The 144,179-nt window shown below is 42.9% G+C and overlaps 2 protein-coding genes across 5 annotated transcripts; one reads left to right on the top strand and one right to left on the bottom strand.

Annotated features, from left to right (window-relative positions):
- Positions 1–14,010: 14,010 nt before the first annotated feature.
- On the bottom strand, positions 14,011–94,663 carry LOC129816345 (polypeptide N-acetylgalactosaminyltransferase 13-like). Of its 3 annotated transcripts, none has more exons than XM_055870727.1 (13): positions 94,433–94,663; positions 85,284–85,542; positions 70,857–71,025; positions 66,952–67,118; positions 66,293–66,500; positions 63,186–63,356; positions 62,091–62,208; positions 61,761–61,941; positions 35,601–35,740; positions 34,497–34,595; positions 34,161–34,295; positions 30,541–30,755; positions 15,890–15,976 (listed from the first exon to the last, which is right to left on the bottom strand). In XM_055870727.1, exons 2-12 carry the CDS (start codon positions 85,423–85,425, stop codon positions 30,570–30,572), a joined length of 1,716 nt encoding a protein of 571 aa, XP_055726702.1. In that variant the 5' UTR covers positions 85,426–85,542; positions 94,433–94,663; the 3' UTR covers positions 15,890–15,976; positions 30,541–30,569. The 3 variants fall into 3 exon arrangements, with proteins under 3 accessions (XP_055726703.1, XP_055726702.1, XP_055726701.1); XM_055870726.1 differs by having other exon boundaries at positions 94,175–94,663; XM_055870728.1 differs by lacking the exon at positions 30,541–30,755 and having other exon boundaries at positions 14,011–15,976; positions 94,175–94,663.
- A 3,845-nt stretch (positions 94,664–98,508) lies between these two features.
- rprma (reprimo, TP53 dependent G2 arrest mediator candidate a) lies at positions 98,509–101,558 on the top strand. 2 transcript variants are annotated; one of them, XM_055870729.1, is made up of 2 exons: positions 98,509–99,170; positions 100,664–101,558. In XM_055870729.1, the coding sequence occupies exon 1, from the start codon at positions 98,750–98,752 to the stop codon at positions 99,059–99,061; it is 312 nt and encodes a 103-aa protein (XP_055726704.1). In that variant the 5' UTR covers positions 98,509–98,749; the 3' UTR covers positions 99,062–99,170; positions 100,664–101,558. The 2 variants fall into 2 exon arrangements, 1 of the variants encoding a protein (XP_055726704.1); XR_008753539.1 differs by having other exon boundaries at positions 98,941–99,031.
- The last annotated feature ends 42,621 nt before the right edge of the window (positions 101,559–144,179 follow it).

Consider the following 144,179-nt stretch of genomic DNA (forward strand, 5'->3'; position numbering starts at 1 on the left):
AAATATTTTTTTTGAATTTCGCGGCACTGGTTTTTCAGTGGGGGGGGGGGGGGGTGTGCCGCTAGCGCCACGCTGATCCTAGACAGGTTAACTCTGTGATGGTTCGGCAGTGTCAGTGTGTCTTACCCTCTTGCAATGTGTGATATGAATCCAGGTAGTTCTCTCAGCTATTCTCACGGCGAAAGCTGTCACCAGGAGTACTTGGTATGGTCCCTCCCACCGTGGCTGCTTCCAGTCCTTTTTCTTTAGTGATTGGACCCAGACCCCGTCTCCTGGCCCAATCCCGTGGGTAATCTCCTTCTGTAGTTCCCCTGTAGGACATAAAACCTTTGACATACGGGTTTGGTTAATAAATAGTCTTCTAATGTGTTCTACTAGAACCTCTGTCATTCTATTTGTTCTATCTGATTAGCTAGAATGTCATCCATTATTATCCTAGTAACCCAACTCTAGGAATAACATCTTGACCTAATATTTCAGTTACCATACTCGTGTCCGCCAAGTAAGTTGGGAACGCTATATACACTGCTCCAAAAAATAAAGGGAACACTTAAACAACACAATGTAACTCCAAGTCAATCACACTTCTGTGAAATCAAACTGTCCACTTAGGAAGCAACACTGATTGACAATAAATTTCACATGCTGTTGTGCAAATGGAATAGACAAAAGGTGGAAATTATAGGCAATTAGTAAGACACTCCCAAAAAAGGAATGGTTCTGCAGGTGGTGACCACAGACCACTTCTCAGTTCCTATGCTTCCTGGCTGATGTTTTGGTCACTTTTGAATGCTGGCGGTGCTTTCACTCTAGTGATAGCATGAGACGGAGTCTACAACCCACACCAGTGGCTCAAGTAGTGCAGTTCATCCAGGATGGCACATCAATGTGAGCTGTGGCAAAAAGGTTTGTTGTGTCTGTCAGTGTAGTGTCCAGAGCATGAAGGCGCTACCAGGAGACAGGCCAGTACATCAGGAGACGTGGAGGAGGCCGTAGGAGGGCAACAACCCAGCAGCAAGACCGCTACCTCCGCCTTTGTGCAAGGAGGTGCACTGCCAGAGCCCTGCAAAATGACCTCCAGCAGGCCACAAATGTGCACCTTTAGTTTATATGGGTAGTGTAGTGTCCACTGATAGTCTTGGTGTCACTGATACTTCGAGTCATTTACGGACCTTGTAATATATTCTCTAATATTCTTTAGTTTAGATTGGTACTACAGATACCTGGTGTCAGTCACGGACCCCCTTATACTGTTGCCTAGGCGGCTCTACACCCAATTCCTACCTTCCATTTGCATAGAATACTTTTTTGCCTTTAAAACTTTTCTCTACACAAAATTCTAAAGATAGGTCACCGGGTAAGAATGCCATACGGGAATTTAAAATCAACACCTCAACTTCGCCAAAAACAATCAAATATATTTCTGAATGTAGCCCAAGCGTCAAATCCCCAAATGCGTGAATATAGATTTACTGACCTTCGTCTCGTAGACTGGGTAAAGCAATGTTGGTTAGATTCCGTCACCGTCTCTGATGACCTTAGATACATATACCGGCCTGTTCTAGAGCCTCAATGTCAGGGGACAGGTCTTTATCTTACGGGTCAATGACCCGCCCGTGCACGGTTTTCGGTGTGGTACCTTCGGACGGCAGTGACAGATGTTGGAATCCGGCTCGAAGGACCAATTGATAAGAGAATTATGTTCTCCTGTTCATTAACCAATTCAATTTGTTTACTCAGTCTGCGCTATCAGGATTTGTAAGATACTGATAGAAATAAAACAGACCGAGGCCCAGTCTACAAAAGTTAAACGTTTATTCACGGAACGTTCTGACTTGCACAGTACAAAGACCTTCAATTTATAGTGACACACATACTTCCACACAAACCATCAAATCCGCCTGCTAATAGAGTTTAGGGGTGAGAATAGCGTCTTCCTGCCACCCCCCCCCCCCCCCCCCCCCCCCCCCCTAAGATAGGGAGAGACCTGGGACTGGGAAGTTCTGTGTCCCAGCCAAGGTCGCCCCAAATCTGGCTCAGACAGACAGTCTGTTATCAAAATACTAGACACATTGTCCCCAAAACATTGATTCTGACTAAGAACTATACTCCCGGATATATTATTATTCCCCTGACTAAAACCGTCACACAGTATTATAATAATCGAATGATTCTAACACTTACATAAATGCATTATAATAATCTAATGATTCAAATCAATTTCATGCAATCATATGGCTAGTCAATTTCATACAATCACATGGTTTCAGACTTATGGTTTCAGGAGTGTAACATTCTAATAATTTATTAAGACACATTTCCTATCAGTTCTATTGTTCATTTTCATTTTCTATGTGTTTGTCCTAGTATGGTTCTCAATCAGAGGCAGGTGTCAGTCGTTGTCTCTGATTGGGAGCCATATTTAGGTATCCTGTTTTTCATTGTGTTTTGTGGGTGATTATATTCTGTGTAGTGGATGTCACCTTACAGAACTGTTGCGTTTCGTTCTCCTTTGTTATTTTGTTTAGTGTTCTTTGTTTAATAAATATAATGATGAACACTTATCACGCTGCGCTTTGGTCCTCACCTCATTCCAGCGACGAGCGTTACATCAAGTGCTGTAGTAGCTAATACACTGCCCTTTCTTCGTACCCCTGCACATTGACTCGGTACTGGTACATACTTCCTGTACTGTATATACCCATGTTATTTTTAATCATTATTTTTATTCGTTATTCAATGTGTATTTATTCCTTGTGTCACTTTCTTTTTTCTTTATCTTTGCATTGTTGGAAAAGGACCCGTAAGTAAGCATTTCATAGTTCGTCTACACCTGTTGTTTATGAAGCATTTGACAAATAACGTTTGATTTGATTTTGATATGATTCAGGACAATGGATGTGAAATGTCTCTATAATCACAACCACGGAAGCTGGTGTATAACGGTCCATGAATCGTGTGAGTATTGAGGCTTTTCCAAAGCAGGCATGTCTGTTAAAGGAATTTTATTTCCTATGTTTATCAACCAATTCAATTAAAACACTCTGCCCATACATAAGAATTTGTAAGATAATTATCAGCAATAAATGGACAGAAACCAGTCTTAAAATCAATCAATCAATAGCGTTTATTCTCGAGAGTACTGATCATAATACATTTTACATCAGGTTATATAATAAAGATGATGTCATAGGTTTTAATGTCCATCCTCCTCTCGGATACAATGGCAGTACAGTTAAAGTTCTCATTACTGTCTGCCACCTGTTAAACTATCTGCAACCAACCTCAAGGTCTTTCCCCTCCCTGGGTAGAGACATCATTCTAGCCTGTCTGAAGATAAACCCATTCTTTCTAACAAGGAACACATAACATTCAACATTATGATTATAATAAGATTCATTCTTGCAGTAATATAGTAGTATTCTGTTTAGTTATAATTCAAGTCAAATGTATACATATTTTAGTCATTAAACACAAAAATCCCATAACAATGTCAGAATTGCAATCCTTTCTGTGTTACAGTGTGTCCCTGATGGCACAGGAGACAAACGAAAAAAAGCATTAAACCCATGGCTGTCTCCATGGTGAGGGGCACTGATCATGCAGTGGCTCCCGAGTGGCGCAGCGGTCTAAGGCACTGCATCTCAGTGCTAGAGGCATCACTACAGACCCTGGTTTGATCCTGGGCTGTATCATAACTGGCTGTGATCGGGAGTCCCATAGGGTGGTGCACAATTGGTCCGGGTTAGGGGAGGGTTTGGCCAGGGTAGGACGTTATTGTAAAATAAGAATTTGTTCTTAACGGACTTGCCTAGTTAAATAAAGGTTAAATGAAAAATGCTCTACCTCTTAGAGCCACAGCAAGCCCAGTCAGATAACGTCTCCATTAGGCCATTATTTTAAACCATCTCACCCTGTAATGCACTGGCAGCCCTGGTCCCTGTGTGGCTATCTTGTCCAGGCCCTGCAGCTGCCCAAAGGTGTGAGCCTGGCTGATTGCTGCTGGCTTAGTGTGCCTGCCTCGGAGTGCCTTGCTGCCTACCGCTGTGCAGAGGTGCTGAAGTGTTGCTCAGCCTAACTCAGATTGGGCCCCATGAGGAGTCGTTAATTACACTGGAGTGGTTGCCTTGGGGAGGTTAACAAATGTTCATTTAAAAAAAAAACTCCCCTTCTCTGACGTGGGCGGGGAAAATAGAAATATACAGTAAAGCAATTAAGTTGTGGCATCGAAATGTTACATACAAATTATGCAAATGGCCTTTGAGACAGTTATACAGCCATGTACGGCCTCTATAAACCAAATTAGTGTGAAATCGTTTGTTGTCAAGAGATTTGTTGTCCCGGCCCCAGTCTTATCTGGACTTCGTCCGTAGCCTAACCCCTAACCCCTAGCCCTGACCTAACACCTACAGTATAATGAGCCTATTATTGAGCCATGGTTAAAAGCGCTGCCAGCTTCCTAGTAGCAGATATTAGCGTTAAGTCCCAAATGGCACCCTATTCCCTATATAGTGCACTACTTTTGACCAGGACCTAGATTCCTATGGGCCCTGGTCAAATGTGGTGCACTATATAGGGAATAGGGTGCCATTTTGGATGCATTCCCAGTAGATTAGAGATAAGAAGGAAGACACACTGGGGCCTTAAAAGTTTCAACAGAAAGGTTTATTCAACAACAAATGTATTGTTGTTCACAGTTTTATTTGTACGTATCATCACCAGTAACAAAATGCGTGATTCCATCTAGCATTTTTTTAAACATTTTTTATTGCTTCTTTTTTTTTTTTTTACAAAAATGTACAAACAGGTAACATACATCACTTTAGACCAATAAATGTACAGTGTAACAGTTCAAAGTTGAAACACAATCTATAGTACATTCCTATTGTAGTACCATGCACATAAATATAACCTACAGTAGGTCAAAATATAAACAATAAATATATATGAAGTTCATTCAATTCGAGTCTGAATGCCAAACAAACAATAGGCATAGAAATGACAGTGTTCAAGCATTGATATAGTTTCAACATAAAAACAAATGAAACAGAGTAATATCTCTCTCATGTACAGTAATGTTCATTAGGTCATTTGTGGGTTTGTGTTGATGGTAGAGCTGATGAACCTCATAAACCCCAAGAAAGCAATAACAGTGTTTCATTGATATTTCTGAACAGCGCACAGCAATGTCTTAAAATACATAACCATGCCACGTTTTACATTTCAATGGGGCTTTGAAGTTTTACAGCATCTTAGAAAAATAATTGGTTCTGTATGTACAGTTACTATGATGATTGACAGCGTTAGTTATTTACACTACACATGTTAGCTGCTCCAGTTCGACAGTCCATTGAAGAACAAATAGTTGTTCCACTTTCTTAAAGGAGCTAGCATGTTGACCATATCAAGCCATTTTGTATACGTCCCAAATGGCACCCTATTACCTATTTAGTGCACTACTATGAGACCTGGCCAATAGTAGTGTGATATATAGGGAATAGGGTACGATTTAGGATACCTGTTTGACTGATGATCAAAATGGTACAGTAAAGTGGTTAAATAATATGAGAAGTTTATATACCATTATACTGTTGACATCGTTCATATTGATTTATTCACTAATGCTCGATGTTTCGGAGATCTTTAGACTAAATATGACTCATTTTCACAATAGCTTAATTCAATCAACTAGAAACTTGATATTCAGTCAACATTCTAAAAGAATTCACTACCTTTATATGTCTACGGATCATTTCTGCTTTATGTTTAGATCGGGCAAAAAATTGGTCATAAAGTATCGTGCTAATGATGAGTAAACTATGATAATACAAGTGATGAACATGATGTATACGTTTAAGGAAAGCTTAAAACAGACAAATGTATCCAAAATAAAACAGAACAAATAAACAATCCAACGTTTTGGGGAGCTAACAATGATAAAGTGCAGTAGAAATATTTAGGGAAAAAATTATTTCTATGTAAAAAATGGTCAAAAACAAATAACTGCATTCTGTGATAAATACTCTGCTTGACTTTCTGAGGCAAAGCACACTGATTTTCTTGGCAGCTACGTGCATCCATACATTGAGTTCTGTATCACCTCCAATGTTTTGAGTTTTTTCATCCTCTTAATGCACCCATCACCAACAAGGCATGTGCACAGATATGGGTCTACCTATGGCAGACCCCCTGGGACTTTGCCCTTCCACTCAATATTGGGTGGTCACTCATTCTTTTTTTTGTATAAAGTTCTTGTAGTTGTTGTTCTGAACCCAGTCGTCAAGTTTCGCCACCCCCCACCCATCCGTTGGTCTGCCCTGTACGGAGCTCATGTGCACCTGATTCTGCATTTTACCCAGTCAAACCTGTACGGATATTGCGCACACCCGGTATCCAAACATGCATGGCTTGTGATGCGGGTCACCAGTCGAGTGTGTGTAACAAGCTATCTAGTTTAAATGTCAACAATACTGACAAACCATAGCAGCATAACATTTGATTGACACTTGATATCACTTGATTTACATCATCATCAATATTCTGTCTGGTTGGCTGATATGCAGCAGCACTTCATCATTCATTTCCTTATAGCATCATAGCCACAGTAAGGGTGCTGGAGGTGCAGCAGGACACCTGATCAATTGAAATACATTTGCCAAAGTAATAGAATTACTGCTGTCTGTTCAGAAATAAATGAAATCATTCAGAATAGCCTACTGCACCAAGAGTAGGCCTATAATTTAGCCACAAAGGATCAATAGCTAATTTTTAAAAATTGCTTAGCTGTGGATTGTGTGGAGCCCAATCACAAGGCATAGTCTACAGTCAGGAACGCGGTCTGTGAACAGCATATACAATTGCGGGAAACACAGGCCGGAAAGCAAATGGCTCCTGCTGAAAAGAGAAGACTCGAATCTGTCTGCTGTAGGCTACCACGACATTTTATTAACTTGCAAATAGGCCATTTGAGCGAACATTATTTACAAGAGAGAGATCAGCTTTTGGCACGAGTGCATCAGCCATCGCCGGTGAGTGAGCGGCGCATCATTGGGCGAGTCAATGAAACTGGAAAGCTTTTTTAGGACTATAATGTCCTCCTCATATTGTAAATATGTGTGTCTCCACACACCTAGGCCCAGGCTATTGATGGATTCAAGACAAAGTTGTTTTTATTGAGCTCAGATTCTGTTTGTCAGTGTCAAAGTAGCCTGCCATTTTGGTCATTTGTGCGGTATTAAAAAAGATTCTGCCAAAGTCTCCAGTAATGTAAATTTACGTAGAGTTGCATGACATGCATTTATAAAAAGGCCCAATTGTTTTCGGACCCTACATTACTAAAAATGTTCCCCATGTGTGTAACTTCTGTAAGCACCTCTACTCTACTGCTCTATGCCACTAGGGAAATGTCCAGAGAGGACATATGAATTTAAAAAACTATTCCCTCGTTATGTCAACATCACAACTTATTTATCTCATGATCACTATATTACAAAAGTAGTTTTTTCGAGATCACAAGATCATTGTCTCATGATCACGTCATAACAAAAGTTGTTTTGTCGAGATCACGAGATAAACTTTATAAATAGGAGTGGACGTATTGATGATAGATTGACAGTATGGCTGAGGTGTCAGAGCCCACGGTGGACCAGCGCATATGTTTTTATTGATTGCTACACTAAGGGATGGTACATTTCATGTTAACATCATGCTTTCATTTGTGTTTGGAGCTCATTATCAGTTTATAAGTTGGAATGCTAGTAAGCTCAATGTCCCTTACCTTGAGCTAAGCCCTCGTGGGGCATTTAAGCCCTGAATGATGCCTGACAGGCAGCCCAGACCACTGCCAATCGCATGCAAGCAACAACGCTAATCTTGTGAGCGAGCGAGCTAGCTAGGTAGTGTTTTTAACTATGCTGGTTGTGAGTTGCATAATTGTAATGTGTATATTTGTAAGGGACACTTATGGATAATATAGAAATGTACAGAGTGGATGAGCTCCATTCCTGACATGCAATCAGATTCAATAGCAGCCTCAGAGGCCGATAAATCAGCATGCTGTCTTGTAGGCTGTTTCATCTGTAAAGCTCCTTGCAGGCAGATTAACAGTCAGTCCGTTATATATATGATCAAGAGCTTTGACAGCTAATCTGCCTGCACAGAGGCTTAACTATAAAACAGCCTACAAGGCAGCATCCTGATTTACCAGCCTCTGAAACTGGTGAATCTGGTCAGCAATGGAGCTCACCCACTGTCAATTGTAAAATGATCCACAAAACATGAAGTGACCCTTATAATTATATACATATCAGTTATGCAAGCTAACAACCAGCATAGATAACAAGCTAGCTTGCTAGCTTGTTATCGGGTAAGTAAGTCATACAATACTACGTTGTTAACTGGTAAGTAAGTCATACAATACTACTTATAGTAAAAAAAAAAATGTATTCAGTAAACTGTTAGTTTTTTGACAGTGTCGAATTAACTAGCTAGCTAGTTTACATTAGTTAGCTAGCTAGCTAAGTTAGCTAGTTAAATTAGGTATTGGGGGGCTTAGCTAGATAGTTTATACATTAAGTTACTCTGCAGCATAGAGAGAGAGTATTAACTCTATAGTTAGAGTTATCATAGCTTTCTAGAATGATTTTCAAACCACTTGATGAACTTAGGACTGCCAGAGCATCTAGCTAGCTGACGTTATGGGCTGGTATAGCGTTAGCTACAGTAACTAATCGTAGCTAGTAAGCTATGTAAATTTGCAAACAATGATAAAGTCCACAGATATCTCTTCTTTCTTTAAGAAGAAGAGTAGTACAGGGGAGACTCAGCCAACAGGGGAGCAGCAGCAGAGGGTTAACGTTAGTGAGGATGCAGTCGAAGATGATGATAACATCATTGAGCAAGCCAATGAACAGGCAGATGCAGCAAGAGAGCATGACAGAACAGAGGCAGAACATGACAGCGACGAACAGGCACAGGCAGCATCAGTGACAGAGCACAGTGAAGAACAACAGATAGCAGCATGGCACGAAAGTGCAGAACAGGCAGCAACAACAGTCACAGAGGTTGACAACCAAGCGAGGCAGGACTCATCTAGAGCTATTCAACCCATTTCTGGACCAACAGGTGAAGTTATGACGGTGTGACAGTGCCCCTGATTCTGAAATGGATGGCTAGAGAGTAACGTTATCTGTATAAATGTATGGTTATAGCGTTTCTAAATTGAGTTATGAGTCATGACATAATCACATAAAGCCTTCTGATTCATGTTTATTGGTAGTTGAGTTTGAATAACCTGAATAGAATTGTCTATTGGCCGATATTACAAATGTAATCGGTAATTACTATGGAGAGGGGTTAGCTACTCATGTTATTAGTGTTATTATTTTAAAATCAGAATAACTGATTTTGCCTCTTGTTTCATCCTAGATATATCCCAGTCAAGAGCAGAGGGGCCCAAACAGCCATATCTGAAGATTTCCCCTCGAACCCTTCAGGTTGATAGAAGATGGGGCTTCATGAAAGAGTGGTACAGAACGCATATAGTGCCTTGAGAAAGTATTTACCACCCTTGGCATTTGTCCTATTTTGTTGCCTTACAACCTGTAATTTAAATGGATTTTTGGGGGGTTTGTATCATTTGATCATTTACACAACATGCCTACCACTTTGAAGATACAAGATATTTTTGATTGTGAAACAAATAGGAAATAAGACAAAAAAACAGAAAACTTGAGTGTGCATAACTATTCACCCCCCCCCCCCCCCCCCAAAGTCAATACTTTGTAGAGACACCTTTTGCAGCAATTACAGCTGCAAGTCTCTTGGGGTATGTCTCTATAAGCTTGGCACATCTAGCCGCTGGGATTTTTGCCCATTCTTCAAGGCAAAACTGCTCCAGCTCCTTCAAGTAGGATGGGTTCTGCTTGTGTACAGCAATCTTTAAGTCATACCACAGATTCTCAATTGGATTGAGGTCTGGGCTTTAACGAGGACATTCCAAGACATTTAAATGTTTTCAAGTGTTGCTTTAGCAGTATGCTTAGGGTCATTGTCCTGCTAGAGGGTGAACCTCCATCCCAGTCTAAAATCTCTGGAAGACTGAAACAGATTTCCCTGTAGTTATCGCCATCCATCATTCCTTCAAATCTCACCAGTTTCCCAGTCCGTGCCGATGAAAAACATTCCCACAGCATAATGGTGTGGGATGGTGTTCTCGGGGTGATGAGAGGTGTTGGGTTTGCACCAGACATAGCGTTTCCCTTTACTCTCATCTGACCAGAGTACCTTCTTACATATGTTTGGGGAGTCTCCCACACGCCTTTTGGCAAACACCAAATGTGTTTGCTTATCGATTTCTTTAAGCAATGGCTTTTTTTCTGGCCACTCTTCTGTAAAGCCCACTTCTGTGGAGTGTACAGATTAAGTGGTCCTATGGACAGATACTCCAATCTCCGCTGTGGAGCTTTGCAGCTCCTTCAGGGTTATCTTTTGTCTCTTTGTTGCCTCTCTGATTAATGCCCTCCTTGCCTGGTCCATGAGTTTTGGTGGGCGGCACTCTCTTGGCAGGTTTGTTGTGGTGCCATATTCTTTCCATTTTTTAATAATGGATTTAATGGTGCTCCGTGGGATGTTCAAAGTTTCAGATATTTTTTTTCCTAACCCAACCCTGATCTGTACTTCTCCACACTTTGTCCCTGACCTGTTTGGAGAGCTCCTTGGTCTTCACGGTGCCCCTTGCGTATTGGTGTTACAGACTCTGGGGCCTTTCAGAACAGGTGCATATATACTGAGATCATGTGACACATCACGTGACACTTATATTGCACACAGATGGACTTTAACTAACTATGTGACTTCTGAAGGTAATTGGGTGCACCAGATCTTATTTAGGGGCTTCATAGCAAAGGGGGTGAATACATATGCATGCACTACTTTTCCGTTTTATATTTATACATTTTTTAGTTTTGTTATTTTTTCCTTTTCACTTCACCAATTTGGACTATTTTATGTATGTCCATTACATGAAATCCAAATAAAAATCAATTTAAATTACAGGTTGTAATGCAACAAAATAGTTAAGACGCCAAGGGGGATGAATTATTTTGCAAGGCACTGTAAATGGCTGAAATACTCTCAGAGTAAAGACTGTCTACTGCTATGCCTGCCGGCACTTCAGTCTCCCATCCTCAGGTGATTCAGTGTTTACATCTGAAGAGGGGTTAAGAAATTGTAAAAAAGCAACTTACAAAGATGAGGGATTTGTAGGCCATGCCAAATCAGAATCACATACTAATGCTATGTTAGCATGGGCAGAATATGAAAAGTCGACTGCAAGCAAATGCTCTCTCTCAGCCTCCTTAAATGCAGAATATAATAAATAATGAGGGAAAATAGAGAGTACATTAAAACTGTTGGAAAAACCCTTCTCCTCACAGCTATGCAAAACTTTACCCAGAGAGCACATAAAGAAACGGAAGATCAGAATAAAGGACATTCCCTCTCTATTATGGAACTGCTAGCCAAGCATGATCACACAGTCAAAAGAAAAATGAAAAGTCAAAGAAATGCAACATACTTTGGGCATAGTACACAAAACAAAATAATTGATTGCCTGGCTGAAATGGTCCGCACCTCGGTAATTAGTGAAGTTGCACAAAGTGAGGCTTTCAGCATTATGGTCGACGAGACCAAAGACATTAGCAAGAAGGAACAGATGTCCTTTGTAATTCGATACTATTACAATGGGTCAATATGTGAACGTTTCCTCACCTTCGAAGCAGCAGAGCGCCTGGATGCCGCAGCACTTTCACAGACAATTGTACAAATACTGCAGAATTATGGCCTTGACTACAGAAACCACCTATTAGGACAAGTATATGATGGTGCCTCTGTCATGAGCGGAGAGAACACAATTGTGCCAGGGGCCCCATTAAATCAGAGTCCCCTTTAGCTTTTTAAGCTCACTGCAATGCACATTGCTTAACTGTAGTATTCGTTGACAGTGTGAAATGCATCCCTGAAGCATATTGTTTATTTTCTCTTTTGCAGAAACTGTATGTCTTTGGGTCAGGGTCATATGTGCACCAAAGGTGGCAAGAGGTACAGAGGGAGATGTTTCAGGGGGCCCCGAGAGAGTTACAAAGGCTGATAGAGACACGGTGGGCATGTAGGTACAATGCTTGCAAGACAGTGAGGGACAGACTGCCAGCCATCATACGTCTACTGAAAGAAATATCTGAAGAGAGAAATGGTGACAGAGCTGTAGAGGCAAGAACAGACCCCAAGAGGTCTATTAGCCCAAATAGATCTAGTTTGTTGGCCTCCTTGTAACATTCACGAATGTTTTTGGTGAGATATTTTACAGTCCCCACAACTCAATTTGGGCACGGCTGTTACGCTTGTTGATTCTCTTGTTGACACATTGAACATTGATACAACATCGGGTGTTGCACCTCCAGGCCATACATTTACATTACATTTAAGTCATTTAGCAGACGCTCTTATCCAGAGCTACTTACAAGTACATACATTCATACTTTTTTTGTACTGGCCCCCCGTGGGAATCGAACCCACAATCCTGGCGTTGCAAGCGCCATGCTCTACCAACTGAGCTACACGGGACCCCAAGGCCATCCAGGGCGTCAGGTCACACTAAGCTCTAGGCTTGAAGGGTATTACATTTCCACTCCAATTGTTCAAAGACAGGTCAACACAGATAAGGAGTCATTTCGGGCAGGTTCATTCATTCCAATTGTTGATGTGCTTCTCTCTGAGGTGATGAGAAGATTTTCTAAAGACAATTGTGTCATAATGCAAGGGATACAAGCCTTGAAATCCCTGCAGTCCTACATTTTGTGAGAAAAATGTAGTTTCCATTTGCCTCACAATACAACTGCAGCACTGAGGATCTAGAATATGAGATCCCTCAGCTTAAGCGAATTCTTGATAGGAAGCAAACTAGTGGCATGGAAACACCAACCAGTTTAATAGAGCTCAGTCTTCCTTCAGCCATATAGGGAGGTGTTCCACGAGATGTTAAAACGTTGCAAAATTACACTTGCATTACCTGTGAGCACTGCAGCACGTGAGCACAGTTTTTCAAGACTGTCTTGAGAAATACAATGAGTGACGAGCGATTGAGCAATTTGGGGGTGTTAAGTGTGGAGTCAAGAAGGGCTAGGGCCATAAATCTTGAGGATTTTGTGGATGTGTTTGCCAAAAGACACAGCAACAGGCGAATAAATCTGTATTGAAAATGATGTGTCCTCATAAAGCAGGGATATAAATAGGTTGTGAGTAGGCTAGAGTAAAATGTACATTGTTGTCCATGATTATGCTGTTTTGTTTTTCATTTTTGGACATATATAATATATTTGTGTCTATAACAAGACATAGCAACAGCCAAATAGAACTGTATTGAAAATAATTGTAGGCGTCTGTATGGTGTTTTTAAACTTGAGTAGGCTTGTTCCCAGTAAATGTTTTGTTCCTTACAATCAATGTACTAATTCAAATTAAAGCAGTATATTTGTCTTTTTAAGGAAAAGGACAACTAGCCTATTTGAAGAACAATGAATCGCCTAACACATGTATATACAGACACATAACACATTAAAACAGGATTGTTGTGGAACTCAAAATGTTAACTGTACCGGTTTTAGTCTATGCACATCAGATAATTAGTAACATTAACTGTAAAATAAGAAACCAAAGTATATCAGTATGTGATTCCTTAACTCTCATATTGACATAGTTTTCAACTAGCCTATATACTACAACAGCATAATAGAATTCCTATAATTCAGTTATGGCTTTTGGTTTTGGTGTGCCACCCCAAGATTGTCAGTGGCCCCATCCGGCCACCCCTATGAACAATTTCTGGGGGCGCCACTGATTGTGCATCTGAACAAATGAATGAGTGATGCGTGGTACTTCTGATTATCTCGTGATCTCGACAAATCAACTTTTGTTATATAGTGATCGTGAGATAAATAAGTTGTGATCGCGACATAACGAGGGAAATCTTTATTGTTATTAATATGTCCTCTCTTGACTTCCGTAATGCAATGCTTTATTATAGAGGTGATTTTTTCTCATGAGTTCTGGTACATCAGAGCTCCACTTTTCACCCCTCTCTCTCGCACTCACTTTTTGCTCCGGCACCTCCAGATTTACAAATGAAGCACTGAACACAGGTAGTATAGAATCTGGCTAACCACCATACACTAAAATATCCACACAAACCACCAGCCAGCCAGCCATACACTGAGTGGAGAAAATATTAGGAACACCTGCTCTTTCCATGACATAGACTGACCAGGTGAATCCAGGTGAAAGCTATGATCCCTTATCGAAGTCACTTGTTAAATCCACCATCAGTGTAGATGAAGGGAAGGAGACAAGTTAAAGAAGGATTTTTAAGCCTGGAGACAATTGAGACATGGATTGTGTATGTGTGCCATTCAGAGGGTGAATGGGCAAGACAAAATATTTAAGTGCCTTTGAACGTGGTATGGTAGTAGGTGCCAGGCGCACCAGTTTGAGTGTGTCAAGAACTGCAACGCTGCTGTTTTTTTCCCGCTCAATAGTTTCCTGAGTGTATCAAGAATGGTCCACCACCCAAAGGACATCCAGCCAACTTGACACAACTGTGGGAAGCATTGGAGTCAAAACGGGCCAGCATCCGTGTGGAACGCTTTCGGCACCATGTGGAGTCCATGTCCTGATGAATTGAGGCAAAAGGGGTGCAACTCAATATTAGTAAGGTGTTCCTAATATGTTGTACACTCAGTGTATATCATGAGTTAGATTATAAATATTATATTATGAAGTTATTATTTAAGAGCATGGAAGATAAATCACAATCAGTAAAAAAAAATATTGAGGTAGCTAACTAGCAGATTAAAACAATCAACATCCCTCTTTTCCCGATGTCAATCATGTCTTTAGGAGGCACTGTAGCTAACTAGCTTGCTTACAATTTGTGATGAGTGAGTGTGTTGCTGAAATAAATAGGCCTATGCTCAAAAATATATGTTATGAATTTCGAGATCTGAATTAGGAAAGTCATATTTTTGGGGTGAGAGGGGGTCGGGGGGGGGGGGGGGCAGTGGGTGCCCTTTTTTCATTTTTAGCTCCCTGAAACGACTGTCCCCGGCCCTGACAACAACCCTTACCCTTAGACCCTTCATCCTCAGATTTACAGGTGGTTCCGACATAGATATGAATTGGGGGTGTACAATATCATAGAACAGAATAATCAACCTTGCAGGGTTGCACTTTAAACAAAACACTTATGTACAGAGCCAGAGTAGATCGTCTATGAGGCCCCACAGACGCATACTACAACGCTCTGTCTAGGAAATGCTATCCTGCTATTGGTGCTTCTGCTGTACTAAAGTCTGAACTCTGACCTCACACATGACGACCCTGAGAGCCATCAGACATATACAGTATCACTGATTCCAGCTTCCTCCATGTGTAAAAGTGTTAGTCACCGTCACTACAGACCCGCCCAGATGATTCAACCATACAGAGAGCTCTGGCTGAGAGTGTGCCGGTCAACCTCTAGGCAACCACTTTGTGTAATATTGACTGAATGGGAGGAGCAGCATCTCAGATAAAGACCTTGCAGAGCCTCCGAAGCCCCATAGTAAAATACTACAGGCTGCTGCCTGCCTGCTTCTTCCCCACCCGCGAGTGCTGAAGGAGGCAGGAACACGTGCATGACAAAAGACACCTGGTGGAGCGAGGTGAGGTAGTGGCCAGTTTAGGTGGGGGCGAGGCTGGCCGGTGTGGTGGTGAGTGAATGTGGAGGTCCTACTCCTGGGTCAGATCAGAGCGTCAGTGTCATGTTGCGGAGGAGCCACTGCTGGGAGCGGCTGCCTGTGCAGTCTCTCAGGGTGGGCACCATCTTGTCCTCCTCAGTAGGCATGTCCAGACATTGGTTACTGTTGACATGCAGCAAGGTCAGCCGCTGGGGAGAGAGGTGCAGGCAGACAGGCAGAAACAGGCACACACACGCAGAGACACGCACACACACACACACACGGGTGAATGAGCATTACGCATTAAACACATAGGCACTGCAAAATGTGAGCCGAGATTCTGGCCTCTGCTTCACCTGCAGCCAGAGAGATGCTTTCTGGGTAGATTAGATTTACAGATGAGCACCACTTCAACATATTTTAAAATGTATGTTTTCCACCAACTCATACAGATTTTGCAGTATCTTCCCCAGCAGCTTGTATGTGGATTACATTTAATTTACAGAAACGTCATCATTGGGTATTGAAATGATGCTGACTTATGTTCGGCTAAATAAGTGTCAAACCTTTCAAGATAAATGTTGTGATAAAAAACGAATGCTCCTGAATGTACCCGAGGACTTTCACCTCAGAAGGATTAGTTTGGTAGAAATCAATCTTTTGAGTGCCGTCACAACGATGGCTGTATTTCCCATGTCGATACCTAAGCCCCAAAACGAATGGCAAGGAGAGGAGACATAAAAGCTCTTAATTAACCACTTATGGCCACTCTCTCTCAGAGGTAATGTACTTAGCCAGTTTATACCTCCGTTGGCGGTCGTTACTCTTGTCATAATGACCATACAGAGTCTTACCGTTATGGCCGTGTTTCACTTCTTAAGGAAGGAAAATGCAATTCTCTTTCAAAGAGCCATGACATATATTGTAAAACAACATAAAAAAAGTATGTAGGTCTGTAGGGGGCAACAGCCCAACCAGTAGTGTAACCCGTCAGAACAGATTTCTCCATCATGAATCTCCAGCTCATTGTGTGTTTTGTTTTCTTCTTGTTATCACCATTTCAATTAAATTCAGGTCAATTTCTCTCATGAGATGACCTATTGGTAACAGAGAGGGATTCCCCCCATTTACACCTTGTGTCCTGGCCTGTAAGCCCGTGGCATATGAGGCTGATTCTCTTGTTCTTCTCACATACTCAATTTCACATGGACAGATTCTGTGAAAGGGGCTATTGATTAGAAAATCAATAGTTGGCTACTGAGAGGAGATGGGAGGAAATGGTTGGGAATCAGACCGACTTGACCGGTGTCAGGTGCTGCAGGTGTGTGTGTGTGTTAATGTGATACAGCTCTGTGTGCGTTGGGACACCAGTCATCATGCAGAGCCATTGTAGAAGTACAGTAGAATAGCTGCAAGCTGCAATCTGTCCCTCCTTGTGTACCGTACAGTAGAATAGCAATCAGATGAGCTCACAACTTTAAGGTAATAGAGTATTTGGCATGAATAGCTAAACTTTTAATATATATTATATAAATTGCAGAGGAAGACAGACTGTTATATGTTCTTTTGGCACATCCTTCACACATCCCAGAGGAGTTTTCCAAAACAAATGTGTGACTGGTCAGACCAATGAGGATTGACTTTGTATTATAGGTTGACAGAATGCTAGAATCGTTATTCACCATTCCTATTGCTTAAGGGTTTGATTAAATGCAATGAGTTTCCTTCTAGGCAGTTTTTCCTGGCCATTGTGCTCTCACCTCTGCTGTGCTCTTTGGGGTCTAGGCTGGGTTACTGTAAAGCACTGTGTGACAACTTCTGATGTAAAAAGGGTTTCATGAAATCTATTTAATTAATGAAGGAATACATTTTCCTGCAGTGTAACTGAGAGGCATAAGCATTGTTACCGTCAAGTTAAATGAAAAATCATTAGTAATATGAGGTTTTAGTAATAATCAATAAATGAATACAGCACATGACTAAGAACACACTGACTGTCAAACCCTGACCTTAGAGAGCCTTTTATTCTCTAATTTGGTTAGGTCGGGGTGTGACTAGGGTGGGTACTCTAGTTTTTTTATTTCTATGTTGGCCTGGTATGGTTCCCAATCAGAGGCAGCTGCCTATCGTTGTCTCTGATTGGGGATCATATTTAGGCAGCCTATTCCCACTGGGTTTTTGTGGGATCTTGTCTATGTCTAGTTGCCTGCGAGCACTACATTAGCTTCACGTTTCGTTTTGCGCTTTATTGTTTTCTGTGTGTTTCACTTCTAATAAAAGATGATGGAACCATACCACGCTGCACTTTGGTCCGACAATCATTCTAACGTTCGTGACACTGATTCAACAATAGAAAATGGTCCGTATGTAGACTTTGCAGCAATGATTGTCTTTGACTGAGGCAGTAGCGGTGCGTGGGTAAAATCACCAGGGAAGCCAATCCAGAAAAAAAGCCATATTAAAACCTGTGTGTTGTGATAACTGCGTTGTGTGCTCTATAATCTGTTAGTTCCTATAACTTAACACCGTGATATATAGGCCTAATGCCGAGACAATAAGAAGACGCAGTGGCAGAATAAATTCTAATAATACACATTTGTTTCATTACAAAACCAGAGAGCAACATTTATCCTGTGAAGTCCACAAAACATATTGCATGTAACAAACAGTTACATGACCTACAGCATGGTCAAGCAAGTTAATGTTTCCAACATTTTCGGACTACTAAACAGCTATTGAGTTAGAGTTACGGCAAGTTGCAAAGAAAACAGGAGCTGCCTCCACTACTCCAGCACCATTTCAACTTCAACATTTCAACATCATCAAATCACCTCTGCTTAGTCTAATACAGTGACGACTTAAAGATACCAAAAACTATTCAGTCCAATCAACGTAAGCTAAATATGATATGGCTGTCCATGGTACTGATTTTTGTGTGTGTGTTGTGTGTGTGCGCGTGCGTGCGTGCATGCAAGTAGAAAAAACATGTTGACTCACCCTACTTACAGAGAAACACAATGCCATCCTCCTCTTTCATGTTGCCTAAACGGTCTATGACTCTGTCATACAGTACACACGTATAGTTTTTGTTGTCCTAAGCTACCAGGCTAAAATACTTGCTCACTAGCCTAACTTCCTTTCATGGTCAATGATACGCCAGGCCAACTAGTTAACATTAGCCTACTACATCTAGCTACATGTTGAACTTCCATCTTCTCAGGCCAGGGGCACAATGTATGAATTAATGGTTGGATCAGAATCACCATTATAATCATAGGCAGTACGAAGAATTAAGTAAAACCACAAGTCTCTATCTCCAACGGTGGAGGAAAGGGATGATTTTAGTTAGCTAGCTAGCCACCAGAGGACAACAACACAACAAGATGCAACAATTCCATGTTTTTCTGTCAATAATGACGTTTGGCTTGTGATGTGATTGGTCTTAAACCAAATCCAAACTGGCTTCCCTTGACACTTTTTTTTGGTGCGCCAGGACCACACACAGCTGAGCTCACGTAGTTTAGCTCAATGCTGATTGGCTATTATTTTATATATTTTTATCAAGTGAGGCCAAATGCTCGCTGGCTTCCCTTGCATTCAATGCTATGGGCGGCAACAATGTCATACACTTTCTGACCAGACAGCATCAGATAGACACGCTACACATACTGAGACAGAGGGGCGCTGTTTCGTTCGATCTAATGCTTTCTCCAGTGAGATACATACAGCCTCTTGTGAATAGATTTTTTTTAATGAAAGCCCAATTTAAAAAAAAAAATGTAATACTTTTTTTGGGGGGGGGGGGCCTGGCTTCCCTTGGCATCCATGGATTGTGGATATTTGAGCTTATGCTTCTTTCAATGCAACAATACACAGAAGAGTCTCGCATTTACTCTACCTACAGTGCTTTTGGAAAGTATTCACACCCCTTGACTTTTCCAACATTTTGTTGTGTTACAGACTGAATTTAAAATGGATTAAATGTCACTGGCTTACACATAATACCCCATCATGTCAAAGTGGAATTATGTTTTTAGAAATGTTTACTAAAAAGCTGAAATGTCTTGAGTCAATAAGTATTCAACCCCTTTTTTATGGCAAGCCTAAATCAGCTCAAGTGTAAAATGTGTTTAACAAGTCACATAATAAGTTGCATGGACTCACTCCGTGTGCAACAATAGCTTAACATGAGTTTTGAATGACTACCTAATTTCTGAACCTCACACATACATTTATCTGTAAGGTCCCTCAGTCGAGCAGTGAATTTCAAACACAGATTCAACCACAAAGACCAGGGAGTTTTTCCAATGCCTAGCAAAGTAGGGCACCTATTAGTAGGGTACAAAAAAGAAAAGGCAGACATTATATATCCCTTTGAGCATGGTGAAGTTATTAATTACACTTTGGAAGATGTATCAATATACCCAGTCACTACAAAGATACAGGCGTCCTTCCATACTCAGTTGCCAGAGAGGAAGGAAAACGCTCAGAGATTTAACCATGAGGCCAATGGTGACTTTAAAACAGTTACACAGTTTAATGGCTGTGATAAGAGAAAACTGAGGATATATCAACGACATTGTAGTTACTCCACAATACTAACCTAAATGACAGAGTGAAAAGAAGGACGCGTGTACAGAATAAAATATTCCAAAACATGCATCCTGTTCGCAATAAGGCACTAAAGTAAAACTGCAAAAAATGTGGCATAGAAATTAACTTTATGAACTAAAACCGCACTAAACGAGCTGTATACGGCCATTAGCAAACAAGAAAATGCTCATCCAGAAGCAGTGCTCCTAGTGACCGGGTACTTCAATGCAAGTGTCATGACTCTCCTGGTCGAGGATCCAAGGCCTCAGATCAGCTTGGCAAATGGCTGAAAGATAGCCATACTGGGCCGGTTTTATGACACCTCACGCCAATCGTAAATCTTATGCAGCAGAGAATCCTCGCCTGCTCTTCAGTATCAACCAAAGGAATGCCTTTGTCTAGAGAGACTGTTACCCGCTCAAAAAGTGAATATTGGAACAAATTTTTCTAAGATAGGAATGTTAGGAATGGTCAGTGGGTATCTAAAGAATAATCATGTCATATTGTTTTTCATTTTGTGATGCCATTAAAAAACTGTATAATGAAAATACTGTAACTTGAAGAGCTTTCACACTGTGTATGTCAGGTTTACATCCTTTCCGTTGTGTATGAAAAATAAAGAACAATTAAACTGTTTTTGTTAAGATAGGAATGTGATTTTAGTTTTCTAATGAGATCATAGTTTTCATGTGTCTTGCACATTAACCAAGTCTGTCGCATGGCAATACGGCCTTTAGCTCCCTCCAAAGATTTTCTATTGGGTTCGGGTCTGGAGACTGGCTAGGCCACTCCAGGACCTTGAGATGCTGCTTAGTTGCCCTGACTGTGTGTTTCAGGTCGTTGTCATGCTGGAAGACCCAGCCACGACCCATCTTCAATGCTCTTACTGAGGAAAGGAGGTCGTTGGCCAAGATCTCGCGATACATGGCCCCATCCATCCTCCCGTCAATACGGTGCAGTCGTCATGTCCCCTTTGCAAAAAAACATCCCCAAAGAATGATGTTTCCACCTCCATGCTTCACGGTTGGGATGGTGTTCTTGGGGTTGTACTCATCCTTCTTCTTCCTCCAAACACGGCGAGTGGAGTTTAGACCAAAAAGCTTTATTTTTGTCTCATCAGACCACAAGACCTTCTCCCATTCCTCCTCTGGTTCATCCAGATGGTCATTGGCAAACTTCAGACGGGCCTGGACATGCGCTGGCTTGAGCAGGGGGACTTTGCGTGTGCTGCAGGATTTTTATCCATGACAGCGTAGTGTGTTATTAATGGTTTTCTTTGAGACTGTGGTCCCAGCTCTCTTCAGGTCATTGACCAGGTCCTGCCGTGTAGTTCTGTGCTGATCCCTCACCTTCCTCATGATCATTGATGCCCCACGAGGTGAGATCTTGCATGGAGCCGACCGTCATCTTGAACTTCTTCCATTTTCTAATAATTGCGCCAACAGTTGTTGCATACTCACCAGGCTGCTTTCCTATTGTCCTGTAGCCCATCCCAGCCTTGTGCAGGTCTACAATTTATCCCTGATGTCCTTACACAGCTCTCTGGTCTTGGCCATTGTGGAGAGGTTGGAGTCTGTTTGATTGAGTGTGTGGACAGTTGTCTTTTATACAGGTAACGAGTTCAAACAGGTGCAGTTAATACAGGTAATGAGTGGAGAACAGGAGGGCTTCTTAAAGAAAAACTAACAGGTCTGTGAGAGCCGGAATTCTTACTGGTTGGTAGGTGATCAAATACTTGTCATGCAATAAAATGCAAATGGATTTTTGTTTTAGATTCCGTCTCTCACAGTTGAAGTGTACCTATGATAAAAATTACAGACCTCTACATGCTTTGTAAGTAGGAAAACCTGCAAAATCGGCAGTGTATCAAATACTTGGCAGTGTATCAAATACCCTACTCTACATGTCTAAACAAAATACTCCACTATGCAAGTAACCAATTCACTGTACTGTTTACACCTTCTCTTTCCTGTGCATGTGACAAATAAACATAGATTTTATTTTATATAGTGTGTGTTTACCAGAGACGATAATGTGTAGAGATAATGTGTCACACTCCAAACGTAAGATATTTTCTGTAATTAGCTCGCCATTAAATTGTAAATAATGATCTTGTTGTGAGTTTATTTTCCTGTAATAACGAATACAAAATTAACTAAAGTAAAAAGACGTTGTCAGCTATATGATATGGTCATTATTTGAACTTAACTAACTGAACGTTAGCTAGCTAGCTAACAAGCTAGAAACAATCCAAAACATTGTTTAGAAAGGTTTGCTAGATTGACATACAGTATACTAAATTCATTTTTAAACAGATGGGTTTATTGGTGTTAAAATACACCAGTTATGCTATTTTGGACCACCCAGGCTGCTGATGCCATGCAGCTTGTCGTTTTTGTGTTTATACTTTTTCAAAATAACAGCAACAAGTTCAATGTCGGACGACAATAAAAAATGATCATGATGTCACTGCGACAACTATATACAGAAATGTTGATAGATGTACTATAAACCAGCCTTTAGTCTTGAAATCTTTGGTTGTTTATTACACTACCGTACTCACTCTATTTAGCACACAGCCTCGCATGTGAATCCTTAAAGAGATGGGTGGGGCTAAAACTTAAGAGGGTGTGAACGATGCTGAATGGGTGTAGACGGGGCGGCAGGTAGCCTAGTTGTTAGAGCGTTGGGCCAGTAACCGAAGGTTGCTAGATCAAATCCCCAAGCTGACAAGGTAAAAATCTGTCGTTCTGCCCCTGAACAAGGCAGTTAACCCACTGTTCCTAGGCTGTCATTGTAAATAAGAATTTGATCTTAACTGACTTGCCTAGTTAAATAAAGGTTAAATAAAAAAAGTAGACAAAGGAGAGGTGTACCAAAACATTCAAGGGCCATTTTCTCAAAAGTGGGGTTACAAGTTTAGCAACTTTCAAAGCAGAATTACTTTCCCATAGTTCCTCAACTGTATGATATACAATTTAACAGCTCCGAGTCTCTACTTTAATCCAATGTAAAAACACATTTTTGCTACAAAAGAACGAATCGAGCCGGTCGGTCACAAATATTGTACAAATCCAAAGCTCAGGGAGCAGTTGAAATGTTGTTACCCGGAGGAAAATGAGGGAGGGTCATGCTTTTTCAATTTCAGTCATGTAATTTGTAATCGATTAAATGTCATATTGCTCAGTGTTTGAGAATTAGTTACTTATTATATCTCGATGTGTGCTCCATGCTGCCCCTCATCCCTGATTCTCTGATGGGCGTGCAATATCAAGTGTGCCCTCAATTTTTTAAACCTTTATTTAACTAGGCAAGTCAGTTAAAAACAAATTCTTATTTACAATGACGGCCTACCCAGGCGACGCCGGGCCAATTGTGCGCCGCACTATGGGACTTCCAATTCACGGCCGGATGTGATACAATGTAAAATTAGGCTATACTGCATTATACACTGCAATGGATAGGCTATCCCAATTATGATCCATGGCCTGCCCTGCTCTTGATGGTGTAGGCCTAAAGCCTTTTGTGCTGCCTAACCAATGGCTGTGGTGTGTACGGTGGCATTTTATGAGGTGAGTTAAAGGCTTCTTCCTAATTTTTTTGTTGATTTGTCCAACAAATTCAATATCTGTATGTGCGGAGTAGGCCTACTGATGTCCTGTTCAGTTTGAAAGAGAGAGCGCGAAGATGAGAAGGATTTGTAGAATTTCTTTCCTTCTTAATGCGTTTGAGCTAATCAGTTGTGTTGTGACAAGGTAGGGGGGGTATACAGAAGACAGCCCTATTTGGTAAAAGACAAAGTCCATATTATGGCAAGAACATCTCAAATAAGCAAAGAGAAACAACAGTCCATCATTACTTTAAGGCAGGAAGGTCAGTCAATGCTGAACATTTCAAGGACTTTGAAAGTTTCTTCAAGTGCAGTCGCAAAAACCATCAAGCGCTATGATGAAACTGGCTCTCATGAGTACCGCCACAGGAATGGAAGACCCAGAGTTACCTCTGCTGCAGAGGATAAATTCATTAGAATTACCAGCCTCAGAAATTGCAGCCCAAATAAAAGCCTCAATGAGTTCAAGTAACAGACACATCTCAACATCTACTGTTCAGAGGAGACTGTGAATGAGGCCTTCATGGTCGAAATGCTGCAAAGAAACCACTACTAAAGGACACCAATAAGAAGAAGATACTTGCTTGAGCCAAGAAACATGAGCAATGGACATAGACCGGTGGAAATGTGTCCTTTGGTCTGGAGTCCAAATGTGAGATTTTTGGTTCCAACTGCTGTGTCTTTGTGAGACGCAGTGTGGGTGAATAGATTATCTCCTCCGCATGTGTGGTTCCCACCGTAAAACATGGGAGGAGGTGTGATGGTGCTTTGCTGGTGACACTGTTGGTGATTTATTCAAGGCACACTTAACCAGCATAGCTACAGTACCACAGCATTCTGCAGCGATACAACATCCCATCTGGTTTGGGCTTAGTGGGACTGTCATTTGTTTTTCAACAGGACAATGACCCAACACACCTCCAAGCTGTGTAAGGGCTATTTTACCAAGAAGGAGAGTGATGGAGTGCTGCATCAGATGACCTGGCCTCCACAATCCTCCAACCTCAACCAAATTGAGATGGTTTAGGATGAGTCGGACCGCAGAGTGAAGGAAAACAAGTGCTCAGCACATGTGGGAACTCCTTCAAGACTGTTGGAAAAGCATTCCAGGTGAAGCTGGTTGAGAGAATGCCATGAGTGTGAAAAGCTGTCATCAAGGCAAAGGGTGACTATTTGAAGAATATAAAATATAAAATAAAAAATATTCATCAAATATCATCCAACTAGGAATTGTATATCGGGAACTCGGGCCACTTTCTAGAGCTACAACCTGAAGATCAATGGCACCATCATGATTAGACCTTGTTTTTTTCTCCCAGAGTTCCCAGTTGTCTTGAAAGCACCATAAAACCAGAGAATGCCAGACTTTGATGACAAAATGTGCCCACGAATGACCACCGTGCCACCTTCCTGTTCAAGTGAGCACATCACAACAAGGTGAGTCCAAAAATGTATTGTATGCTGCTGCATAAATGATGTAATATGCCAGGGCGATATATATACTGTAGCTAAGAAAGTAATACTAAGTGTATGTTGTGTAGTAAGCTGTTAGTAAACCATGTGACTCACCCTAATAATTTGGTCTATTTACCCCTCTTAATTTCGCCTACTGTTCTGACTGTTCTGACTTGGTTGAGCACATGTAGCCAATAACCTGTTTTAGAAATTTAATCATCGAATTTTGTAAGAGCTTTCATTGTCTGCTTATATGCACCCTTTATTTATCCAACGGTTCTGACTTGGTGTACAGGGAGACCTATGTAAGAAGGGTCCATGTTCTGAATTCTGTCGCTGTACATTTCAAAGGTTCTTAACAAATAGTTACATTGACTACGTACGCCGTCGCTCGCTCATTAATGTCTTAATCAACATTTCGGATGGCCTTTTATCGTCCCCTTATGCCATAGTTTGTACATCTCAATTGTCAATAGAAACCACATTTGTTTAAGCAAAACAGCCATATCAGCTATGTTTATTTTAAAGGCAGGAAATGAGGTTGAATGAACTGTTTCACTGCCAGACAGGGTTCCGCTGATAGCCAGGTGTAGGTAGCAGAGGTAAGATGTTGGAACTGCTGTTGGGACAGCTTTATGTCAGCCCTAACAGTTTATGGGCACCGTTTGTCACCGTTATAGTGCAATTAATGTATTGGTTAGTGTTGTATAGTGGCTTTGCTGGAATGCATCACACTTTTTATCTTTTTTTTGCCCCACCAAGATTTACATGCTAAAATGTCCACTGCCTTGGAGTAAGGGTAAACGGAAGGCATTTTCTCTGCTATCCACTTTATGTTTTATACACTGCTCAAAAAAATAAAGGGAACACTTAAACAACACAATGTAACTCCAAGTCAATCACACTTCTGTGAAATCAAACTGTCCACTTAGGAAGCAACACTGATTGACAATAAATTTCACATGCTGTTGTGCAAATGGAATAGACAAAAGGTGGAAATTATAGGCAATTAGCAAGACACCCCCCTAACCAAGAGTGATTCTGCAGGTGGTGACCACAGACCACTTCTCAGTTCCTATGCTTCCTGGCTGATGTTTTGGTCACTTTTGAATGCTGGCGGTGCTCTCACTCTAGTGGTAGCATGAGACGGAGTCTACAACCCACACAAGTGGCTCAGGTAGTGCAGTTCATCCAGGATGGCACATCAATGCGAGCTGTGGCAAAAAGGTTTGCTGTGTCGTTCAGCGTAGTGTCCAGAGCATGCAGGCGCTACCAGGAGACAGGCCAGTACATCAGGAGACGTGGAGGAGGCCGTAGGAGGGTAACAACCCAGCAGCAGGACCGCTACCTACGCCTTAGTGCAAGGAGGTGCACTGCCAGCGCCCTGCAAAATGACCTCCAGCAGGCCACAAATGTGCATGTGTCTGCTCAAACGGTCAGAAACAGACTCCATGAGGGTGGTATGAGGGCCCGACGTCCACAGGTGGGGGTTGTGCTTACAGCCCAACACCGTGCAGGACATTTGGCATTTGCTAGAGAACACCAAGATTGGCAAATTCGCCACTGGCGCCCTGTGCTCTTCACAGATGAAAGCAGGTTCACACTGAGCACATGAGCACATGTGACAGACGTGACAGAGTCTGGAGACGCCGTGGAGAACGTTCTGCTGCCTGCAACATCCTCCAGCATGACCGGTTTGGCGATGGGTCAGTCATGGTGTGGGGTGGCATTTCTTTGTGGGGCCGCACAGCCCTCCATGTGCTCGCCAGAGGTAGCCTGACTGCCATTAGGTACCGAGATGAGATCCTCAGACCCCTTGTGAGACCATATGCTGACACATGCACATTTGTGGCCTGCTGGAGGTCATTTTGCAGGGCTCTGGCAGTGCACCTCCTTGCACTAAAGCGGAGGTACCGGTCCTGCTGCTGGGTTGTTGCCCTCCTACGGCCTCCTCCACGTCTCCTGATGTACTGGCCTGTCTCCTGGTAGCGCCTGCATGCTCTGGACACTACGCTGACAGACACAGCAAACCTTTTTGCCACAGTTCGCATTGATGTGCCATCCTGGATGAACTGCACTACCTGAGCCACTTGTGTGGGTGTAGACTCCGTCTCATGCTACCACTAGAGTGAGAGCACCGCCAGCATTCAAAAGTGACCAAAACATCAGCCAGGAAGCATAGGAACTGAGATGTGGTCTGTGGTCACCACCTGCAGAATCACTCCTGTTTTGGGGGGTGTCTTGCTAATTGCCTATAATTTCCACCTTTTGTCTATTCCATTTGCACAACAGCATTTGAAATTTATTGTCAATCAGTGTTGCTTCCTAAGTGGACAGTTTGATTTCACAGAAGTGTGATTGACTTGGAGTTACATTGTGTTGTTTAAGTGTTCCCTTTATTTTTTTGAGCAGTGTATATTCTTTTGGGTATAGGGGAGGGTCACTTGTTTTTTTCAAATGTTCAGGGAAGGTCGGTAAAAATGTATTTTACTGAAGGGAGGGCCACCTTTTTAATTTCAGAGAGGTAGGATTTTCTCCACGTACAGTATCCCTCATTATAAATAACTTAGTCCCTTATCCAGAAAGACTCACAGCTGTAATCACTTCCAAAGGTGATTCTAACATGTATTGACTCAGGGGTGTGAGTACTTATGTAAATGGTTACATTTTCAATACATTTTCAAAAATGTCTATGTTTTCACTTTGTCATTATGGGGTATTGTGTATAGATGGGTAAGAAAAAAATGTTATAATCAATTTTGAAATCAGGCTGTAACACATTTTTTGGGGGGGGGAATAAGTCAAGGGGGAATCAATACTTTTTAAAGGCATCACACAGAGCATCCCTCTCTTTCTCTCACCATTACTTCACTGGAGGGGGAGATGACCTGAGCATTACAGTAAAACCAACCACTTAGGCAGGTTCTGGTGCAAAGGTTTAAAAAACACAATGTTCTGCTTTTAAAATGTATAAAACAAATTCATGTATTGATGTCCTCAAACCTATAGCTGTCAAAATAGTACTTTATAGTACTGTACCTGTAAATAGGCCTATGAACCTCCATTACACTAAAGCTTATTTATTAATCATAAGAACATGTCTGGGGCAATAATGGAGATGCTATTTTTGTCATCCCTGAAAGATCCCACCATACTTCAGTGCAAAAATATAAGAGAGGAGGAAAACCAATCCATATTTAATGAAAATATTAGACATGTGAGGGACGTGTCCTCTCTGCTCATAATTATTTCATTGCTCCTCAGTGGCAGTAAAAACTCCCATTACAGCTGTTGCAGTCCCAGAGAGTGGCTCATGAGCTCTGTGCCGTGTGTGTGCACAGCTGAGACCTGCTAATTAAATGAAGATGGTTTCCAAGAGCCGGCCCAGGGTGAAGAACATTTATCTGCTATGTCTCAAAGAAGAGTCGGCAACCCGACTTTCTGACAGATGCAGGATCCCTTTTAAATGTGTGTTTGTGCTGACACTAACAACGCTTAAAAACAGAGTCTGGCGTGTAACAAAAAATCTACACCGTACCAACAGATTCAATAGAAATGTATTTATCTTGGCATTCTGCCATTGGAGGGAGCCACGGCGGTTAGATAGTGTGGCTGTTCAGTACTGATTGGCCAAGTGTGTATCCCAAATGGCACCCTATTGCCTTTATAGTGCTTAACTGTTGATCAGGGCCAATAGGGCTTTGGTAAAAAAGTTATGCACTATAAAAGGGCCATTTGGGACACAACCACTGTCTAATTGTGGTCCCAATATGGTCTGTTCAGAGAGCGTCGTGCAGTGTTAATCTCAAGGACAGAGACCACGGTAGGAACAGAACATGGAATAAGGCCATCTGACAGCAGGCTGCTCTAGCACCCGTCATGTTTACAAAGAACAATAACCCTGCGCGCAACTCACCCAATTTAACCAACAGTAGTCCGAAAAGGATAGCACACAGCAATGAATATGTTCTTTACCAGGCAGACGTCAACTGCTTCACAGACAAATAAACTCCAATGAATTACAGAGGTACTGTAAAGAGGTAAATGGCTAAAGTTAAGGGAACGACAAATAGAATTAGTCCATATATCGAACAGAAGCCGGTAGCTACTTGCAGCGAGCATCCAGACTAGATTTAGTAGATGTATATAGGTAAAATGGAAATGAGTGGTGATTGAAATTCAACCCTCAGACACTGAGAACACGCTGTGTGCTGAACACAGCTGTTATGAGACCATAGGAGTGTGTTCAAAATGCAGCCCTCACTTTCCCAAGGCCAGAGCCATGAAAGCACAGCTCACAATGAGGGATCACTTCAAAAGAGCTTGTAAACAAAGGCGAGCCCATTTCAATTTGCCCATCGCATAGATAATCAGCTAAACATAAAACCACCTCGCCTCCTCAGCTCTCATCCAATGGAGGGCCTCCAGTGAATTTTCGCATCCAAATAAAATATTAATGTAGGAAAATAAATGTAAAATGAGATCTAATTTGGTGCGGAGGAAGGCTGGATACATTTCTTGCAGATAGCGTCGTGTATACAGCACCATCTAGAGCTGTCGAGGGACGTTTATTATTGCCTTGTGTGCCCCTGTGTTCCTGTCGTTATGCATCCATATCAAAAGGTCAGTGGTAATCGCTACTGAAACGTCTTTGCATGGCACACATTTACTAACGTTGGAAAAGTCCAGCATCGCAACAAGCTGAAGCTCCAGAAACATCTCAACGCGGAGGTAAAAGAAAACACAAATATACTGTGAAGTAAGAAGCTACTTACTAAAGCAACGTGACAGCCTATTCCACCACAGTCATACAACTCCAGCTCTACAGACTAGACAATTACACACTAGCCAACTACACCATTTGTTGCTGGTGAGCAGCGATATAGCAGGACGGGCTAATTTTAAAGGCTGGAATTCCATTACAATAACCCCTTCCTCCGATATCTCCGACTACCAGCCACCACTGGACTACACACTAGACAACATACTACACACTAGACTACTACACACTAGACTACTACACACCAGAACACTACAAAACTAGACGACATATACACACTAGAACACTACACACTAGGACCTCCACAAGGTCTGGTTGTATAGTAAGTTACTGACCTGTGGTGGCCCATGCAGGAAGACAGCCCCTACAGAAAGTAATCAGTGGGGCTGTAGTACAGCTTCCTAAACACCTCCAGCCGGGTGAAGTTCCTCAGGACCCAGGCTTGCACGGGGCTATTATTACAGTACTCCACCGTGGGGCGCCAGCTGCCGTCCTCCAGCCTGCTGATGGTCAGACACGACTGTGTGATGATGTGGAGGAACGTGTGCTTCTGTGGATGGACATCCGGATGGAGGATGTCATGCATGGACATGAGGAGATGGGAGTGGTGAGTGAGAAACGCTAGGACAGAGCAAGACTCAGGCCAGACAGGCCCAACAACAAGATCACCAACAGTACCGTATACTTATATTCCAAAAAAACACAATGCCACACAACCCATCTAAAGGGTAAATGGACTATGTTGGAGTGTTGCTCAGAATGGAACCACCTTTGCCTACAATCAGAAAATCTTCAACCAGATTTCCTAGTTTGATAAAAGTGGATGGGACTTGGTGGGATGGTGGCACTGATATTCTATATCAGAACTGATATTCTATAGTCCTATGAAAGGATGAGCAGGGAGGGATTGAGAATAGGAGGTGAGTAGAGAGATGGCTCTGACCAGTACTTGAATTGGACTGTTACACACTGGTACTGAATACCGGCACCTCGAATTTGTTACTGCTTGAGTACCAGTACCTCTTGAAGAAAATTGGCTTAAAAATATTGCAAAGTACCGGCACCTAAATATAAATGAGTACCAAAAATGACTACCGACAGCTATTTCAGTCCACTTCAAGCCCAGGCTCTGACCACCTGGAATATGGAGATTATGTAAAAGTCAGGTATTTATCTGTCTCTCAGAAGCTGAAAATGATGAGCATATGAAATGTTAATGGTACGGCTGGGATCAGTAGTATCGCCTGTCACACTGTTCCTAAAGATAATCAGGCCGTTGACAGTGGCATTGAAACCCCACTGCCGTATACGTCAGGGACATTTCCTAATGCATGAATTATTCATGTTTTCATATTACATATTTAACTAAAGCACAAAGTGTAATACCTGGATCTCTCCCAGGGTTTGTACAGGAATAGATCAGCCTGGGGGCTTTTCAAAGTTGACAATGACATGAGAGATCTTAATCAATGACAGGTGACACCATACTGGAGCAGGTAGCAAGGGGCGCAATCGGCCATTTGCGTGGCTGAATTGTAGAGAACATTTTAGAGGCCCCCGTAGAGATATATTTTTTTTATGCCAATTTACTGCAATTCTACACATTTTTGCGGTTTTAAAGCAAATTCCCTGCAGTTCTACACATTTTGCCATTAAGCTGAGAGAGAATGTTCCAGTTTCAAAGACAATTTAATGCGATTCGACATATTCTGCAATGGAGCTGAGAGAAAATGTTGTAGTTTTTTTGCAAATTTTCTGCAATTCTATGCATTTTGCCATGGCTAATTGTAATGAACACGATGGGAGACAGAGAGCTGGTTTCAAGCGCAGGGCACAGCAGGTGTTTATTGCAAAGGACCACAGGAGGAGGCAGGTAGCTGGGTCCAGGGGCAGGCAGAAGGTCATACACAGGGGTCCAAAAGTGCAACAGTACATGCAGGGAAAAGGCTAGTAACATAGTCCGGGAGATCAGGCAATAGCTAGATAACAGGAAATCCAATAGGCTAAAGTACATGCAGGGAATAGGCAAAAGGTGTCGTTTGTGAGGCAGACAAAAACTATCATACACAGGAGGATTAAATTACGGGAAAAACAGAGCTCTGAAAGACGTGTGTCACAAAACAAACAATACCTCACAGTGATGGGGTGCACAGAACTGAACTAAATTGTGTAGGATAATGACATACAGGTGTGTGAACAGGTAATTATAATTCAGGTGATTGGGATCTGGAGAATGAGCTGCGTTCAGGGGATCTATGTGTTTGAAAGTGTGAGCTGGAAAGTGGGCTGGAAAGTGAGCTGCGTTCAGGGGATCTATGTGTTTGAAGGTGTGAGTTGGAAGCAGATGTTACACTAATGCAGTGTTATTTAGCAGTATATATTTTTTTATTATGCAAAGTTCATTGTTGTTGAATTTTAAATTCTCCCTGACTGTCTAGTATATGGTAATTGTTAGTTCTCAAAGATGATATTATTTCAAAAGATATATAGCATAATTTTTTACATTGTTTATATCTGGTTTAAGTTGTTTAATTTTACTCTGAAATAGTTTTTCCATCACAATGTTTTTGGGAAAAAACGCTTAGACGGCCCGCCCAAGGACTCAAACATTTGAATAGGTCCCAGTGGAAGAAATATAACGATATGAATTGTTAATATTAAGGCTGCTTTGAGAATACACAATTGTTGTATGCTACAGTTTCCCTGTGGGAATGCATATGCTTTATTTTATGTGCTGTGATAGTATGCTGTGATAGTATGCTGTGCTTGTTTCAAAGTCTGATGCACTTTAAAATGGCACTTGTACTGGCATAGATGATTTGCATGGTATAAATATTATGGAGATATCTAGAAGTGTACTCAATTCATCAAGTCCTGGATCATTGAAATGAAAACAAATCTGTTGGAATATCATGGACCATTCAGTAATGTCTAATATGCTCGCAAAATTCCAGCAACTTTCCCAAAATGTCCAAGAATTCCATTAATCTTCCACCCAGGACTCCACCCAGGACTTCTGGAAAGCCAGAGAATTTTTGGAAAGTTACTGGAATTTTGCAACTCTATGTCTGAGTCGACATATTGCACTGTGGGACACACGTCATTAGGCTCATAACTGGACAGTGGAGTCTGGTCTGGCTAACGAGTCACATTCCCCAGAGCATTAACCTAACCTCTTCTATAAACTACTAACACAATTTCACAGAGGATTTTGTAGACTACTGAGAGAAAAAACACGCAGGCCTTACAACCACTAAGAACAAGATACTACTACCTACCAAAGACAGGACTTATACACTGTCTACATCGACTAGATGACGACATTCAAGAGCACCAGGTCAGAAAGCTTACCTCAAAATCATATTCCCACTTGCCAACATACTACATGAGAGAAGAACATTTTAATAAATGGGGAATATTATGGGCTGCAATGTGCATTGAGCTACAGAATGATGGCTACTGTACAGGATTTGACAGCAAGCCTGACTCCTGATATGTAGCACCATCTGGTGGCTTAAAACAATCCTACCATTTTTGAAGATTTATAGATGTATTTGTACAGGTGTATAATTATACACATGAAATATCTTCCTATGTAATAGTGCAGAAATGACTCTGGACAATCAGTGTGTGGCAAAGGTGTGTGAGCTCCCGAGTGGCGCAGCGGCAAAGGCACTGCATCTCCATGCAAAAGGCGTCACTGCAGTCCCTGATTCGATTCCAGGCTGTATCACATCCGGCCATGATTGGGAGTTCCATAGGGCAGCGCACAATTGGCCCAGACTCGTCCGGGTTTGGCCGGGGTAGGCCGTCATTGTAAATAAGAATTTGTTCTTAACTGACTTGCCTAGTTAAATAAAGGTTAAATAAAATAATCTAAAAAATCATAATCACAAGTTATCACACTCCTGTCATGACTCACACAGTACAGGAGGAGTCTTGAATTTGATCTTACCTCTGCATCATACTCAAACACCTGATTCCCCTTCATTTGATGACACTTCAGCATGACCACAGGTCCATGGGGACGAGACACATCCAGACACAGGTCATCTGTCCGGATCTCCTTATCAGCTGTGTAGGAAAACACCTAGCAGAGAGAACAAGACATTTACTGTATCTACTAGTCCATAGCTCTCTCCTTGGGTTGCAACATTTTGGTAATTTTCCAAAATCCTGGCTGGAGGATTCTGGATTTCCTGCTAATTCTCTCCATTCCAACCAGGAAAGGTATTTTGCAACCAAGTCCATAGCTCTCTGCTCTTTCTGCTCTCTACTGCAGTCTCCTTACCTGATTCCCACCCATGCCATGGCAGTTGAAGAAGCCAACTTTCTCGTTTTCCTTTCTGCCCATGTTGTCCACACACTGGTTCGTTTCAACATTTCTGATCTAGGGGTAGAAAGGAATAGATTCATACTTAACTCACAATTACCATCCTTCAATCCAACTTGGCATATTTACAAATTACAAAAGCTACTGCTCATAGAGGTGGAAGAAATGAAGTCCCTCTCATCAAACACTGGCACATCATTTCCAGGTGACAAAATCTGTTGCCCAGATGTCAAATCTAATTCAATATTTACTATTCAATAAAACTAGCAATCTAAACTCATTACCTCACCGGTGATGTAACTCATAATGCGGGACCTTGCTTAGCAACGCAAATGCCTGCATAAATCAGACCTGTTGTGATCTATGTTCCCAACCCAAATTCTTATTTAATGATTCCATTATCCAATGAGCCATCTAATGTCTAACTAATATACTCCTAGAGGCATGCTCTATGTGCTAGGTGTTGTATAACATGCTTACTATGCAGGAATGGTACCGTTCATAATTAAATGATATAAAAGCTAATGACTGGAGCTGTTAAAAGTGGGATGTGTGCTGTGGAGTGAGTTAATCATGGAACAGACGGGAGGGCAGGAAGGGGAAGACTGAGGGTACTGCTGCAGTTCCCTGCCATAGGCAGCTTTTACTGCAGTACATTGGATGCAGGGTGTAAAATCACGGAGCCTCAGCAGAATTAAACTTGGGGATTACAACCTCTCCAAACTCCCAACCCGTCACATCATTTAACATGCTCTCTATCAATCATGGCCTTCCTCTTTTATTGGCATATGTTATCAAGAACATTCCCCTCTTTGCCTCATGCTAACCTCTTATCTAGAATGTTGTTAACTCTAACCTGTGCTTGGGTTTGGGTCAACAACTAAACCGTTGATGCCAGTTATCATCCCGGACTTACTTTAAAGAGAAGAAGGGCAAATGGCACCCTATTCACTATGGGCCCTTGTTAGAAGTAGTACACTATATAGGGAATGTAGTCCCATTTGGGATGCATACACGGTCATGAGAGGTACATTGGGCTGTAGAATCTGAAATACTTCATACTTCACCAAGTGAGTAGTATCGCCGGGGGATCTGAGAGTCGGGGTAGATGTTCTCCAGGTACCAGGAGAAGGGTTTGCACTGCAGAGCTTCACGCAGGGCCTTACGAGAGGACACATCTCCATAGCCCACCCGGGCCACACCTGCAAACACAAACCAAGACCACGGAGCCATGTGTATCGAGCATGTCAGACTAGTAGTGGATCAGTTTTTAAGCTAGGATCAGTTTTTACATTTGAGATTAAGATGAATGGACAGAGGGAACCTGATCCTAGATTAGCCCTTTACTTTAAGATGATTGATACATACAGCACCTGGTGCAAGTACAGGGACACATGCATTGAAATATCAGCTAAAGACAACAAGAGCCCTTACCGCTTACAAGCAACAATGTTTGGTTGGTGGGTGTGGCAGCTGTGGCTGAAACACCAATGACGTTGGTACTCTGGCATCTATTGTCTGACTGCACTGCCAAAGCTGTACACTAGAGGGACCTATCCATCGTTACATATGTAATGGCTGCCTCTAGTCTACACCACTGGAGGCTCCTCCTCAGAGGAAGGAGAGGATCATCCTCTTCAGTGAAATTTCATAAAAATAGTGAAATATTAAAAAAGTTACTTTTTTAGATAAAACTATACTAAATATATTGTCATCAAATAATTAATTATGTGATGATTAAAACACACTGTTTTGCAATAAAGTTCTATAGTAACTTCAACAACACTCTAGCTTCTGTCCTCCTCTTGGTACATTGACTTCAATACAAAACCTAGGAGGCTCGTAGGCCTCACCCCCTTCCATTGACCTACATGGTAATTAGGACAACTTCTGGAGGACGACCTCAAACCAATCAAAGCTTTTGCAATATGAACTGACATGTTGTCCATTCAATCATAGGATTAGGATCATAGAATGAGCCGAGTGTGTTGTATTGGCGTTGTGCAGCAGAGCACTTTCAGGGGTTCCATGTGTTGGTGGCATTATTGGATAGAGATTGAGAGTGAAAAGTGAGAGTTGAGCATTTTTAGGATATTGTTCAATTCAAATTAGTTTCTTCAAATTACAGGAGACGGAGGAAGTAGATTATAAATAGTTTTCTATAAATAGTTTTCTTTTCTTTCTTGGCTTTCTTTTTGTGTTCAGTTAGTGCAATTCATTTCAGTTTGCCTTGCTAAATTCAGTAGCAAGTGGCAGTAGCCAGCTAGCTAACAGCGTGAGCATGCAGTTCTCACTGCCAGAATGGTAGAATGGTAGAAGCTACCGAAAATGTTGTTGACTTTTTGTTGAAGAACCCCTGTCATTCTCTGGAGTACACGGAAAAGGTTAGAATTAAAACCAAGGGCCGACCTCTGCCTGAGATCAGTTTCATGAAGAAGGAGGAAAAGGTGAGGGCGTTCAATACCAATTGGTATCAAAAGGGTAGCTGGTTAACAGGGAGCCTTTCATCAAGCCGCCTTTATTGCTGGCTTTGCCTGCTTTTTGGAAAGTCTGAGTACAGTGACCTGAAGAACATCGATCTTTTAACTAAATAGCAAAACAAAAGCTGGGAGCATATACAGTTCATTCGGAAAGTATTCAGACCCATTGAATATTCCACCTTTTGTTACGTTCCAGCCTTATTCTAAAATGGATTAAATTAAATGTTTTCCTCATCAATCTACACACAATACCCCATAATGACAAAGTGAAAAAAGTGTTTTAGAAATTTTGCAAATGTATAAAATAACAAAACAGAAATACCTTATTTATATAAGTATTCAGACCCTTTGCTATGAGACTCGAAATTGAGCTCAGGTGCATGCTGTTTCTATTGATCATCCTTAAAGATGTATCTCCAACTTGATTGGAGTCCACCTGCGGTAAATTCAATTTGATTGGACATGATTTGGAAAGGCACACACCTGTCTATATAAGGTCCCACACTTGACAGTGGATGTCAGAGCAAAAACCAAGCCATGAGGTCGAAGGAATTGTCCGTAGAACTCCGAGACATGATTGTGTCGAGGCATAGATCTGGGGAAGGGTACCAAAAGATTACTGCAGCATTTAAGGTCCCCAAGAACACAGTGGCCTCCATCATTCTTAAATGGAAGAAGTATGGAACCACCAAGACTCTTCCTAGTGCTTTCCACCCGGCCAAACTGAGCGGGGGAGAAGGACCTTGGTCAGGGAGGTGACCAAGAACCCTACAATCACTTTGACAGAGCTCCAGAGTCCCTCAATGGAGACGGGAGAACCTTCCAGAAGGACAACCATCTCTGCAGCACTCCATCAATACGGCCTTCTAGTAGAATGGCCAGACGGAAGCCTCTCCTCAGTAAAAGGCACATGACAGCCTGCTTGGAGTTTGCCAAAAGGCCCCTAAAAGGACTCTCAGACCATGAGAAACAATATTCTCTGGTTTGATGAAACCAAGATTGAACTCTTTGGCCTGAATGCCAAGCATCACATCTGGAGGAAACCTGGCACCATACCTATGGTGAAGCATGGTGGGGGCAGCATCATGCTGTGGGGATGTTTTTTGGCGGCAGGGGCTGGGAGACTAGTCAGGATCGAGGGAAAGATGAACGGCACAAAGTACAGAGAGATCCTTGATGAAAACCTGCTCCAGAGCGCTCAGGACCTCAGACTGAGGGCGAAACTTTACCTTCCAACAGGACAACGACCCTAAGCACACAGCCAAGACAATGCAGGAGTGGCTTCGGGACAAGTCTCTGAGTGGCCCAGCCAGAGCCCGTACTAACATCTCTGGAGAAACCTGAAAATACTGTGCAGTGATGCTCCCCATCCAACCTGACAGAGCTTGACAGCAAAGAAGAATGGGAGAAATTCCCCAAATACAGGTGTGCCAAGCTTGTAGCATCATACCAAAGAAGACTCGAGGCTGTAATCGCTGCCAAAGGTGCTTCAACAAAGTACTAAGTAAAGGATCTGAATACTTATATAAATGTGATATTTCAGTTAGTTTTTTTGCTAAATGTTCTAAAAACCTGTTTTTGCTTTGTCATTATGGGGTATTGTGTGTAGACTCATGAGGGGGGATGGGGGGACAATTTAATCAATTTTAGAATAAGGAGAGGGGGACAATTTAATCAATTTTAGAATAAGGAGGGGTAGGAACAATTTAATCCATTTTAAAATAGGGGGGGGGGGCAATGTAATCTATTTTAAAATAGGGATTACATTGCCCCCCCCCCCCCCCCTATTTTAGAATAAGGCTGTAACAAAACAAGGGGTCTGAATACTTTCCCGAAAGCACGGTAAATGCCCACATCAGATTCAAGTTTCTGGGAAAAAGCTGCTTCGATAATGTAACGGACGAAGATATGCGTCTTCAAACGAGAAAGTAAGAAAAACAGGGATGTTCTCAAGTGGTTTATCGACACCACTGCATTTTAGGGCATGCAAGACTTGGCTTTTAGAGGACACGGCAAGAGGGAAAATTCTGCTAACAAAGTTAACTACAAGGAGCTTGCAGAGGTAATTGCACATCACGATGCTTTACTTGCTGAACATATGGAACTTTCTACTGTCTTTTCTGGGATGTCGAAATCAATTCAGAATGTTTTAATAGCTTCCGTCGCATCATCCATTAAAAGGGAGATTACAGAGAGGTTGACGCAACACACCTTTCCAACGCGCTCAAGTAGGCTTTCTACGTTCCCTCTGTATTTATTTAGCAAAGATGATAACACATAATCACTCCGGACAGACAAGCAACAACTCATTGCATACAGTTGAAGTCGGAAGTTAACATACACCTTAGCCAAATACATTTAAACTCTGTTTTCAACAATTCCTGACATTTAATCCTAGTAAAAGTGCCCTGTTTTAGGTCAGTTAGGATCACCAGTTAATTTTAAGAATGTGAAATGTCAGAATATGTCACAATATGTCATGAACATCATTCATGTTCAGGCGCCGACCAAGATGGCTTCGCGTTCCTTGGAAAATATGCAGTATTTTGTTTCTTTTATGTGTTATTCCTTACATTGGTACCCCAGGTAATCTTAGGTTTCATTACATACAGTCGGGAGGAACTACTGAATATAAGAGCAACGTCAACTCACCATCGTTCCAACCAGGAATATGACTTTCCCGAAACGGATCCAGTGTTTTGCCTTCCACCCAATACAATGGATCTGATCCCAGCCGGCGACCCTATGCGACGCCGTAAAAGGGGCAAACGTAGCGGTCTCCTGGTCAGGCTTCGGAGACGGGGACATCGCGCTCCACTCCCTAGCATACTACTCGCCAATGTCCAGTCTCTTGACAATAAGGTTGATGAAATCCGAGCAAGGGTAACATTCCAGAGAGACAGAGATTGTAACGTTCTCTGCTTCGCGGGAACATGGCTAACTCAAGAGACGCTAACGGAGTCGGTGCAGCCAGCTGGTTTCTTCACGCATCGCGCCGACAGAAACATACATATTTCTGGTAAGAAGAGGGGCGGGGGGGGGGTATGCCTTATGATTAACGAGACGTGGTGTGATCATAACAACATACAGGAACTCAAGTCATTCTGTTCACCTGATCTAGAACTCCTCACATTCAAATGTCGACCGCATTATCTACCAAGGGAATTCTCTTCGATTATAATCACAGCCGTATATATTCCCCCCCAAGCAGACACATCGATGGCCCTGAACGAACTTTATCTGACTCTAAACTGGAAACCACACACCCTGAGGCTGCATTCATCGTTGCGGGGGATTTTAACAAGGCCAATCTGAAAACAAAACTCCCTAAATTCTATCGCATATCGATTGTGCTACCAGGGCTGGTAAAACCTTGGATCATTGTTATACTAACTTCCACGACGCATATAAGGCCCTCCCCCGCCCTCCTTTCGGAAAAGCTGACCACGACTCCATTTTGTTGCTTCCAGCCTACAAACAGAAACTAAAACAACAAGCTCCCTCGCTCAGGTCTGTTCAACGCTGGTCCGAACAATCTGATTCCACGCTTCAAGACTGCTTCGATCACGCGGATTGGAATATGTTCCGCATTGCGTCCAACAACAACATTGACGAATATGCTGATTCGGTGAGCGAGTTCATTAGAAAGTGCATTGACGATGTCGTACCCACAGCAACGATTAAAACATTCCCAAACCAGAAACCGTTTATTGACGGCAGCATTCGCGTGAAACTGAAAGCACGAACCACTGCTTTTAACCAGGGCAAGGTGACCGGAAACATGACCGAATACAAACAGTGTAGCTATTCTTTCTGCAAGGCAATCAAACTAGCTAAGTCCCAGTACAGAGACAAAATAGAGTCGCAATTCAACAGCTCAGACACAAGAGGTATGTGGCAGGGTCTACAGTCAATCACGGATTACAAAAAGAAAACCAGCCCCGTCGCGGACCAGGATGTCTTGCTCCCAGACAGGCTTAATCACTTTTTTGCTCGCTTTGAGGACAATACAGTGCCACTGACACGGCCCGCTACCAAAACCTGCGGGCTCTCCTTCACTGCAGCCGAGGTGAGTAAAACATTTAAACGTGTTAACCCTCGCAAGGCTGCATCCCCAGACGGCATTCCCAGCCTCGTCCTCAGAGCATGCGCAGACCAGCTGGCTGGTGTGTTTACGGACATATTCAATCAATCCTTATCCCAGTCTGCTGTTCCCACATGCTTCAAGAGGGCAACCATCGTTTCTGTTCCCAAGAAAGCTAAGGTAACTGAGCTAAACGACTACCGCCCCGTAGCACTCACTTCCGTCATCATGAAGTGCTTTGAGAGACTAGTCAAGAACCATATCACCTCCACCCTACCGGACACCCTAGACCCACTCCAATTTGCTTACCGACCCAATAGGTCCACAGACGACGCAATCGCAACCACACTGCCCTAACCCATCTGGACAAGAGGAATACCTATGTGAGAATGTTGTTCATCGACTACAGCTCAGCATTTAACACCATAGTACCCTCCAAACTCGTCATCAAGCTCGAGACCCTGGGTCTCGACCCCGCCCTGTGCAACTGGGTCCTGGACTTCCTGACGGGCCGCCCCCAGGTGGTGAGGGTAGGTAACAACATCTCCACCCCGCTGATCCTCAACACTGGGGCCCCACAAGGGTATGTTCTGAGCCCTCTCCTGTACTCCCTGTTCACCCACGATTGTGTGGCCATGCACGCCTCCAACTCAATCATCAAGTTTGCGGATGACACTACAGTGGTAGGCTTGATTACCAACAACGACGAGACGGCCTACAGGGAGGAGGTGAGGGCCCTCGGAGTGTGGTGTCAGGAAAATAACCTCACACTCAACGTCAACAAAACAAAGGAGATGATTGTGGACTTCAGGAAACAGCAGAGGGAGCACCCCCCTATCCACATCGACGGGTCAGTAGTGGAGAAGGTGGAAAGTTTTAAGTTCCTCGGTGTACACATCACGGACAAACTGAATTGGTCCACCCACACAGACAGCGTTGTGAAGAAGGCGCAGCAGCGCCTCTTCAACCTCAGGAGGCTGAAGAAATTCGGCTTGTCACCAAAAGCACTCACAAACTTCTACAGATGCACAATCGAGAGCATCCTGTCGGGCTGTATCACCGCCTGGTACGGCAACTGCTCCGCCCACAACCGTAAGGCTCTCCAGAGGGTAGTGAGGTCTGCACAACGCATCACCGGGGGCAAACTACCTGCCCTCCAGGACACCTACACCACCCGATGTCACAGGAAGGCCATAAAGATCATCAAGGACAACAACCACCCAAGCCACTGCCTGTTCACCCCGCTATCATCCAGAAGGCGAGGTCAGTACAGGTGCATCAAAGCAGGGACCGAGAGACTGAAAAACAGCTTCTATCTCAAGGCCATCAGACTGTTAAACAGCCACCACTAACATTGAGTGGCTGCTGCCAACATACTGACTCAACTCCAGCCACTTTAATAATGGGAATTGATGGAAATTATGTAAAAATGTACCATTAGCCACTTTAAACAATGCCACTTAATATAATGTTTACATACCCTACATTACTCATCTCATATGTATATGTATATACTGTACTCTATATCATCTACTGCATCTTGCCATCTTTATGTAATACATGTATCACTAGCCACTTTAAACAATGCCACTTAATATAATGTTTACATACCCTACATTACTCATCTCATATGTATATACTGTACTCTATACTATCTACTGCATCTTGCCTATGCCGTTCTGTACCATCACTCATTCATATATCTTTATGTACATATTCTTCATCCCTTTACACTTGTGTGTATAAGGTAGTAGTTGTGGAATTGTTAGGTTAGATTACTTGTTGGTTATTACTGCATTGTCGGAACTAGAAGCACAAGCATTTCGCTACACTCACATTAACATCTGCTAACCATGTGTATGTGACAAATAAAATTTGATTTGGATTTGATTTGATATGTCAGTTGTGCAGAGGTGAGGACGGAGTCAAGCGCAGGACACAAAACTGAGTAAAATAACATACTTTACTCTGAAAAATAAAATCTGCCAAAATAATCCATGCAGGGATAAAAAAATTATTCTTTCATAAATTATTCTTTCATCACATTCCCAGTGGGTCAGAAGTTTACATACACTCAATTAGTATTTGGTAGCATTGCCTTTAAATTGTTTAACTTGGGTCAAACGTTTTGGGTAGCCTTCCACAAGCTTCCCACAATAAGTTGGGTGAATTTTGGCCCATTCCTCCAGACAGAGCTGGTCTAACTGAGTCAGGTTTGTAGGCCTCCTTGCTCGCACACACTTTTTCAGTTCTGCCCACAAATTTTCTACAGGATTGAGGTCAGGGCTTTGTGATGGCCACTCGAATATCTTGACTTTGTTTCCTTAAGCCATTTTGCCAAAACTTTGGAAGTATGCTTGGGGTCATTGTCCATTTGGAAGACCCATTTGCAACCAAGCTTTAACTTCCTGACTGATGTCTTTAGAGGTTGCTTTAATATATCCACATAATTTTCTTCCCTCATGATGCCATCTATTTTGTAAAGTGCCCCAGTCCCTTGTGCAGTAAAGCACCCCCCACAACATGATGCTGTCACCTCCGTGACTCACGGTTGGGATGGTGTTCTTCGGCTTGCAAGCCTCCCCCTTTTTCCTCCAAACATAACAATGGTCATTATGGCCAAACAGTTCTATTTTTGTTTCATCAGACCAGAGGACATTTCTCCAAAAAAGTACGATCTTTGTTCCCATGTGCAGTTGCAAACCGTAGTCTGGCTTTTTTTATGGCGGTTTTGGAGCAGTGGCTTCTTCCTTGCTGACTGGCCTTTCAGGTTATTTCAATATAGGACTCGTTTTACTGTGGATATAGATACTTCTGTACCTGTTTTCTTCAGCATCTTCACAAGGTCCTTTGCTGTTGTTCTGAGATTGATTTGCACGTACCAAAGTACGTTCATCTCTAGGAGACAGAACGCGTCTCCTTCCTGAGCGGTATGACGGCTGCGTGGTCCCATGGTGTTTATACTTGCGTACTATTGTTTGTACAGATGAACGTGGTACCTTCAGGCGTTTGGAAATTGCTCCCAAGGATGGCCAGACTTGTGGAGGGCTACAATTTTTTTTCTGAGGTCTTGGCTGATTTCTTTTGATTTTGCCATGATGTCAAGCAAAGAGGCACAGTGTTTGAACGTAGTCATTGAAATACATCTACGGGTACACCTCCAATTGACTCAAATTATGTCAATTAGCCGATCTGAAGCTTCTAAAGCCATGACATCATTTTCTGGAATTTTCCAAGCTGTTTAAAGGCACAGTCAACTTAGTGTATGTAATCTTCTGACCCACTGGAATTGTGATACAGTGAATTATAAGTGAAATAATCTGTCTGTAAACAATTCTTGGAAAAAGGACTTGTGTCATGCACAAAGTAGATGTCCTAACCGACTTGCCAAAACTATAGTTTGTTATCAAGACATTTGTAGAGTGGTTGAAAAACGAGTTTTAATGACTCCAACCTAAGTGTATGTAAACTTCCGACTTCAACTGTAAATGTTGCAGCAGCCTAGGCTACACCTAAACATTAAAGATCAGATGAAAACGAGACGATTTTTCAGTCTGATCAACTGTAGGCTACTCATAATAGCAGCTGCAAACAGCGTATGTGCCCAGACCATCTAGTCAGGGTAAACAAATTGGTAACGTTATGTATTTATAGTTCATTTGTGCGTCAGGAGAAAATGTGAATGTGATCAAATGTGGTTTATATTCAGACTTGGGCTGGCTAGGCTGCCCGTACCTTTTCAATCCAAAATTATTAACTGGAATGAATCAATCAACATAATAGTGATGACATAGACTGTGAGTAAATGTTTAATTAGGACTACAGTTGCATAGGCCTGCATGATGGAAACATGCATAAAGCAAGCTCAGCCCTGTGAGTTCTATTGTCTATCCATTGTTGCCTCTGTATCCGTGTAGAGGAAACCCCCTCCTATTCTAGTCTAAATATAATTCATATGAACAAGTATAAGGTTGCTGCAGTTTGACAGAGTTTTCATCCCCCCTCGGCCAGGATTTTTTCCCCAGGATTTAAAAAAAAAAAACATGTGACCTGATTAGGAAAAACGGGTCCCATCATAGCCCATATAAAACCATTTTACAACTGATTAATCACTGTCATACCTTATAGGGTCCAGAATTGTTCTGGTTAGGCTAACAGATAAGGAAAAACTCTGGGCCCCAGGGGGAAACAATTGCCCCACCACTCTGGGACCTATGGTGCTGCCAGTCTGCTTGTAGTTGTCAGTTATCATCAGGTATGTGGATGATCAGGGCTTTATTCAGGTTTCTTGGGCTACTTTGATGTGTTAAGTGGGCGAGATGCGCAGTCTGTGTTTGACTTTGTGAATTCTGAGATGTCGGAGTTTAACTTCAGGTTAAATATTAGCCACTATCGGGAGCCACCATCAGTTATACCCACATACAGTACATTTATAACTGTCACTTTAGTGAGTTTCTATAGTTGTTCCTGAGGGTCGCTAGCATTAGGATCATATTAGGTTAATGTTGTGCAATAATTTGGAACATGTAGTCTATTTGAATCATTATGGAACTCAGACCACGCTTAGCAGATTAAACCTGGAGCCTGGCACATGGTTCACGATGACTGGACCAATGTCATGCAGTCCCATGATTAGTGAGGATTAGGGTAGATTTATAAGACTATTGTTCAAACCTTATTGTAGTATTTTTTTCACCTTCCAATATTTCATGGATTGAATTTGACAACTTTCAAGATGAATCAAACATTTATTTTTGATTCATCAATATTTTTTTGTGGTCTCTTGATGTATTCTAGTCTGTTGACTCAATTCGAATTAAAAGGTACACCGTATTTAAAGGGATGGCTTAAGATAAATGTACAGAAAACCCTATTGAATGAGAAATACACAACAAAATATGTTGGCCAGCAAGTGGGAGGGTTTTCAGTGATTTAATTAAATGTCTTCAGTGTGCGCAAGAGAATCACGCCTGCAAAGCCTGTTACGCACCTGCATGAGGTAAATCTGAATACCAACTACTGAGAAGTGCATAGGAAAGGCTTACATTTCCTCAAATGAAATCAGGCCAATAGTGCAGTACTTTTGACCAGAGCTCTGGACAAAAGTATTGTAGACCTATATATAGGGCAGAGGTGGGCAAACTACGGCCCGCAGACTTGATCCGACCCGTAAACCCATTTCATCTGGCCTGTGGTGAGGTTTGAATAAAAAAAAAAATTTTGGGGGGCAAATTATTATTTTTGGTTAAAAAAAATACACCAGGCCACACTTGAACGCCTAAAACTAGAGAGAAAGTCTGTAGAAATGTATAATGGACCTACATATTTTCAAATAACATTTTCTGATTTTGACAAACAAATCTGAGCTACCCTTGGTTGAATTTTGAAATCCCGATGTGGCCCTAGAGCCAAAAGGTTTGTCCACCCCTGATATAGGGAATAGGGTGCAATTTGGAATGCACAGTAACAGTGGAGCTGTCCTGACCTTATCACCCCCTCTAATATCCTGGAGTGGCAGACTCTGAATGTCTACCAGGCTACACTAGACAGGGTGGCTCATCTATCACAGCCTCAGCACTGTCTCTCTCTCTCTGCTGCCTGCCTGGAGCCTTCAGAGGATACTGCTTTTTCCAGGAATGACTTAGGGTACTGGGCCTGCCTCTACTCCTCAGAAGACAGACTGAAGACAATTCTGGAAACCTAGAAAGGGTGCCTTGCCTGCAAAACACTTAAAATAAATTTTATTTAACAAATGCGCCGAATACAACAGGTGTAGACTTGATCAATGTGCAGGGGTATGAGGTATTTGAGGTAGATACAGTATGTAAATGAAGGCAGGGTAAAGTGACTAGCCATCTGGATAGATAATAATAAGAGTAAAATAAAGAAAAGTGAATGCGTTGTGTGTGTGTGTGTGTGTGTGTGTATATGAATGTATGTGGATTTTGTGTGAGTGTCATTGTAGTGTGTGTGAGTGAGTGTGTATATACAGTAGTGTGTATATACACTGAGTGTACAAAACATTAGGAACACCTTCCTAATATTGAGTTGCACCCCCTTTTGCCTTCAGAACAGCCTCAATTTGTCAGGGCATTGAGTCTACAAGGTGTCGAAAGCGTTCCACAGTGATGCTGGCCCATGTTGACTCCAATGCTTCCCAAAGTTGTGTCAGGTTGGCTGGATGTCCTTTGGGTGGTGGAAAATTCTTGATACACACAAGAAACTGTTAACTGTGAAAAACCCAGGAGCGTTGCAGTCTGGCATCTAGTAACATACCCCATTCAAAGGAACTTAAATCCTTTGTCTTGCCCATTTTCCCTCTGAATGGCACACATACACAATCCATGTCTCAATTGTCTCAAGGCTTAAAAATTCTTCTGATTGAAGTGGATTTAACAAGTGATATCAAATCAAATTTTATTTGTCACATGCGCCGAATACAACAGATGCAGACCTTACTGTGAAATTCTTACTTACAAGCACTTAACCAACAATGCAGTTCAAGAAAAAGAGTTAAGAAAATATTTACTAAATAAATTAAAGTAAAAAATGTAATAAAAAGTAACACAAGAAAATTATATAATAATAAGAAGGCTATATACAGGGGGTACCGGTACCGAGTCAATGTGTGGGGGTACAAGTTATTCGAGGTAATTTGTACATGTAGGTAGGAGTAAAGTGACTATGCATAGATAATAAACAGCGAGTAGCAGCAGTGTAAAAACAAATTGGGGGGGGGGGGGGTCAATGTAAATAGTCCGGGTGGCCATTAGATTCATTGTTCAGCAGTCTTATGGCTTGGGGGTAGAAGCTGTTAAGGAGCCTTAAGGACCTAGACTTGGCGCTCCGGTACCACTTGCCATGAGGTAGCAGAGAGAACAGCCTATGACTTGGGTGACTGGAGTCTTTGACAATTTTTGGGGCCTTCCTCTGACACGCCTAGTATAGAGGTTCTGGATGGTCTTGGCCCCAGTGCTGTACTGGGCCGTACTCACTACCCTCTGTAGTGCCTTTACGGTCAGATACAGAGCAGTGGGCCATACCAGGCAGTGATGCAACTGGTCAGGATGCCCTCGATGGTGCAGCTGTAGAACTTTTTGAGGATCTGGGGACCCAGGCCAAATCTTTTCAGTCTCCTGAGTGGGAAAATGTGTTGTAGTGCACTCTTCACAACTGTCTTGGTGTGTTTGGACCATGATAGTTTGTTAGTGATGTTGACACCAAGGAACTTGAAACTCTCGACCAGCTCCTCTACAGCCCCGTCAATGTTAATGGGGGCCTGGTCGGCCCTCCTTTTCCTGTAGTCCACAATCAGCTCCATTGTCTTGCTCACATTGAGGGAGAGGTTGTTGTCCTGGCACCACACTGCCAGGTCTCTGACCTATTGCCAGTTGGTCCACACATGCTTTGAGTACACGTCCTTGTGGCTTTGTGAATGTTGACCTGTTTCCTTCCAGGGTATCCTGGAAGGATATTGATCTCATCCATCAGTAGAGGATGCCTGGTTATTTTTAAATGCCTTCCTCACCATCTTAAATAAGCATGCCCCATTCAAGAAATTTAGAACCAGGAACAGATATAGCCCTTGGTTCTCTCCAGACCTGACTGCCTATAACCAACACAAAAACATCCTATGGTGTTCTGCATTAGCATCGAACAGCCCCCGTGATATGAAACTTTTCAGGGAAGCTAGAAACCAATATACACAGGCAGTTAGAAAAGCCAAGGCTAGCTTTTTCAAGCAGAAATTTGCTTTCTGCAACACAAACTCAAAAAAGTTCTGGGACACAAGTCCATGGAGAAGAAGAACACCTCCTCCCAGCTGTCCACTGCACTGAGGATAGGAAACACTGTCACCACCGATAAATCCACTAAAATTGAGAATTTCAATAAGCATTTATCTACGGCTGGCCATGCTTTCCACCTGGCTATCCCTACCCCGGTCAACAGCACTGCACCCCCCACAACAACTCGCCCAAGCCTTCCCCATTTCTCCTTCTCCCAAATCCAGTCAGCTGATGTTCTGAAAGAGCTGCAAAATCTGGACCCCTACAAATCAGCCGGGCTAGACAATCTGGACCCTTTCTTTCTAAAATTATCTGCCAAAATTGTTGCAATCCCTATTACTAGCCTGTTCAACCTCTCTTTCGTGTTGTCTGAGATGCCCAAAGATTGGAAAGCAGCTGCGGTCATCCCCATCTTCAAAGGGGGGGACAATCTTGACACAAACTGCTACAGACCTATATCTATCCTACTCTGCCTTTCTAAGGTCTTCGAAAGCCAAGTCAACAAACAGATTACCGACCATTTCGAATCCCACCATACCTTCTCCGCTATGCAATCTGGTTTCAGAGCTGGTCATGGGTGCACCTCAGCCACGCTCAAGGTCATAAACGATATCTTAACCGCCATCGATAAGAAACAATACTGTGCAGCCGTATTCATTCGACTCTGTCAATCACCACATCCTCATCGGCAGACTCGATAGCCTTGGTTTCTCAAATGATTGCCTCGCCTGGTTCACCAACTACTTCTCTGATAGAGTTCAGTGTGTCAAATCGGAGGGCCTGTTGTCTGGGCCTCTGGCAGTCTCTATGGGGGTGCCACAGGGTTCAATTCTTGGACCGAGTCTCTTCTTTGTTTACATCAATGATGTCGCTCTTGTTGCTGGTGAGTCTCTGATACACCTCTACGCAGACAACACCATTCTGTATACTTCTGGCCCTTCTTTGGACACTGTGTTAACAACCCTCCAGACGAGCTTCAATGCCATACAACTCTCCTTCCGTGGCCTCGAATTGCTCTTAAATACAAGTAAAACTAAATGCATGCTCTTCAACCGATCGCTGCCTACACCTGCCCGCCCGTCCAACATCACTACTCTGGACGGTTCTGACTTAGAATTTACAAATACAACTACAAATACCTAGGTGTCTGGTTAGACTGTAAACTCTCCTTCCAGACTCATATCAAACATCTCCAATCCAAAGTTAAATCTAGAATTGGCTTCCTATTTCGCAACAAAGCATCCTTCACTCATGCTGCCAAACATACCCTTGTAAAACTGACCATCCTATCGATCCTCGACTTCAGCGATGTCATTTACAAAATAGCCTCCAATACCCTACTCAATAAATTGGATGCAGTCTATCACAGTGCCATCCGTTTTGTCACCAAAGGCCCATATACTACCCACCACTGCGACCTGTATGCTCTCGTTGGCTGGCCCTCGCTTCATACTCGTCGCCAAACCCACTGACCCCAGGTCATCTACAAGACCCTGCTAGGTAAAGTCCCCCCTTATCTCAGCTTGCTGGTCACCATAGCAGCACCCACCTGTAGCACGCGCTCTAGCAGGTATATCTCTCTGGTCACCCCCAAAACCAATTGTTCCTTTGGCCGCCTCTCCTTCCAGTTCTCTGCTGCCAATGACTGGAACGAACTACAAAAATCTCTGAAACTGGAAACACTTATCTCCCTCACTAGCTTTAAGCACCAGCTGTCAGAGCAGCTCACAGATTACTGCACCTGTACATAGCCCATCTATAATTTAGCCCAAACAACTACCTCTCCCCCTACTGTATTTATTTATTTATTTAGCTCCTTTGCACCCCATTATTTCTATCTCTACTTTGCACATTCTTCCACTGCAAATCTACCATTCCAGTGTTTTACTTGCTATATTGTATTTACTTCGCCACCATGGCCTTTTTTGCCTTTACCTCCCTTATCTCACCTCATTTGCTCACATTGTATATAGACTTATTTTTCTAATGTATTATTGACTGTATGTTTGTTTTACTCCATGTGTAACTCTGTGTTGTTCTATGTGTCGAACGGCTTTGCTTTATCTTGGCCAGGTCGCAATTGTAAATGAGAGCTTCTTCGCCACTTGCCTACCTGGTTAAATAAAGGTTAAATAAATAAATAAATAAATAAATAAATAAAGGTCTTGCTTACATCAGCCACGGAGAGCGTGATTACACAGTCGTCCAGAACACCACGAAGTTAGCTCGTCTGGTAGGCTCGCGTCTCTGGGCAGCTTTGTAATCCGTAATAGTTTACAAGCCCTGCCACATCCGACGAGCGTCAGAGCCGGTGTTGTAGGATTCAATCTTAGTCCTGTATTGATGCTTTGCCTGTTTGATGGTTCGTCTGAGGGCATAGCGGGATTTCTTTTGACCGTCCGGATTAGTGCTCTAGCCTTTAGCTCGGTGCGGATGTTGCCTGTCATCCATGACTTCTGGTTAGGATATGTACGTACGGTCACTGTGGGGGGGGACATCGTCGATGCACTTGTTGATGACGCCGGTGACTGAGGTGGTATACTCCTCAATGCCATTGTATGAACCCTGGAACTTATTCCAGTCTGTGCTAGCAAAACAGTCCTGTAGTGTAGCATTGAGCGAGTTACTGCTACTTCCTGCTTTAGTTTTTGCTTGTAAGCAGGAATCAGGAGGATAGAATTATGGTCAGATTTGCCAAATGGAGGACGAGGGAAAGCTTTTCATGCGTCTCTGTGTGTGGAGTAAAGGTGGTCTAGAGTTGTTTTTCCTCTGGTTGCACATGTGACATGCTGGTAGAAATTCGGCAAAAAATAGTTTACTTTCCCTGCATTAAAGTCCCAGGCCACTAGGAGCGTCGCTTCTGGATGAACATTTTCTTGTTTTTTTTATGGCCTTATAGAATTCATTGAGTGTATGTCAAGAAGGGATCATAGCTTTCACCTGGATTCGCCTGGTTTGTCTGTCATTGAAAGAGCAGGTGTTACTAATGTTTTGTACACTCAGTGTACAGTATAGTCTTGTGAGTGTGCATAGAGTCAGTGCAAGATAGGGTCAGTACAGATAGTTAATTAAATGGTTACCCAGACTATTTAGCAGTCTTATGGCTTGTGGGTAGAAGCTGTCTCGGAGCCTTTTGGTCCGAGAGCCGATGCTCCGGTACCGTTTGCTAGGCGGCAGCAGAGTGAACAGTCTACGGCTTGGGTGGCTGGAGAATTTTGCAATTTCTCGGGCCTTCCTCTGACACCGCCTGATATAGAGGTCCTGGATGGTAGAGAGCTCGGCCCCAGTGATGTACTGGGCAGTCCGCACCACTTTGCGGTCGAGGGCGGTGCACTTGCCATACCAAGAGGCGATACAGCCAGTCAAGATGCTCTCAATGGTGCAGCTGTATAACTTTTTGAGGATCCTAGAACAGTACTTGGCTCAGGCAGCCAAATGAATACTGAGCTGTGGTGACAGCATTGTTCCGAGTCTCCCGTGAGATCTCCAACCTGTGTCATAAACAACGTCTCGCATGAATATGTGAACGCAAGTTCAGAAAAGCACCAGTCTTGAAAGATACTCACAGTGGTACAACGCTTTCGTATGAATAAAAGATCAAATGCCTTGTACTGCAGGTCAAGAGCAACATCAAAACTCAATGGACGACGAATGCAAAGAACAGTAGAGTGAAGACATGAGACTCCGTGAGACAATGAGGAGAAGCAACGTGAGCCAGAGTAGAGGTAAAATAGAGCAAGATACAGTACAGGTTGCTTCCCTTTCAAACCAATTTGTTACATATAATGTAGTTACAGAGCTCACGGCATACAGTACAGTCCAGAGGAGAAATGACCCTATCCTGAAGAACATACAGTAATGAGGAAATGACTGTGGAATGAAGAATCTGGAGGATATTCCTATAAGACATAATGATAGGTCTTATGGTGCCTTACACGCATAGTATTGGCATAGGAGGCTACACTAGCCAATATAGGCAAATATTTTGTATTCTGTGTATGTAAGCAGGGGAATAAGTAATGCGGTGAATGCAAAACGACATGAGCAGTCTATTTTCAGAACCCACATAAATACGTGGGTATAATAATTTTGTTTAAAAAAACATAGTGACAATAAACTATGTCTAAACAACTCAAAATGTTAAATGGCCACTTTCAATTTTGAGTTTATATCCAATTTAATGAACCATTTCATGTATGTGCCTTGAATTTGCCTGCTTGTCTGACATTACAATTCATGTTAACATTATAAAGGTATAATGATTCCAAAATAAACAAGAAAAATATTTTGACTCATTATTTAGAGATTTATGCCTTTAAAAATCATTGATCATATTCTTGAATTTCAAATGAAATATAATTTCCTTGTATAATGATGATAACTAAGTGTTTCGCTATTACATTTTGGGTATGATTCACAGTAACTTCACTAAACCTAGATAAAAATAAACTTTTTTTCCTTGCATTTGTTGGCGTCACCCCATAGGACATTATGTCACGCCGATGGACAATACACAACAGGCAGTCATATTTGACTGTTAAAACATAATCAATGGGACACTTTCAGAAGTTTCTGACTAAAAATGCTATGTTCTATACATCAGCAATGGATCCTCATTAAAGGATTTTAGGTGTACTCCTTTTAATTACACGGACTTGAAGTGTCCTGAGTTATTTTTTTTAAATCCCAGCCCCCGTCCCTGCAGGTGGCCTTTTGCCTTTTGGTAGGCCGTCATTGTAAATAAGAATTTGTTCTTAGCTGACTTGTAAGGGCTGTCGTTCTCCTCATCCTCGGACGAAGGAGAGGAGAGAAGGATCAGTGGACCAATACGCAGCATTTGGGAAATAAGCCATCTCTTTATTCGATTACGATGGCAACACGAAAACAAACACTTACAAATTTACAAAACAAGAAAACGACGTAGACGAAACCTGAACATAAAACTTTCATAACTAAAAGTAGAACTCACGGACAGGAAACAGACTACATCAAAACGAACGAACAGCCAAACAGTCCCGTATGGTGCATACATCGACGACACAGGAGACAATCACCCACAAACAAACAGTGAGGACACCCTACCTAAATATGACTCTCAATTAGAGGAAAACGCAAAACACCTGCCTCTAATTAAGAGCCATACCAGGCAACACAAAACCAACATAGAAACAGAAAACATAGACTGCCCACCCAAAACACACGCCCTGACCATAAACACATACAAAAACAACATAAAACAGGTCAGGAACGTTACAGAACCCCCCCCTCAAGGTGCGAACGCCGGGCGCACCAGCACAAAGTCCAGGGGAGGGTCTGGGTGGGCAGTTGACCACAGTGGTGGCTCAGGCTCTGGACGCTGTCCCCACACCACCATAGTCACTTCCCGCTTCTGTCTTCCCCTCCCAATGACCACCCTCAAACTAACATCCCCTAAATGAACAGCCAACACCGGGATAAGGGGCAGCACCGGGAGAAGGGGCAGCACCGGGACAAGGGGCAGCACCGGGACAAGGGGCAGCACCGGGACAAGGGGCAGCACCGGGACAAGGGGCAGCACCGGGACAAGGGGCAGCACCGGGACAAGGGGCAGCACCGGGACAAGGGGCAGCACCGGGACAAGGGGCAGCACCGGGATAAGGGACAGCACCGGGATAAGGGACAGCACCGGGATAAGGGACAGCACCGGGATAAGGGGCAGCACCGGGATAAGGGGCAGCACCGGGATAAGGGGCAGCACCGGGACAAGGGGCAGCACCGGGACAAGGGGCAGCACCGGTACAAGGGGCAGCACCGGGACAAGGGGCAGCACCGGGACAAGGGGCAGCACCGGGATAAGGGGCAGCACCGGGATAAGGGGCAGCACCGGGACAAGGGGCAGCACCGGGACAAGGGGCAGCACCGGGACAAGGGGCAGCACCGGGACAAGGGGCAGGTCCCGGCTGAGATACTCTGGCAGATCCTGGCTAAGGGACTCTGGCAGGTCCTGGCTGGACGGCTCTCGACGCTCATGGCTGGCTGACGGCTCTCGACGCTCATGGCAGGCTGACGGCTCTCGACGCTCATGGCAGGCTGACGGCTCTCGACGCTCATGGCAGGCTGACGGCTCTCGACGCTCATGGCAGGCTGACGGCTCTCGACGCTCATGGCAGGCTGACGGCTCTCGACGCTCATGGCTGGCTGACGGCTCTCGACGCTCATGGCTGGCTGACGGCTCTGGCTGCTCATGGCTCGCTGGCGGCTCTGGCAGATCCTGTCTGGTTGGCGGCTCTGGCAGATCCTGTCTGGTTGGCGGCTCTGGCAGATCCTGTCTGGTTGGCGGCTCTGGCAGATCCTGTCTGGTTGGCGGCTCTGGCAGATCCTGTCTGGTTGGCGGCTCTGGCAGATCCTGTCTGGCGGGCGGCTCTAGCGGCTCCTGTCTGGCATGCGGCTCTAGCGGCTCCTTTCTGGCAGACGGCTCTGTAGGCTCATGGCAGACGGGCGGCTTTGCAGGCTCATGGCAGACGGGCGGCTTTGCAGGCTCATTGCAGACGGATGGCTCAGACGGCGCTGGGGAGACGGATGGCTCAGATGGCGCTGGGGAGACGGATGGCTCAGATGGCGCTGGGGAGACGGATGGCTCAGATGGCGCTGGGGAGACGGATGGCTCAGATGGCGCTGGGGAGACGGATGGCTCTGGCCGGATAAGGCGCACTGTAGACCTGGTGCGTGGTGCCGGAACTGGAGGCACCGGGCTAAGGATACGCACCTTCCTACTAGTGCGGGGAGCAGGGACAGGGCACACTATACTCTCAAAGCCCACTCTATACCTGATGCGAGGTACCGGCACTGGTGACACCGGGCTGAGGACAAGCACATCAGGATTAGTAGGGGGAGAAGATACAGTGTGTACAAGGCTCTGGAGACGCACAGGAGGCTTAGTGCGTGGTGCCGGAACTGGAGGCACCAGGCTAGATACGCGCACTACAGGGAGAGTGCGTGGAGGAGGAACAGGGCTCAGGAGACGCACTGGTAGCCTAGTGCGTAGTGTAGGCACTGTAGGTACTAGGCTGGGGCGGGGAGGTGGCGCCGGAAATACCGGACCGTGGAGGCGTACTGGCACTCTTGAGCATTGAGCCTGCCCAACCTTACCTGGTTGAATGCTCCCGGTCACCCGACCAGTGCGGGGAGGTGGAATAACCTGCACCGGCCTATGTAGGCGAACCGGGGAAACCATGCGTAAGGCAGGTGCCATGTATGCCGGCCCGAGGAGACGCACTGGAGACCAGACGCGTTGAGCCGGCCTCATGACACCTGGCTCAATACCCAATCTAGCCCTACCAGTGCGGGGAGTTGGAATAACCCGCACTGGGCTATGCACTCGTACAGGAGACACCGTGCGCTCTACTGCGTAACACGGCGCCTGCCCGTACTCCCGCTCTCCACGGTAAGCCTGGGAAGTGGGCGCAGGTCTCCTACCTGCCCTTGGCCCACTACCTCTTAGCCACCCCCCAAGGAATTTTTGGGTGTTACTCACGGGCTTTTTGGGCTTCCGTGCCAGACGCGTTCCCTCATAACTCCGGTTCCTCTCTCCGGTAGCCTCTGCTCTCCTCAGTGCCTCCAGCTGTTCCCATGGGAGGCGATCCCTACCAGCCAGGATCTCCTCCCATGTGTAGCAACCTTTTCCGTCCAATATATCGTCCCAAGTCCAGGAGTCCTTGTTGCCCTGTTGAGCTTTCCCTTGCCGCTTGGTCCTAATTTGGTGGGTGATTCTGTAAGGGCTGTCGTTCTCCTCATCCTCGGACGAGGAGAGGAGAGAAGGATCAGTGGACCAATACGCAGCATTTGGGAAATAAGCCATCTCTTTATTCGATTACGATGGCAACACGAAAACAAACACTTACAAATTTACAAAACAAGAAAACGACGTAGACGAAACCTGAACATAAAACTTTCATAACTAAACGTAGAACTCACGGACAGGAAACAGACTACATCAAAACGAACGAACAGCCAAACAGTCCCGTATGGTGCATACATCGACGACACAGGAGACAATCACCCACAAACAAACAGTGAGGACACCCTACCTAAATATGACTCTCAATTAGAGGAAAACGCAAAACACCTGCCTCTAATTAAGAGCCATACCAGGCAACCCAAAACCAACATAGAAACAGAAAACATAGACTGCCCACCCAAAACACACGCCCTGACCATAAACACATACAAAAACAACATAAAACAGGTCAGGAACGTTACATGACTTGCCTAGTCAAATAAAAGTTAAATAAAAAAATACAGAATTTTTCGTCACTACCTCCCCGAATCGGGAGTTGATAATTTGTGTGCCTACTGCCTTCCTTGTATGTGGTAGCCGTTTCTCAGACTCAGACTCTCCGGAATCAAATTCTGATTCTCTGTTACCCATGATAGGCACAGAAACTACAATCGAAAGATGATAGGTCAGACATTCGAATGAGACACCAGTGCCACGGTCCAGAGCACCTGTATGGGTTTCGAGTCTGATAAATGCACGTGTGCCAAAAAGTCAGGACTTGTTGGTATATTTTAGCACTAGAATTGCCACAGTTATCCAAGTAACATTGGAGCGATTAATGAAACCATAACTGATTTAATGAGCCATTCACAGTTTCACTGTATCGACCATGTGTACTAAGACTAGTAAGGCTTAATATTTGGGACAAGAACATGGCAGGATCAACCAGGTGGAGCAGGGGGGAACAGTCTCCAAAAGAGGCACGGCTAATGGGGACCCTTCCCAGGGTGGATCACGTATGCCGATCAGTCAGAAGGAGTGAAACTGTTAGGACAGACATAGAGGGACTAAGGGGATGGATGGTCTAATGCAGGGAGTGAGAACCAGGAATGGGAGCACCACAGCCAGCCCCCAATATCTGTCTGCATCATCACTAGGCCAGGTAAAATAACTAGACCCTCCCCGGAGGGCAGAGACAGACCCAGAGGTCGCCAGAGCAATGTTTACATGCCGGGAGTGAGAAACTAGGCGTGGGAGAAGGAATACATAAATATTGCACTCAGAATCACTTAAAAGTATCAAAATTGCAAGAGGATACAAATAGGTCTAATTCAGTGTTACTTCATGAAAAATAAGTCTAAAAAGGTCATTATATACAGTACCAGAAAAAAGTTGACACACCTACTCATTCAAGGGTTTTTCTTTATTTTTACTATTTTCTATATTGTAGAATAATAGTGAAAACATCAACACTATGAAATAACACATATGGAATCATGTAGTAACGAAAAAAGTGTTAAACAAATATTTTATATTTGAGATTCTTCATAGTAGCCACCCTTTATGACAGCTTTGCACACTTTTGGCATTCTCTCAACCAGCTTCATGAGGTAGTCACCTGGAATGCATTTCAATTAACAGGTGTGCCTTGTTAAAAGTTAATTTGTGGAATTAATTTCCTTCTTAATGCGTTTGAGCCAATCAGTTGTGTGGTGATATACAGAAGTTAGCCCTATTTGGTAAAAGACCAAGTCCATATTATGGCACGAACCGCTCAAATAAGCAAAGAGAAATGACAGTCCATTATTACTTTAAGACATGAAGGTCAGTCAATCCGAATTATTACAATAACTTTGAACATTTCTTCAAGTGCAGTCACAAAAAACATCAAGCACTCTTATGAAACGGCTCTCATGAGGACCACCACGGGAAAGGAAGACCCAGAGTTACCTATGCTGCAGAGGATAAGTTCATTAGAGTTACCAGCCTCAGAAATTGCAGCCCAAATAAATGCTTCACAGAGTTCAAGTAACAGACACATCTCAACATCAACATCGTGGTTTGGGATGAGTTGGACCGCAGAGTGAAGGAAAAACACCCAACAAGTGCTCAGCATATGTGGGAATTCCTTCAAGACTGTTGTAAAAGCATTCCAGGTGAAACTGGTTGAGAGAATGCAAAGAGTGTACAAAGCTGTCATCAAGGAAAGGGGTGGCTATTTTGAAGAATCGAAAATATATTTATATATTTTTTGGGTTACTACATGGTACCATGTATGTTATTTCATAGATATGTCTTCACTATAATTTAATGTGGAAAATAGCAAAAAATAAAGAAAAACCCTTGAATGAGTAGGTGTGTCCAAACGTTTGACTGGTACTGTATGTTTATTAATGGGTTATGTCCCCTGGAATGACAGCTATATCCTCTGGTGTGACACATCTTCATGTCACAACAAGGGAAAAAAGCTGTCACACCGTTGGAAATCTCAGGCAGTGTGGTCCAATGTGGGCCTTATGGTTAACAGTAAACCTATATGATTTCACCACAACATGTTTTCATTGCTTTTTGTACTTTATAAAAAAAATATATGGATAAACAGTGCCTTCGTAAAATATTCAGAACCCTTGACTTTTCCACATTCTGTTACGTTACAGCTTTCTTCTAAAATTGATTTAATATTATTTTTTTCTCAGCAATCTACACACAATACCCCATAATTACAAAGCGAAAAAACGATATTTTAATTTTTTTGCATATGTATTAAAATAAATCTACAGAAATACCTTATTTATATAAGTATTCAGACCCTTTGCTATGAGACTCGAAATTGAGCTCAGGTGCATCCTGTTTCCATTGATCATCCTTGAGATGTTTCTACACCTTGACTGGAATCCACCTGTGGTAAATTCAATTTATTAGACATGATTTGGAAAGGCACACACCTGTCTATATAAGGTCCCACACTTGACAGTGCATGTCAGAGCAAAAACCAAGCCATGAGGTCGAAGGAATTGTCCGTAGAGCTCCGAGATAGGATTGTGTTAAGGCAGGGGTACCAAAAATGTCTGCAGCATTGAAGGTTCCCAAGAACACAGTGGCCTCCATCATTCTTAAATGGAAGAAATTTGTAAACACAAAGAATCTTCCTAGAGCTGACCGCCCGGCCAAACTGATCATTCGGGGGAGAAGGGCCTTGGTCAGGGAGGTGACCAAGAACCCGATGGTCACTTTGACAGAGCTCCAAAGTTCCTCTGTGGATATGGGAGAACATCCCAAAAGGACAGCAATCTTTTCAGCACTCCACCAATCAGGCCTTTGTGGTAGAGTGGCTGGACGGAAGCCACTCCTCAGTAAAAGGCACATGACAGCCCACTTGGAGTTCGCCAAAAGGCACCTAAAGAATTTCAGACCATGAGAAACAATAGTCTCTGGTCTGATGACACCAAGATTGAACTCTTTGACCTGAATGCCAGCCGTCACGTCTGGAGGAAACCTGGCACCATCCCTATGGTGAAGCATGGTGGTGGCAGCATCATGCTGTGGGGATGCTTTTCAGCGGCAGGGACTGGGAGACTAGTCAGGATTGAGGCAAAGTGAACGGAGCAAAGTACAGCAAGATCCTTGATGAAAACCTGCTTCAGAGTGCTCAGGACTTTAGACTGGGGCGAAGGTTCTCCTTCCAACAGGACAATGACCCTAAACACACAGCCAAGACAACGCAGGAGTGGCTTCGGGACAAGTCTCTGAATGTCCTTGAGTGGCCCAGCCAGAGCCCGGACTTGAACCCGATCTAACATCTCTGGAGAGTCCTGAAAATAGCTGTGCGGCAACGCTCCCCATCCAACCTGACAGAGCTTGAGAGGATATGCAGAAAGGTATGGGAGAAACTCCACAAACACAGGTTTGCCAAGCTTGTAGCGTCATACCCAAGACTCCAGGCTGTAATCTCTGCTTCAACAAAGTACTGAGTAAAGGGTCTGAATACTAATGTGAATATATTTCAGTTGTGCATTTTTAATACATTTGTAAAAATGTCTACAAACCTGTTTTTTCTTTGTCATTATGGGGTATTGTGTGTAGATTGATGAGGGGGAAAAAAACATTTAATCCATTTTAGAATAAGGCTGTAACGTAACAAAATGTTGAAAATGTCAAGGGATCTGAATACTTTCCGAAGGCACTGTATACTGTATACATTCAAAAGGCATCACACCAAAGGACTAAGAAACTGACCCCATTTATGACAATGGCAGAGGTGCAATATATTGATGAAAAATTCTGACAACGCTTACAATCTGTTCAGGCCATGTGCTCATTTCAAGAGAACCCTCCTTAATGCCATGGTGCCCAAATGCTGCCTCGTTGTTTAATCACAGAATTATGTCACACCAAGTGGACATTGATTACATGTTGTCCCTAAAAGCAATCAGAACTATTTGGAAATATCCTGAATAGATTTGGGGACTATTGTTTCTTGAAATAAACCTCTGTGTTATAACTAAAAGAGTAGGTGAATGGAATGTTGTTACTTTTTTCATTATATTACTTAAGTTCAAAGTTCCACAACCTTAACTGGGACAGTCACATACTGGACAATTGCCATGTTTGGTTCAAAATCGTAAGAAAACAAATTATACACTGCATGAATTTACTCAAAGATTTTACTATTATATCACAATTTTAGCCAATTTAAGTGAAGTTATATTTGTGTTTGCCATCATGGACAAAAGACAGGAGCCTCACGTCAACTACCCACATGCCACTTATACCCAACATGATAGGCAGGGACTGATTCCACACTTAAAGTACATCCTTTGAACTCAGCGATTTACACTGAGGCCATAGGCATCGCCACTCCATCAGATGTGTTGAACTACTATTTTAAATCTTTTAAATCGCTTTACCGTTTGCTTTAGTCTGCATGGAGTCCCAGGTGTACCATTTCACAACAATTCTATTGGTTCCATTGCGCCAAGAAACTCCATCAAACCCAGCTTAAGTTTTTGAAATGATTTCAAATAGTATTTGAACCCAGAACTGCATTCCCGGTCCATATGCATTCCCACCCGCTGAGAGACAACAACAGATTCAAATGGAAGTGTGGTAGCGTACCTGGTGATATGATATAGAAGAAGTCTTTGAAGCCGTCCATCCACACCTCGGCCAATCGCCTGTTGTTCTTGTTGATGACTTGACCCGTGCCCCCAGGGAAGCTGTAAGGGGTGGCCTTTCGGAACACGTGACCCACATGGGAACAAGTGACAATCTCCAGAGAGCCGCCACACTGCCAGATCTGCACACACACACAACAGCAAGAGGTCACACACACACACACAAACAAACATGCATGCAAGTACGCACACATGCACGCACACACACACATGCCACTTTAATTGTCATAATAACCTAGCAGAGCTCAGCCCTCTATTATCAATCACTCACCCTGAAAGACATCTCCAAGTTCTCTCCGCCCCAAATGTCCATCCCTGGATCGTATGTGCCTATTTCTTCAAAATATGTCCGGTCAATAGAGAATAACCCTCCAGCCATAGTAGGGGTTCTGTAGGAGAAAAATTATATGTGTGGATAAAGAAACACATCTTGCAAGAGACACGTATCTTACAGTGAGAAACATGTCAGCTCGCAAATAATCAATATCTATGGCATACAGTAATATGGTATACAGTAATATTATATTCATAGAATCATTTCTGGGGGGAGGAACAATGTTTTTAAAAGACATGGATGCCATAGAACTGACAATCTCAGTGCAAAACTACTCTCATTGTTTGAACCACTCTCTGCCATTTGCATTCTGCTAAAGAAAAGCAAACAGACACAGCTAGGTCTGGGAGACAATCCTATCCTTTAATGATAATAGAAATCAGGTTTATGAAGCATTGAGTGACACCATCATAGCACCATGCTGTTGCTCTGTCCAATATAATATGATTGATGGAGCACTTTGTCAATATTTTGCAGCACCAGCTCCATTTAAGTCCTTCTTTAGTATTTTCGTATTTGAAAATGAAACTAGTTGCAACATGAAACTACAAATACAACTGCTGTATCAAATAATAAAACAAAAACAAAGACAGAAATGCAATCGATTTCTATCTCCAAATGAAAACTGCAGCTTTGATGGCTATCAGAAGAAAAGGTTTCTAAAGAAATCCACATCAATGATGTCAACTCTGCAGCTTCCCAGGCATTTCAAACAACCTATTCTCAGCTGAAATGACAACGCTAGAGCTAACATTTGTTTTGTCTGATGAGATTTTCAATAAACTGTCCTTTAATGTTACTGTCCTCTCCTTGCTGACACTGATCCACCAGCCCCTGGCTTGGCTGCACTGTGATGACAAAGTATGCATCCCAAATGGTACCCGAATCCCTATATACTGTAGTGCACTACTTTTACAAAAGTAGTGCACTATAAAGTCAATAGGGTGCCATTTGGGACGTAAACAAATGATTTCAGTACAAAGAAACACATTTCAACACGGGCACAGATAAAGGTATGTATCTTGTGTGCACCTGAGAGGGAGTGTCCTGTCCCCTTTGCGCCTGTCCATCTCTCTCTGAGGCACGGGATACCAACGGAAATTCAGCTTCCAGTTAAATCCTCCATAGGTCATGTCTGAGCCTGCCATGTATTCAAACGTCTCGTCGCTGATCACATCGATTATAGGACACACCACAGATCTCCTAAACAACCATGGAGACAATAAGGCTTTAATTTAACAAGAAACACAGTGAGAGATTAAACAACCATGGAGGAATCAGAAGCGTTAGTTTTACAGGAAACAGTGGAAGAAAGCCCTTTGTAGAACTCTATGCACTCTCCAAAATGTATTCCCTTTGTTCCCTTAAACCCTATTTCCGTTAATAACATTGCACATCTGATTATATTAAACTGATTGGCTGGCAGAGCCTACAGCATCCAAGCAATGAATAATAAATTAATAAATAATTTACAAAGGTAGTGGTCCCATAACCGTTGTTTCTTCAGGTGAGCGCAGAGAAAAATGAAAGTAGCTAGCTAACTGCAGACCACGCATTTCTACAGCGGTGGCATTATTCATGGCTTCATTATGAGATTATTTCAATATAAATCCATCATTGGCTGGTCCATAAGCATTATAAACATATCCATTAGTTAATAACAACAACCAGAGGTAACATATTGCATTAGTGAGAAGCTACTTACAGTCAAAGGAAATTGAAAATATCCATGTAGATTATGTTGACAATGACAATGTATGGATAACTGTCACGCCCTGATCTGTTTCACCTGTCTTTGTGATTGTCTCCACCCCCCTCCAGGTGTCGCCCATCTTCCCCATTTCCCCCTGGTTACTTATACCTGTGTTCTCTGTTTGTGTGTTGCCATTTTGTCTTGTTTGTCAAGTCAACCAGCATTTTTTCTCTGCTTCTGCTTTTCCCCATTCTCTCTTTTCTGACCCTCCAAGATTTGACCCTTGCCTGTCCGGACTCTGAGCCTGCCTGCTAGACCATTCTGCCTGCCCCTGCCTGCCATCCCATATGTTGCCACTACTCTGGATTATCGACCCCTGCCTGCCTTGACCTGTCGTTTGCCTGCCCCTATTGCTGTAATAAACATTGTTACTTCAACACAGTCTGCATTTGGGTCTTACCTGAAACGTGATAGATAACCCTAAATCTGCATCCCAAATGGCACCCTATTTCCTAGTGCACTACTTTTGACCAAGGCCAATATAAGGTACTGCATGGTGTCTGTGGCCAGATCCCAAAATATATATACAGTATGTTTAAAACTTTGTTTTTTTGTTTACATTACATTTTTTCAATGAATATTACTAACAACAGATTAAACACATTTTGGCCAAGGGATATGTGGTATAAGTTTAGAGGTTGTAATACAATAACATTTTTACATAAATGCACTGTCATTTAAGCTTTAAAACTACTAAGTTTTCTCTCTGCTTCATGGGAAAATGTGTAGAATTGCAGGATATTATCTTTAAAGCTGCAGCAACAAAACATCTCTCTGCCCCATGACAAAATGTGTTGAATTGCAGGAAATAAGCTTGAAAACTGCAACATTTTCTCTCCAATGCCAATACGCGGGCCTTTAAAATGTTCCTTCCCAGGGCCGAGACTTGGTTCGCTCGGGCCATGCACTGCCGAAGTCATACTAAAACTCCTTGTGAGCTATTTTTATCTCATTCGAGTTGAGTTCTGATTATGAAGGGGTCCCTGATGAATTTGCTATCACAAAAGGGGTCCCCCGGCACCAAAAGTTTTGATAACCCCTGACGTAGGGAATAGGGTGCCATTTGGGAGGCTCTATGTGCTGCAGGCGATTCATTCAACACATCCCCTTCACTCAGCTTCCACTTCACTTCCTGGTCTAAATCAAATCAGTCTCTGTGCACTTTTATGCTCCTGCACATCCTTTTACACATCAATAAACGTGCAGGGGGCATAAAAGTGTAATGGCTCTATAATATAATCTCCTTGGTATTACATTATGAATTTCTGCCTGGCACCTAAGGCAAAATGGGTGAATGTCTGGCCCCAGTTCAGAGATAATGGGGGAGGGGGTGCATTCATCTTTAGTCATCACCTGCAATTTCTCCCTTTTCCGTAGAAGGAACCCTTCACCCACCGAACAAGCAAGTGCAATCCTGAAACAGGATTAGAATTACCCCACCATTACAGGATAACAATTACCACAGATACCAGATAATAGATTTCAAACCCTGCTGTCACTTAAAATAGCCATCATTAAGTTGTTCAGTGCAATCACATTCCACTGTATCTACACCGGTATAAAGACATGACAGACAGCATCGTGACAAAACAAGCTGCAACATCTCCCATTCAGCGATGGCTGCCTTTGAAAAGGGACACACAGCTGTCACTGGCATTTGTGTCGCTGTTTGCTATAAAGTCTAGCTAGCGTCTACCAGTTAAGGAGAATTGTCCTATTTCTGAAGTAAATCTCGATTTTTGATGTAAATAGCATGTTATACAGTAGAAGGGTCCAGACACGTTTTTTTTGTTGTAATTTGGCTTACTTTTGAGAAACATACTGTACCCCAATTTACCCCAGTCACTTTCTCATTGCTCGTTGTGCAGTATCAGGGCGTGCAAAATGCATTAACAAAATCTCCAAAAACACCCAAATACGTCCTTTTAGAAACAGAAACGCTGTCAGTATAGTGATGTAGGTCTTTAGATGTTGTACACATGAAATCTTGTCATTCCGAATGAGACGTTTCTTTCACCAGCCATGCTGCACGGGCTGTGTCCGTGTAGGGACACGCTTGGCCTGCACAGCTGATTGGGTGAAACAGCGCGACTCGACCAAAATGGATTATAACGTTGCAGATAAAGTTCTCAAAACCAAGCCAAATCACACAAAAAATGTCTGGACCCTTCTATAACATGCCGGCTTACATCAAAAATACATGTTTTATTATTTTCCCTTTAACAACAGATCAGTTTTCAGATGACACAGAAAATCGCATCCCACTGAGGCAGCAAGAGCAGAACAGAGCGGAGATGATTTGTGACAAGCATCAGCACCGCCATGTTTCTCCTTTGCTGCCTGTTCCATTTACATTGAGCGGTGGTAGTGAAACTGAGCTCCTTACCGGTCCTCTTTGATCCTGGCCAGCAGAGGCTCCAGCCAGCCCATGGTGCACTCACAGTGGGCATCCAGGAAGGTGATGACCTGCCCCCGTGTGGCCGCAGCCCCCCTCAGCCTGGCCCGGATCAGCCCCGTCCGCTGCTCCATCCGCAGGACCCGCACGGGAACCTCCAGGGTCCGACCATAGTTCTCCAGCTTCTTTCCCAAGAAGTCTGACAGAAGAGGACATGCTTCAAACTCCTGAAGAACTTCATTATTTGGTTATATTATGAACCAATACTAAGAACTACATGAACTAATCCTAGATTGCCCCTTTAAACTCAGTAAAGCTAGTGAGTTGATGGGTTTATTTCATTTATTTAACACTTATTTAACCCTTATTTTACTAGGTAAGTTGACTGAGAACACATTCTCATTTACAGCAATGACCTGTGGAATAGTTACAGAGGAGAGGAGGGGGGATGAATGAGCCAATTGGAAGCTGGAGATGATTAGGAGGCCATAACGAGGGCCAGATTGGGAATTTAGCCAGAACACCAGGGTTAACACCCCTACTCTCACGATAAATGCCATGGGATCTTTTAGTGACCACAGAGAGTCAGGACACCCGTTTTAACGTCCCATCCGAAAGGTTTAAGTTTAGGCTGGACCCAGCTACAGTACCTCTCTCACTGGCGTCGTCCACCAGCAGGATCTCCTGCAGTAGGTGGCGTGGCGACCGGTTGATGACACTGTGGACGGTGCGGAGCAGGGTGCTCCACGCCTCGTTGTGGAACACAATCACTATACTGGTGTTGGGGAGATCGTCCGTGTACACCTTGGTCTTGCAACTGATGGACAGACAACGAGAGCTCTGGTTAGGAGATCAAATGTGCTGCTACTCCTGACACTTGTCTACAGTGGAATTTGATCAAGACTGAGCATAGTTGTGTGATATTTCTGTACATACAGTATAGCCTACTATACGCGGTTGAACATTAGAGCACCGGAACAAAACAAACCTCTTCGAAAAACAAAACCAACATTGACAAGACTTTATATGGTGTGCTCATCTGCATGCTGCTCCACACACACAGGCTATATCCCAAATGGCACCCTATTCCTTCCATAGTGCACTACTTTTGACCAGGGATCATATAGGGAACTTCAGACAACAACCTTATATTCAATAGAATAAAACAAAAATAACAGATGTCAGAATAAAAATTCCCAATAACAACAATGACGTCAACGAAATCAGCAATAACAAAAAGCTCATTTGAGTATGATCCCTCCAACATAAATAAGTTAAAAATACAACAAATATATAGAGCCGCAACAACCTCTTTGACTACAGTGAGTTAAATGAAATTCCCTATATGGTGGAGCAGAAAGCAGGGTTATCCCGTTCGCCCCACTACGGGTGACAGTACAGACTGACAGAATTGGGGCACCAGGGTAGCTAGCAACTAGCCACTGAACAAACCTCTTATTTCCCTCCACAACTGACTACGTTATTTATATTGTTGTATTGAAAATGTTCCTATTTTCCTCCAACATGAGAGACCTTGGACTGCAGCGCAGAGCACTTTGTAAAGAACAGTTGATAAGAAATGTTCTGTAGAAATACATAAACATGAATCACGGCGATGTCGCCAGGAGAGACTGCCTCTAGATCAGCTGCTCAAGATGAATGTGGGTCATGTTTCACACAAATTGCTCTTTGGGTTTTCATTATCCAGCTCTAGTAGGTCTTGGGTGACAGTAAACAAAGCCCTTCTCCCATTCAGACTGTCACGGCTGATGTAAACAACCGAAGATTGTGATGGATCCAACACGGCTAAAGAGTAAGTCTAATATTGTTCAATTAGAGCAGTGGTGGCTGGTGGCACTTTAAAATCAGAGGACGAGCTCATAGTAAATCGCTGGAACGGAACGAATGGCACGGTATAGAAAAACATCAAACACATGGTTTCCCTGAGTTAGATGCTGTTCCATTCCGGGGCAAAACTATGGCCCTAGTCCCCCTCACCAGCCATCATTGAATTAGAGCATGTTACATCATGCAATGAATTCTGAGGAATCCGAGGACTTAAAAGGGATTTTTCATCAAAGTTAACAAATTGGTTAGTTCTGGACTATATCAAAATGTTCTGTTGGATCTTAGTTATTTGGTAGAGAGTCTCTTATTGCTGTTAATACTCTGCTTGCGGCTGCTCCTAATGTTAAAAGGAACCCCATGCTGTTATTGTCAACATTGTGCTGTCAGCTGTGCTTTCTTGAATTCAATTGAATTTAGCTGAAGTCTCTAGACTAAAACAACAACGAGTAAAAAAAGGCAGAAAGTAGATCCAAAATGGCAGCCCTTTGATAAAAGGAATATGTTGCCGTGCTAGTCTGAACTAGGAAACTGACATTTCTGACTTGCTAACTGGTTGTAGTTATACACATGCCACGGTCAACTAATTAGCAAGTATGACATTTCAGATTTTCCTAGTTCTGACTAGCACGTGAACGCGGCAACAGACTAGAGTCTCCCTGGATTACTCTCCACGCAGCCCAAGATGGTAACCTCAGCCTTGCCCTTGCAAAAAAACGTGCAAGATTGCTGATTTGCTGTACAGCTATAGAATCAGGTGCAGAGCAAATGTCAAATTGTAGGGAGAGAAGATTGCCATAATAAATAAATATGCAGCTCCAAACATTGTTTTGGTGATCAAGAATATTAACTGTTTACTTTGCAAGCTCACCAGCAAGGGGGCATCAAACAACAACTACTATCATGGTCTTTGCTATGTCAAAAATGTATTATTACTCTGGTGAAGACGCACCATAGGCGCCATCTTGTTGAAATGTTTGCTGTTGATTTTTATTTCACCTTTATTTAACTAGGCAAGTCAGTTAAGAAACAAATTATTTCACTCGTTTAAATGCATATGTGGTAAATCTATTTTCCATCTTACAATAATTGGTAGCATTCCATCCCCATGGGGGCAGCAGGTAGCCAAGTGGTTAGAGCGTTGGGCCAGTAACCGAAAGGTTGCTGGATCGAATCCCCGGGCTGACAAGGTAAAAATCTGTCGTTCTGCCACCGAGCAAGGTAGTTAACCCACTGTTCCCCGGGCGCCGTGGATGTCGATTAAGGCAGTCCCCCACACCTCTCTGATTCAGTTGGATTAAATGCGTTAGACACATTTCTGTTGAAGGCATTCAGTTGTAACACTGACTAGGTATCCCCATACTGTTTATTGCAACACTTCAAAATTTCTGTTTCATACAATACATTTTTTTTATCCTCAGAGTGGTAAGTAAACCTTGCATGAGCCTTCAAAACTACTTTTCCCAGTCGAAGCTCGTTTTGTTCCGAGTTCCCAGAGAGATTTCAGCGTTCCCAGTTCCCAGTTGTTTTGAACGCAGCATGTGTCCTATGGTTCTATCATTTTGTTCATGCGTAATAGGAGTGTGTGCGCCTCAGTGCACATAGAAATAGGCTGCCTGGCCTGTGCGCTACGTGGCCTGTGCGCCACGCTTTCTGAGTCAGTACGTTGAATAATGTGGCCCCGTGTGGCTCAGTTGGTAGAGCATGGCGCGTGCAACGCCAGGGTTGTGGGTTCGTTTCCCACGGGGGGCCAGTACACAACAAAAAAGTATGAATGTATGTACTTGTAAGTCGCTCTGGATAAGAGCGTCTGCTAAATGACTTAAATGTAATGTAAAATGTAATAAGAGAAAATGATTGTTCCAAGTATGAATGCTGAGGAAATATCATTATGAATCATTAAATCTGATTAAGACGAATGTATCAATGGATGTGGAAAATGCCTTTTACATTATAGAACCAGTTTATAGGTTGTAATTGCCAATTGGGTAATGGGTAATTGTATGGTCCTTTGGAGGGGCCAAGTGCTAATACACACATGTATCTGTTTGAGGTCCTGCTAGACAGATTTGATTTGGTTTCTCCAGCAGATGCTGTTCAGTTTTGCCCTCTACCTGTGTTCATTCAGTTAGGACAGGTTAACCCTGATAATGAGGCTATATCCTTTGGGCTATTTCCGGTGTATATTTGGTAAATCTACTCATATTTTGTATGGTATTTCGCTTTCACCATTGGACTGCCAAGACCTGTAAATAAATCTACACTGAGCATGTCAACCTGTCTTGCCTTTTGCTGATGTCATTCCCTTACTACTACTGCAAGGTACCTATTTTACAATTACATAACCAAAATGTGTTGTAGAAAAAATTATGAAAAGGGCTGTCTGGTTGCCTCAAAAAACAGACAGAGATTAGTAGTTGAACAAGTCATTGCACATATAGATTTGTTTCTTTTACTTATCTTGAGACTTGACTTGGAAAAAACTTGTGACTCAACTTGTCTTGACTTGCTCTTAGAATACACGACTCGAGACACGACCCGTTCTACTTGGGACTCGACTTGAGACTCGGTCTCACCGGTATCAAAGCTTCTGAGAGGTAGCGGTGGAAGGTTACAGCGTTGTTAAAGTGGGTGGTGCGTGCCGTGCCGAGTAAAGGGGTCAGTAGTGCGATTCACAGTGTGTGTCTGGGAAAAGGTCAAGCTCACTCACCCGTCCAGTCTCACATCCGGCAGACTCCTGTTGAGCGCAATCATGTCGCTGGCCATCAGATTGAACTGGTTAATCTTAAAGAGCTCCTTCATTTTCTCCTGCTCGTCCTTTGCGATAACCACCGCCTTCCCCATCTCCCCTGGGCCCTCGTGGGTCCGCAATATGACCGCTGCAATACAATGGGGAGAAATGTTACTTTTTATGTGATTTCACAGTTATTTCAATGGGAGTGGAAAGTCACACATACAATTCCAGCTACCGAATAAGATGAAAGAAATCTGTTAAATGCAGCTAGATCTATTTTATTGTATCTATTAATAAAGGTACAGTACTGTGGAAAGACCATGAACTTAAAATGAACCGTGAGCAAATGAACCATGGTATAGAGTGTGTCTAAGAGAGAAAGACTGGCCTCAGATCAGTTGGAGATTATGGCCACATTATCAGGCTTTGAATGCTTAGGCCATTAAAATGTCCCAAACAGCAAATGAAATGCTGATCAGTCAGACACTGGCGCAGCTTCCCCAAGTATTCTGTATCCATTAACCATGCTACTATTCTCAGGGCCGGATTACCGAACAGGCACACAGGGCATGTGCCCCGGGACCCCCGACCTCCAGTGGGCCCACAAGCAATTACATGTTTTAAGGTTATGGGCCCCCTGGAGGAAATTTGCTTTAAAACTGCTAAATTCTCTCTGAGCCTCGTGGCAAAATGTGTAGAATAGCATTATAAAATTGCACTTTTTATCAAGACAAAATGTGTTAGCCGTTTTACCCCCAAAACGTCGGTGCCCCGGGGCCCCAAATGCGGTAGTCCGACCCTGACTACTTTTGCCATACAGTCATGCCCCCTGCCCTCCTGATTTAAAAAAAAAAAATTTTTTACATTACATTTCCATTTCCTACTAGCACAGACTTTGCTGATAACCCCTTAATTTAGGAAAAATGTACTTGCTATGACTCTGATATGTGGTTGTCTCACCTGACTTATGATGAATGCACTAACTGTAAATCGCTGAGGATAAGGTCTGCTCAAAGACTAAAATGTCAAGTATCATCTAGGTCTGTTGGAAAATCCCATATTTGTCCAGAGATTTAGGGCTCTCTGTCATTGATGAAGGAGTGAGAGCTCATTATAACAGCTGCCCTCTGCCGTTAAGAAATTTCAGCTCATATATCTGATCACTCAGCGTTACTAAGGATCCATTAGAGCTTTGAGAACAGCGACACCATCCCGAGCTGCATCTGTTGCATACCGCTCTACACCGCTTCACAATGATCCAAAGGTAAATAACCTCTGTTGATTTATGCTCCGCTCTCCAATAATCTCAAGCAGAGTGATTTCCATGCGGAACAATTCAGAGAGAGAGAGAATATTCAGGTGAATGTCTTGTGATTTCTAAACGAAAACATGTACAGTATCCTCACAAGTTCAAGTGAACGGAGGGGTATACTACAAAGCAGAATTAATGAGTTAGCCAGCTTACTTTGATAAACGACCAACAATATCTACAGATTTTCAGGTTCATTAAGAAAGCTAAAATGTAATGTGGTTTTGGTTGTTGAGTCAATTAGACCAAGCCCATTTCCATCTTTTCTTTGTAAAAAATGTAAAGCTATTTCAGAATATTTAGGCAAATTAGCTGGCTACTGTAACTTATTGATTCTGCTTTGTAGCATACCCCTCTGCTCAATAGTATCCTCGGGATTAGAAATAACAAGACTTTGGTATCTTCCCTTTCTCTGGCTCTTCAGCCCAACAAACACATCACTGACCCCGACATGGGCCACGACAACAGTAACTCTATTCTAAGGCCCATGTCTTATGCCCTAGTCCTGTCCAGTGACTTTGTCTGAAATTGTATTATAGGGTCTTCACCCTCATATATAGTGGGTCTATAGAGACATGCGCAATAGTGTTGAGCTAAAACAAGAGTGCTCTATCAATCCTGTTTCCTGTGAACCATATCTTTAGTTTTGGGGGGGACATAAATAATGGAGATCAATTAGCCTAACTTTTGTGAGTTATTAAATATGCATTTTAAATTGAAAAATAAGTATGAATTAGGGGTGTGAACGTTTAAATGAATCCTTAATGTTAAGAAAAACATAGCGCAGTTATGACAAAACATTATTATCCATTTTCTACATTTTATAGCCTAAGTAGTGTATATGGCTATAAAGGCCTGGGGGAAGTTGTGTTATTTAAATAAAACCAGAGAGGAAGAGGCAAACTGTAGGCTACTTTGGTGAATTTGCGAGGCATGCAAGACAATTTAAGGCATTGCAGATTACCAAGACATACAGTATGCGCATGGTTCTGCCTGCCCCTCCTCTCTCGTGCTGGCCTGCCTGCTCTTTCTCTTCGCTAATGATGCAAGTGTGAATAGCCTAACTATCCTAGTTAGGCTATTCATGATACCGATGTTGCCGATGTTGCCGGTATACAGAGGTATCTTCGGGCCAGTCTTGTGAGCAAAGGTTTGCTACTCTTTGTTGCTGAGTGGGTGGGGGTGTATTTGTTTAATAATATGAAATTACAAAAAGCTACCGGTATAGCCTGTATCGATTACCTTTTTCAGATATAATGCTATGTGGCCCATTGAAAGCGCCTCAGCTACGTCATGTCATTATCTGTTACATGCTGACCAGACCGGACACGTCGCGTGCGTGAGCGTTGCAAAATAAATTTTAAAATACGTGTTATTAAATTATTGCACCCACACTGCTCGCGCGCACCAACGAGCGTCTTCGACGCCAAGGGCTAAAATAGAAGTCATTCCTATTTCTGACACAGATCACGCTGAAAGTCCTGCCTCTCCATTCTCCTAATTGGGTTATAGAAGCAGGTACCCAAGTGCCATCTCCTCATTGGTTATAACCACGTGGGTGATTGAAAAACGAAATGTTTTGCCGGTTGTCGTGGTAAAAGTGTAGATGCAGATCACCATATAATTTCAAAGATGAAAAAGCCTGCGTAACAGTATAACTTTAGACCGTTCCCTCGCCCCGCCCCGGGCGCGAACCAGGGACCCTCTGCACACATCAACAACAGTCACCCACGAAGCATCGTTACCCATCTCTCCACGAAAGCGGAGGCTTTTGCAGAGCAAGGGGAACCACTACTTCAGGGTCTCAAAGCGAGTGAAGTCACCGATTGAAACGCTATTAGCGCGCAACACCGCTAACTAACTAGCCATTTCACATCCGTTACACCTGGAAGGAGGAGAGATAACTAGAAGCCGTTTTATGTGTGGATTAATTGTTGGAGTAGAAGACCTTGTGCATTTCAGGTAAAATAACAACTCAATGTTTATATCCAAGCTAGCTAAATAGGACAAATTAGCTAGCAAGTGCAAGCTAACTAGCTAAATTGCAATACATGTTTAATGCTTTTCGACCTGTCCCCAAATTAATGTCATTGGTTCAGAGTGTGTTTTGATATTTTAACCTGCGTGTCATTGTCGGGTTTGGTGTAGGGGGACAAAATGGGTTCCGTGTTACCGTAGGCTACACTACGGCTTTGAAAAGCTGACACGAAATCTCTGGAGACAATAACGGCATTTTACTTGTCTGTAAAGTAATGCCGCTTCTGAATCGGGACTAACTTCCATCACTGCTAGTCGAACATTACTGCCAATTATAGCCTGCCTGCGCACAGACCACCGCTCTCCTAAAAAAAAAGTACTTGAAAAAGTACTTTGTTAAATATCGCGACTTACCATGACATTTAATAGAACGAAAGCACATCTAGCTACCATACCATAAACAAAACACCATAAACAACATGGCAGGACATCAATCAGCAATGTGTATTTGTTGTCAGGGAAACAATAGAACATTATATGCCGGAGCATATACGCGTCTGATGCAGCACTTTTTTAAAAATTGTCTGAAAAGTAATAGCTGTAACTGTCTTCTACGTCTGAAAGGGGTCGCGGTAGACACAACTTCATTGCCAGGCCCTAGCGGTAATTCATAGGTAGGACCATTATTCTGCATTGTGAATTGATGTGCAATTTTAGGATTTTAAAATTGTTTTAACGGAAAACGGATTAGAAAAAGTTGCTGTTTAAACGTTACGAAATGTTTTCCATTTGTCACATTCCTAGCATGAGTACAGTATTGTAATCCACAGTGATAAGAGCTTATTGCAACTGCTGCTATGTAAGTTATCATTTTAGATTTAGTTTTCCATTTCATAATAACTGTACTCCTTGGTTTTCATTAACAGTTCCCAATGTGATTTTCAGACTCAAATTTGACCCATTGATTCTCTAAAGAAAGGCAGGGAAGCCTGGTTATAAAGAGTGAGCAAAAGCTCAATCCAGGTGGGAGATCACATTGATCTGCAGCCGGCTCTGATTATATTATCTGATTATTTTAGTTTAGTTCCCCATATCCTCAAGCCATTTCTATGCTTAATTTACTTTGCAGAAGAGAGTGGAAGGGGAGTTTGGCCTGTTCAGGGTTGGTGAGTTAGAGACTGGGAGCATCTCAAATGGCACCCTAGTCCCTATATAGTGCACTACTTTTCACCAAGGACCATAGGGCTCTGGCCAAAAGTAGTGCTCACTATAAAGGGAATAGGCTTCCATTTCGGTCCTACACTGAGTATAAAAACATGAACCCCCCAAAGAACGTCCTCATTTCTTCGGGCCATGGACTCTACAAGGTGTTGAAAGCATTCCACAGGGATGCAGGCCCATGTTGACTCCAAAGCTTCCCACAGTTGTGCCACATTGGCTTGATGTCCTTTGGGTGGTGGACCATTTTTGATACACAAAGGAAACTGTTGAGTGTAAACCCCAGCATTGTTGCAGTTCTTGACACAAACCGGTGCGCCTGGCACCTACCATACTCAAAGGCACTTAAATATTTTCTCTTCCCCATTCACCCTCTGAATGGCCTATATACACAATCCATGTCTCAAGGCTTTAAAATCCTTCTTTAACCTGTCTCCTCCCTTTCATCTACACTGATTGAAGAGGATTTAACAAGTGACATCAATAAGGGATCATAGCTTTCACCTGGATTCACCTGGTCAGTCTATGTCATAGAAAGAGCAGGTGTTCATAATGTTTTGGACACTCAATGCAGATGCTGTGTTTTGGGGGCAGCTCCCCTCCTCCTCCTGTCCTTCCTCTCTCTCCCTTGCTTCCCTGTTTGACCCAGTTGGCAGGACATGTATTCGTGCAGATCCTACTGGGCAGGGGATCACAAGAGCCCAAGCCCAAATCCACTGCATAACAGTACAACAATGCACTTCTACTGTTTGTTTCAGGGATAGCACTTACAGTGAACTCACTCTCAATTGGTGTCAAATTCAATTCCTGGAAGGCCAAGTGTCTGTGGGTTTGCAATCCTCCCTTGTACTTGATTGATGAATTAAGGTCATTGATTAGTTAGGAACTCCCCTTACTTGGTTTTTAGGTTTTAATTGGTCACGAATTGAAAGAAACAAAAGCCAGTACACACATGGTCCTCCAGGAATTTAGTTTGACACCGCTGGCTTAGTACTTACACTGCTTACACTTTCTCAACATAGCTCATCCTACAGTTGAAGTAGGTACCACTCAGATTGCCTGCTTCTTGAGACAGCATACACTATACATACAAAACTATGTGGGCACACCTTCAAATTAGTGGATTCGGCTATTTCAGCCACACCCGTTGCTGACAGGAGAATAAAATCAAGCACACAGCCATGCAATCACCATAGACAAACATTGGCAGTAAAACGGCCTTACTGAAAAGCTCAGTCACTTTCAATGTGGCACCGTCATAGGATGCCAACTTTCCAACAAGTCAGTTTGTAAAATGTCTGCCATGCTAGAGCTGCCCTGGTCAACTGTAAGTGCTGTTATTGTGAAGTGGAAGCATCTAGGAGCAACAACGGCTAATCCGCAAAGTGGTAGGCCACACAAGCTCACAGAACGGGACCGCCAAGTGTCCTCGGTTTCAACACTCACTGAGTTCCAAACTGCCTCTGGAAGCAACATCAGCACAATAACTGTTCATCGGGAGCTTCATGAAATGGGTTTCCATGGCCGAGCAGCCAAAGCCAAAGATCACCATGGGCAATGCCAAGCGTCGGCTGAAGTGGTGTAAAGCTCGTCGCCATTGGACTCTGGAGCAGTGGATACGCGTGCTCTGGAGTAATGAATTGTGCGTCACCATCTGGCAGTCCGACTGACGAATCTGGGTTTGGCGGATGCCAGGTGAACGTTACCTGCCCGAATGCATAATGCCAACTGTAAAGTTTGGTGGAGGAGGAATAATGGTCTGGGGCTGTTTTTCATGGTTCGGGCTAGGCCCCTTAGTTCCAGTAAAGTACAATGACATTCTAGATGATTCTGTGCTTCCAACTTTGGTAACAGTTTGGGGAAGGCCCTTTCCTGTTTCCGCGTGACAATGCCCCCGTGCACAAAGTGAGGTCCATACAGAAATGGTTTGTCGAGATCGGTGTGAAAGAACTTGACTGGCCTGCACAGAGCCTTGACCTCAACCCCATCGAACACCTTTGGGATGAATTGGAACGCCAACGGCGAGCCAGGGAATTTATTTTTAACATGGAGGTTACCCTGCCGACCTGTACATAGGTACTGGGGATAAAGCACCTTGTAACCTAGCTGGGAATGGGACAGACAGCTCTGGAAAATGGACCTCGTCTCTTTGAAATTATATCTAATTCCTAGGAATGAAAAGTGTTGAGCTGGAGACAGACAGCTCATTTGGGTGCTCATATGAACCAGAGAGACTACATGTAGGATAATAGCGTGATGATGTCTAACCCTGCTCGTTCCCTCGACTCCACTTCCAACAACTAATCGTCCATAACCTGTATCACATAGGGACTAGGTCCAAGGTGCTAAAGGAGCTCATTCAAGATGGCGTAGCGGTGAAGACGTGTTTTTGTTCGTCCTCTCGCGTACTTTTGTATTTTTCTTCTTTTTTGTATATATTTCAATTTTATTTTCACTCTTTTCCATTTTAATTCGATTATACCTTCCGGTAACCTACCTCACCCAATGTGATACGGAATCGCTATTATTTTTAATTTTAGAACACATTCAAGAACCACCAGAAGCTAATTAGCTACAAGCTATTTAGTCATTGTTAGCCACTGCTAGCGGCTTTTACCTTCTGCACTGTTTTTTAGCCTGGATAATACTCGCCAATCTACCAGTATTGGACCATCTCTCCACTACAACGCCGGATTCCTACCGTAATCCCTGGACCACCACTTCTGATCTTCACAGCTAGCTAGTGGCTAATGCCCCTGCCACGAAGCTAGCACCAGTTAGCCGTGAGCCAGGCGCATCTCCCGGCTAGCAAACTAAATTCGACAATACCTCTTTCGCCATCTGGCTTGGATCCTCTGTCGACACGGCGCCCCGCCACACTACCACGACTGGTCTGCCGACGAATACTCCATCCGCTGTGCCTTCAACCGGCCTCCGTCGGAGCAGACGCACCTACTAGCCCCGGGCTACTAACATTAAACGCTGTGTCGCCCGTGTGGTAGCGTAGTAGCTTCCCTGTTCCATCTACTGCTGCCCCCTGGACCCTATGATCACTTGGCTACATAGCTGATGCCTGCTGGACTGTCCATTAATTCACGGTACTCCATTCTGTTTATTTTTTTTATCTGTCAGCCCCAGCCGCGAACTCAGGCTCTGGGTGTAGTTATTCGGACCCTCTCTGCCTAGTCATCGCCATTTTACCTGCTGTTGTGTTAGCTGTTAGCTGATTAGCTATTGCTGTCTCACCTGTTGTCTTAGCTAGCTCTCCCAATCAATACCTGTGATTACTTTATGCCTCGCTGTATGTCTCTCTCAAATGTCAATATGCCTTGTATACTGTTGTTCAGGTTAGTTATCATTGTTTTAGTTTATAATGGAGCCCCTAGTTCCACTCTTCACCTCTGACACCTCCTTTGTCCCACCTCCCACACATGCGGTGACCTCACCCATTATAACCAGCATGTCCAGAGATACAATCTCTCTTATCACCCGGTGCCTTGGCTTACCTCCGCTGTACCCGCACCCCACCATACCCCTGTCTATACATTATGCCCTGAATCTATTCTACCATGCCCTGAAATCTGCTCCTTTTATTCTTTGTCCCCAACGCTCTAGGCGACCAGTTTTGATAGCCTTTAGCCGCACCCTCATCCTACTCCTCCTCTGTTCCTCGGGTGATGTGGAGGTAAACCCAGTCCCTGCATGTCCCCAGGCACCCTCATTTGTTGACTTCTGTGATCGAAAAAGCCTTGGTTTCATGCATGTCAACATCAGAAGCCTCCTCCCTAAGTTTGTTTGACTCTCTGCCAACCCTGATGTCCTTGCCGTGTCTGAATCTTGGTTTAGGAAGGCCACCAAAAATTCTGAGATTTCCATACCCAACCAACATTTTCCGTCAAGATAGAACTGCCAAAGGGGGAGGAGTTGAAATCTACTGCAGAGATAGCCTACAAAGTAATGTAATACTTTCCAGGTCCATACCCAAACAGTTCGAACTTCTCATTTTAAAAATGAATCTCTCCAGGAATAAGTCTCTCACTGTTGCCGCCTGCTTCCGACCCCCCCCCCCCTCCTCAGCTCCCAGTTGTGCCCTAGATACCATTTGTGGATTGATCGCCCCCCCATCTAGCTTCAAAGTTTGTTCTGTTAGGTGACCTAAACTGGGATATGCTTAACCCCCCGGCAGTCCTACAATCTAAGCTAGATGCCCTCAATCTCACACAAATAATCAAGGAACCCACCAGGTACAACCCTAAATCCGTAAACATGGGCACCCTCATAGACATTATCCTCATCAACTTGCCCTCCAAATACACCTCTGCTGTCTTCAATCAGGATCTCAGCGATCACTGCCTCATTGCCTGTATCCGCTACGGGACCGCGGTCAAACGACCACCCCTCATCACTGTCAAACGCTCCCTAAAACACTTCTGCGAGCAGACCTTTCTAATTGACCTGGCCCGGGTATCCTGGAAGGATATTGACTTCATCCCGTCAGTTGAGGATGCCTGGTCATTCTTTCTTTTAATTTTCTCACCATCTTAGATAAGCATGCCCCGTTCAAAAAATGCAGAACTAAGAACAGATATAGCCCTTGGTTCACTCCAGACCTGACTGCCCTCGACCAGCACAAAAACATCCTGTGGCAGACTGCAATAGCATCGAATAGTCCCCGCGATATGCAACTGTTCAGGGAAGTCAGGAACCAATACACGCAGTCAGTCAGGAAAGCAAAGGCTAACTTTTTCAAGCAGAAATTTGCATCCTGTAGCTCTAACTCCAAAAAGTTTTGGGACACTGTAAAGTCCATGGAGAACAAGAGCACCTCCTCCCAGCTGCCCACTGCACTGAGGCTAGGTAACACGGTCACCACCGATAAATCCATGATAATCGAAAACTTCAACAAGCATTTTTCAACGACTGGCCATGCCTTCCACCTGGCTACAACCTTGGCCAACAGCTCCGCCCCCCCCCCCCCTGAAACTATCCGCCGCCATTGTCGCAACCCCTATTACCAGCCTGTTCAACCTCTCTTTCATATCGTCTGAGATCCCCAAGGATTGGAAAGCTGCCGGGATCATCCCCCTCTTCAAAGGGGGAGACACCCTGGACCCAAACTGTTACAGACCTATATCCATCCTGCCCTGCCTTGCCTATCTAAGGTCTTCGAAAGCCAAGTTAATAAACAGATCACTGACCATCTCGAATCCCACCGTACCTTCTCCGCTGTGCAATCCGGTTTCCGAGCCGGTCACGGGTGCACCTCAGCCACGCTCAAGGTACTAAATGATATCAAAACCGCCATCGATAAAAGACAGTACTGTGCAGCCGTCTTCATCGACCTGGCCAAGGCTTTCGACTGTCAATCACCATATTCTTATCGGCAGACTCAGTAGCCTCGGTTTTTCTGATGACTGCCTTGCCTGGTTCACCAACTACTTTGCAGACAGAGTTCAGTGTGTCAAATCGGAGGGCATGTTGTCCGGTCCTCTGGCAGTCTCTATGGGGTACCACAGGGTTCAATTCTCGGGCCGACTCTTTTCTTTGTATATATCAATGATGTTGCTCTTGCTGCGGCGATTCCCTGATCCACCTCTACGCAGATGACACCATTCTGTATACTTCTGGCCCTTCCTTGGACACTGTGCTATCTAACCTCCAAACGAGCTTCAATGCCATACAACACTCCTTCCGTGGCCTCCAACTGCTCTTAAACGCTAATAAAACCAAATGCATGCTTTTCAACCGTTCGCTGCCTGCACCCGCCCGCCCGACTAGCATCACCACCCTGGACGGTTCCGACCTAGAATATGTGGACATCTATAAATACATAGGTGTCTGGCTAGACTGTAAACTCTCCTTCCAGACTCATATTAAACATCTCCAATCCAAAATCAAATCAAGAATCGGCTTTCTATTTCGCAACAAAGCCTCCTTCACTCACGCCGCCAAACTTACCCTAGTAAAACTGACTATCCTACCGATCCTCGACTTTGGCGATGTCATCTACAAAATAGCTTCCAATACTCTACTCAGCAAACTAGATGCAGTTTATCATAGTGCCATCCGTTTTGTTACTAAAACACCTTATACCACCCACCACTGCAACCTGTATGCTCTAGTCGGCTGGCCCTCGCTACCTATTCATCGCCAGACCCACTGGCTCCAGGTCATCTATAAGTCCATGCTAGGTAAAGCTCCGCCTTATCTCCGTTCACTGGTCATGATAACAACAACCACCCGTAGCACGCGCTCCAGCAGGTATATCTCACTGATCATCCCAAAAGCCAACACCTCATTTGGCCGCCTTTCCTTCCAGTTCTCTGCTGCCTGTGACTGGAAAGAATTGCAAAAATCGCTGAAGTTGGAGACTTATTTCCCTCACCAACTTTAAACATCTGCTATCTGAGCAGCTAACCGATCGCTGCAGCTGTACATAGTCCATCTGTAAACAGCCCACCCAATTTACCTACCTCATCCCCTTACTGTTTTTATTTATTTACTTTTTTGCTCTTTTGCACACCAGTATCTCTACTTGCACATGATCATCTGATGATTTATCACTCCAGTGTTAATCTGCTAAATTGTAATTAGTCGCTCCTATGGCCTATTTATTGCCTACCTCCTCATGCCTCTTGCACACAATGTATACAGACTCATTTTTTCCCCCTACTGTGTTATTGACTGGTTTATTGTTTACTCCATGTGTAACTCTGTGTTGTCTGTTCACACTGCTATGCTTTATCTTGGCCAGGTCGCAGTTGTAAATGAGAACTTGTTCTCAACTAGCCTACCTGGTTAAATAAAGGTGAAATAAATAAATAAAAATAGTGAGGTAAAGGCAGGAATCCGCAATGAATCCCAGTAATGAGCCACCTATGCGGGAGGTGCACCCCCTTGTGGACAGTGACCCAACTTGTTACGCTCACCCTGGGGAGATTGATATACCCCTTGAACACCGGAACGAGGGTAACTGTATAGCCTGCATGAAGCCCCCCTCCTTTACGGACACAGGGGGTTCTGGCAATGGCTGATGTAGTACCCCGTTTAACAAACGTGGAGGCACTGTTGTCACAGTACTGTTTTTGCGGAGGGGAGCACTGGTCACTCAGACCCGTACCAAGGCCCCTCGCTCCGGGGGTTACTCCAGCCAAGTGCTCGGGGGGCTGCTTTTTCATCGAAGGTGCACGCAAACCCTGTGCACCTCGAGTAGCCTCCCGTAACTGGCGACAGAGCGCACAGGAGCCAGGCAGCCACCGCATACCCCACGCCCAGGCTGCCACCGCATACCCCACGCCCAGGCAGCCAACGCAAACCCCACACCAAGGCAGCCACCGCAAACCCCACACCAAGGCAGCCACCGCATACCCCACGCCCAGGCAGACAAGGCATCTGCTCCGACCATCCAATCCATCTCTGCTTCCTGCAGATTGGTCCCAGCTGAGGTACCGGCATCCAGAAAAGGAAAGACATTTTTAGTGTCCTCTGTGTCACTGCAAATGCGTGACTACATATACCGTATTGTTTCATGTTATTGTGTTAGGATGTTCTGTGACTGCTCTTAGGGATGGGACTGATAGAAGAACAGAAAGAAGGGAACACATTGTTACTTTGGCCCAACACCTAGAAACTGTGTGCAAGGTCATGATCAGCTTATTGCACCCTGAGAGCAAAGATGCCTAGTTTGTGCATGAGTATAAAGAGTGCTGAAGGGAGAGCATCCCTTCAAAGCTTCTGACAGACTTGTAGTTTGAGTATTAAGTTTAGTGTAACCTCTCTGACCGTGATAATAAAGATCTGTTTATTTAACTTTGACTTGGAGTCCTTAGTGGTAATTTCCACGACAACCGATGACTGGGGGCATGATTTCGACCCCGAACCCGGCTTAGCCATCGTCGTCTTGGTCGTTTTCTTAGACATTTTACTCATTGCAACAGCAAATTGAAGAATAATTAATTGTTTGTGATTAGAAAATGTATGAGAACAAGTACAACCTTTAGCACAACGTCCAGAGGGTGAGCACGCTCTACCACTATGGGACAGTTTCGTTGGCACAACCTAAGACAGTCTCCTTTTCCAATTGCTTGTTTTAGTAGCGTGAATCATTCCTGTTCACAGAGGGGAAGAGCGGAATAATTAAAGGAATTAATCAGTGCCTCGCGCTTATCAACTGTGGAAGGCGGGGCTTCCAGGGAGGTGTGGATTTGTCAGGCATAACAAGGCATGTAGATCTTTCAACCAAAGTCGCGAGAGTGCGACTCCCCATAGTATTTTGTACTAAAGTTGACTGACTGAAAGGGAACATCTTTTGTTGTGTCATGATCATAAAGTAATTATCTTGTGATAACGACAAAGCAACTTTTGTTAGGTCGTGATCATGAGATAAATAAGTTGTGATCTCAACATAACGAGGAAATATCAAATATACAATACTACACAGAAACTGTAGTATTTCAATCTACTAGTCATAAATGTACTGGGTTAAAGGGATTCAATCAAATTACAAAATTACATATTGGTGAACTATTCCTTTAAGAATTGCAAAAAAGGCCTAAGCTAAATAAAATTAACATTGTGATAAAAAGATCAAAGACCATTAGCCAACCAAATCAACTTGATGATGTTCATTGGAGACTCTTAAAGCAACAGTGAATCAGAGAATGGGTGACAGACTGCCAAAGCACTAAGCCATCCATTCCCCCAAAAGCTTACACTGATATATTTAGAGTCTGAAAAGAACTCAAGGCCGAGCACATGTATCAAATCGGCTAACACCATTTAAATTAAACTAAGAGCATAAGTAAATCGTATGTAACGTCAGGCACTGTTGTGATGGAAATTAGTCTGGAATCCAGAAGGCCACATAGATTTGTAGCTTCTTTCTGGAGTTTCTCTACAACTTGCTTACTGGAAAGGGCATGTAAGGAAATGCTGGGCCAAAGAAGGAAAGAACACTCCTGTGGATAAGTTTGATCAACTAGGGCAGTGCTGTTTCTAGGCACAAGTGACATAAACATACACTTAGGGAACCGCTGCCACTAGGGACCCCCAACCAGGAAGTAAGGGCCTCAACGTACTGTTAGTGAGGATAGTAGAATACACAACGAGCAATTTCAAAATTTGGTAGTGCATCATCAGTTTTCCTCTTGTTATGTCAGGTACTGACAGTCACTCAATTAGTCCATGTCAGCTAACATTTTATAAGTTAGTCTACCCAGCTATCTAAACCTTGTAATAATCATGGCCGAATTACATGCAAGGCACCTGCCCAAGGGCCCTGACCTCCAGGGGTCCCATAATGATTGTGTTAGTTACTCTCACTCAGACTCTCACTCAGTCATGGCAAAATGTGTAGAATGGCAGAACATTTACTTTAGAACTGAAAAAATTCCAATACATCCCATGTCAAAATGTGTTGAACTGCAGGAAATTAGCTAAAAAAATGCTAGAAACAGCCCTGAACCATGGATCTGAGTCTTAACCATGGTTTACACTCTCAAGGGAACAAATGTATCTTAATTGTGCACTCAGTCTGAGATTTAACATTGTAACTCCATTGCTTTTCTTTGAAGTTTACTGTGGTATTTGTTCTCCAAACTTTCCCCCAAAGTAATAGCAATGTAATAACACAAGAATAGTGTTCATTTGTATTGGATTACTGTGTGGAGTTGGCAAATCTGTCATGGTGACTGCTTCGCAGGGCCACCAACCCATATCTACAGAGAAAAGTCTATTCTATTGAATCCATTGGCTTCTATAGAAGTTATGAGTTGTGCTTGCTTCACCAGCCATCAGTGCTCTGTCTGTGTGTGTCTGAAGTATGCATTATTGTGTCTTGCTGGTGACAAATCCAATTTCCCCCTGTGGGATTAATAAAGTTTATTCAATTCAGGGCTCACCTCTCAGAGCAGGGAGCATTGAGCGATCCTTCCTGTCGTCACATTTGTTACATTCACTGAAGTAGAGCAACAGGAAGACATCCACCAGCACCCAGACCAGCGAAGTGGTCAGCACCACCTTACAGTAGACAAACCGCCGCATCGCCCTCTACGTGACGTGGTGTCGGGGAGGAATCAGCAGGCGGGCCCCTGACAGAGAGCAGGAACTCAAACCAGCGGAGGGGAGATTGAGCGTGGTTCACACAGGGACATCATCCCGCTACATAGAGATGAGAGCAAAACCAAAAAAACATGGTTAGATGGAGAACTTTAACAACCGTACAAAAGTAAACTTCACTTATGGAATGTTAAGATTGAACATTGGGACAATGGCACTGAAGAGAACAAGACTTGTTGAATTTAGTGATTCCACCATACAGCTTCCACCGCTTACTTCCTTTGAACATGTACAGGTAACTGCCAAAATAAAGGAAACACCAACAAAGTGTTTTAATAGGGTGTTGAGCCAGAACAGCTTCAGTGCACATTGGCATAGATTCTACAAGTGGCTGGATCTCTATTGGAGGGATGTGGCACCATTCTTCCAGAGAAATTCCATCATTTGGTGTTTTGTTGATGGTTGTAGAAAATGCTGTCTCAGGCACCGCTCCAGAATCTCCCATAAATGTTCAGTTGGGCTGAGATCTGGTGACTGAGACAGCCAGGGCATATGGTTTACATCATTTGCTCATCAAACCATTCGGTGACCACTCGTGCCCTGGGGATGGGGGCATTGTTATCCTATGGGGGCATAGCCATGGTAGCCAAAATAATGACCTGTCCAGCATTTTTATACATGACCCTAAGCCTGATGGGATGTTAATTGCTTAATTAACTCAGGAGCCACACCTGTGTGGAAGTGTAATGAGTGCGCTGGGTAGCAAGTTCAGGGAGTGCATAATTTAATGAACAAAACAAGAAACGCAGACAGGAAACAGAAACAATAATGCCTGGGGAAGGTTCCAAAGGGAGTGACATATATAGGGAAGGTAATCAGGGAGGTGATGGAGTCTAGGTGAGTCTGAGGCGCAGGTGTGTGCCATAATGAGCAGCCTGGGTGCCTTAGAGGGAGAAGGAGCAGACATGACAGGAAGCAACTGCTTTCAATATACTTTGTATCCCTCATTTACTCAAGTGTTTCCATTATTTGTGCAGTTACCTGAACATTTTGTATGGAACATAGCTGTTGATGATGACTTGGTATTTTTCCAGTTCAGAGGAAAGCAGCAAGCTAATTCCTCCCTCAGAGTCTGCATATCCTCTCTGGTGTTATTGGCTGCTTTGCCTGGACCAGGCAGATAGATTTCAGTCCAATGAGAATGTTTGTGGGAACAGAAATCTCAATGGAATTAAATGAATGCCTCACTAGTATTCAACATGAAAAACACAATTTCCTCTGGAATATGACTTTCTCTGACTGGAATTATTGGCTTACAGTCAGAGGGAACAAGCTGCATTCAATTCAGCCTGTATGAAACCGTGTGCATGTCAAATGACAAAGGAGCTTCCAGACAAGACAGTTCTATAAGAAGCAGCTGTCAGTCTGAAGACAACAAAATGGAGACATTACTTGTAATATGAACCATTACATAGCTACCTGACAACAACTCCGGCAAGATAGTGATTGATTAGATCACAACTCAAATAGAGCATGCTATATTTTCCTTCTAAAAATGTCAATCTCCAATCCAATTTAATGATGTACAGTAAGGCTTGTGTGACTGAAACATTTGCATTATTGTAAAGAAATAATATCTATGATGCCAAAGTCTTACATTTTTATTTTGGTGATGCAAGGAGGCCATAATGACATAATAGACTATCAAATATTTTGTGTCTTACACACAAAATCTAGTATTAGACTGTTCTGTGGTGCATTAAGTTTCTAGAAACTCGATCATCTAACCACGCAAAAATAATACATGTAAACAGAAATCCCCTGTGTGTGTGTGTGTGTGTGTGTGTGTGTGTGTGTGTGTGTGTGTGTGTGTGTGTGTGTGTGTGTGTGTGTGTGTGTGTGTGTGTGTGTGTGTGTGTGTGTGTGTGTGCGCATGTTTGTGTGTTTTTGCATGTGTATTTGTGCGTGCGTGTCATTGCGTTTTTGTTTACCCGCATTCTCCAATATGCTCAAGGCCATGTGCCAATGGATGATTCTTGTAACACCCTTCTAGGCTCCTCCCCACGACACCTGACTGATCTCATGTCCATATCATTCTCCTCCAGCATAGGGCAGTGTAGTAGTGTTGTCTTTACTACCAGCATCATCTCTGCTCTCTGTCTATGTCCATCACAGTAGATGACTAGCCTGCCCTGGGCTAACTGTTGCCTCATTCAAAAACAAGCCAAGGTGTCCATACCTACATTATAAAAATGGTAATATGTTTGTTTTTACAGGAACTTACTGGCAGCAGGTTACCTTTAAGTTACCGTAAACAAAAACAAAAGTACAGTATGTTACCGAAAATGTCAAAGTAACTTTTGGTTGAACTGTCATAAGTAGGCCTACAAAGCTTAACCAGATGTGTAGGTTATCTAATGTTGGACACTACCCCCAAAAGACTTCGAGAATGACAGTCCAATAAAAGAAAGACTCCCTTGTGTGCAATGTTGTCATCAGTCGCAAAGGACTTTCCCAAACCATACAAATGTATACCCATGTATAGATTTTGGTGATAAGGTATTCAGATCTAAATCTAATCATGTATTTCAAAAACTCCATGACTCTGCTTGATATCCAAGACACCAACACCTAGTAACACTGGGCATGGAACCTTACTTACACTACCTTCACCATATTTCATTTGATGGTAATTTCTGCTAACAAAAAATCTGATCATGTCTGCTGCGTCTCTGCTCGACCATCTGCTTGGTACTGTCGAGTGCTATGTTTGGGTCTGGTGCCACCAACTACGCTGCAGGTGACACTAACGGTCCCCTCTGAAGCGGCTGGGTCATTAGTCCAACCATCTGCACAGATTCATATTTCCTGTCTGTTGAGCAGTGCACTGCAACAAGGTCTCTCCTTCATTACTAGAGTGTGCGGCTCTCCTTATATTTTTGAAGTGTTCGACTCCGCCTGCCAGCACCTCGCCTAAATAGGTGTGCGTTTCTTTCGCCTCTAGACTCTCCCTTCATTACAGCACACAATTCAGCTGAAACACTTGTCTAAACAACATCAAACATTATTGACCTCACCAGAGCTTTGGTGCTTTACCCACGGGGCCAAAAGTGTTACATCAGTTGACAGCTCAGGCACTGTGACAGTTACACTATCCATAGGCTTCTACTCATCAAGCAAGGCTGCTCAAACAATGGCAATTGACCCTTTGCTAAGCCTTGCCAAAGAATTTTGGGCAACCAATCACAGATCTTGAATGGATAGCAACTGTCATCAAGTCCAAAACCTCTGGCAAGTTTACGTTTGAATCACATCAAAGCCACTGAGGCATTAGAAAATCAAAGAGTTTTCATCCAAAAACTAGTTGTTTAAATGACTAAATAATTGAACAGTGCAACAGGGGTACTTGCTACTGTGATTCCTGAAATGTAGAGCCTGTTGATTTAGTATTTTTAGAATCCAAAAGTATACTTTTGTTACATTGTTTGCTAGTTCAGCTAGTTAGCTAGCTAGTTCTCAGTCTTATTGACCACCCAACATTGCTAACGCTAGCTAGCCAGTTAATATAACTTGTTTTTTCTAAATGTATGTTAGAATGTTATGAAAACAACAATCTGCTGTCGACATCAGGATATGATTTAAGAGCACTACTTAGCTCCAAAAGTGGTTAGTAACTTTGGCTGCATGCTGACAGTGCATTCAGAGCCATCCAGTGGCTAGCCACACTACAACCTTCATTTTACCAGGTTCCTGTGTAGCAACTGTAATGACAGTCCACCACAACATACCAGGGGTAGTCTGTGTTTAATTTCATTGTGTTTTAAAAACACAGTTTGAGATCATCGTAAGGGGACTTCGCCAGTGGTTAGAAGGGGGAATTGGGCTTCCTGGGAAAATGTTGTCCGATTTTGCAACAGTAACCAAGGGGGGCGGGGCTTAGCGAAGGGTCAATTAAGGTCTAATGTTCTCTACCATTTCTGACTGGTTTATTCTTAGATCACAAACACAGTTATCTGAAGTACTTGAGTACAATCCAGAAGCCAACTGAACTTCTCTCGTGTACAGGGACCTGATGTCAGCAATTATGACAGAGAGCACTTTGAGTTCAATCTTTCTAAATTTTCAGAATATGAGAAATCAGCACAAATCATCCAGCGTTGGGCCTTCAGGATACAGGAAATGATTATCCGGATGGACTATAGGGCTGATACTCTTAAATCTGTCCATCGCTCCAATCCAATGGGTTGCTGTGCTACTAAAGTACATGAGGGAACACTTTAGTGTCATATCTATTGGAAACACTTCTTTAGTGTATGCAGGGCTGCCAAAACCTCATCCTGGAGATCTACTGTCCTGTAGGTTCAGTCAAACCCTAACACAACATACCTGATTCAACTAGTTAAAGCTGAGATCGGCAAAAGGTGAAACAGCGCCACTGGTCGCCCCAGGTGCATTTGTAATTGTTTTTGTTTTGTTGACTAAACGGAGGTGAGCAGCGTGGTAAAACATAAATGCAGTATATTTTGCTGTTCTATCGCACGTTTGCATCCTGATCTGGTGAGCGTATAGATATATATATACACTGAACAAAAATATAAATGCAACATGTGAAGTGTTGGTCCCATGTTTCATGAGCTGAAACAAAATATCCCCGAAATTGTATATACTCACAAAAAGTTTATTTCTCTCAAATGTTGTGCATAAATTTGTTTACATCCCTGTTAAGTGAGCATCCCTTTTTTGCCAAGATAATCCATCCACCTGACAGGTGTGCATATCAAGAAGCTAATTAAACATAATGATCATTACAAAGGTGCACCTTGTGCTGGGGTTAATAAAATGTGCAGTTTTGTTACATAACACAATACCATAGATGTCTCAAGTTTTGAGGGAGCATACAATTGGCATGCTGACTGCAGGAATGTCCACCAGAGCTGTTGCCAGATAATTTATTGATAATTTCTCTACCATAAGCCACCTCCAACATCATTTTAGAGAATTTTGCATTAAGTCCATGTGTAACCACGCCACGTGTAACCATGTCACGTGTAACCACGCCAGCCCAGGACTTCACATCCGGCTTCATCACTTGCGGGACCAGCCACCTGGACAGATGATGAAACTGAGGATTATTTCTGTCTGTAATAAAGCCCTTTTGTGGGGAAAAACTAATTCTGATTCGCTGGGCCTGGTTCCCCAGTGGGTGGGCCTATGCTCTCCCAGGCCCACCCATGGCTGCGCCTCCTGCCCAGTCATGTGAAATCCATAGATTAGGGCCTAATTAATTAATTTCAATTGACTGATTTCCTTATACGAACTGTAACTCAGTAAAACAGTTGAAATTGTAGCGAAAGACATTTATGTAATCTCGCGAGATCAGCATGGTCATACAAGGCTATGCTTTATTAGAGTTGGACTTAAAACCTACAGGACGGTAAATCTCTAGGAAGAGGGTTGGTCAACCCTGGTGTAATGTAAATATAGTACCACTCTATTGATTAAGACCATTATAAAGTGAGAGACAACCCACAGGTTGTGATGTGGTGGAAAGCCAAGGACACACTCCTTTCACTCAGCAACTAACAGATAGAGGCTAGAGGGAACATATTGAGTCTCATCTGTTGTTTTATACATCTGAACTGATCTGAAGACACCATGTCCATAACAAATAGGCTAAGTGAGACGTAACTTGTTGACCTATTTTAGAACCAACCCACTGTAGGCTACTACTCCTTAGGGCTGGCGTTATGGGTGGGCATTAGGAGGCCTGGCCCACCCTACTGTACCTCCTTGCCTACCCAAATAAAATACGGAAATATTGATAATTTATTTGACAGAGACGGGCGCCGACAGAAAGAAGCGTCAATCTCAGATAAAGCATCGGAGCGAGCGAAACAGCGCCCCTCTGTCTCAGTATTTGTAGACATGCATGTCATACTTTTTCTGGCCAGACAGCATCAGATACATGGGCTACAGAATATATTATAGTAAGACAGAGGGGCGCTGTTTCGTAAAATCTGTCCAGACTGAGCCCAATGCGTTTCTATGGGCATAAGATATATGTACACCAGTGGAGGCTGCTGAGGGGAGAATGGCTCATAATAATGGACGGAACGCAGAAAATGGAATGGCATTATATAGGCCTACAGATCTCTGGTTTCAGGCAAAATTATATAATTACTCCTGTCTAAATAAAATAATTAAAAATACTTCACCAGAGAGCATGACTTGGAGGACCATAGAGGATCATTAGCTTCTTATATAGCTGTGGGGCCTCCCGAGTGGCACAGCGGTCTAAGGCAGTGCATTGCAGTGCTAAAGGCATCACTACAGACCAGGGTTCAATCCCAGGCTGTATCACAACCGACCGTGATCGGGAGTCCCATAGGGAGGCACACGATCCGCCCAGCATCGTCTGGGTAAGGGGAGGGTTTGGCCGGGTGGGCTTTACTTGGCTCATTGTGCTCTAGTGACTCCTTGTGGTGGGCTGGGCACTTGCAGGCTGACCTCAGTCGTCAGGTGAATGGTGTTTCCGCCGACAGATTGGTGCGGCTGGCTTCCGGGCTAAGCGGGCGGGTGTTAAGAAGCGCGGTTTGGCAGGTCATGTTTCAGAGAACGCATGACTTGACCTTCACCTATTGGGAAGTTACAAGAGTTCCAGCGATGTGAGGCCCAGCGATGAGGCAAGTTACAGCGATGAAGCAAGATCAAAATTGGGGAGACATTTTTTTTTAAATACAAATAGATTTTTTTGCTATCTATTGTTTCAAACCACAAGTGCATAGGTCTATACCTATTTGGGAAGCCTTCAATTTGGGCAGTGTGCGTGGCAATATGGCTAGCTGATTATTGAGTTGTCAGTGAAAAACATCTCTAATGTGTGAAGACAATGTGTCTTGAGTTTAATTTTAAATGTTGAGACAAGAAGGAGGGGAGGGTTATGTGGTGAAGATATGGCCTGTCTCTCTCCAGATTGCATGCACTCAGCTCTCCAGAATTGGCTCAGCTGTCTTCTACCAATTCTTGAGCATTCATTGTGTGAATTGTTTGCCCCTTGATTGTTTATTTTTGATCAATTCACCATTTACATATGTCACCAGTAGGCTTACTAAATGTACCATTAATCTCCATCATTTGGTTACACTAATTTATGTTAATACATGTATTAATGACAGTCATTTAATGTTACCATTCTTATTCTCGGAGTGGAAATGTTGTTTGAAGGGTTTATTCATAACCATAATTTACGAGTTTTGATTTGGTTTCTGATTGTCTTAATTAACTCACCACGTCCATAACTAATAGCTTTGCTTCTCATGAATGTTTTCTTCAACAGTAAGTCAATGAAGTCTCTTTATATTCATTGTAAAAAAAAAAACAGCTGTCTGTCCCGAGCTCACTGGCACGGGAAACTCTGAGGGACAAAATATAGGCTGGTTGATACAATGTAGCACTTCACATAGCGATAGCTCAAGAAAAGAGACAGAAAGGGAGGCAGACAGGCTGAGTATAGAGATTAATGCGATTGAAAGAACCTTAATTTTCATCAGGATATTTTCTACTGTTTTTATTTGTCTGCTTTAGGCCTGTGTAGGCCTACTGCTGTATTGGCCTGGGCTATAGGCTATCTCGGAGTTCAATGCGCTCATTTATTTTGGCGCCAATGGACCAGTGTGTATCAATATGGTAGAGGCTGATGCTCTTGCATTAGTTGAATTTTAACCTTCAGATTTGTATCATTTTAATTCATATTTTTATGATTAACCACGTGACAATGATTTTGAGAAAGGAAAATGTTATTAATGAAATGAAACTGTTCCACAAAAATGCGCATAACTGGCATGCAGATAGGTATAAATGTTAGGATAAATTGTAAGCTTCCCCAAACTTGAAACTCAAGAGCTGCTTTGAGTCTTTACTATAACACCCATAAAAAAATGTGCAAGAGCCACACATAAGAGGTCACTTGAAAAATACATGCCTGCCTATAGAAATCAAATGTCCATCCAACTGATTCGTTCTGGCGCCTGCCCTGCAACTCATTTACTGTTACGAATGCCTCACTGAAGGGTTTGGTTCAATTTTAACACAAAGCAGTCTATTCAGGAAGTAAACTGAAATTCCAATTGAATAATTGAAGGCCATCTACTTTCAAATACTGTTCAATAAGCTCAAAAAGATAAGCGCTGTATGTTCAAGATTCTTCCATTTTCGGGTTTTAAAATTCAAATCACTTATTGAATTGCCTGACTTCGAATTGACCCCAACCCTAAATCACACCTATATATCTAGAGGTAAATTACTACCAAATTGTATGACTACATTTTATCCATGATATCTGATCTCCACGATAATCCAGTCATTATGATGGATGAGTAGGCTATTGACTTCAAAAAGCTGCAGAAGTAAAGGTCTAGCCTATATCCAGGCTACAACTTTGGCCTGCTTTCTACAGCCAAGACTAAGATATTCTAATTGGAATCCTAGTAACAATGTTACAACAAATGTTGCAAATATGTATTAGTATTCAATCAAACAAGAATACAATCAAACAAGAATATCTAATTGACAGTCTAGACTTAATATATAAATGGATCACTGGGCTGTATTCCAAACGAACATTTCTTCTGTAGCCGCCTTATGACATTGTCTGAATGCTGAAAGATGAAAACACGTCATTCATAAAATGTAATTTTGTAGGCTACAGTAAAAATAACAAAACTTCAATACTTACAGAAAATACGTATTCTGTGAATCAATAAATGCAACGATGAAGTCTCTACTGCCAACAACATGTTGCATTGGGTTAACAACACTAATAGCCTAATTCACATAATGTTTGATTGCTTGAAATGGTAGACCTACGATATTATTCTATTTAAATCAAAGAATCAATCCAAAGGTCCCGCAGACAGGAAACCTATATATGAATGAAGAGCATAATTTCACGTCCCTATGATGTTGCTGGTTGGCAACCGTTATTGCGTGATACCTATTAACGTTACTCCTTGTCCCTCTTCAGAATGCACTGCAGTGGTCACGACCCGACCCGTACCGATACATTGTAAACGAGTTCCCTTGCATTCTATTTGATATGCAGCGCAAATGATGTCTTTGGATCCACCTATTCTCCGAAAGAATCATATATAGCCGGGTAACCGCAGACGATCAAGCGATACGTTCTGGTACAATCTAACATGAAAGCAGTACTGGCAAATGTAATTTTTCTCATCCGTGGTTGGCTGTAAGTCTTGTCGATCATAAAGCCCTGATCATAGCACCAAGGGCGTCTGGTAAATGTATTTCTCTCCGTGTCTATCACATGGGAAATAGCCTACGCACAATACTCAAATACTGTACATACACCTTCCTAATTTTGAGTTTAATGTGAATGATATGTTGGCTATATGAGAATGTAAGTACTGTAGTTTTTACACAGTTAATTATTTGTAAAAATGTAGGCTGTGTAAATCATGAATAAATAGTTATAACTCGTTGGTTGAAACTGTGTGACTGTAGTTTGGTGCTTCCTGAGTAATGGGTCAATATAGCCTATATGAATAATAATAATAATAATAATAATTATATGCCAGTTAAACCTAGATAAATATAACACATTTTGTACATTACAAACCAATATTACCCAGAATAATTAATAATTTCTCATTCTGGCCTTGATTATGATCACAACCAAACTGAATTGATACACAGATAATGTGTTGAGTATGCCAGCTTTGCAACCTAGACTTTCTTGGCACAGCTCTGTTCACAAACAGTGGTGTCACTTTTCTACATCAAATAGTATAAAACACTGCCATCTGCTGATAATTTACCGGTAGTTGCGAACCAGGGAGGGCCAGAGGTGTAGCCTAAAATATGCCTAATATTGTTCATGTCTATTATCCCAATAATGAAACATTTTGTAATCTTTCAGCTTCCGAAACGCATTACATTTATAAGTATTTTCAAAGTTAGGCATTCATATCAATACAGCAAATGTACAGTAGGCTAGGTCTTAGAGCTATAGTTCTGTCCAAACATTGGGCATAATAATAATTTAAAAGATATGCATAGTTCAGACCAGAATTGTCCCTTTGCCCAAGAACACCAAGGTAACCTGCCTAAATGGCTGCCGAACCGTAGCACTCACGTCTGTAGCCACCATTGTCCCAGAAACCCTAGACCCACTCCAATTTGCATACTGCCCCAACAGATTCACAGATGACGCAATCTCTATTGCACTCCATACTGCACTTTCCCACCTGGACAAAAGGAACACCTACTTGAGAATTCTATTCATTGACTACAGCTCAGCGTTCAACACCATAGTGCCGTCAAAGCTCATCACTAAGCTATGGACCCTGGGACTAAACACCTCCCTCTGCAACTGGATCCCGGACTTCCTGACGGACCGCCCCCCAGGGTAAGGGTAGGTAACAACACATCTGCTACACTGATCCTCAACACGGGGTCCCCTCAGGGGTGTGTGCTCAGTCCCCTCCTGTACTCCCTGTTCACACATGACTGCATGGCCACGCACGACTCCAACACCATCATTAAGTTTGCTGACGACACAACTGTGGTAGGCCTGATCACCAACAACAATGAGACAGCCTACAGGGAAGAGGTCAGAGACCTGGCAGTGTGGTGCCAGGATAATAACCTCTCCCTCAACGTGATCAAGACAAATGAGATGATCGTGGACTACAGGAAAAGGAGGGCAGAGCGCGGCCCCATTCTCATCGACAGGGCTGTAGTGGGGCAGGTTGAGAGCTTCAAGTTCCTTGGTGTCCACATCACCAGCGAACTATCATGGTCCAAACACACCAAGACAGTCATGAAGAGGGCACGACAAAGCCTATTCCCCCTCAGGAGACTGAAAGGATCCTCAGACCCTCAAAAAGTTCCACAGCTGCACCATCGTGAGCATCCTGACTGGTTGCATCACCGCCTGCTATGGCAACTGCTCGGCCTCCAGCCACAAGGCACTACAGATGGTAGTACGTACAGCCCAGTACATCACTGGGGCCAAGCTTCCTGCCCTCCAGGATTTTTTTTTTTTTTTTTTTTTTTTTTTTTTTGCAGAAGCTCTTATCCAGAGCGACTTACAGTAGAGTGCATACATTTTATTACATTTACATACTGAGACAAGGATATCCCTACCGGCCAAACCCTCCCTAACCCAGACGACGCTATGCCAATTGTGCGACGCCCCACAGACCTCCCGGTTGCGGCCGGCTGCTACAGAGCCTGAGCGTGAACCCAGAGACTCTGGTGGCACAGCTAGCACTGCGATGCAGTGCCCTAGACCACTGCGCCACCCGGGAGACCTCTATACCAGGCGATGTCAGAAGAAGGCCCTAAAAATTGCCAAAGACTCCAGCCACCCTAGACATAGACAGTTCTCTCTGCTACTGCATGGCAAGTGGTACTGGAGCGCCAAGTCTAGGTCCAAAAGGCTTCTTAACAGCTTCTGCCCCCCGTAGGACTCCTGAACAGCTGGTCAGGTGGCTGCCCGGACTATCTGCCCCCCCTCTCTTTTTATTTTATTTTTATTTTGCAAAGTAACTTTACCTACATGTATGTGTTGCCTCGACTGGTCTGTGCCCCCGCACATTGACTCTGTGCCAGTGCCCCCTGTATATGGCCTCTTTACTGTTATTTTATTGTTGCTCTTTAATTATTTGTTATTTTTCTATTTGCTTCTTTTTATTCTTTTTTTACATCAGTTTATTTTAGTAAATACTTTTTTAACACTTATTTTTCTTAAACTGCATTGTTGGTTAAGGGGTTGTAAGTAAGAATTTCACTGCAAGGTCTATACCCCGCTACACCTGTTGTATTCGGTGCATGTGACAAATAACATTTGATCATATGATCGGCTATGAAAAGCCAACTGACATTTACTCCTGAGGTGCTGACTTGCTGCACCCTCGACAACTACTGTGATTATTATTATTTGACCCTGCTGGTCATTTATGAACGTTTGAACATCTTGGCCATGTTCTGTTATAATCTCCACCTGGCACAGCCAGAAGAGGACTGGCCACCCCTCATAGCCTGGTTCCTCTCTAGGTTTCTTCCTAGGTTCTGGCCTTTCTCGGGAGTTTTTCCTAGACACCGTGCTTCTACACCTGCATTGCTTGCTGTTTGGGGTTTTAGGCTGGGTTTCTGTACAGCACTTTGAGATATCAGCTGATGTAAGAAGGGCTATATAAATACATTTGATTTGATTGATTTGATTTTGAATTGATGCGTTTGGATGTAATTGGAAAACGAAAATGCATGCATGTAATCCTTAAATGATTTATAAATAAATGATTTACATTTATACATTTACTTCAGTATTGTTAGATATTCTACATGACATCCACTAGATGTCAATAAAAGTATTGATTATAACGTGCACTTGATTTAGCTTGCCAGAAGTGCAGGGACGACAGAGTTTGGCCTTCACGTCGATTAGGACCAATGGAATGATTCCGAAATAAAAGCAACAACCCTGACTACCCGACGCGTCATGCGAACTAGTTTAAGCACATTGTACCCACATCTGAAATTAGAGTTTAAGAATGCGGGTTCGACAGTGGTAAAGACTGTGATGGTAGGCTACAATAAATATTTGCTCAACTACATTATACAAAATCAAAGCGCTATTGGAAATGTAATCCAATGTTTCACGTTTTCACCGAATTGCATGTCTTTTTCCCATTAATGGAATGGATGGAATGGGCAGTCGCATGGGCTCCCGAGTGCCGCAGTGGTGTAAGGCACTGCATCTCAGTGGTGTCACTACAGTCCCTGGTTCGAATCCAGGCTGTATCACATCCAGCCGTGATTGTGCGGCCCACAATTGGCCTAGCGTCGTCCGGGATAGGCCCTCATTGTAAATAAGAATTTGTTCTTAACTGACTTGCCTAGTTAATTTTAATTTTTTTATAAATGGTTTTCAGCCATACAATTACGCATGGTTCATGCTCATGGCGGCGCTATTGCTGTATGCTCTTGGAAAACAGCAGTCTCCTGTGCTTTCTGAAATGGTTTCACCCAACCAGGTATAATAACCACGGGTTGCTGTAAGTAACATCATAAATGCACTGAGGCTGTGAAGAGGGAACTTGGAAACGTCAAGTAATGCGACGCCAAAGCAGACTGATAGACACCAGAACAAATATAGTCCTACCTGATTTAAAGGTGTTTACTCACTAAGCATCTTTTTCTGCAGTTGTGGGGAATTTCTCTGGATTTTTTTTATCAAGTGCTCTTTTGGCTCTTTTTTGTTGTGCCAACTGAACATTGAAAAGTGGAGATGAATTCTACCGCTTTCAATCAAACGGACAGTGCAGGACTTTTCAACAAGACTGAAGATATATTTTGTTGTAACTTTTCATCGGTGGTGACTGATAATGGCTTCGTGGCGGCGACTCCGGATGAGAGAAGTCTCTTTCTCATGAGAGTTGTCCAGATAGCAGTTATGTGCGTGTTATCGCTCACGGTGGTTTTCGGTATATTCTTTTTGGGCTGCAATCTTCTCATCAAGTCAGAGGGAATGATCAACTTTTTGGTGACGGACAGAAGACCATCCAAAGAGGTAGAAGCAGTCATTGTTGGTGCATATTAGTAGCCTAAAGGGCTCTTTGGGAGACTTTGTCAAAATGACTTGTCCTACCACTGATGCCCAGATGATGAATCCACTTTTCACCAACAGCAGAGACAGAGATACATGAATGGTCAAGTATCCACATAAGAACCAGTTTCTATTGTTCTGTTCTCGACAGTTGGCGAAAATGTAGGACAGAACAGGCCTATACTTAGACACTGTAGACACGCACATCTCCAATAATTAGCCGAAATTAGCTCTCACTTTTTGACAAACACTCATGTAATTTAATATCTAGACGCTCTCTAATTGTTATAGCCTTTTTGTCAAAGTGACAATCGTGTTTTACTTCAAATACTGTCTCATATTGCTAAAGCAATGGGGATGAATGAATGTTTGAAAAATGCATATTGTATGTTTTTTTTTTGCATACGTGCAAGACAGTATAATGATTTAATCTATGTGCCTAACGCGTTTTCTATTGAAGAATTGTAGATAATGAGAGGTTAAATGCATGAACGTTGGAGATATAACAATACAACAACAACTCTAGTTTTGTTTATTGGAATAAATGAATCCCCTAATTATGTTCAAGATTTTTTCCTTTTGATTGAGCATTTCCATCAATCTGTGCTCAGTGTTAATTTGAGAAAATCATGGCTACAGTAGGTCTAGTTGGTAGAGCGTGGCGCTTGTATTACTAAGGTAGTGGGTTCGGTTCCCGGGACCACCTATTCGTAAAATGTAGGCATGCAGGCAAAGTTGGATAAAAGCATCTGACAAATTGTATTGAGGTCATTCTTTATTACAAAGCCTTTCAAAATATAACAATTCTTCAACACCAATATATAAAAAAATATATATATTTATTACTATCATATCGCAAACTAAACATTTTTATATATTTGTAAGTCGCTCTGGATAAGATTGTCTGCTAAATGACTTAAATGTAAATGTAAATGTTATATATTCTATTCAAATTGTGCAAATGGCATTCATTTGACAGGGCACATTGAAAGAGAGTGTGTGACATTTGCACCTTGTTGTCTTGCAGCCTAATGGTGGACCACTGAAACCAATGTGATGATAAGGGTTGGTTTTTCCACAATTGATGTGTGACGTCCTGGTCCCATTGATCATTCTGGGTTTTAATGGAAACCTGCCTGACTGTGTTTGTTCCATATCAGATGCTCAGGAAATATGTACACTCTAAATGCTGGGTTAAAAAGCAACCCAACTATTCATAGGGTGTAGGATATGCATTATGACCAAAATTAGAATTTAGACCACCATTTGTCTGGGGACCTTAAACATGATCAATTGACAAATGTATGCTGTTAATCCGCTAGGACTTATCATGCTTTGGTCAATTCATTCTCTCTGAAGTGATGGACTGATGTTTTTTTATTACAGTCTTACTGTCTTAGACATAGGCATATATGCACATTATTTACATTCATTATATAAACATACCTTTTTTTGTGTGGTTTAGATGGTTTAAAATACATGTAATTTTACGCACACTATTATTTATTGCACTGCAGTGACTGACATTCTCTCATTTTCTGTCTGCATTATAAAGTTGTTCCTGTATAGACCATTGTGCGGCTTCTCTCCCCTCAGTGAAAGCATCTGTTGTTCTGCTCCTGGCTCACCTCATCTGGGCATCAGCACCACCCCCAGCTCCCCAGGGGGAACCAAACAGCACCTCCACAAAATGATTTGTCTTGTCAACCCAGACCAAGGAGGACGAAGCCACAGTACAATCTGCTGCATTCTGATAGGCCACCTGTGTCCCTGTGCTCCATGGACAGAGTTAAAACTAAAAAAACGACTACAGTTGTTTTACTTCCTCCAAAATCATGCTTCCTGCCTGCCTGGTGGTTGAGGACAAATCAATCTGGCGACCCATCAGAGTTAACTGAATTGCATTTGACATGGCCCATTATGATGTGTTATGATTGATGGACGGCAGCATAGCCTACAGGGTGCGTCTCCGGCCAAAGTCCCCAGCCACTATATATATTAATTACAAATAGGACATTTTGTTTGTTAAATGGTCTTTAAAACTAATAATATGTCATTAAGCATTTTATGGGCAGTCATTACAGAGAAATTCATGATATTGCCATTTTCCCTAGATAAAATCCTCTAAGCACAAAAGTGTTAAAAGTATCTCATACATAAGTGTCAATTTGGTTGAATGTGAGTATGCATTCAACACTATACTCTGAGTAACTCAATGAAGTTAACTCAATGAAGTGTTACCCATTAGTTGAAATGGTCAGACAGTAGTCATATAGAGATGGATGATTAGATTACCCTGAATAAATTTGTGGTAGACTATGAGTTGTGAAAACTGACCTAACCTAAACTATGTTTAGCATCATCCAGTTATTAAAGCGGATTTAAGATTGTATCATTTTTGTTACTTTCATCGAAGCATCTTCTCTCTTCCTGTATTTAATTGTATTGTATTCTAATTATTTATTGCATTATTAAACATTTATTTCATTTATTTGAATGATTGCAATACTTGGTAATTTCCTTAATAAATTGGGGCGAATGCATCTGTAACTTGTAGGGCTGAGAATAGGTAAGGTACTGGCTCAACAGACAGGGTTGATTAAAGAAAAGGCAGCTGTAGTACGCCACACCTATTTATAACTGCCTTTGAAAGTGTGTGTGTGTGTGTGTGTGTGTGTGTGTGTGTGTGTGTGTGTGTGTGTGTGTGTGTGTAAAGCTCCCACTGAATAACTAATTGGTGAGGAGCCACATTCAAATTGTAGATCATGAGTCATGAGAAAAATATAATTAAATGGGAAAACGGCAATTACCGGGTGCCGGTTTCGATTGAATAGTGCCCCTGCTATACTTGACTTTCCACTAAAGAAACTAAAAGCACACCTAGACGTTTACTTACTTGCTTAAGGTAGTCCATTGCTTTTGATAATACGTTCCACTTCTGCCTATTAACGAGTCTTAGTGTGGCTTTATAGTCCAATCCTTGAATTAACCGCATCTCACACGGGCATGCGTGCACACTCTCTCTCTGACACACACACACACACACATACAGTCTTGTATAACTAACATTGTGGGGACACACAATTCAGTCCCATTCAAATCCTATTTTCCCTAACCCTAAACTTAACCCTAACCCTAAGCCTAGCTCCTAACCCTAAAACTAACCCTAAACCTAATTCTAACCTTAACCTTAAACCCCCTAGAAAATAGCATTTGACCTTGTGGGGACTAACAAAATGTCCCCAGTTGATCACATTTGTTTGTTTACTATAATAGTATAGTTAAACACATCCACACACACACACACACACACGTGCACACACACACACACACCATTTTAGAGGAGCCTCATTCCTCCAACAAAAAAACATAATCATGCAGCAACTTTGTTGAGATGTCTAATTTAGATCACAATAGTAGGCTGTATGTTTTTCTGGACATAATACTGAACCTCCCCTTCAGCGCAGTGTGATTGTTTCATTAACGAGTTGCTGTGAATCGCTCGCAGGAGAATGTTGTGGAGCTGTTTAATATCCAGCAGAGAACAATTGTCAGTCTGCTGAAGCACCACTGTAATGATGTCGCTGAGCTAGTGGGGGGGATCTCACACTGTGATGCAGACGCTCTGTAGTACTAGACTTTTGCCGACGCGTTTGATGATTTCATTCACAAGGACTGATTCAGGCTAGAAATGCAACTCATAATTGTAATGTGTTTGGGGACAATTCAGAATTATAGGGTGGTGGTGATCATCATTAACAGGAGGATAGTAGCTACAGATAATCATACTGAGTATTGGTTGTCTTGTAGATCACAATTTGATGAAATGACATGTTGAATTGTTACAGCTATACTCTGGAGTACAGCAATACTCTGGAGCATGGCATGAGAGCATCCCATCTCATCCTGAATCTCTGACCGTTTTCTGTTTCAAGATAGTGGTTTATGGAGGATCTGATGGTATACACAGAGCAAAAATGTCGAATCCGTGCACATTAAGGATTCTTGCTTCACGGCCTGACTGTCTGTCAAAAAAACATTGCCACGAGGAATTGCAGCGATATGAATCAATGACTGACGCCTTTACACCCAGAAACAGTGAATCCCCAGTCTGGTTTCAGAGAGCTATTTATAGCCCATGATGTTGTACATCAAATCACCAAAGTGCCCCTCCCAGGCCCTAATGTGCAGCTGCTGCTGCTGTATGTGTCCCAAATGGCACCATATTCCCTACTGTACATACTGGGCCCTGTACAGTATACAGTATAGGGCAGGGGTATTCAACTCTTAACCTACGATGTCTGGAGCCAGGTGTAATCTCTGTTCTACCCGATAATTAATTGCACCCAACTGGTGTCCCACGTCTAAACCAGTCCCTGATGAGAGGTGAACAATGAGAAAAGCAGTGGAACTGGCTTCGAGGTTCAGAGTTAAATTTGAGGGGAATAGGGAGCCGTTTGGGACGCAGCCAATGACTAGTGTTGAGGGACAGGGCATCTCCAGGGTGTTGATTATGGCAATAAAAAGGCCTCAGGTCTGAGCCTGCAATAGACCTGCTGATTGGTGCAGAGCTCTGATGATTGGTGGAGGTAGTCAATGATCTTGATCGCCACTGACAGCTCCAAATTGCGGCAAGACAGACACAATCATCACCCCTGTTCACTCCCTCCACCTAATTGGCACTGCATCCCCTTCTCCCACTACTCCAAAAGGCCATATCATGAGTCTGAGTCAAAGAGAGAAACACACAGAGACTCCTGTCACACGGAGACAAGGTAGTGAGTCTAAAATAAGCACTGGGTAATGTCTCCTTGCCTCCTTGCGTAATGATTCACCAACATCAGTAATTGTGGGATTCAAGCGACGGTGACAAATCCCTTTGGACTGGTTTTGGGGCAATTCCATTATATCTCATCTCAGCTGGGTGCCAGCGATGGGAGGATTGTTTCCCACTGAAATATCAAAGGGATTAAAGTGTGTGTAACTTCTTGGTCTTAGGTGTCACAAAATTAGAAAAATGAAATTGACTAGTGTAGAATATTGAAAATAATGCATTTCACCCATGGAAGCATTCAAAAGAAAAATACTGTAGCCTACTGAAGTTTATAGATACGTGATTGCACTTCATGTAGATTTTTGCTGAGCTATACAGACACCCTTTTCAAGTCAGTTTCACAGACACAGATCAAGCCTAGTCCTCAGACTCAAAATAATTTCCAATGGACTTGATCTGTGTCTGGGAAACCGCCCTCAAGCATAGCCACGGGAAGTAAGGGTGCCAAGTGTGCTGCAGCACCCCCTGAAAAATCAGCACCCTCCAAAACATTCTCAGCACCCACCCTCCCCCCAATTTACAGTGAGTACTATGCAGTACACCACCCATTCCTCACTATATCACACACAGCAATCAGTGCATGTTGCTTTAAAAGTCTGTTCTATTATGTCAATGTGATATTGATCTTGAAATCCATTTCAATTCTAGAGTAAGAGTGTTTGTGGGTGTATCGATCTCATGATGATCATCCAACTCTGTGCCAGTCAGTGTTCACTTTTATCATAAACTCATCACAGAGAATGAACTATTGTTAGATTATACTACTCTTGCTTTGAGATAAACACTTCTACATAGTAATTCCTTTTCCGGACATAACTTTGAGCACAGCTGGCAGTATGAGAGGACCTACAGCCTCTTCGCTTGCTGATCTTCAGCTAAACTTTCAAAACCCCTTTTTGAACGCTACATCGAGGTCACCCAGTTGATTGAATGCATAGCAGTGTTTATTCTGTCACTAATGTGTTTATAGTTGATAGTTTGTAGGGAACACCGGAGCACTGTTTACGCATAGTCTACTTCTACAGATTTTCCATGACGTTCATAATACGTCTATAAAATCCTCCAGTCCTCCCCATTTTAAAGTGACACACCTTAACCTACACAAAACGTCCTCTCTCGTGATTACATCAACTCGCATTCATAGTAACATGTATACTGTGGTGGCTATTATAAAAATAAATGAATAATCATTTTACAGATCTAGAGTTACACAACAGAACAATGATTGAACAGAAAAGCTTCGGTTTGCAATCCCTTTTGGGTTTTTGCCAACAGTAGCGGCGGCATCAATAATAAATAGTGTGACTGAGGAAATCCTCATCAAACAACAAGGTGTTTAATAGAAATGTGCATTATTTATCCATGGCTTGTTTCAGTGCACATGATCATCGTCTTTCTACCGTTTATACATTCGCTCATTTATATTTGATCACTTGTGTTGTCCAACACCTAAGAAGCGTAGTGGGTCCAACATTATTGGCGCCCTTGATAAAGATAAGTAAAAAATCATGTATAAAATTAATAATACAAATACTGAGCAATGTTTTTATTTTGTTATTTTTTAAGGAGTAAATCAGCTTTAATATTGTAGATAGATTGTAGCTTCCATCAATGTAATTGTCTGCATAACTTCCAATCCCCATATATTTTTTTGCAAATCTATATATATATATATTTGCAAAAATATATATATTTTTCAGTCAATACGGAACATTTCCATAACTTTGAAAGTTTCTTAAATTGCATTCGCTAAAACCATCAAGCGCTATGATGAAACTGGCTCTCATGAGGACTGCCACAGGAATGGAAGTCCCAGAGTTACCTCTTCTGCAGAGGGTAAGTTCCTTAGAGTTACCAGCCTCAGAATTTGCAGCCCAAATAAATGCTTCACAAAGCTCAAGTAACAGACACATCTCAACATCAACCGTTTAGAAGAGAATGTTTGAATCAGGCCTTCATGGTTGAATTACTGCAAAGAAACCACTACTAAAGGACACCAATAATAAGAAGAGACTTGCTTGTGCCAAGAAACACGAGCAATGGACATTAGACTGGTGGAAATGTGTCCTTTGGTCTGGAGTCCAAATTGGAGATTTTTGGTTCCAACCGCTGTGTCTTTGTGAGACGCGGTGTGGGTGAACGGATGATCTCTGCATGTGTATTTCCCACCGTAAGCATGTAGGAGGAGGTGTTATGGTGTGGGGATGCTTTGCTGGTGACACTGTCTGTGATTTATTTAGAATTCAAGGCACGCTTAACCAGCATGGCTACCCCAGCATTCTGCAGTGATACGCCATACCATCTGGTTTGGGCTTAATGGAACTATCATTTGTTTTTAAACAGGACAATGACCCAACACACCTCCAGGCTGTGTAAGGGCTATTTAACCAAGAAGGAGAGTGATAGAGTGCTGCATCAGATGACCAGCCACAATCCATCGACCTCAATCAAATTGAAATGGTTTGGGATGAGTCGGACCGCAGAGTGAAGGAAAAGCAGCCAATAAGTGCTCCACATATGTGGGAACTCCTTGGAAAAGCATTCCTGGGGAAGCTGGTTGAGAGAATGCCAAGAGTGTGCAAAGCTGTCCTCAAGGCAAAGGGTGGCTATTTAAAGAATCTACATTTTTTGGTTACTACATGATTCCATGTGTTATTTAATAGTTTTTTGATGTCTACAATGTAGAAAATAGTAGAAATAAAGAAAAACCCTTGATTGAGTAGGTGTTCTAAAGCTTTTGACTGGTAGTGTACATATATATATATATACACATTATACAGTATATCACAAAAGTGAGTACACCCCTCACATTTTTGTAAATATTTGAGTATATCTTTTCATGTGATAACACTGAAGAAATGACACTTTGCTACAATGTAAAGTAGTGAGTGTATAGCTTGTATAACAGTGTACATTTGCTGTCCCCTCAAAATAACTCGACACACAGCCATTAATGTCTAAACCGCTGGCAACAAAAGTGAGTACACCCCTAAGTGAAAATGTCCAAATTGGGCCCAATTAGCCATTTTCCCTCCCCGGTGTCATGTGACTTGTTAGTGTTACAAGGTCTCAGGTGTTAATGGGTAGCAGGTGTGTTAAATTTGGTGTCATCGCTCTCACACTCCCTCATACTGACTGGTCACTGGAAGTTCAACATGGCACCTCATGGCAAAGAACTTTCTGAGGATCTGAAAAAAAGAATTGTTGCTCTACATAAAGATGGCCTGGGCTATAAGAAGATTGCCAAGACCCTGAAACTGAGCTGCAGCACGGTGGCCAAGACCATACAGCGGTTTAACTGGACAGGTTCCACTCAGAACAGGCCTCGCCATGGTCAACCAAAGAAGTTGAGTGCACGTGCTCAGCGTCATATCCAGAGGTTGTCTTTGGGAAATAGACGTATGAGTGCTGCCAGCATTGCTGCAGAGGTTGAAGGGGTGGGGGGTCAGCCTGTCAGTGCTCAGACCATACGCCGTATACTGCATCAAATTGGTTTGCATGGCTGTCGTCCCAGAAGGAAGCCTCTTCTAAAGATGATGCACAAGAAAGCCCGCAAACAGTTTGCTGAAGACAAGCAGACTAAGGACATGGATTACTGGAACCATGTCCTGTGGTCTGATGAGACCAAGATAAACTTATTTGGTTCAGATGATGTCAAGCGTGTGTGGCGGCAACCAGGTGAGGAGTACAAAGACAAGTGTGTCTTGCCTACAGTCAAGCATGGTGGTGGGAGTGTCATGGTCTGGGGCTGCATGAGTGCTGCCGGCACTGGGGAGCTACAGTTCATTGAGGGAAACATGAATGCCAACATGTACTGTGACATACTGAAGCAGAGCATGATCCCCTGCTTTCAGAGACTGGGCTGCAGAGCAGTATTCCAACATGATAACGACCCCAAACACATCTCCGATACAACCACTGCCTTGCTAATGAAGCTGAGGGTAAAGGTGATGGACTGGCCAAGCATGTCTCCAGACCTAAACCCTATTGAGCATCTGTGGGGCATCCTCAAATGGAAGGTGGAGGAGTGCAAGGTCTCTAACATCCACCAGCTCCGTTTTGTCGTCATGGAGGAGTGGAAGAGGACTCCAGTGGCAACCTGTGAAGCTCTGGTGAACTCCATGCCCAAGAGGGTTAAGGCAGTGCTGGAAAATGATGGTGGCCACACAAAATATTGACACTTTGGGCCCAATTTGGACATTTTCACTTAGGGGTGTACTCACTTTTGTTGCCAGCGGTTTAGACATTAATGGCTGTGTGTTGAGTTATTTTGAGGGGACAGCAAATTTACACTGTTATACGAGCTGTACACTCACTACTTTACATTGAAGCAAAGTGTCATTTCTTCAGTGTTGTCACATGAAAAGATATACTCAAATATTTACAAAAATGTGAGGGGTGTACTCACTTTTGTGATATACTGTATATATATTATATATATAATGTCTACAATGTAGAAAATAGTAGAAATAAAGAAAAACCCTTGATTGAGTAGGTGTTCTAAAGCTTTTGACTGGTAGTGTACATATATATATATATACACATTATATATATATATATATATATATATATATATATATATACACTGCTCAAAAAAATAAAGGGAACACTTAAACAACACAACGTAACTCCAAGTCAATCACACTTCTGTGAAATCAAACTGTCCACTTAGGAAGCAACACTGATTGACAATAAATTTCACATGCTGTTGTGCAAATGGAATAGACAAAAGGTGGAAATTATAGGCAATTAGCAAGACACCCCCAATAAAGGAGTGATTCTGCAGGTGGTGACCACAGACCACTTCTCAGTTCCTATGCTTCCTGGCTGATGTTTTGGTCACTTTTGAATGCTGACGGTGCTCTCACTCTAGTGGTAGCATGAGACGGAGTCTACAACCCACACAAGAGGCTCAGGTAGTGCAGCTCATCCAGGATGGCACATCAATGCGAGCTGTGGCAAGAAGGTTTGCTGTGTCTGTCAGCGTAGTGTCCAGAGCATGGAGGCGCTACCAGGAGACAGGCCAGTACATCAGGAGACGTGGAGGTTTGTATAATAAGTTTTGAATCCATGGTCATTTTGCGTATCAGTTCATAAACAATGTGCCATGGAATCAGTACTGTATTTCAAAAATCTCTTCCCAACTATTTTTTTTTAGCTATATTGTACGCAACATTTTTTGGGACAAATATATTATTTTTTACTAATACATTTGCTCAGAGAAGGGGGGAGGGTGGTGGGGCGCTGTTGGAAACATAATTTTTTGAAAAAAGTTAAACTAAATGTGTTTATATTTGAGTGTAAGCTATAAAAACAAAGAAAGTCGCACACTCCATATATATAACCTCCCAATAACTTATTTGGTAAAAAAACAAACGTTTCAGCATCACTGTGTCTTCTTCAGGGTAATGTCATGAATGTTGAACCAGGTTATGTAGACAAACTGTGCAATTAACTAATTAATTATTATTAATTATTAATACTATTAATTAATGTTGTGTTTTATTCTTTGGTTTAGTTTTAAGCAATTCCTCTGTTGGTTTTTGAGATATTTTCATCATCGCAGCATCAAGAGTTTTGTCCTTGTAGCCTCTCATTTTGAATTTATCTGTCATTTTCTTAGCATTTGTCAAAATCTGACTGGTGGCCACAGATTTGTTTAACCCTGCATAACTGGCTATATGGTAGACCATTCTTGAGGGGAAGGGGATGAATACTATGCTCATGTAGCAGGGTATTGCTGTCTGTGGGCTTTGTGTATAAGTCTGTATGTAATGCGTCATTCTCTTTGATAATCCATAAGTCCATTTATTTCTCTCATCAGTCTGCATGGTGAATTTGAGACATTCAGAGCTCTCCTTTAGTAGAGTTTGGATTTCATTTCGTTCCTGCTGACTTCCTTCCCAGAGCACAAAGACATCATCTATGTACATTTATTAAGCTGTTATTGTAAATAAGAATGTGTTCTTAACTGACTTGCCTAGTTAAATAAATAAATTGGTCTGCTAATAAAAGTCCAGTGCACTACATTTGTGAAAAAATGTAATTCCCCCCCAAAAAGTTTATATTAATATTTGTGTTTTATTACGATTTTTCAGGGGGTGCTGCAGTATACTTGGCAACCAGGTTTTTAGCTAAAATGCCCTGGTACTGGGTAAAGTTTATGATGCTTTTAATCTTAATAAGGGCCCCAGGAGGCATTGAAAGGTATTGAAAACAAGGGTGCCAATAAGTTTGACCCCTATCTTTTTGAGAAGTACTATTATTACTTGTTAAACAACATTTCTTTCTCCGAGCAATTGTATTAGAATAAAATCATAGAATTGTGCATTTTCTTTTTTAAATACAATATAGCTCAGAATTTTTTTCATGCAGACTTTTTTGCTCATCTTTATCAAGGGTGGCAATAATTTTGGACCTGACAGTATAATTAACCTGTTGTGTTGGTGGGGGTACTCTACAGACCCAGTAGTAGAACTTCAGACATTCTATTCTCTCTCAGGAGAGGGATTCCATGGAAAGCAATCCCTTCTCTGACCCAATCCTGTGCTAGCACGTACTCCAGCACATTCCGGTGCATAAACTTTACAACTGGGAGCTGTTAAAATACATTTTGTTCCAATACAGTAGTTATTTTTTTTACAAACTATGGTCAGGCCGAGATGACTGTTACTTGTGCAGCCTGAAGTCCCTCCTCTTTCTTTCTATCCTTGCCTCCCCGTCTCTCTCTCTCTCAATCTCTCTCGCTCATCGACTTCCGAGCTGTCACCATGACGCAAGTGTGTTGGGAACATGGATTTATTTTAGCAAACGGTTCAAAAGGTTCTGCTCTGAGATGGGACTGGTACTGCCTGGAGCTCACTCTGTGCCGAGCGCAGTGGTGCTCTGACAGGCCATCTCAGTCTGGGTAGCAGTGATGAGGCCCCTCCAGGAGACCTTCATTCTTCTACAGGTGCATCGTAGCATCAGAAATGCAGAACTCACTCACGCACCACATGTCATCCATCCAGCCCCTGTCTAGACCGAAGGAAAACGTTTTTCTAGCAAAAGATACTCAGATCAGTTCAGCGTAAGGTGAAACGTTACTAAAGATGCTGCAGGTCCTAGAATACATCAGTCCTTTCACAGAAGCATCTCTTTCAGGTAAAATACATACTGTGCCTAGACATTATATTACCTATAAGGTATTGTAGATTACCATTGTTATTCCATGCTGTCCATCTAATATTCTAAATGTTGTTTTGATTCTTGCCCGTGGATATGTTATATTTGTAACTGAAAGAACAATGTACAAAGGATAGCGCTATGAGCCAGCTGTGTATAATAATGTATAAGGTCTTCTGTATAGCGCATAGTATAATGCAAAGCGCATTACTGTATACATCTCTCAGCACAGTGTAACAGTCCATGGCATATAACAACCTGCACAGTATAAATCCATTGTCTGTGATGCATTTATTATGAACTACAAACAGATGGTTCACAAGCGTGGCTAAACACAGAACTCAGACAGGAGTCAAACCAGGACAAAACAAACAAGTCAACAGAAACAGAAACAAAGTTGAATAAACATTAGTAACAGCTTGATCCACAAACACTAAATGTCATATATCCACACATCCCCGCCAATGAACTCAAGGATGAACAATGTTACAATAACGAATTGTGTTCTGCTCAGACCTCGCCTTGGAAATCTCTAGTGACAGATCGGACCTGGCTGAAAACCAATGGTGTCCTGGCTGGCTCTTCAGTGCACTCCAGTGGTCCCCAGCTGTCAGCTGCACTCAGCACACTGTACAAGTAATATGCAACCTTTGGCAAAAACCAAACCTAAGAGGACAACAGTTGGACCCCGAACCTTTAAAGACATGTCAGACTCACTGCTTTCAGTACCCTACATTTGGTGAACAGTTTATTTATTTATTTATTTTTAAAATTTCACCTTTATTTAACCAGGTAGGCCAGTTGAGAACAAGTTAGGTCAATTTGGCAAAAAGCTAGACTCTGTCAAAGATAACGACTGGATAGGTTTACAGTTCAGATTCAGTCAGGAGATTGTAGTCTCAATTGACATGGTTGGTGTCATGCTGCACCCAAATAATAACTATTTTCATGTTAGTTTAAGGGAGAAAATAATTGCAAAAGATGATACGTAGTCATAAAGTACATTGTAAAGCATTATACATATGTACTTCATATGAAATTATTACCCATAATAATTATAGGGCTCCAGTAGGTTGTGGCTACAGGCAGCAGCTCAACAGGGGCAAAAATAAGAAATTGTCAACGTACAGTGCCTTTGGAAAGTATTCAGACCCGTTGACTTTTCCCACATTTTGTTAGGTTACAGCCGTATTCTTAAAATTTATGAAATAGTTTTTTCCCTCATCAATCTACACACAATTACCCCATAATGAGATTTTTTTTAATTGTTGCTAATTTATTAAAAATAAAAAACGGAAATATCACATTTACATAAGTATTCAGACTACTTTGTTGAAGCACCTTTGGCAGCGATTACAGACTCGAGTTTTCTTGGGTATGATGCTACAAGCTTGGCACACCTGTATTTTGAGAGTTACTCACATTCTTTTCTGCAGATCCTCTCAAGCTCTGTCAGGTTAGATGGGGAGCGTTGCTGCACAGCTATTTTCAGGTCTCACCAGAGATGTTAGATCGGGTTCAAGTCCGGGCTCTGGCTTGACTTGTCCCGAAGCCACTGCTGCATTGTCTTGGCTGTGTGCTTAGGGTCATTGTCCTGTTGGAAGGTGAACCTTCGCCCCAGTCTAAGGTCCTGAACGCTTTGGAGCAGGTTTTCATCAAAGATCTCTCTGTACTTTGCTCCATTCATATTTGTCTCGATCCTGCCGCTGAAAAACAGCCCCACAGCATGATGCTGCCACCATCATGCTCACCGTAGGGATGGTGCCAGGTTTCTACCAGACGTTACGCTTGGCATTCAGGCCAAGAGTTCAATCTTGGTTTTATCAGACAAGATAATGGCCTGAGAGTCTTTAGCTGCCTTTTGGCAAACTCCAAGTGTGCTGTTATGTGCCTTTTACTGAGGAGTGGCTTCCGTTTGGCCACTCTACCATAAAGGCCTGATTGGTGGAGTGCTGCAGAGATGGATGTCCTTTTGGAAGATTCTCCCATCTCCTCAGAGGAACTCTAAAGCTCTGTCAGAGTGACCATTGGGTTCTTGGTCACCTCCCTGACCAAGGCCCTTCTCCCCCGATTGCTCAGTTTGGCCGGACAGCCAGCTCTAGGAAGTGTCTTGGTGGTTCCAAACTTCTTCAATTTAAGAATGATGGAGGCAACTGTGTTCTTTGGGACCTTCAGTGCTGCAGAAATGTTTTTGTACCCTTCCCCAGATCTGTGCCTCGACACAATCCTGTCTCGGAGCTCTACAGACAATTCCTCCGACCTCATGGCTTGGTTTTTGCTCTGACATGCACTGTCAACTATGGGACCATACTGTATATAGACAGGTGTGTGCCTTTCCAAATCATGCCAATCAATTGAATTTACCACAGGTGGACTCCAATCAAGTTGTAGAAACATCTCAAGGACGATCAACGGAAACAGGACGCACCTGAGCTCAATTTCGAGTCTCATAGCAAAAGGTCTGAATACTTATGTAAATACGATATTCCTGTTTGTTTTTTTAATACATTTGCAAAAATTTCTAAAAACCTGCTTTCGATTTGTCATCATGGGGGATTGTGTGTAGATTGCTGGGGAAATTGTTTTATTTAATCCCTTTTAGAATAAGGCTGTAACGTAACAAAATGTGGGAAAAGTCAAGGGGTCTGAATACTTTCCGAAGGCACTGCACGCCATGCCAACAGTACAAAGGCTATAGCATAGACACTTTGATTTGCCAATTGAGCAAAGTGTCTTGTGTTTAAGAGCTCCAGGGTAGCGCTCCTATTTTGGGAATTCCATGCTTAAATGGGCCACTGCCTAGATCTGCTTTATGATAAAACATCTACAGGTAATGACTTATTGAACTTCCTCAAATTGCTTCTCACTGTGCGGAAGCAGTCCCCATTATGCGCTGGCCTAGGATCCATTATCGCCTGGGTCTGGAGGAGCACCACCATCACAACATCAATGTCTGCTTCCATTAAAGCAGCTGCTTACATCCAGAAGAGGTTATTAAGGCAGCAAGGCTGCTGGTCCATGATAAACCCGCATCATACTAGATGAAACAAGCAGGTGCAGGGCAAAGATAGTGGTTGCAAAATTCAAATTCCTAGGTTTTCCAGAAATCCTGTTTAGAAGATGAAGTAGGATTTCTGAAAAACCTGGGAATTTTGGGAAAGTAGGCAGAATATGCAACCCTAGAGCAGACACGGAGATGCTGGATGTGGTAATAAAGAGGGTAAACAGAACAGGGAGAGAATATATTTAGCTCAAAAAGGACATGACGACAAATACACTGCATTCGGAAAGTATTCAGACCTCTTGACTTTTTTCCACATTTTGTTAAGTTACAGCCTTATTCTAAAAAGTATTAAATAGTTTTTTCCCCCTTATCAGGGGTCTGAACACTTTCCAAAATGCACAGAATATGCTCCTTTGGAGAAAAACCATCAAGTTTTGGGATATGGAGACAATGTATCAATACACAATAGAGTCCATTAAAAGCCAATAGAAGAGATCATGAGAAGAATGAGACGCGTGATACTGTTGCGCTCCACATGTTGGCATGACATTGATTGTGGATCGGAATATGATGAAGTGTGTCAACCCTATTTTGAAAGGTGTATATGACAACAATTGAGAAACAGTCTATTTAATGTACAGGTACATTTAGTTCACCTTCCTTCATGGGACAAACCACCGTGTAGGAGGAGAACAGAAAGTTATCCCGGCGGATGACATTTATCAGCAAGCCGTTTGAGTAAGGAAGGAAGAGGGAGGGATGAATCTGCTGGCCTTTGCAAATGATATAATCTGAGGAGACAGAAACAGGCTCAATCACTCACAGACTGAGTCACAGTCACAATCAGCCTCTTCACAAGCTGCATGTGGGCTAGTTAACATGACAAACAGCAAGCTCAGAAACCACTGGAAAAACAAGATAAACTACTGAAAGTCTTGTCTATGTCAATACAGCCAATACACTTTTTGTCCTGAAAATGGTGTTTTTCAAAATATTTAAATAAACCTTACACTAAATGGGTTATATTAGTTTTTGTATTAGTTTGATCCGTGGCCGTTGCCGGGTTCGTTGCCGTGTCGACAGACGGGTGCCCACAGTGAGTAAGAGGCAGGGAGTGTGAAGCGACAGGCAGCCGCAGCACTGCCACACCTTCAAACGTGCACCAGCTGCCACAAAAGATCAGCGTCCGCTGCACAGAGGGAGCCGCTCTCCAAAAGAACACTGTTGTTCTGTTGTCCTGTACGTTTATCGTTACAAATGAAAGGTCACCACGCAATAGAATGCTGCTAGACTCTCCCTCCCTCTGACAGTTTAAAATAGTCTCTACACAGATATTGTTGTGGCCAAATGTGCATTATTCACATTATTCATATTCGATACAGAAATATTCAAAACAATGTTTGTCTATCCCTTTTAAAACCGCCTAACATTGTATTATCTGTTGTCAACAGAGCAGCCATCTGGGCGGGTATACAGATCAAAGCTGTATTCTGGGAGAGTTGCACCTGGCTGAGGTCAATTTGAGTCTTTGATCTGTATTCCAGTTGTTTCCTCCCTTTGTAACCATTATAGTAACCAGTATACTCCTCTCCCGGTGAAAGGGCCAAAGATTCAATTGATCAGTACTTAAAAAGGGATGTCACAGCCGAGCAGACGGTAGTCGGAAACAGCTTTCTTCCAGTGTTGCTCGAGCACTGAGGTGACGAGGGGGCAAAGTGGTTGTGACAGAGCAGTTGGGTGTTTAAGGTGTTGACAGGTAAGTCTGGAGGACACAGCGCTGTGCCACTGCCTCAGCCATTAATCTCAGCTCGCAGTCGGATTCCAACGTGTCTGCAGCTGGAGCCACAGCTCGGGTCTTAGTGGCGTGACCTCTCCGATGACCTATGTCTGGCTCTGCTCATGGAGACGGTCATCTCGTCGCTATAGGCAACAGGGAAACATCTGACCAGAGCACCTCTTACTGCTGCACACTCTCCTGTCAGTGTTACCCTGGTCTTTTACATGATAGCTCACCTCCTGGAGATGGCCATTTGATATGTCAGAATACTGAGACTGAAACCAGTCCTGCTGAGGACACAGGACACAGTGCTGTCCTGCTGCATACAGGACACAGTGCTCTGGACACATGAAAAACCATATGCTTCCACCTCAAAGATGATATATTAGCCAATGTCAGACCCGCTGCTCAAATCAACTGGACCTCATACACTCCAGTGCCATCCCAGCCTTGGTTTGCCTGCTAAACAGCTGATAGCTTTTGACTTCCCTAGAAAGTTGTAATAATTTGTATCTAATAAAAGTCCATATCTGCCAATACTGGTGACTGCCAATATCAGCCACCAGTTTTCATCCCTGTGGGTTTCAATTCCGAAATAATGTGTTTGAGGAACAATTTCTTTCAACTCAGAAGGTAAAATGACAATGTGTACTGATGAAACAGATGTCTAACTTGTCTTTGAGGGAAACTTTGTGACAGAGAGAGGGAGGATGTGGGGGACATTAGTCAGGGGAGAATGTGAACAGACTGTCATGACCAGTTCGGCATCAACTTTGTCAGCTGACAGCCAATAGGGAGCAGCGTAGCAGCGAGCTGGACCCTGTGAGAGAGCCCCAAGGGCGGAGGAAAACAGCACCACTATAGCACTCCCTACTTCCATCTCCTGCCTGCCACCATTGTCACGCAACCCCACAACGAACATCTGAACAGCCCAATACTGGCAGCCACGGCAGGGGGCTCCTCTCACATGGCAGCCAGGGACATTATGTTGTCTGGGCATTTGAGAGATTATCGGAGAACTAAATTGCTTTCCAAAGGTTTCCCAAAATAGCTCGCTCAATAGTATTCTATCCATGTAGCCTGGGGTTTCGGAGCTTTAATGCGCTTTCAGATTGTCATTAGCCAACCTATTAGATTAGTTTGTTATAAAACAGAATAGCAATAACCCTTTACATTGCGCAAGGTAGCCTGTCTTAAAGAACAGAGACGCCACATCAATCAATTCGGCTCTCCGAGGGTTTGAGAAACCCTCCCTTGTTCCCAGGCTAGGATCTTACACATTCCTGTAGGACTAATGTCCTCTGACAGCTAAGTGACAGCTGTGACTCTTATAGCCCTGAGCATCGTGTGCATTAAGGGTAGTGATGTGGGCGACACTTCTTCCCCACACAATGAAGACGGTACAGGGATAGGGGAGGCTTTGACAGGACTCCTGGTGAACTGGTACTGTGACAATCTGTCACTGTTGCACAATGCCTTTCTGCCCCCCCCCGCCATCACAGGAGGTTGGTTGCACCTTAATTGGGGAGGACGAGCTCGTGGTAATGGCTGTATCAAATACATCAAACACATGGTTTCCATGGTTTCCAGGTGTTTGATGCCATTCCATCCACTCCATTCCAGCCATTATTATGAGCCATCCTCCCCTTAGCAGCCTTCACTGCCCTCCGTATACCATAAAATAAGGCAGGTTTGCTGGTAGGTTGCTGATGCCCACTGATTGGACCTCGGCACATGCCGGGATATGTCAGAGAGCGTTTCTCAGGCTTTTAGGAGCAAGAGCGAGCACACAATTACAGGTGACATTTAGAAAATTGCTAGAAGAGGAACATTTAACATGAAATGGCAACAATCTTTTTGTTATTTTTCTCGGTGTGAAAATACCTTACCCACTATCCAAAACGCAATCCTGATTTTTGTAGCAGTGAGGTTGGAAAAGTTCTCTCCCTCATCTAAAAAGGCACAGAAAGCCCGAAAACAAACTCACAAATAATAATGTCACCAAGACGGTAGCAGACCTACTATCTTATTCCGTATTTCAAATTGTGGCGTTATATCGAAAAGTTGCAGTACATTCCGTAGAAAAGTTCGACAAGTTTTATTATGAATGCTTTGTACTTGTTCCTTTGTTTCTCATGTACATATTAATATTGCTTGGGGAAGATAGAACTCTGAAAACAAGTCTGAAAAGTATGCATCCTCATTGTGACTGGCAGAGCCATAGAGATCCTATAAGCTATAGCTATTACCCCAGCAGATGCATTCACCTCAGTCGATCTAAAAACACGTAACACCTATTAGCTATGCAATTAGCCGCTACACATTAACTCAGCACCGGGATTAAAAACGATACATACAGAGTGTTCTGTTAGCAGAAAAAGTCTTTTATTAACAAAAGGTAAACAAATACGCTTTCTTTACAGAGTTGTTTTGTTGTTGTACAGTTTTACAGCTAATTTGCTTCAATTCTACACATTTTGCCATGACTTATGCCATGTTAATATGATATCTGAGAGTGACTAACAAAAACCAATGGGGGGCCCCCTGGAGGTCAGGGCCCCTGGGCACATGCCGGTCAGTAATTGGGCAATGATTACTACAAGTTTAGATAGCTGGCCAAAACATTGCAACTGACATGGGACAATAGAGGGACTGTCATTGACTGTCATACCAATAGTAAAACTGCTGATGTATAACCAAGTTTTGAAATTGCACCTTACGTATTCTACTATTCTAACTCTCAACAGTAAGTTGAAACCACGACTAAGTCCCCCCCCAATTAAAAAAAAAAAGTATTTTAATTTTGTATGATTGTTAAAAATTATTGTTGTCTTCATACGCAGAACAAAGCAGCTGGGAAACCATAGCATGAAATAAACATTCCCTTCAATGCCTTTGTGTGATTCCATCTGAAGTCCAGCTTCCCTGAAAAGCAGAATCTCTTTCTCTCTCTCTCTCTCTCTGGTCTTCAATGTCCCTCTGCTTGCTTTCAGCCTGCATTTGGTAACAGTTTGCTGTCACAGTGCATCAGCTGCATCTAGACTACAGCAGGGTTCCTCTGCCCTCTCTCGGGTCTTTAAATACCAATTTCACACAGACCAGGGCCACAGTCGCCGGGTACGTCCCAAATGGCATCCTATTCCTTACAAAGTACACTACTTTTGAACATAGCCCTAGGGGCTGGGTCAAACGTAGTGCACTAAATAGGGAATAGAGTGCAATTTAGGGCACACTATCCTCACCCTTTTACTATATCACAGCAGCCAGATTCAGTTCCACTTACTGTTACCAATGGCCTTATGACTCCCTCCTGATCGGAACATAAATTGAACACTAATAATACCCATTTATGTGATAATGTATTTACTCAAGAATGATAGGACTGTACACTAAGACAGAGACTGGCCATTCACTTAGCAATGTACAGTACACAGCAACAAGACTTGCTCGAGAAAACGCAAAACAGAACAAAATTAATGGTGTGTTTTATTCTGTTAAGCATTCAAAAGCACAACATCAAAAGTGATCATTAGTCACTAGTCAGTTTACCCCTATCTATATGTACAAATTACCTCAACTAACCTGTACCCAAGCACATTGACTCGGTACCGGTACCACCTGTATATAGCCTCGTTATTGTTCTTTTATTGTGTTACTTTTTATTATTGTTTACTTTAGTTTATTTGATAAATATTTTCTTAACTCTTTATTGAACTGCATTGTTGGTTTAGCGCTTGTAAATAAGCTGTAAGGTCTACACCTGTCGTATTCGGCGCATGTGACAAATAAAGTTTGATTTGATTTAGGAAGAGCTGACTTTTATCAATACATGTGTATTTACATCCCAAAAGGAAACACTAATTAGCTGCTCATGTAAAGAACTACAGATTCCATGATGATCTGGACAAGACTGCCGAATCGAGGCAAAGGTAAGAATCTCTGGATTAACTATTGAATGTTAGCTAAATGTAGTAATGAATAAATTGGCAAAATGTGGTGCACGAGTGGTGCATGACTTCATAGTTCAGCATGAGGGAAATATCAGGGTCCAGAGATCATACCCAAGTTTCCTAGTAGTAATTACGAGTTGGAGGGGCATTTAAGTACATTTTTCCCAGTAGGATGGCCGTATTTACAAGTTCCCGACATGACGTGAACACAGCATTACCCCCGGGGGTAAGCCAGTCCCACCACAGGGCTGTCACAGCTTCCAGGTGTCCTCCATGGTCCCCCGAGAAGACCATCCCATAATGAGTCCTTGGTGGGGCCTGAGGTGCTGATAGGGCTAGTGGGGATTTGCAGGAAAAACAGGCGCCTGTCCAAATATAGACACCATACGCCTGAGAGAGAAGCAGCTAAGGGACATGTGTCTCTGCTAAATATGTTAATGAGCCCAAATACAGAGAATACCAAATCCCAACTTTATAAAAAAAAGCATTGCGGCGGTGACTGTAGGAAAATGACCTACATTAGCCTCCCACTCTGAGCGAAAGAGCAGCTGTGTTGTGGAAGTTGAATCCAATTGAAACTAATGACTAAACCCACAGTAATAGGCAGTACCCAGATTGTTTTAGCAAGGCGTTAGAGGTGCAGTGGCGACCCGTAATTTAGCTGTTTTGAGCACCACCTGTTTAGCATAAAAAATAAAAAATGATTTTGTTGTTGCCTGTTTTGCATGTTATTTTTGAATTAATACATGTCACATATCAGTTTGCAAACAATGTGAAAACTTTTCTGAAGCCGCATACAAACGTGGTCTCTTTTTTGCTTTCTTGAGAAAGGCAGCTCCAAAATGCAGGTGTTTCAGCCTAGATTAGAGCTTTCTGTGGTGGTGGTGGTGGTGGTGGTGGTGGTGGTGGTGGTGGTGGTGGTGGTGGTGGTGGTGGTGGTGGGGCAGCCAGCGGAAAATAATGTACGTAGGGATTGGTAATCTTCTCTAGTTGTGCCATGATTGGCTCAGTGTTCTGTCACTCATAACTTAATTTGACATAATTTTATCTGTGCTTCACCGCAAAATCTACAGGGAGAGCTAGAAAGTTCAAGGCCCCTTGGGTACTGCCATAGATTTACATTAGAAGTGCCTTTCCAAGAAAGCTCAAGGTCATTGGCCACAGATAAAATTGTCAAATTAAGTTATATCTACCGTAGATTTGACTGGACTGATTCTGTCAAAATCATACTTTCAAAATCTTAGCTAGCAAGCTAGACAAGCAATCATCATCCTGAATCAAGCCGACAATCTACTGGCAAATCCTTTTCAATCCTTGTCATATGAAGATAAAATTATAGATAAAAACTTAAAAGGTGCTCATCAGCCATTGGACATAAACATTACACAACAAGTTGGAGATCGCAAATTCAACAATGAGTGGTTTGGAAGGAATCCATGGCTAACTGCAAGCATTGCAGAGCAATCACGATTTTTGCTTCCCCTGCTATTCGGTGGAGAGGGTTTGTGGTCCAAGTTCGGGTTTAATAACCTCTACGGGATCGGTGTCCCTAAACCGGGATGGTTGTTGCTCAATATGCAATAATGTGACTACAATGCATTGTATACAACAGCCAACTTTCCGAGTCACAGACATGTCTTATAGGGGCAGAAAGCTTAAATTCTTGTTCATCTAACTACAGTGTCCAATTTGCAGTAGCTAATTACAGAACAAAATGCAAAATGCCATGCTATTGTTTGAGGATAATGCACAACAACAAAACACAACTGGTTTGATACATTCACCTCTGAAGGTGAATAGTGTTGTGTAGTGGCTTTGCTGGTATACATAAAAAAAAAAGAATGTTGAGTTTGCCCCACCAAGATTTCCATGTTAAAATCGCCACTGTAGAGGTGTATTAGATATAATCAACAAAGTATGCCACCACATACTTCTTTTTTCTTTTTAAAGAATGCTGGAAATAGCTTTGAGTAGTGCTGTATTTGGCTAGATGAATATGGACAGGACGAGCCACAGCATGGGTGAGACGACTGTCACATGACGTTACACTCCAGTAGCTGGTTCGGATTACTGGCAGGTTGGGCAGATTTGACAGAAGGCGACTGACACTAAAATCCCTTTTGGAGTAGGACACCGCAATGGAATCTGAGGGGAATTGATTAAATATTAATTTGCCCTCACTCTCATCTTGTTTGTGATGTGGTTTAACCCACACATGCAGAGACAACATATGTCTTATTCATCTGTTGAAATATGAAGGAATAAAATTGTCTGTTTTCACACAATTACCATTTTTGCATATAAAATATGACATATGGAGCCGTATCAAATTTGAGGCAAAGTGTCTTGGATATTTAGGCAGCTCTAGCTCCTGTTATCTGTTTAGGTTTAGATGAGATAGACATGCACTTCATATACTGTACAGGATCTAAATAGCAGAGTATGGTATATGCCGCCAGCATATGACTTGAGATGCCAAACAGCGTTATAATGTATATTTATTCAATTATAATATGAAGCAACTATAACTGGAGTCTCCCATGGGTTGTCAGAAGATGTAATAAGTCATTCTAATAAGGAACTGCTGCCACTCATGACTGAAGCAATAAATGAGTGTCACACTGCATGACTGACTGTGTCCCAAATGGCACCATATTCCATATATATATATATATATATATATGTATATATCATATTCCCTATAGATATATAAAAAGGTGCTATCTAAAACCTAAAAGGGTTATTCCGCTGTCCCCATAGGAGAACCCTTTGAAGAAGCCTTTTTGGTTCCAGGTAGAACCATTTTGGTTCTAGGTAGAATTGTTTTGGGTTTCATGTAGAACCCTTTCCACTGAGGGTTCTACCTGGAACCAAAAAAGGGTTATTCTATAGGGACAGCCAAAGAACCCTTTTTCCCAAGAGTGTAGTACTGTACACTACTTTTGACCAGAGCCCTAAAGGGTGCCATTTTGGACGCAACCCAGCTCTATCAGATCTTATGTGGGGTATGAAATACACCATAATAAAATATTAAGACTAATAAATGGCAATCAATACACGGTAAAAACAAATAGCTACAGTATATCACCAAAACTGGAAATGACTTTATTTGATTAGATTTCAGATTCTTATCCATAATATTTGCCTTCACAACCAGGAAGCAAGCTTAGTGATTCATAACAAAACCAGGTATGTATCGTGTCATTCACCACAGTGGACTTTATGACATGTATTTCTGACTGTCTGTTTGTTTCCTACCTACCACCTGTCTCTGTACTTTTATTTGGCTCTAATGGATTTGAGTTGATGGCATAGCACAGCTAGTATTCAATTATTATGTCTGACAGTCCTAGGAACCACTGCTGTGCTGACGAAGTGCTGAAATAGACCCAGATTTTATATGGAAATGGTTCGAAAAGGGGAACACTGCAGCTGCATCCATGATATGATGCAGCATAGGGTCAATAGAGAAACTGCTAAATCAATCTTGCGTTGCAAACAGAGTTGATACATCATACCAAGATAGACTTTTTTTGATGGATGTTCATTGGAAATTGTCAATTCAATTTTGAAGAGGTGAAGTGAAAATAATTTATACAAACTTATTTTATATCCCAAATGGCACCCTATATTCCTTATGGGCTCTGGTCAAACATAGTGCACTATATAGAGATGTGGATGCCATTTGGTACTCAGACTTAGAGTATACAGTAAGTCGCATTTTTTACAGTGTTTTGTTCTCCGCGATCCAGAAGCCAAAGCATTGAAAGGCACATGAATATAAATGGTATTGTCTGTCGGCTGTAAACATGTGCAATTGTGTTTATTTCTTGCTGCTGTTTGAACGCAAATTAATACTGACAGACTGTCATCAGCAATTAAACTACAGATCTTTGAGAAACTGCAGGAGGACCCTGCATGCCCGAAGAAAAAGAGGGAGATATCAAACCAGTGATGAATCCAAGTTGACAAGAAAAAAATTGTCCCTGTATAAAAATTGATAGGCCTTCAAAATTTGTTTCTGACATCTGAGACGAGGTTTAGTGTTTGTTTGTTTGCTCAGCACACACATTTATTCTAGGGGAAGAGAGTGCATCACCTGTTGAGGGAGAGTTATTTTATCTAAATGGGATTGTACTGAAGCAGAGACATCATTCCATTCATTACTAACTGTCTTTCAAGATAAGACGCACAGATGTCTCGTGTTGTCGAAAATAATGCATGTTAGGCTGGTTTGAGGCAGGCTGCAAATAATGAATGTAATCTCCTCCTATTCAATCAGATCACTGTCTGCCTGGCACCCAGTCACTGCAGAACTGCAGAAAAAAGCTCTAAATCAATCATCCAAATGAGCAAAGTATATGAAATCCATGTGCGGTATGATTACTGTCAACATAGAATAGTATGAAATATGAATATGTACAAGTCACTGTGCTGCATAAAGGACCACCCTATTTTACCTCCAATTACTTTGTTTGCCTGTATTCATGTTCACCTGACATTTATTATTAAACATTTGATTTAAAAAAAAATGTCACCTCAAATACCCCTTACCCAATCAAAGGGGTCGTGCTGCAGCTTAAATCTCAGACAGTGGAAAACAACTCAGCGACAGACTGCTAATTATAGTCTATTTCAAGTCTGACTAGGCAGACCTGCAATATTGGAGCCTTGGAGAAATAGCACAAAAGGATGTCTCCATGTGTGAAGTCAGTGGGACTGTTCCAGCCTAAATGAGAGCCGGCAGCGAGCTGGCGGCCGACCAACTGTTTCCTGGAGATAAGAGAACGGCACAGTTGGTATGGGACTAATTTAATAAGTCCAGGAGATAGCATGCTAACTGTCCCTATCTAATTAACAATCGGGGATCACAAGACTCAGGCATTTTCTAAAGTTTGCGAATGGATAAAAAAGTGAATGTCGAAATCCCAACGTCAATAGTAATTTTTTGCAGGCTTACAAAGATTTCCAATGACGGTTTACGCTGCACCTTTACTGATGAAGCTTGAATGTGTTGTATAGTCGCAGTCGTGTTTTAATCCCTCTATGTCTATGAGAGAGAAATTACTGTGTAGTTTGCTCTATGCATTAAAGGGGCAATCTGGAATTGCCTGTATTTAAATGGCTATATATCATTAATATAAAAAGTATGTACCAATCCCAGGTGGCCCATGTAACCTAGGAGAAAGTAATGGGGGAATAAACAGAAAAACAGTCGACACAGTACTGTAGATATGGTCTCTATAAGACGCGTCAATCCCTGCTGTCACTCACAGCCAGCCTTTTCAGTATATCTTCAATATAACATAATGCCCGGTGCAATTTAATGTTTGTGGTATTTCATCCAGGTATTGAAGCCTGCATAATCAGATTTCCAACTATGAAAAATGCCTCTTTACTCAAGTTTGTCATCCGGGGATATGGTGTTATCACGAAATAATGACCTTTTATTTAATCTTGAGGAATTACCTGGCAGGTTACGAGTACATTCTAGAAAAAAAGGCCTAAGAGTCTTGTCAGTGCCTTGTGGGAAATGGATTCATCATAGATTGAATGATTCTGCAGGCGAGCAACTGAAGCTGGGCTTTAATGAACTTTCAAAGGCATATGCTTGTTAAAGTGGATGGGGAATTTAAATGGAGGCTCTTCACCTGGTCTTCGCCGAGAGGTTATTATTTTTTACTTGTAGAGGAAGCGATCCCATCAGGTTTTCATCCTTTTGGGCCATGAGAGTCAAACTCCCCACGCTCATTAAAGTTTGCGAGTGAAGTTATGAGTGAATATCATAATGCGATATCAGTCAGCAACTAGGTAGCCTACCCTGAAGCACACCCAGATCTACTTTAAAGAATGGGTCTCTCATAAGGATAGAAATCAGAGCACAGGAGGCTGGTGAGGGGAGGACAGCCCATAATAATGGCTGAAACGGAGCGAATGAAATGGCATCAAACACATGGAAACCATGTGTTTGATGTATTTGATACAATTCCACTCATTCAGCTCCAGCCACTACCATGAGCCCGTCCTCCCCAATTAAGATGCCACCAACTTCCTGTGAATCAGAGGATAAATTCCCCTCAAATAACCTCTAAATTCAAAGTAAAAATATGAGAACATAAAACACAAGATTAACTTCCTTATCACATTCACAACTCAATGCTTATTAACCCTGTGCATCTAGCCCCAAATGAACATCCGTACGGTAGTAACAATGAAAATACTTGTCAATCTTGATTCATAATTGCAATCTCATGGTGCAAATCACTCATGAGCACTTCACTTTTTGAACAGCCAATGAACTAAGAGAATAAATATTGTTTCCTGTTTTGAAACCTGTGGTTATGGCTCCTTGCCTGTGAGATGGATCATTTCAGATGTTACTATGACAGATTTAGCTAATGGTTTTGCTTGTGTAACAGATGGTCAAAGGCCACGCTCATTGCGCACTGTGGTGAGTGGTCTCTCAGCTGCATTTAGGACCCAGTAAGGGGCAATGAACCTGCTGATCCAGCCCCAATTTACAGTGGTTCTGTGTCCAAAATGGCACACTATTCCCTTTATAGTGCACAGCCTTTTACGAGAGCCCTAAAGAGAAAAGGGTGCCATTTGGGATGCATCCTGGGTTCTTCAAGGCACACTCCATCTGGGAGAAGAGTCCCATTCAGCACCTGATCTCAACCTCTCCCAAAAAAAGGATATTTTCCAGGAATGGTTTACACATCTAAATGTGCATCTTTGAATAATTTGTATTGTCATTATTTGAAAAATATTTGTTAACACTTTCTATAAAGCATTTTACATACGGTATGTACTTCCTAGAAAGGGATATAAAAGGGTTCATTCATGTCAGTGTAGTGGCTGGCAGGGTCCATTTGTCTAAATAACGTTGTTGTGAGCCATCTGCTCCATATGCCAGCGTATACAGATTGATATTGTTTGATTGACAATCAGGTCATTGCACAGGAACAAATGGACAATTTGATACTTAATTGACTGTTCATTCATGTGCTGAACACAATGTTCTGGGAGCAGTAGGAACTGCATAAACATGGGACACATTTGGCAGTGGAAGTCAATATGGTTATTGATTTAGTGTGTTTGGGCTTTCCTATGGATGGGGAAGATTGTCCATATTATAAAGTTATTACCGACTGTTTCATCAAAGCAGTTCATATTTCAAACGGACTTATAACACTGAATTGAAAAGACACTTTTTAATTCAAAACTGATGAGTAGATATCTCCACATAATCCATTCCCACAACGTTCTGTCAAGATGCATTGATTATACTCACTGTAGAGAAATAACCCACTTGCTGCATATTAACTTTGGTAGACAAACTGCACTCTCTCTTGGTAGACCATCATAATGTGCGCTAAGGGGCCGACTTAGGACATATATGCCTTTTTTAAGCGTTTTGATTTAAGCACTTATCAGTGGTTGGTATTCAGACTTACCTTATGCTTGTGTGTAACGTGCTTTCAAGGTGTGGCTCTCTTGGCAGTGAATACATTTAATTCAACCACTGAAAACCCTCCCACTTGCTGGCCAACACATTGTCTCATGGAGTTTTCATTCAAGGAACAAAAACAGAACGTGGAAAGAAAGTGATCCATACTGTTCTGGAACAGAACCCTTATTTTAAAAGCATGCGTTCCAGACATTTTGTGTGTGTGTGTGTGTGTGTGTGTGTGTATTTGTATTATATTAAGTTAAAATAAAAGTGTTCATTGTTGATTCAGTATTGTTGCAATTGTCATTATTACAAAAATGTGTGTGTGTATGATATATATTTATATACACTGCTCAAAAAAATAAAGGGAACACTTAAACAACACAATGTAACTCCAAGTCAATCACACTTCTGTGAAATCAAACTGACCACTTAGGAAGCAACACTGATTGACAATAAATTTCACATGCTGTTGTGCAAATGGAATAGACAAAAGGTGGAAATTATAGGCAATTAGCAAGACACCCCCAATAAAGGAGTGGTTCTGCAGGTGGTGACCACAGACCACTTCTCAGTTCCTATGCTTCCTGGCTGATGTTTTGGTCACTTTTGAATGCTGGCGGTGCTTTCACTCTAGTGGTAGCATGAGACGGAGTCTACAACCCACACAAGTGGCTCAGGTAGTGCAGCTCATCCAGGATGGCACATCAATGCGAGCTGTGGCAAGAAGGTTTGCTGTGTCTGTCAGCGTAGTGTCCAGAGCATGGAGGCGCTACCAGGAGACAGGCCAGTACATCAGGAGACGTGGAGGAGGCCGTAGGAGGGCAACAACCCAGCAGCAGGACCGCTACCTCCGCTTTTGTGCAAGGAGGAGCACTGCCAGAGCCCTGCAAAATTACCTCCAGCAGGCCACAAATGTGCATCAACGGCATCATGAACTTTACCCAGTACCAGGACATTTGAACCAAAAACCTGGTTGCTGTAACTTGGCCGCAAGTGGATCTTCCAGCAAGACAATAACCCCAAGCACACATCAAAATCCACAATGAAAGGGTTAATTGACTACAAAAATCAACATTTTGCACTGGGTCATCTCAGTCTCTGGACTTTAACGCCATTGAAAACCTGTGGTTTTAATTGAAGAGGGCAGTCCATTAGCGCAGACAAAGGATATCCTAGGTTTTTGTTTCTACATCTGCATTGCTGGCTGTTTGGGATTTTATGCTGGGTTTCTGTACAAGTACTTTGTGACATCTGCTGAAGTCAAAAGGTCTTTATAAATAAATTGGATTGATGATCAAGGATCTAGAAAGATTCTGTATGGAAGAATGGTCTAAGATCACTCCCAGTGTGTTCTCCAATCTCAGAAAATATTTATTAAAAAGGCTCAATGCTATTATCCTTGCAAGGTGTGGCATTATAAAAAGGTATTGAAAAAAGGGGTCCAAATAATTGCCGTCCAATAATTTTTGAAAAAAATATTACTTGTTTAACTAAGTCTCTTTCTCTGAGCAATTGTGTTAGTATAAAAAATAATATAATTTCCCAATTTTTGGGGGATATAATATAGCTCAGTATTTGTATTATTTATTCTATACAGTCTTTTTTTGTCTCTATATAAAGGTTGGCAATAATTTTGTACCTCTTCACCCCATTGTGTACATTCATCAACAAAGAAATATAATTACTAGATATTCACAATTCATGTGAATAATATGATCTCTATGACCATAGTTTAGAAGAAGTGTGTCATGTTTTCCAGGTTCTCCTTTCTTGCTACCCATTCATGGTGCTGTACCCGGGTTGTGTCGGCAGCCTCTACTTATCATGCCCCTTTGAGCATCCCCATCTAATCTACACCAGTGCCCTCCTGTCCACTGTCTGATCCTAGCCTGTCTCTTTTCCATGTAATCTGCCCTGTACAACAACCATGGCCCTTTATTACACACAAGCTGGTGAATCTTGAACAGAATTCACCGGGTTGCCCAAAAACACAACAAAGCAAGCTTGAAATATCAAGATAAATAAAATAGTTCCTTGCGGTTGGCATACATCATTATTTAAATTGCATAATTAAATAAATACATGTGACAAGTTCTTCATTGATTGAAAGTCTAAACTGGTGGTATTCAAAGTCAGGGTCACAACGGGGGAACTGCAGTGAGGTCACCAAAATAAAAAATAAATATTTTTTTTTTTGGGGGGGGGGTTGCAAAAAATACAAAACATTGAGTAAATAGATGTATTGGTTTCTTTTCATTTTGATAAGAAAGGAAAATGTAATGAATTTAAGGTTGTGTCATTAGATTTTGGATGGGATGGGGTCGAACGGGGTCCCCAGAAATTCTGGGGGGAAAAAGGGGTCCCCGCTGAAAGACCCCACTGGTCTAAATCAACTTCATATCTCACACCATTGAAGAGCACACAACAGCCCTATGGTGTTTGACAGACCTGTAGAAAGCAACCATTTTGTAGTTATCCCTGGAGGCATAAATCTGAGTTGTTGCCCTGGTTTCAGAGAGTCCCTCAGACTTGACAGCATGTGACACATCTCAATTTATTGACTGATAAACTGTCCAAAGAAGCTGTCAGTCACGTTGACTGTGACAGTGGTTACGACACATCCATTCTCCTCACACATACTGCTCCTCTTTTGGAAGAGCACAAGGAATATGTACCAACGGGGATAATCCTGTCGGTCACGTACATGAAATGAGATGGCAATCGTGCCCTGATGACAATACTGTACAATCAGGTTGAACTGAATACAGCTGCAGAGGAGGGAGGGGTGTTTACGCTCAAGTGTAAGACATCACTATAATATTCAGATGACATCGACAATGTGACAGTAATTCCTTTTGACAGAGACTGTCAGCAATGTGTACGTATCTGCCAACAGAAGAGAATCCAGTATGGGTCTTATTTCAGAAGCAAAAGAAAGATGTGGTTTGCAACAAGGATTTGTTTCACTTGCAACATGCATTTCAGGGGGATGTCTTTGGTACAATCTTTTTTTAATGCTCTTTAAGACCCACATTTACATGGAAAGGCTTGTGTAATTTATACCAATGCGAGAGTTAAGTCTAGATGAATCAGTTGTGTGTGTGTCAGGTTGTGTGGGGGGACTTTCGTGATTGATATTCATGAAATCAGGCAGACTTTCAGAAGAGACTCAAAAGTGGTTGTTACTATTCAGTAATCGGATTCTTTGCGTGAGCTCGGAATTGCAAGCCGTAAAAAAAATAAAGAATGAAACTAAATAATAACTTCCCTGGATATGTGTCAAAGGTTTCCCATGCACATACAATGCTCTTTGAAAGACTTAACACAATTGCAGGTAAAAACCCAACATATCATCTCACAGAGTAAATCAAGTCTTTTCTCTCAGATGAATGGTATAGTGGTTTCTACACTATGTAGAAAATGCATAGCATGCATTCAAGCATATAGGCAGACGTTCACGTTATCAACATAGAGGCCATGGTTTTGGTGGGTCGATGGAGCCGTATCTTGCACAGGTCAATATCTCCCCACAGGTCAAATACCCTTTTAGACGGACACACCAATTTTAAAGCAACATCTCCATGGCAGCAGCGGGACTATTATTAGGTTATTCCTCCCACTGTAGAGTGAACCAGAAATGTATAAGTCCTGCCCTTAAGTAATACTTTTTCAAACTGGGAGCAAGTGTTGGAACGGTTTAAGGATTTCCCATGTCATGAGGTCCTACTTAGTCCTGTGGGAATAATCAACAGTAAAAAACAGCATTCAGTGTCATTGACAAGATCTAAGTCACACCAACTGGGACATCACCATCAAAGATAAACCAGCTTGTATATTAGAACGCTGTGAGAGTTCTTGAAATGGCAAATGTGACATTGGAATCCATTATGTTAAGCTAGTTAGATATATATATATATATATATATAAAAGAGAGAGAGAGAGAGAGAGAGAGAGAGAGCGCGAGAGCGCGAGAGCGCGAGAGCGCGAGAGCGCGAGAGCGCGAGAGCGCGAGAGAGCGAGAGAGCGAGAGAGCGAGAGAGCGAGAGCGCGAGAGCGCGAGAGAGCGAGAGCGCGAGAGCGCGAGAGAGCGAGAGAGCGAGAGAGCGAGAGCGCGAGAGCGCGAGAGCGCGAGAGAGCGAGAGAGCGAGAGAGCGAGAGAGCGAGAGAGCGAGAGAGCGAGAGAGCGAGAGAGCGAGAGAGCGAGAGAGCGAGAGAGCGAGAGAGCGAGAGAGCGAGAGAGCGAGAGAGCGAGAGAGCGAGAGAGCGAGAGAGCGAGAGCGCGAGAGAGCGAGAGAGCGAGAGAGCGAGAGAGCGAGAGAGAGAGAGAGAGAGAGAGAGAGAGAGAGAGAGAGCGAGAGAGCGAGAGAGCGAGAGAGCGAGAGCGAGAGCGAGAGAGAGAGAGAGAGAGCGAGAGAGCGAGAGAGCGAGAGAGCGAGAGAGCGAGAGAGAGAGAGAGAGAGAGAGAGAGAGAGAGAGAGAGGAGGTGCCTGCGAGGCAGGTCAGAGAGGGCATGGGAAACTCAAAGCTGATTGAGTCAAAAAGGCCAATGGCAGCCATTGACCAGCTGACTGTATTGTGAATCAATCCCATATTCAGTAGTGAGGTGCACATGAACTGTGCTGGAATTCATTCATGAATAAGGGAGTCTTTTATGAATACATTGTGCAAAGCTTTGTACGTAATTGGACATGGCAAAGTAGCTTTGTTTCATATAGAAAACAAATCTATTACCAGTTTATTACTGAAGAAGAAATACGTTCCAAAAAGTGATGTTAAACGATGACAAACTGTACCCTGGGTATGACAAGAAATGAAATACAAAACCACTCCAAAAGCTTGCATCAGATTGATGTGCTCCAACGAGGCATCCTGTGGCAACAATGCACTCACACTCTAAAAGCCCCTATGGACTTGTGACAACTAAAGGTAACTGAATGCTGTAAACCAAGCAATGAAATGTGCAATTGTATACACTTGTATGGTACATGCTTTTCTTCCCAAATGTGTCCTTTATTTCAGAATTAATAAGTATAAAGTCTCCCATATCCTGTATACTGTCTACCAGTGGTGTCATGCCCATTACAAAATGAAGTTTAATCATTCATTTAAATTCAGAAATATATATATTTTTTAAACTGGACAAATCTGAGGGGGAACGTGCCTTCGTGATGCCACTGCACACAGCGTTTGATTTGATTTTAGCTGCCAGTGATGGACAGGAGGTATGTTTTGAAATGAATTTGATCAATCTATGTAGCCTATTGATTCCTTCTTGATGAATAAGTAAAACAGAGATATTTTGTTGTTTCTCTGTAATACTTGCCCCCTAGCAATTGTATGAAGTTGGCTTTCGCTAGCAAGCCAGAGGTTCCCAATCTCCCAACCTCATAACTAGCTACCAAGCCATTTCAGGCTATCAATCAAGATAGTGTAGCTTGTCTACCTATCTTAAAAAAGCAAGCAATTACTCAATGTACTGAATAAGACTCACATTTCTTTCAATATTTTACCCAGATTTTAGCAGAGATGCAGAGAAGTATATTTACTTTCTTTAAAAACAGAACCACAAGTAAGGAGGATACAGACAGCTCAAGAGGCGTGGTTAGATACTCTGAAAAATACTTACATTTAATCTGGCACCTTATGATAATATCATGATATTTGTGCTTTAATTATGCATTGATTATGATGCTCTAGATTGCATTTCAAGTGTTAGAAAAATGCTAAATTCTCCAATCAGCTCCCCTCCATTGTCACGTACTTCGTGCCTCCTCTAAAATAATGGTTGCATGATGACCCTGGACCACTACTCTGCTCTGAGCTTGATAAGCTAATGGATATCAAGTGTTGCAGAGTCACTTGTCATTGAACGGATCAGTCTATTGTCATCTCCCTCACTTGTGGGCACATTGGTTTCAGAACAATCCTGTTGCATGCTTTAGTTACACACCATTAGCATCCAAGAACATAAACACCATTTTCATTAAGTCCTAGTCACAGACATCTGTTACGCACAGCCTTATTATTGACATCATTTTGGAATGTCTGTGCAGAGTATGTTTCTTTATTTGAAAAGCCATGGATTTCCTTTCAAGACAGTTGGTACCCACCAAATGAAAAAAATATTTCTTTGTTCTCAGAAATCCATGCTTTTATCGGGTCATTTAACTAATTTTCTGTCTGAACAACAAATTGCACATGGGTGAGTTGCTTGACCTTGTTTTGTGTGAAAAACTCTCCTGTGTATTGCCGACATTTCAGGATACAGGATAAATACAGCAGTGGCATCTGAAAATATGGTCAGTTTGTTATATAAAAGTGAGCTGCTAAATGACCATATTATGCTATTTTTAAAAGTTAGTAGCGACAATCCATTACAAAGGAGGTTTGATTACATACATCTGCATGTGCATAATTGAAACGCTCGTCGTCGGTGGAAGGAAGAGTGGACCAAAGCGCAGCATGGAAAGTGTTCATGATATTTAATTACAAGAAATACTCAAACAAAAATAACAGTTCCAAAAACAAAAGCAAACAGTTCCGTCAGGCACAGACACTAAACAGAAAATAACACCCCACAAAACCTAAAATCACAACTTATATATGATCCCCAATCAGAGACAACGATAGACAGCTGCTTCTGATTGGGAACCACACTCGGAAAAACAACAATGAAATTTAAAAAAACATAGATTTTCCCGCCCGAGTCACACCCTGACCTAACATAGAGAATAAATAAGGATCTCTAAGGTCAGGGCGTGACAATAATGCCATTGCTCAAGAGACATTTTATAATGTAATTCCTATGTCAATATGACATAGATGGTTCACTGTGCTTTCAACACTATTCCATACAGAATAAGTGCAAGAGAGTTGGGACCAACAACATATAAAGGGATAGATAGCCTTGTATTAGACAATTTCCCACGCCCTTTGAAACCAACTCTGCCCTGACACTAGGATTATAGGTGTAGGATGGAAGCCAATTATAGGAATATTGCTCCGTGCTCTTCAAATCATCACGTCTTACTGCAGGTAATTCTGATGTGTCTGAACCACTGAGGTAGATCTGAACTGGAGACAGCGTCCAAGATGGCCGGCCATTGTTTTCAACATAATCCACTCACGTTCGCATACGCTGTTTCATGGTAGCTGCCATCTGCTTTACAAAGCCGATAACGCCTACGCACTAGCACTCAGTGCGCACTAGAGCAAGCGCGAGCAGCGACAACGTCATTACATCATCCAAAAGCATGGCAGACATTGAATGAATATAACATTTTAATACCTTCGGCTGTGAGTGATGGAAAATTGTCCTAGCAGAAAGTTTATTTTTGGCACAAAGGTGATAACTAGGCCTTCTGAGGGGCGCAGCGGTTTAAGGCACTGCATCACAGTTCTAGAGGCGTCACTACAGACCTGGGTTCGATCCCGGGCTGTATCACAACCGGCCATGATTGGGAGTCCCATAGGGCGGCGCACAATTGGCTCAGTGTCGTCCGGGTTAGGGGAGGGTTTGGGCGGGGGGGGCTTTACTTGGCTCATCGCGCTCTAGCGACTCATAGTGGTGGGCTGTGCACTTGCAGGCTGACCTCGGTCGTCAGGTGAACAGTGTTTCCTCCAACACTTTGGTGCGGCTGGCTTCCGGGCTAAGCGGGCGGGTGTTAAGAAGCGCAGTTTGGCAGGTCATGTTTCGGAGGTCACATGACTCGACCTTCGCCTCCTGAGCCCGTTGGGGAGTTGCAGCGATGAGACAAGATCAAAATTGGGGAGAAAAATGGGGTAAAATACAAAAAATGTAATGTTTTAAATAAAGTGAAAACTAAAGTTAATTTTTAGTAATTTTACAATTTCACTTCTCTATGGCACCGTCGATGGGAATTGTCCCTTTGGGCTCGACTTCAGCTAAACTGCAGTACCGAAAGTGATCACAGTGGAAAGCGTGCTTCCAGACCGGAACCCTGGCCCCCTGGTCTGAACATCAACCACAATGTCATGCTTTATTTCCAGACATGGGTAGCAGTTAAAAGATTTTTTTTTTTAAACGTTGCTGAATAACTCACACTGAAAACATATCGGTGGCTATGTGCCAAATAACATAATGTGGTTGTGTATGTAAGAGGTTACATTGGGCAGAGTCATTTAAGTCTTAATTGGTGGAAAGCACACATTCATGACACTCACCCACTTTTCTGTGCCTGTCCTCGTGTGCACTGTTGTTTTAGTTACTCAATGTTTGTTTTAGTTGTGAGGTTTTCCAATGTTTTCTCTCAGTGTCCGTCTGGGGCCTTGGGCATCCACCTGCCATCTTCAATTCAAGCAAATAGAAGTATCTCAAATAGTTTCAGACAGTGTTATATAGGGATTCATGATAATATTAATATCAAAAGAGTCTGAAAGACTTAAAGTGGCTGGCTGTCAACACAGCTACCAGTCACATGCTATTCACTACACTTACAATTACCAGATAGGATAGAAGATTAGACAACAGTGAATGTTTCACAGGCTAGGTCTGGTGTAGCTATACATTAAAACGGCGATATGTGAATTCTTCCATAGAATCGAGAATGAAGAAAGTAGCGGCAAGTGCAGGTTAGTTGAAAAATTGCTTCCGACCCTTTCTAGTAGCTACTATGGAAGAATTCACGTATTGGCGTATTATAGCTAGGTCTGACGTGGGACAGTGATAGGAACACTGGCGCTACCTCGCTCTCCAACCAAGGTGCATGAAGTGAGGAAAAAACTGAAGTGAAGAAGCAACTAGTGAGGGCAGTGGTACTTGATAAAACGATATTTAATTGACAAAACGAATGTGTCTAGTGGGAAAGGAGTCCGAATTTTTAAGGAAATAGGGGTGTATTCATTACGTCTTGCAACGGAAACCGTTTACCAAACGGAAGCAAACTGAGCAAATGGAACAAAACGGGGAGGGACCTAGCAGAGTTTTCATTGCAAAACGTTTTCCGTTCTGTCGCAACAGAATCGGCGTAATGTATACACCCCAGGTGGAAGTGCATTCGAACCTGCAACCAATCAGAGCAAACATATGATTAATTAAAACGGACCAATCGATCAGCACACAGGTCACAATCACGGCTACCATAATTAACTGTAGAGGCACCTCCACTATATGCGCCACGTTGCTTTGCCATCAGCGTCGCGTCAATGTGACGTTCTACCTGCTACACAGAGCTTGTAGTTTTGAGAGCAGAGCAGAGGGGAACAGCAACTTTATTCTATGTTCCCCTACTGTACAGTATACCCTGATGAAGACAGCTTGTCTGTCGAAACATTGGATATTAGGTTTTTAAATTATTGCATCGAGAGTGTGCGGCTCTCCTTTATTCTTTCATGTCCCCTATTGTACAGTACCATATTTATCGGTTATGTGTAGGTACAATAGCTGTGGTCCAGTAGTTCAGAAGTACTCATTAGTACTCCTTAGTTGCTTGTGAACTAGCTAGCTAAAGTTTCTGCTAGATAGTAGCCTCATTACCATATAACCAGTGGTGTATAGTTGAGGCCATATGCAACCGAAATCAACTTTATGTCTCATTATTTTAATTCACAAGATAGAATGAACACGTGCGTCAGCCATCGAGCATTGCACCATGGCGATTCTTGGACGTTTACATTGGACGTGACGCAACACGAACGCAACATGGGCAGTATAGCAGCTTTCATTGATTTCAAAGGAAGTATTTCCTCAATGGCTGATAGCAATGCCAGATGCCCAATGGCTATAGTGTAGCAGGGCTGTAGCATGTACAGCAGGGCTCTCCAACCCTGTTCCTGGAGAGCTACCCTCCTGTAGGTTTTCAATCCAACCCCAGTTGTAACTAATCTGATTCAGCTAATCAACCAGCTAATTATTAGAATCAGGTGCGCTAGATTAGTGTTGGAGCGAAAACCTACAGGACGGTAGCTCTCCAGGAACAGTATCGCAATGTTGCATCTCTGGGTTTCGAAACTCTGTGCATATAAAGTATATCGTCTATGGAGAAAATGTACGTCAAAGGATGTTGAACAACATTGCGCATTGTTTTGGGGAAACGTGTTGTTCAGTACAAACTGTCACGCAATGTAGCAAACGTTGAACAAAGATATCACCAACGGAGAAGGCCGACATCTTACGATTTCCAACCCAACTTTGCTATTTAGTGACTTTTTTGTGTTTATTTTTACCTTTGTTGTGCAGAAAGTTTATACTATTATTACATATGACCAACTACTGGACATCAGATCAATAGTTACTAACCTCGATTTCGACTTCAAAACCGACTTCAACTCTGACTCAGCTGTTCCCTTTTTCACACCGGACGCTTTAACTTTGTTTCATGGGCTACCAAAACACTGCAGGCATAGATGCGGTAGACAGGCTGGCATCCTTGTGAGACTCAGACATGATAAAATTGACCGGCACTCCCCTCCGTTTTATTAGCAAATGTCCAGTCACTTGAGAATAAGATGGATCATCTTCATTCAAGAGTCTCCAATCAGAGAGACTTAAAAAACTGCAATATTATATGCCTTGCAGAAACCTGGCTAGCTCAATCTATGAACATAGAAATCAATGGTTTCTCCATGCAGCGGCACAATTGGACAACGGCAGCCTTGGGCAAGTCCAAAGGAGAGGGGTAAGCATTTTCATAAACAACAACTGGTCCACTGCTTCCAGTGTGAAGGAAATCTTAAAACTGTTCTACCTCACTTCTACCAACACATCTCCTGCACCACTAGGTGTGCTAAAACTCTAGACCACTTTTATTCTATCCACAGAAACTATCCACAGAAACTTTTATTCTATCCACAAGGCCCTCCCTCGCGCTCCCTTCGGCAAATCAGACCATGACTCTATCTTCCTGCTTCCTGTTTACAAACGAAATCTCAAATGCTCAATACAGAAGTGTTCGGATGAAGCAGACACGAGGCTACAAGACTGTTTTGCTAGTACAGACTGGGATTCCGATAGCATTGAGGAGTTTACCACATCAGTCAAGGCCTTCATCAATAAGTGCATAAACAACATCATCCCTACAATGACTATAGGAACGTATCCAAACCAAAAACCATGGAATACAGGCAATATCCGTGCTGGGCTAAAGGCTAGAGCAACCGCCTACAAAGAAAGGGACACGGACATGGACGCATACAACAAAGCTCGCTATGACATCCAACGAGACATCAAACATGCAAAAGGACAATATAGGTGGAAGGTGGAATCCTATTACACCGGCTCTGACACTCGTCGTATATGACAGGGTTTGCAGACGATAACGGATTACAAAGGGAAACCCAGCGATGAGACGCCAAGTGACGAAGACCTCACAAATGAGCTGTATGCCTTTTATGTTCACTTTAAGGAAAACAACTCAGAGTCCTGCATGAAAGCCCCTGTTGTTCCGGATGACTGTGTGCTCTCGCTCTGCGTGGCCGATGTGAGCAAAACTTTTAAACTGTCACGTTCCTGACCTATTTCTGTTAGTTTGTTATATGTGTTAGTTGGTCAGGACGTGAGTTTTGATTGGTCATTCTATGTTTTCTGTTTCTATGTTGGTTTATGGGTTGCCTGGTATGGCTCTTAATTAGAGGCAGGTGTTTGGCGTTCCTCTAATTAAGAGTCATATTTAGGTAGGTGTTTTCACAGTGTTCGTTGTGGGTGGTTGTCTCCTGTGTCTGTGTATGTCGTTGCGCCACACGGGACTGTTTTCGGTTTGTTTGTTTTTTCGGTTTATGTAGTCTGTTCCGGTTTCATGCGTTCTTCGTTATATGTAAGTTCTTATGTTCAGGTGCGTCTACGTCGTTTGTTGTTTTGTTAGTGTATAATCGAGTTCGTGTTTTCTTTAATAAATATGTCTTCAAACTCCGCTGCATATTGGTTCAATCCCTGCTCCTCCTCTTCTGATGAAGAGGAAGAGGAAAGCCGTTACAGAACCACCCACCGATTCAGAACCAAGCGGCGCGAAGTCGAGCAGGATACTACACAGGAATCATGGACTTGGGAGGAAGTATTGGAAGGTAAAGGACACTGGGCTCACATTGGGGAATATCGCCGCGCTCGTGAGGAGATGGAGGCAGCGAGAGCCCAAGAGCGGTGGTATGAGGAGGCAGCAAGGAGACGTGGCTGGAAGTCCGAGAGGAGACCCCAAAAATTTATTGGGGGGGGGGGGGGGGGGCTAAGAGGTAGTGGGCCAAGGGCAGGTAGGAGACCTGCGCCCACTTCCCAGGCTTACCGTGGAGAGCGGGAGTACGGGCAGGCGCCGTGTTACGCAGTAGAGCGCACGGTGTCTCCTGTACGAGTGCATAGCCCAGTGCGGGTTATTCCACCTCCCCGCACTGGTAGGGCTAGATTGGGTATTGAGCCAGGTGTCATGAGGCCGGCTCAACGCGTCTGGTCTCCAGTGCGTCTCCTCGGGCCGGCTTACATGGCACCAGCCTTACGCATGGTGTCCCCGGTTCGCGTACATAGCCCGGTGCGGGTTTTTCCACCTCCCCGCACTGGTTGGGCGACGGGGAGCATTCAACCAGGTAAGGTTGGGCAGGCTCGGTGCTCAAGGGAGCCAGTACGCCTTCACTGTCCGGTATTTCCGGCACTACCTCCCCGCCCCAGCCCAGTAACCCCAGTGCCTACACTACGCACCAGGCTTCCAGTGCGTTTCCAGATCCCTGTTCCTCCTCCACGCACTCTCTCTATGGTCCGTGTCTCCAGCCCGGTGTCTCCAGTTCCGGCACCGCGCACTAAGCCACCTGTGCGTCTCCTAAGTCCTGTGCACACTGTTGTTTCTCCCCGCACTCGTCCTGAGGTGCGTGCCCTCAGTCCGGTACCACGCACCAGGCATATAGTGCGCTTCGAGAAGTCAGTGTGCCCTGTCCCTGCTCCCCGCACTAGGCTTGAAGTGCGTATCCTCAGTCAGGTGCCTCCAGTTCCGGCACCACGCACCAAGCCTACAGTGCGTCTCAGCCGGCCAGAGTCTGCCGTCTGCCCAACGGCGCATGAACTGCCTGTCTGCCATGAGCCTACAGAGCCTTCCGCCAGACAGGAGCAGCCAGAGCCTTCCGCCAGACAGGAGCAGTCTGAGCCATCCGTCTCCGCAGCGCCATCTGAGCCATCCGTCTCCCCAGCGCCGTCTGAGCCATCCGTCTCCTCAGCGCCGTCTGAGCCATCCGTCTCCCCAGCGCCGTCTGAGCCATCCGTCTGTCCCGAGCCATTAGAGCCGCCCGTCTGTTCCGAGCCGTCAGAGCCGATAGTCAGTCAGGAGCCGCTAGAGCCAGTCGTCAGTCAGGATCTGCCAGAGTCGCCAACCAGACAGGATCTGCCAGAGTCGCCAACCAGACAGGATCTGCCAGAGTCGCCAACCAGACAGGATCTGCCAGAGTCGCCAACCAGACAGAATCTGCCAGAGTCGCCAACCAGACAGGATCTGCCAGAGTCGCCAACCAGACAGGATCTGCCAGAGTCGTCAGCCAGCCATGAGCGTCCAGAGCCGTCAGCCAGCCATGAGCGTCCAGAGCCGTCAGCCAGCCATGAGCGTCCAGAGCCGTCAGCCAGCCATGAGCGTCGAGAGCCGTCAGCCAGCCATGAGCGTCGAGAGCCGTCAGCCAGCCATGAGCGTCCAGAGCCGTCAGCCAGTCATGAGCTGTCCCTTAGCCCAGAGCGGCTATTTACCCAGAACTGCCCCTCAGTCCAGAGCTGTCTCTCTGTCCAGAGCTGTCTCTCTGTCCGGAGCTGCCTTTCAGTCCGGAGTTGCCCCTCTATCCTGAGCTACCTCTCTATCCTGAGCTACCTCTCTATCCTGATCTATCCCTCTGTCTTGAGCTATCCCTCTGTCCTGATCTATCCCTCTGTCCCGGTGCTGCCCCTGTTGTTGATGTTACCAAAAGGATTTTATGGGGGTAAGATGAGGGTGGACATTCATAGGGGGAGATGGAAGCTGGGATTGACTATGGTGGGGTGGGGACCTCGCCCGGAGCCTGAGCCACCACCGTGGTCAGATGCCCACCCAGACCCTCCCCTAGACTTTGTGCTGGTGCGCCCGGAGTTCGCACCTTATGGGGGGGGTTATGTCACGTTCCTGACCTATTTCTGTTAGTTTGTTATATGTGTTAGTTGGTCAGGACGTGAGTTTGGGTGGGCATTCTATGTTTTCTGTTTCTATGTTGGTTTATGGGTTGCCTGGTATGGCTCTTAATTAGAGGCAGGTGTTTGGCGTTCCTCTAATTAAGAGTCATATTTAGGTAGGTGTTTTCACAGTGTTCGTTGTGGGTGGTTGTCTCCTGTGTCTGTGTATGTCGTTGCGCCACACGGGACTGTTTTCGGTTTGTTTGTTTTTTCGGTTTATGTAGTCTGTTCCTGTTTCATGCGTTCTTCGTTATATGTAAGTTCTTATGTTCAGGTGCGTCTACGTCGTTTGTTGTTTTGTTAGTGTATAATCGAGTTCGTGTTTTCTTTAATAAATATGTCTTCAAACTCCGCTGCATATTGGTTCAATCCCTGCTCCTCCTCTTCTGATGAAGAGGAAGAGGAAAGCCGTTACATAAACAGTGTAGCAGAGTGACCTAACCTTATGATAATGTCTAAATCATTGGGTAATTAATTATGGAATATAAAATATGGATGTATCTATATTCTACAGTGGTACCACATATCATTTAAGTTGATTGGGAACTTTTTTAGCAAGTAAGGATAAACGATACGTATCACAATTATAATCTGAAGGTGCTGCAGAGTTCTTTCAATGACAAGTCGGATTCAAAATCTCAGAGACGGTGATATTATTTTATAACACAAATAAGATTTATTATAAAAACAAGTTAATACTACAGTACAGGATAAATTAATCAGTGACAGATTATGGGAAAATTATGAGCAATGATGAAGTACTTAGAAAGGAAGGGAGAGGAGATAGGAGAGGATGGTTTCTTTTAACTCACAAGAATAGGACAAGCAATAATAGGACAAGCAACAATGATTCTAAACAAGAAAGTGAGGAATTTAAGAGGGAGATAGCCTAAGCAGTATTGAGGTACACACAGTTGTACATGCTCACACCAATAGGGATTAAAGGATTGATAAAAGGCTGCATTGAATGTGTTTATGTGGAATTCCATAGTAGCTCAATCTCTGGTTCGATTCCCAAATGTTCTTTCCAGTGCGAAAAATGGAGAAGGTTCCTGTTCAAACAGTTCCAGGGTGGTGTCTTCGTCCAACTGAGATCAAAGCGAGAGCAGAAGACAATCGTTCAAATTCCAATATTGGTGTTTGGCCTCCACCCATTGAGATCGGGGTGGATCAATAAGTAAGGGTGCTTTCCAGTTACCAAGTAAGCTGATGTCTGAGCAGCAGAAGGATTTTGGTCAGCCGTGGCTATTATTCGCGCCACACTTTTATACACTGCATAAAAATATAAACGCAACATGCAACAATTTCAAAGAGTTACAGTTCATATAAGGAAATCTGTCAATTGAAAGAAATTCATTAGGCCCTAATCTATGGATTTCACATGACTGGGAATGCAGATATGCATCTATTGGTCACAGATACCTTAAAAAAAGGTAGGGCCGTCAGTATATGGTGTGACCACTATTTGCCTCATGTAGCACGACACATCTCCTTTGCATAGAGTTGATCAGGCTGTTAATTGTGGCCTGTGGAATGTTGTCCCACTCCTCTTCAATGTCTTGGAAAAGTTGTTGGATATTGGCGAGAATTGGAACACACTGTCATACACGTCGATCCCGAGCATCCCAAACATGCTCAATGGGTGACATGTTTGATGAGTATGCAGGCCATGGAAGAACTGGGACATTTTCAGATTCCAGGTATTGTATACACATCCTTGCGACATAGGGTTGTGCATTATCATGCTGAAACATGAGGTGATGGCAGCGTATGAATGGCACGAGAATGGGCCTCAGGATCTCGTCATGGTATCTCTGTGCATTCAAATTGCCATCAATAAAATGCAATTGTGATCGTTGTTCATAGATTATTGCTGCCCATACCATAACCCCACCGCCACCATGGGGCACTCTGTTCACAACGTTGACATCAGCAAACCGCTCACACGACGACATACACGCTGTCTGCTATCTACCCGGTACATTTGAACCTGGGATTCATCCACAAAGAGCACACTTCTCCAGCGTGCCAGTGACAATCAAAGGTGAGCATTTGTCCATTGAAGTCGGTTACGACACCAAACTACAGTCAGGTCAAGATCCTGGTGAGGACGACGAGCACACAGATAAGCTTTCCTGAGACGTTTCTGACAGTTTGTGCAAAAATATTCGGTTGTGCAAACCCACAATTTCATCATCTGTCCGTGTGGCTGGTCTCAGACGATCCCCCAGGTGAAGAAGCCAGAGGTGGAGGTCCTGGGATGGCATGGTTACATGTGGTCTACGGTTGTGAGGCCGTTGGGACATACTGCCAAATTCTCTAAAATGACTATCATTGATTGCCTTGCTCCTCTTGCTGGGCTCCTTCGACTCCGCTATCAGATGTGGGAGCTCCAGGCAACACCAGCCAGTCAGATAACAAAAAACTGGTATATAAAATTGGGTATATAGTATGCTTATAGGTCATAGTATGGATATAGTTAGTATGCCGAAAGTTCCCGGATGTCGTATTAAATTCACCAAAATAGGAAGGATACACACATAGGACATTATTTCTGTACTTTGGGCCCATAATGAAATTCTTCCGGAAACGGGTGTGGCTTCACATCGTTTTCAGATTTGAAGAAAATGTAGGAAAATATGCAGCCGAAGTACAACGAGAGCGGATACAAATTCATTGCTTTAACTAATTATGACAAATGTTAAGAAAATGTTGAGCAATGTAATAAAGTAATGACTTTCAAAAAAGTTACCTTACACGTTATGTTGGCTGACAATTTGTTAGCTATGCTGTCCTTACGAACCACAT

The sequence above is a fragment of the Salvelinus fontinalis genome, chromosome 19 (assembly GCF_029448725.1).
Source record: "Salvelinus fontinalis isolate EN_2023a chromosome 19, ASM2944872v1, whole genome shotgun sequence".
Lineage (NCBI taxonomy): Eukaryota > Metazoa > Chordata > Actinopteri > Salmoniformes > Salmonidae > Salvelinus > Salvelinus fontinalis.

Coding starts and splice junctions, on each gene's coding strand:
- LOC129816345 (XM_055870727.1), bottom strand. CDS start 85,425: ATGCGGCGGTTTGTCTACTGTAAGGTGGTGCTGACCACTTCGCTGGTC. Junction 35,741..61,760: donor CTTCTATATCATATCACCAG/GTACGCTACCAC, acceptor TTGTGTTTGCAG/GTGTGGCCCGGGTGGGCTAT. Junction 34,596..35,600: donor GATACTACTCACTTGGTGAA/GTATGAAGTATT, acceptor TTCTACCCCTAG/ATCAGAAATGTTGAAACGAA.
- rprma (XM_055870729.1), top strand. CDS start 98,750: ATGAATTCTACCGCTTTCAATCAAACGGACAGTGCAGGACTTTTCAAC.